General features: G+C 33.1%; 5 protein-coding genes and 1 pseudogene across 6 annotated transcripts; all 6 read left to right on the top strand.

The window, feature by feature from the left end:
* Window positions 1–19,361: 19,361 nt before the first annotated feature.
* LOC145575816 (subtilisin-like protease SBT5.4) lies at window positions 19,362–32,041 on the top strand. Its single transcript, XM_081633614.1, has 12 exons — window positions 19,362–19,889; window positions 20,177–20,283; window positions 20,673–20,933; window positions 21,026–21,049; window positions 21,422–21,536; window positions 21,866–22,052; window positions 22,330–22,873; window positions 28,662–28,760; window positions 30,111–30,354; window positions 30,660–30,766; window positions 31,154–31,414; window positions 31,921–32,041. The coding sequence occupies exons 1-12, from the start codon at window positions 19,362–19,364 to the stop codon at window positions 32,039–32,041; spliced, it is 2,598 nt and encodes an 865-aa protein (XP_081489740.1).
* Window positions 32,042–67,342: 35,301 nt separating this feature from the next.
* On the top strand, window positions 67,343–82,308 carry LOC145575815 (subtilisin-like protease SBT5.4). Its single transcript, XM_081633613.1, has 13 exons — window positions 67,343–67,870; window positions 68,157–68,263; window positions 68,653–68,913; window positions 69,006–69,029; window positions 69,402–69,516; window positions 69,846–70,032; window positions 70,310–70,853; window positions 76,647–76,745; window positions 78,096–78,339; window positions 78,644–78,750; window positions 79,138–79,398; window positions 79,905–80,019; window positions 82,216–82,308. Exons 1-13 carry the CDS (start codon window positions 67,343–67,345, stop codon window positions 82,306–82,308), a joined length of 2,685 nt encoding a protein of 894 aa, XP_081489739.1.
* An 18,745-nt stretch (window positions 82,309–101,053) lies between these two features.
* On the top strand, window positions 101,054–104,574 carry LOC145575814 (subtilisin-like protease SBT5.4). Its single transcript, XM_081633612.1, has 7 exons — window positions 101,054–101,581; window positions 101,870–101,976; window positions 102,367–102,627; window positions 102,720–102,743; window positions 103,116–103,230; window positions 103,564–103,750; window positions 104,027–104,574. The coding sequence occupies exons 1-7, from the start codon at window positions 101,054–101,056 to the stop codon at window positions 104,572–104,574; spliced, it is 1,770 nt and encodes a 589-aa protein (XP_081489738.1).
* Window positions 104,575–105,955: 1,381 nt separating this feature from the next.
* Window positions 105,956–122,404, top strand: LOC145576989 (cellulose synthase-like protein E1; annotated as a pseudogene). The gene is made up of 8 exons (XR_014098586.1): window positions 105,956–106,547; window positions 107,254–107,571; window positions 119,553–119,696; window positions 119,873–120,004; window positions 120,319–120,531; window positions 120,628–120,843; window positions 121,378–121,722; window positions 121,816–122,404. The product of XR_014098586.1 is annotated as a cellulose synthase-like protein E1 (transcript).
* Window positions 122,405–123,656: 1,252 nt separating this feature from the next.
* On the top strand, window positions 123,657–129,184 carry LOC145575017 (cellulose synthase-like protein E1). The gene is made up of 8 exons (XM_081632932.1): window positions 123,657–123,974; window positions 126,303–126,621; window positions 126,893–127,036; window positions 127,175–127,306; window positions 127,435–127,647; window positions 127,748–127,963; window positions 128,113–128,457; window positions 128,547–129,184. Exons 1-8 carry the CDS (start codon window positions 123,691–123,693, stop codon window positions 129,099–129,101), a joined length of 2,208 nt encoding a protein of 735 aa, XP_081489058.1. The 5' UTR covers window positions 123,657–123,690; the 3' UTR covers window positions 129,102–129,184.
* A 1,320-nt stretch (window positions 129,185–130,504) lies between these two features.
* LOC145575016 (cellulose synthase-like protein E6) lies at window positions 130,505–143,919 on the top strand. The gene is made up of 12 exons (XM_081632931.1): window positions 130,505–130,966; window positions 131,805–132,129; window positions 132,357–132,500; window positions 134,098–134,229; window positions 134,462–134,674; window positions 135,057–135,287; window positions 135,473–135,817; window positions 135,976–136,499; window positions 141,680–141,830; window positions 142,885–143,071; window positions 143,172–143,279; window positions 143,506–143,919. Exons 1-12 carry the CDS (start codon window positions 130,695–130,697, stop codon window positions 143,637–143,639), a joined length of 2,766 nt encoding a protein of 921 aa, XP_081489057.1. The 5' UTR covers window positions 130,505–130,694; the 3' UTR covers window positions 143,640–143,919.
* Window positions 143,920–144,179: the final 260 nt, after the last annotated feature.

The following is a 144,179-nucleotide window of genomic DNA, read 5'->3' as shown; positions in this document are numbered from 1 at the left end:
CACACCATGACGATATTCTTGATGAATGAGTTTTGGAGAAGCTTTAGAGGAGTTTTGGAGGAGCTTTAGAGCAGATTTAGAGGAGAGAGAAACGTTGAGGCTGGGTTCATGTGAAAAAATGGGGAAAAAGAATAATAGTGAAGCAAAAGGAACTAACAACTAAGGAACCGCAGAAATACGAGAGCGAGCATTTTGAGTCGTATGTGCTACTGGGCTACATTAGTAACTAACCTTAATAAAGCCGGTTATAATTAATAATGTCAATAAAATTTGAATTATAATTTGCAACCGACCTTTTTTATTCCCATTACTAATAGTTCGTTGTTCAGTCTATCATTGACCTACTATTTATAACTTACCTTGGTTATGCCAGTTACTAATACTAATTTATTTGTAACCCGCATAATCTATGCCAGTTACTAATAGGGCATTACAAATAGCATTTTTTCTACTAGTGCTTCATGCATATTGTGATGCCGATTGGGCAGGTGATCGAGACTCTTACATTTCAACAACTGGCTATGTTGTTTACCTTGGTCGAAACCCGCTCTCGTGGAGCTCTAATAAGCAAAAGAGCTTAGCACGCTCCTCCACATAAGCTGAGTTTAGAGCAGTAGCTTCCACCACTGCTGAACTACTATAGCTAATTAAGATCTATCCCTCCTTCAAGAATTAAAAGTTGTCATCCGCAATGTCCCAAGTATATATTGTGACAACTTAGGTGCCACACACTACTCTGCAAACCCGGTCTTCCATTCTCGAAAGAAACACTTGGCTTTATCTTTACATTTTGTTAGAGAAGAAGTACAACGAGGGACACTCCGTGTGCAACACATTTCAGGCAATGATCAGCTTGCGGATGCTCTTACTAAGCCACTTGAAAGAACAGGCTTCACTGACTTGTTCTTGTTCACCAGGATTGGTCTTGCTCAAAGGCCGTCCAACTTGCGGGGGCGTATAGAAGGATAATATTGAAATATTATCTATGTTGTTGTTAATAGCAGAATATGTTAGTCTTCCTTATCATTAGCTATATGATTATTATTCCGTGTATTTATCTTAGCTTTCTGTTGTGATAGAGTTAGCCTTAAATATTTGTTATTATCTTTCCTAGTGTATAGACCTACGTACTAGGCTTTTTAACTACTCTTGATTCCTATTTAAAGGAACTCAAAGTTAATAGAAGTTAATCAATTATCTACATCACGATCATGGTTATTAGTCAATTAAAAGTCATCGAATACTGATTATTTTATGCATTATTATTAGCTTTATAAGCTATTAGTAGGTGCCCCAAGTAATGTCCCGTTTCAATACTTGAATTATTGTGTATCTTGTCCTGGGTTATAGATGAATTGATTAATTATATGTCTTAATTAAGTCTTTTAATATTTCACCATGTGGCATGTAATGTGTGATCGACCTATACTACTACTATCAAAATTTCTCTCGCTAAACAATTCTCAAGTACATGAGCAAAATATATACATGCATGCCAATCTATTATCATAAGATCCAATACATTTTGTGTAGTAGTCCTTGTTAGCTTTCCCTTTAAGTGAATAACTAGTCATTGACCAAAGGCACCAAAATATATACTTGAAGTCGCATGCAAAAATATATAAAGTACACATCAATTAGAAATGATTGTTCCGTTGTTAAATTAATTATGCACACCCTTCTCACTAATAATTTTAACCATTTCTCTAACTAGTAAGCCATCCACTATTTTATTACTATAGGGTTTGGGGATCAAATTAAAAGATGCTTGAAAATTTTTTAATTTAGATAATATAAAGTGTTGATTTGGTAACACTTATCTTAAGAATTAAATTAATTTATAAATAAAAACAAAAAAAACAAAAACCATTGTTGATGACAATGAGTTGAGGAATGAGGTGAGGGAAAATGTTGATGGAAGCTAATTAGACGCCATTGTTGAGTGTTTTTTACTTCTCTGGGTTTTGGGAAATGGAGGTCTCGGCCGGCGGCAGAGGTAAGTCGCTGGGAGGGCGGGGTTTAAGGCGGCACGGCTCAGTCGAGGGAGGGGGGCTGCAGCCAGGGGAGGGGGAAAGGGAGATGGTGGCTGGCTGGTGGTGGAGGTTGAGGTTTTTCCTTTTTTTTTTTATGGATTAATTTAATTATGATATGGTTAAGTGAGAGTTAGAGGGTAATTAGAAGAAATTAGTGTTTAATTAAGTGAATTAGAGGCACTGACCGTTGTCTTGAACAAAAAAATTTTATTTCAGGTTTTCTTTTACGATAAATCTTTTAAGAGATTAATTTTTTTCGCAAAATGGGGCAATTATAAAGTTTTTTTTTTGGACAAATTTTCCTTGAATATACTACACTCCCTAACGTTATAAAGGTACTAAAACACTTGAAGTTGGATGCAAATTGAGTAGTTTTTATCCTTACTTCTTACATCCCTATATAAATTACACATTAATTAGAAATGGTGGTTTCGAAAAAATAAATAAAAAATAAAAGCTAATAACCCATTATTAAATATACTACACTCCCTAGCCTTCTCATCAATTTATTGAACCATTTCTCTAGCTACTAGCTAGTAACCCATTATTAAATATACTACACTCCCTAGCCTTCTTATCAATTTATTGAACCATTTCTCTAGCTACTAGCTAGTAACCCATCCACTTATATGTTTACGGTTGATTGGTTGAATGTACGTACGGTTTCATTTAATAATGAAACGTAGCTAGCAAATTAAAATAACTGAAGTTGCAGCTTTGTTTATTCTCTTTCAAAGTTCTGTAACACCTTCAGTTTCCTCATGGCTTTCATTATGAAATTAATGTAGCCATTGCTGCAAAAAAGAACCAAACTTCACAACAAATCATATAAATGGGATAAAATTTGCCAAACTATTTTCACACACAGAAATATTTTTTCTTTGGAAAAAAAAAAAGTTTCGCATGGCAAATACTCATTCTTCAACAGTCAAGTTCACTATTATCTTCATTCTCATAATATTTGCTTTTCTGGCAAATGGAGCAACCTCTCAAACTTCAATGGAGCAACCTCTCAAACCAGACAAGCGCCATTATCAACTTCCATTAGAGAATAAGCGAGTTTCATTCGGTGCGTTTGTGGGTGCTGGTAACCTATTCTTAGGGGTGGGGCAATTGATTGGGAGTATTATTGATAAAGATAAGCCAAAAAAGTAATAAGCCATTTGTATTAAGGTAAAGGATCATGATGCTTTTTATATTTATAAGGTTGTTTATGTACTATTAATGACTTAATGTCATCATACTTATACTTTTTTTTTTTCTTTTTTTGAGCTAATATCATGATATTTATACTAAAAAATCATGAATATCTAGTTTTATTTTTAATTAATATATATATGGTAATATTAATCTCATTTGTTTTTATTACTTTATTTGTGTACTTGTATTCATATGTAACAAATTTAGTTTTAATTGTCCCCCAAAAGAAATTTTCTCAATATCCGTCAATAGTCATATATAATCATGACAAGTTATAAATAACAAAAAAATGCATTGTTCGTATTTTATATACTCCATTTTTTTTTTTTTTGGAAAATCGTATTTTATGCTCCTTTATCTTTATTGGCTTGCTACAGCTATCTCTTTAAAAATGACAAAATGAAACCTAAACAACAGAGTACAGTGGCGGATCCAGGAATATGATAATGGGGGTACGAAATCCGATTTGTTAAAAAATGCGAAACTTGACAAACTAAAATACAAGTATGATTTATAATTAGTTATTGTTTCATTCCACCCTCTTATTAGTTATTGAATGTATTCCTTATTCCTAAAATATTGTCCATAATTGAACCAAACAATTAAAACTAATATAATTAAAGGTAATACAATTACACTTTTATAAAACTCATAGGCAAATTTTTATTTTAAGTCAACGATCGTATAATAAATAAAATAAAATTATATTTGTATCATCTTAAAGTATAACTAATTGCACTTATTATATTTCCTTGTCACAATTTAATATACAAGTACGTACTCGAATTGAGGCATATCAATAGTAATCATGTGGAAGTTTATTCAAAGGAAGGGAAAAAAAAAAGCATATTGTTGAACATACTACGTTTAGAACTCATAATGCGCAAACTCATATTTTATACAATGAGAGATAATTAGACAATTATAGAAATTAATAATATATCTGAAGTAAGATAATATAAAAACTAATTGAAACCTTCGTACTTTTGTTTTTTTTTTGTTGGAATTGAAACCATTTTCATCATACTTCATAGCACAAGGCAAGGAAAATTACTACTCCGTTTGATTAATAGTATAAAATTTGAAAAAAAAAAAAGTGTACTCGATGACAAAAAATAATCTGTCAAAATAAATAACAAAAAATAAAAAAGCAAAGGAAAAAAAATAGTACCGCAAAGCAACAACTTCGTATTACTGATCTTGGTAAAGCAATAGAAAAAAGAGAACAGTTGCCTTAGGCCCTGTTCTTTTGACCTTCTGGCGGGGAAAAGCAGGGGTCAGCAGAGCAGAGCAGATTAAATTTTAGAAGAGCAGAGTCAAGCCGAGCACAGCAGATTTCAACATTATTATTAATACTATTATTAATTTTATTATTGTTGTTGTTATTATTATTATTATTATTATTACTACTACTATTATTACTATTATTATTAATACAATTATTAATGTTATTATTATTCATGTTGTTGTTGTTGTTGTTATTATTATTATTATTATTACTATTATTATTATTACTATTATTATTATTATTACTATTACTATTACTATTGTTATTATTATTATTATTAATGCAATTATTAATGTTATTATTATTAATGTTATTATTATTATTATTATTATTATTATTATTACTACTACTACTATTACTATTACTATTACTATTACTAAGTGCATATACCATTGATTTAGGTGAGTGAAAACATAAATATATGTATACCATATTTAACATATGTCAATAATAGAAAGATAAAAAACAACGATTTACTTATATTTATTTCACAAAAATTTTAAAATAAAATCATTTAATGAGTAATAATGATTTTACTTATAAATTTGTCTTAATCATATATTTTATACCCTTTATAATAATGATATACAAATTACTACTTGAAAATAACCTTTTTTTTTTTTTAATTCTTAAATTGTATGGAAAGATTTGAAAAATAATTCAACTCAATGAAATAACAATCAATACCCACATACATATAATGTTTCTACACATTGTGATTCTAATATCAAATGTTTATAAAAGAAATTGTTATTGTTATTATTTATTTATTTGAAAAAATTGTTATAATTATTAGAAATTATTAATTAATAATATTATTAAATATTAATTCTTAATAATTTGAATTATTAAATATTAATAATGATAACTATTATTATTAATTATTATTATGATTAATAAATATTAATTATCATTAATATTAATAATTATTACAATTATTTTATTAATAATTAATATAATTATTCAAAATAACAAATTATTATCATCAATACAATATTAATTATTATTATTATTGAATATTAATTATTGTTATTATTAATTATTATTTGAAAATAGAGTAGAGCAGAGCATATTTCTTTTGAGCAGAGCATAACAGAGCAGATTTCTTTTGAGCAGAGCAGATTTGATTTGAGCAGAGCTGAGCAGAGCAAAGAAGAGCAGAGCAGCTCTAAAGAACGGGGCCTTAGTAGAAAAGTAGGTGATCTTTTATCAGAAAGCAACACGTCAGTTTTTTGTATGTTTGGCAAAACCTAAGAGACCACCTATTACATATAACGGGTCTCTTTGGTAAACAATTTTTTTTTTTTTTTTTTTTGTTTTTTGAGAATGGGGGTGCAGCTGTAACTCTATGTACCCCCTGGATCCGCCATTGGCAGAGTGACAGACTATTAAATCATTGATAAATACTCCGTATGACCGTATATAATATGTAGTATAAATAAGGTGATTAACTTTTGCAACTCTAGTCATAGTATATAATTGGTACTTAATTAATTAATTAATTATTGTTAACCTTTTAATAAAAAAAAAAAAAAAAAAAAAAAAAAAAAAAAAAAAAAAAAAACCAATTAGTTATTGTTTACTTTTTTTTTTGACAAAAATCAGCTTAGTTTTCATTTATGTTTTAATAGAATCTTTTTTTGTTTTTTTTTTTTTTTTTTTTTTTTTTTTTGGAAATATGTTTTACTAGTTAATAGAGTTATAGATTTATACGAAATAATATAGAGTACTTACTAATTATATTTATGACTTGTTTTGGTTAGACAACTTGCTATAAACAGTTGTGAATTAGTTAATATGCTTATGTGAGGAGGGTTTTTATAGGATCTCCCACTTGATGCTTGGGCCCTTTAAAAGCTCGAGACTTATTATATTAGTTAGGATTCGAATTTCTAACTGTTTATTTGCGAGACATAAAAAAGAAATAAAACAAGCTATCTATTTTTTATTGTACTAGTAACTAGGGAGTCGCTAATGAATTTTAGGAAAACTTATAAGTCTCGTCCATGTCTCCCCCCAAGCAGTGTGCAAGGAGGATTTAACACGAAGCAAAGGTTTTTGCAATCAAGGTCTGTGATAACCAGAGGTCTAATTATGGTTCGGAAGTGAGGGTACTAAGGTGTCGTTCTTCCGAAGCGATCATCCTAGCCCTAGTATGGCCTCTACTAGCTAGCTCTTCTTGTTCACAATTTCACTATTAGGCAAAAATATGCAACGTATTATCCTTGTTACTAAAAAGTTAGCTCATTTTATTTACAAACAACATCCACAAACATCTATATTACAATGAATTTCTTTGTTCGTGTAAATTAGTTCGTGAAAAGAACAATAAAATAAATAAGATTCGCTTGATATCTTAAGCTAAGTGATAAAACAATTAATTAATTCTAAACTTTAGTCTTAATTAACGAAAGATTAATTAGATACACTAATTAAACCAATTAATAATTAGTCCTTAACAAACACTAATCAATTGATTAATTACTTATTTAAACATATAAATAGTTTATCTAAGTTCTCAGGAACCTAATCGTTTTTTCTTTTTTAGACCTCCGTTTTTTTGTTTATAGACCTCCTGTTGTTCTGTAAGCTCCAACGCCTTCAAAGGATTAAAGGTGCGTTCTATTCACCTGATTTTTATTTATCTAAACTTATCTTAACTTATTAGCCCTTATTAGAACTTATTTTAGTTATAAATTGAAATTCGGTAGCCCTGATTAACCCTTATCATAACTTATCTGAACTTATTTTTCCTGAACTTATCTTGTCTCAACTTATCTGAACTTATTTTTTCAAACATAAATGGAAATAAGTAGAGCAAAATAGGTTCTAATTAGGGCTGTAAATTGTTTGGAAAAAGAGGCGAAATGTAGTATTCAAATATGAGAGATTAGTGTATTTTACTTAGAGGTTTATGGTCAGTTTTTTTTATTTTTCATTGTGATTTTAGGTTCAACCGAGACCCTTGTTTATAGGTGCAGGGATCTAGGGTTAGATTTTAAGAGCTACCGTGTCAGGTGACAAGTGCAACGGTCAAAGTCGTGCTGGCTTCGCCAACAAAATCCCTTATATGGGGATTGGTACCTCAACCTAACAAAGACTTTTAGGTTAGGATTTATGCCCTGTACCAAAGCAAATCGTTATGAGCTAGACCTAATAAAGACGACAATATCTACTAGTGGACTCATCGATCTTGACTTGAGGTGTTACAGGTCATATCAAAGCAGGATCAAAATAGGTGAAATAAAATTAACTCATCTTTATTGCATTTATTTAGGTGAGCATAAAAGAGAAATGGGGCAGTATCATTTCTCTTGACAGTGATATTAGTTAAATATACAAAAATCTAGAGTAGAGCCCATAATCTACCAAAAAATAGTATATTTGACTGTGTCAAAACATTGTGGTACATTGATAAAGAAAGAGTGATTTCCTTACCTTAGTAAGCTCTCCACCGGTTATGCCAACATGTCTCTCAAGCATATTTATCTTGAAGCGGTTGTCAGTTAAAACCAATTTTTTTCACCAAACCAAGACAATGTAACATATCTGGTAAAAGAATCACATAGCATTAGCGAGGAACAAATATTGAACTTTGGACTTGACAAATTTTGGAATCCTTACCTTTTCAAATAAACAAAATGCAAATAAATCTAGTAGTGTAGCCAGTATGTCCTGCGCAGCTACGCCTGAGCCAGTTGTAGTTGGGTAATTTGTTGATTGGTCCCATAGCAGAGAGAGCCCCAGTTATTCTTAATGAGAAACGTTTTCTGTTTCTCATAATGGCATTTTTGAAATTAAATTGAAGTACTTAACTTGCTGTGCTGGTGACTGGGAAAAAGTGGGGGACATATTATCTGTGTTAATTTTTCAAAATTTTGTGCATCATATAGTTCAATTGTATTATGTTAATATGTATGTGATTGTGTGTTGATTAATTTGTTTCATATTTAGTATGTCGAATTGGAATTGTTTGGGAAGGAGGAAGGAGATGATGGATACTGATATTCTGGACATAGAAATGGAAACCGATATAAGGGGCAGTGAGATTATTGTGTTTAATTGGGGTAGCGCAGTTAAGAAAAGGAGTAATGTTGAAATGGAGGTTGATGGCATAGAAGAGACAGTAGTCTAAGAGACTGAAGTTGAAGATAGTTGTGGCATAGAAGAGACTGTAGTTGAAGATAGTTATGTATATGGTGATGGCATAGAAGAGATTGTACCTGTAACAGAGCCTAAGGTTAGGATGGTATTTATATCTTGCCAAGAACTTGAAGCATACTATATGGAGTATGTTGAGCAAACTGGGTTTGGAGTGACAAGGGTTCAGGGCCATTCTATTCCTAGTGCGGCCTCTACTAGCTCTTCCTTTTTCACAATTTCATCACCAAACAATATATGCAACGTGACACCTAAAACTATGTTAGTTGATTTTATTTACAAGCATTGATCACATAAGGATTACATTGCAACGAATGTCGTTACTCTTATTTAATTCAAATTCGTGAAAAGAACAAAATAAACAATATTCGCCTTGTCTTAAGTGATCAAACAACAATTAATTATTCAATTCTATTCTTTAATTAACGCAATAATACTATGTGAAATTAAATAATTAAAAGTTTGTTTAAAGTGATCAAACAACGCTAATTAATCAATTAAAGTTATTTAAACAATAAGAGAAAAATGATTTATCTAAGTGCTCCGTAAACTAACCGTTCTTCTTTGTATGCTTAGATCTCTGTCTTAGATGTTTATGGACCTTCTTTCATCTTTGTACCTCCAAGGGCTTCAATGGATCGATTAGGATTGAAGAGTATTTAGGAAGAAAGGAGAAAAGTAGTATGATAGTAAGAGAAATTGAGAGATTAGGGACTCAAGAATGCTAGGGTTTAGAATTCTGATTTTTTCTGTCCTCTTTAGGGTTGAACGAAGACTCCTATTTATAGGCTTAGGAATCTAGGTTTAGGGTTTTAGAGCCGTGACATCAGGTGGCGCATGCAACACTAGGAGTCGCGCTGGGTGTCGCGTGCATCTCAATGACTTGAGCGAGCCAGGCGTGCATAACTCACTGAGTTGCGCTCGATGCGGTTTGTCTTATACGAAAATGCGTTTTTAAAACTTCATTAACTTTTGATTGCAAAGTCGGATTAAGGCATACGAGATATCATTAGAAAGCTATGAATTTCTACTTTATAATGCTATTGGAATTAGGTTAAAATATATTATTTATCAAAAGATATGGTCGTTTGAGTGCAAGGGTGTCGGTTTTAGGGCACGGTTTAGTGTTTTGATCATAACTTCTTCGTTTTTACTCGAAATTAGGCTTATAATATACCGTTGGAAATCTCTTTGAAAGGGCTATCCATCTGTATAGTCCTTGAATAGAAATTTGATGGATGTTTTATCTAATTGTCTCTGATTTAACAATGTAAGATCTATTGGATCCAATCATTGCATTTGACGCATTTGGGTCCGTTATTAATCACGTTTAAACATGCATGTATGAGCACGTTTTAGGCCTAATTAGTAAGCGGAAAATTATCTAAGATAACTTGATCTCAAATATAGGTTTTAACTTACTTTATAATGCATTTTGTAGTCCATAAACACATCAACTTTGATCTAGCATGAAGAACGAGTTTTTGTAACATCATCGGACTTCCTGTCGAGATAGGAGGCCAAAAGTAGGTGTCTACAGTTCCCGGATTGCATTTTCTCAAAATACTGCATCATTGCCGCTGCGTCACATCCAACCATCATCAATATATGTTCCTTATAGGCCTCGTGTTGTAAATCTTTGACAGTAAATGACATGTTATCCATTCCATTTTGATCAATTTCCATGCACCCATTTATCTGAGACATGGTTACACCCTGCTCATAGTAATTCATCAACTTCTTCTTAATTTTATCGATCATGTGCTTTATGCGATACTCGTTGACAAGCTTGGATTGACTCGAGTCTATTAAGTGATTATGTACTAAGTGCACAGTCTTCAACTCCTAAGCACCATCTTTATTGAGACTAGCATAAATCCATGCCAGACATTCATACTTTTTGGAAGTCCTCTTCCCTCAGCTTAACTCATCCTCACATGCAACACCATCAACTAATCCACCTAAACCTCCAACACCCATTGCCTTTGCCCTTTTCTTCACTTCCCTCCTAGCCCTCATGTCGCGTTTTCCCCAACACTCACACTTCCACGTTGTTGAAATTCTCTTATAATCCTTGTCCTTCTTAGAATTAACACACGATTCCTCCCTAAAAGGAACGTTATTTTAGTACCCTCGCTCCCGAACTCATATCTGGAACACGTAGACCAATTTGGGCATGGGGTAAACTTATGATTCATGCTAAATATCCCTTTAACCCTACTTGGGAGAAAGGCATGAACGAGGTTTATGAGTTTTCCTAAGACTCATTGGCGACTCCTTACTAGTTTCTTACAAAAAAGCATAATGATAGGATCAAATCTAATTCAAGTCCCCCAAATAGTCAAGAATTCAAATCCTAATACACCCTAACAAGTGTATAGTCTTAGGCTTTTAAAGGGTCATGGGCAGCATAAAGAAGAAGGATCCCTTATGATGGGCACACCCTCCTTACAGTGGCGACTCCACTGGGGACTTAGAAGTTACAAGATTAGTTCTTAGTTATGGTTCAAGGTTTCCAACACTAGGTTACCTATGGGTTGTAACGAGAACTAACTTGGATAATCTCTAGTTAGAGAGCGAGACTTGAACGCATAATATCTTCCTTTTCCACAAAAGTAAAAGACAAATAAGCAACAATGTATCATGCATAATCATAGCACATTTTAACCATTGGGGATTGGCTCATTGACTAGGGGTTGCCAACACTAGGCTTCAATCCCAAAATCAATAACAATTATCCCACCCATATCGCCAACAAAATGTTGGGAGGGTTATGTCATGGGTCAACACGTTGAGTGATTGATTCGTGCATCGTCCCTTAAGATATGGTACTTTTGGACACCCAAGCCTTGACCTTAGAATAGCATTGTATGCTTCGACAGTTCCTTTTATGTGCTTATGTGAAGAGGTGAAACAAACTCGGTTCAAAACCGAACCGAACCAAACACCTAACCGAATAACAAATGTGGTTCGGTTTTTTTTCGAAAGTGGTTCGATTTCGGTTTGTAAAATCAAGAAATCGAAATTATATGGTTTGGTTTCGGAAATTAAAAAACCGAAAAACCAAAAAACCAAAATCGAACCAAAATTTCGGCCCAACCCCAAAAAACCCTAGTATATAAAGAAAAAAAAAACCCTAATGTTTCTTCAGCCACTTTCTGCCCTTTCTCTCTCCTTTCCTTCTCTTCTTTGCTCTTTCTCTCTCTTCTTCGATCTCCTCTTCTCTCTATTCTTTGATCTCCTCTTTTTTTTTTCTTGTCTTTCTCCTCGCCTCTACTCCTCTTTGGCTATCAACATTAGCTCAACGTCACAAATTTCATTTGATTTCTCCATAACGAAGGTTTTCATATCAAAGCAAAGATTTTCATGGTCAAAACGAAGGTTTTCGTAACAAAATTCGCGAAATTTGGCCAAAACAAAGGTTTTAATGGTCAAATTCGATCATGAAAACTCTAGATCTAGAGTTTTCGTTGTCGAATTTGACCGTTTTAAACCAAATTTGAGATGAAATTCAAGGCCATTTTTGGTTTAAAAGGTATGTTTTCTTGTTTTTAATTTTCTTTCTTTTTTTTTTTTTGAATTTTTAATATATCCATTAATATGATATGATTTCTGGTAATTTTTGTGCTTGTTTTGGTAAAAATCTGGTGGTGGTGGACTGGTGGTTTCGGTTTGATGTGGGTGGGGTTTTGTTAGGTTGGTGTCGGTTGTGGGTTGAGGTTATCGTTGGGGGTGGAATGTTGATTCATTGTAGGTTTGGTTTTGTTTGGTTCGGTTTTGATTGGTGTGGTTTGGTTCGGTTTTTTTGCAAAATATGATGTTTAGATGCTTGATAGAAAAATTCGGTGCGGTTTGGTTTTTTTTATGAAACCCAAAATTTAGGTGGTTTGGTTTGGTTCGGTTTCAAAGCTAAAGTGGTGCGGTGTGGTTTGCAAAATCAAGAAACCGAAATATGGTGGTTCGGTTTCGGTTTAGGCAAAAAACTAAACCGAAAACCAAACTTTCACACCCCTGCTTATGTAACTACATGAATATGTGCTTATTATGTGCTTCGTGTCTAATCTAATTAATTCCAACTTGTTACCTAGAGATATTAAAACAAAATTTACAAAAAAAAAATGTGGTTAAAAAAAAAAAAATCGAACCTACCCGATGGTCCAGGAGTTGCGCGCGGCCCTTCCGCGCAACTTTGTGTCTTGCGCGCGCCCACTGTTCAACGTTAACTTTGACTCATTACGAGCAATGTTATATGAAGAAAATGAAATAGTAAAAACTAAGACATTATTGCCACCGTGAAAACGGTTAAGGCAACTATTAAAGACAAACTGCGGAAAACTACTTTTAAAACCTTCAAAACGACTCAACTTAAAAAGTCAACCAACGAAAGTAAAGTCAAACCAATGTAAAACAAAGTCAACCTACAACTTGGAACCATTGTAGGTCCTTATCAAAACCGAACCAATTCAAAACCTTTGCGTTATTCTCACAAACATAATATAATAAAATAATGAAAGCAATAAACACATCATAGACTTATGGAAACTAGTATGATTCGCTCTTCACTCATGCCCATCATGAATATGCTTCATCACATGAAAAGCTTCTCTCTACTTGTTTCCACTACTCTCCATTAAAAATGGGTCATCATAGGGCCAAGGTAAAGACAAGGCCAAGTACAAACACACAAACACACAATCAGCAAAGCTGAGTACATAAACACGCTAACATGCTTTCACCTATCAACACACAACTTACCTCATTGCACCTGTTTACAAGCACACAACATACAACAAGACTTCTCAACTAAGTAACTAAATAATTTATTTAGTATTAATTACGCATCGAACGGGTTTCCCCCCTAACCTGCCCCAATAAAGGGGTACTAACACGGGAGTTAACCGTGCCAGTATAAAATAACCACTCGTAAGTGGCGGAATTCTTGCGCATAATAATAAAGGAAAATACAGTGTCCTGTACTCCCAGTAGAAGTTATGGTTAAATATAAAATCCCATAACTCCCCCCATATGTTCATACTCAAGGTGTATACGTTCTAAGAGTTTTGGTGTGTAATCTCTTTCATTTTACGTTATTTACATATTATTAAACTTGATGATGGCTCTCAAACCATGAAATAATCAAACATTATAATTATCCAAGACATTCCAATTTAATTCTTGAGTAATTAGTGACCACGTAATATTTAATGTTGAACCCTTTTTAAATCTACCTCAGTGTCAAAGACATCTTAAACGCATAATGCGCCAAAATTCCTATCCCTCGGTGTTAGAAACACCTTAAGTGCACTAAGGCACCAACATATAATTTATTCCTCGTGTACATAGACACTTACGTAGCTCCTTTCTCATGCTTATAGCATTAATAAAAATTATATGAACCATAATAAAATTCCTTTTTAATATTCCAAACCAAATTAAACAATTAGTTTAATTAAACATGCTCTCTATCATGCCAATAATAAAAGTGTGGTTCATATATAACATGCCCAAAATAATTATTTCCATTCAATAATCCATCACAAATAAATTATGCTTCATAATTCAATCACCAATATCAACCAATTCACAATTTCCAATCATAATCTAGCATGATACTACCTAGGATTAAATAATTAAGCCTAGCATGTTACTAAATCATCAAAAATATGCTAAGTACGTTAATGTACCTCGTATACGATCTTAAAATCGCCACAACTAATAGAAATCGCTTAGTTCAAAGTCTCCTACAAACCAAAATCATAATATGGCATTAAAATCTACTCCACACAAATTTCCAGCAATATATACTTTTATTAAATCACTCATAATTTAATTAAAACAAGCTGAAAATCAATTTAAAACCTCATACTTTAATCCCAATAATGGGTAGTCAAAATTCCTTCAAGAAACTTAATTTTTAGCTTACTAACAAAAATTCCAGCAATATTAATTCATGAAAACTTGTTGTAATTAAAGGTTTAAGCTACCCTAAATCATATTCCTTCAATAATCAATTATTGATAAATCTAGGGTTTTAAATTTAGGGCTTTTTAATTAAAATTAAGATCTGAAAATTAATTTGCACCATACTTAAAATTCAATCATCATAGAATCATCACAAAACTCATAATTTATAATTAGATTTAGGATTAAACAAAAGAAAAATAAATAAATAAATAAATAATTTTTTTTTTCGAAAGAGGGTGGCCAAACAGCAGCCACGGCACCACAGCCGGCTGCTAGTGGCGCCGCCGCTGTTGCTGGTGGTGGCTGGCGGTGGTGAGTGACGAAAAAAAGGGGAAGGGGAAAATAAAGAAAAAGAAAAAGAAATAGAGGAGAAGGGGGAGAAAGTTTACCTTGGGTATTCTCCACTCTAGGCAAAGTTTAATTTGCCCAAGTGTTGAATATTTAGACCCCTTTCTCTAGAAACCCTTATTATCTAAACTTTCCTTTTCTTAATCTTTCCTAATACCTTTCCTAATAAAACTTTACTAAAATAAAACTTTCCTAAATTAAATCCCAACTTAATAAAATAATTAATTAAATAAAACTTTCCTTTTATACATTATTTCCAAACTTATTTAAAATAAATAATTAAAATGCCATAAATAATTTATTTCAAATTATTTAAATACCTCACAAAATACTTATTTAAAATAAAATACGTATAAAAATACGGGATATTACAGACATGTTCATTTTTTTTTAATTTTGCTATTATCCAATTAAAAGATGACAAGTGTCACTTACAAAGCAAAATATGATTAGGAGAGAGAGTGGTGAGTAACCTTACCATTGTAGATTAAAAATAAGGTGACTCATAATAGTAATTTTAAGATAGTGAAAAGTGAGGTGGGAGATGATTTGGAAGAGAGAGAAATAAATAATATGACTTGTAATGATTGTGTTTTACCCACTATTGCTCATACTCTAAATTCTTTTGACATATTAAAAGGACGGCATGATTCACATGCTTTCAACAATATTGGGAAATATTGGATATGCTTGCGCATGGCATGGCGTGGCTTGTTAAGTTGCAGTGACAATCGTCATGTATGTATTATCTTGGCCGGGTTTACTTGTAATTTGCATAATATTACATTGTATAGACGTACGGTATACCTCATTTCATGTCCTTCAGATTTCTTTCCTTTATAACGTCCAATGCAAATCATTGGCCTTATATATACAGAATCTTTTTTTTTTTTTATCAACTGATCACAAACTAGTTTATATATACCACATATAGAATGTTGAGGAGAAAAATGTGGATAAAAATTGCAAATTTAGTTGAAAATGTCTTTATAATATAATTTGTCAATATAATCACCCACTTGTAATAATTTGGAATAGCTAAGAATTTCTCCACCCATTCATTGCTAATTTCCATGCAATGTAATTAAGGTAGAATTAGTAAGCTATCTATAAATTAATATGCTCCTTACTATCTAAACAAAACTTTAAAGAGAAATTTAATTTAAACGAGGTACAAATATTAATAATCCTCATTTGTTTTAGATCGATTGAAAAAGAAAGGGAAAGAAGAGAAACAAGGATTTTGTTCAACAATGCAAATTCCAATGCTTTTACAACATTGTCTCTTATTATCGTCACTTCTTTTTTCATTACAACAATTACCTACCTATGCTGCCCCTAAGGTAAGTCATCAATTTGCCTTGATCAATCATCTTCATCTTCGATCTTTGACTAAGCATATCGATTAAATTCAAACTGAGACATGCGTAAAAGAAAAGTGTGACGATTAAAGAAAAATGTAAATTTAATTTTGATCATTATTATATTCTTTTTTCCATGTAGCACTATATAGTCTACTTGGGCTCTCACCACGCAGAACCTCGTTTATCAGCCAGTCCCGAGACTATTACAAAGTCCCATCATGACTTGATTTCTTCTGTATTAAGGAGGTATAATTTAAATGTGTCATATTTATTAGTTGTATCTTGCCTTAGATCTTTTATTTACTTGAAAAAATTGTTGAACTTCAATTAATTATCCTTTGGTTGATTATGTTTGCGTACATGGAACAGTGATTCTGAATCATCTTCAGAAAGGATAATTTATTCTTATAATAAGATATATAATGGCTTTGCTACAACATTACACGAAGAAGAGGCCAATGAACTCGCAAGTAAGGCATAGATGAATCTAAATGCATACAACATCCGTTTGTTTTTTTTTTTTTTTTTAAAAAAATTTAATTTTTTTTTAATCATCCTACTTTTGCTTTAAATCTAATAGTTCTCTCTTTTCTCCTCACGCCTTACCCCCCTCGTTTCTATTGGTATATTAAAGCCCCATTTGGTTTGATGTAAAATATTTTCCTATTTTTTTTCCATTTTCTTTTGTTTGGTTTGTGAAGGGGTGGAAAACAATTTTTTCAATGGTGAAAAATTGTATTCTTAATGATGGAAAATATTTTCCTTTACAAAACAAGGGAAGCCAGATTTTCCTCCCTTATCCCTCCTCTTTTTTATTTCCCTCTCATCTATCCTAAAATTCCTACTCCTATTTTTTTTTTCCTTGAACTTTTCTTGTATGCAACTAAATAAAGGAAATCTAATTTACAATTGTTTTTTTTCCTTAAAAATGTGTTTTCCATGAAAATTAATTTATCATTGAAAATGTTTTACATCAAATCAAACAGAACCTAGATAGTAAAATTAAAAAAAATGAAGAAATTATTTAATTTAAGCTCATTCTTAAAATATTTTTCATCTAATTTATTAATGCATGGTTTAACTTTCATGTAGAGCATCCAAGTGTTGTGTCAATATTTGAAAGTCGAATTCTTGAATCGACAACGACTCGATCAGCGGATTTCTTAGGATTACATTATCCACCTTCCAACCTTGAAGATTCGATATGGCATAAGGCAAACTTAGGAGATGATATCATTTTAGCAAACATAGATTCCGGTATGTTTTGTGTTGATCCAAAATATTTTTGTTTTGTTTTGAGAGCATATGAAAAAAAAGTTTCTAAAGACATAATTGATTGATATTACATGATTCGTTTTGTAATCATCGATTTTGGAAGTGCAACACAGTACAACTTTGTAAAATATGTAAATACAAGTCAAAAAAAAAAAAAAAAAAAAAACTGATAGCAATAATATTAGCGTAAAGTAAATACCATAACTATGTTGCATAATTAAATACAAGTATAAAGTAATAAATACCATAACTATTTTTGCAATAATAAATAAAATCATAGGCAAAATCTAATGAATGCACAAGGGCGTTAGATAAGATTACTAAAAGTAGAAATATTAACGTACGTGAATAAACATTAATTACAGCGATTGACGAGTGATTTTAATATATATTATTTTAAAATTAATACCATTTTAATTAGTAGGAAGTATATTAGAATGTTATTTAATGTCTTGAGAGCGCTTGTTAAGGATCATTTACCAAAATGGCTAATTTAACAAAAGTGTTCCCAAAACGGCTAATTATAGATTTTAATTCCAAAACTAGCTAAATTATTTACTTGGTAGGAAATTATCTATTTCTTATTTTCCTTTAACCAAAAAGGTTCAATTTTTTGGGGTTTTTTTTTTAAATTTTTTTTTTTGGATTTATTTTAAATTTGCTCTTTTTTTAGTTGGAAAATTTAAGGGCCAGTAATTTTGTACGTTACGTAGTATATGGGATCTTTAAATTCCGATTTGCCAACATTTCCCGTTTTTTGGATTTTAAAAAAAAAATTATTTTGATTTTTTTTGGGAAATTTAAAGTCATAGTTTAAAATATCCATTAATTTGGAAAATAACATAAACATAAAATATTTGCAACAATTCTCAATTTTTTTTTTAAAGTTACACAAAATAAAAAAAAAATGCCTCATAAAATAAATAAATCACTCGAAAAATTATTCCAAACTTCCAATTAAAAAAAATTAGCCGACATTAACAGAGGGCATACAATTAGCAAATACGAAAAAGATGAACAATACCTTAAAATCCCTTATTGTCGTATAAATTTGCAGTTGTGTTGATAGAACAATAGTATTTTAAATTTCCATTTTTTGTGATACAATCACGTCGGTCAAGACAAAAAATTGGTTTTTTAGTGATCTTGAAACTAGGGTTCCTATGACCAACTTTACTTATATATGTATATAGCTTTAAAATTTCAAACCTAAAAAACCCAAAAAAAAAAAAATTAAAAAATACCCAAAAAAAAAAAAAAAAAAAAAGGTGAACCAAATTGGTTCAAAGGAAAATAAGAAATAAATAATTTTCCTCCATGTCAACATTTTAGCTAGTTTTGGAATTAAAATTTACAATTATCTGTTTTGGTAAATACTTTTGTAAAATTAGCCATTTTGGTAAAAGTTCCGCTTGTTAACAATATACATGACACTTTATTTTTACTTCTAGTAATTATGTACTATGTATTGAAATTTGAGATAGGTGTGTGGCCGGAAAGTCAAAGCTTTTCTGATGATGAAAGCTATGGCCCGATTCCCAAAAAGTTCAAAGGAGCCTGCGAAAATAAATATGATCCGACATTCAAGTGCAATAGGTTATTATATCATCAACTTCACTTTGTACTCCTTTCGTTTTTTAAATAATGTCTCATTTTGAATTTATATTTTTTAAAAAAATTTCATGTAAATCCAGGAAGCTTATAGGGGCTAGATATTTTTACAAAGCCATGGAGAAGAATAGTAATTTACAAGAAAATTGTACCTTCAATGAAAAGTTGAGCCCTAGAGATGACACAAATGGGCATGGTACCCACACCCTATCAACGGCGGGAGGGAGTATCGTCCCATTCGCAAGCTGGGGAGGACTCGCGAATGGGACAGCTAAAGGAATGGCACCAAAAGCTCGATTGGTGGCCTACAAAACGATGTGGAACGTTCAATGCCCTACATTTAAAACCACGGGAAGCAATGACATAGATATAATGGCTGCTTTCGAAGCTGCTATTGATGATGGCGTTGATGTTATTAGTTTTTCTCAAGCATCAAATAATAGTGCTTATCTTGATGATGGTACTGGAATTGCTACCTTCCATGCCATGAAGAATGGCATCCTCACTATTGCTGCTGTAGGAAATAGGGGGCCGAATGCCGGGACTGCTGTAAATAATTATCCATGGGTGCTATCTGTTGGTGCGTCTACTGTTGATCGTGTTTTTTCTGCTCACGTTCTACTCGGCAACCATAAAAAGATCAAGGTATGTATGTATATGCACATATATGTATATGCTATATATTGATTGATGTGATGGTTAAACTTGTCCATTGGAAAACATGATAAAAAAAAAACGTGTCAATTGAAAAAAAAAAAAAGAAAAAAAAAAAGAGAAATTATTACTTAAAAAGAAATTTTAAGCCACTTATTACCTAACTTGCTTTGACAATCATAGAATCATAGTATCAAGTGGTTAATATAATTATTCTAAACTCCTTTTCCCAAAATTTAGTATGGACTAATAAATTAATATTAAACTATTTACTGCAGGGTACACGGTTTTATGATTTTGTAGCAAAAGTCGACGATCCTAGTAAACTGCACCCACTAATTACTGGTGTAGATGCTCGCATATCTAGTGCTAATGTTAGCGATGCGTAAGTTTAATTAATCTTCTTATTTGTTTCTATAATTTTGAATAATTATGTTAAAACCACATCAAAAAGGAGGAAAAAAAAATTAAGTTGTTGGTTGAGTCCCTAACATACCAATTGCTTAACATTTCATTTTGAAAGGAGGTGGTGGATGAGATTCGAGTTTGTAACCTTCTTGTGACATTATTTTTGACACTTTGTTAAAGGATAATCTCAACCAAAAACTTAATCTGATGGTTGAGGCCTAGCATGTAATGGATTTTATACTGTATCACATTGTATAATTAATGGATTATTGTTAAGCTAGATTACAACTTATTAAAATTGCTAATACAAAGCATATGTTATTTCTTTTTATGATCGATATGATATTCATGTGACGTTGGATGTAGATCATTATGTCAAGAAGGAAGTATCGATGTTGCGAAGGTGACGGGAAAGATTTTAGTATGTCGCAACGCTGGAAGAACGGTTGGAAAAGATGAAACATTGGCTAGTGTTGTAGCTAAAGATGCTGGGGCTGTTGGGATGATCTTTGTATATGAAGAGAAGAGAGGAGATGGAGATGTCTTTCACCAATTTCATGCAGTCAACACTATAGTTCTTAGCTATAAAGACGGCGAAACTCTTTTTTCTTATATTAACTCTACAAAGTAAGATCAATTTATAACGCCTACCTCATTTCCTGTTTTTGTGCAAAGATATGGTGTTACAACTTAAGCTATATATGTTTATTTCACTTTAGATTTACATCAAATCGAGCCATGAGGTAAGTTAGCTCTTGGATATGTATGTAATTGATGCTAGTACGGTGGAAGATCATGATATTTACTTCCACTGTTTTATTTTACCTTATTGTAAGACACTTTTAGGAGATGACTAATGAAGGTAAACAAATGATTTTAATCAAAATAATCATTTTAATAGGGAGAATAGAGAAGGGTTAGGTACCTTGTGTAAAAATTATATTGATTTAATTTGTTTGTTTACATTGTATAATTTTGGCCTAAAAATGCATGCAACAAGGCTATATTGCAAGTAAATAAAAATAAAGAATTAATAATTAAGAAGATGACGATTATATTTAGTTTTGTAAATATCATAAGAATATCTTAGAAATAAAGATTGCAATTTGTAATAGGACTCCAACCGCGTTAATCAGTGGCGTAACAAATACATTAGGAGTAAAGCCATCTCCAATCATGGGCTTTTTCTCATCGAGGGGTCCAAACCAGAATAACCTTGGTATTTTAAAGGTATGCATAGTCATTATTTTTTTTTTATCTAATTAATAGTTCTTTATCCTTATTTGTTTGTCTCTTCGAAATGTATTTTATTAAGGATTGAACCAAAATATAGGAAGTAGGTAAGAGTATCTTTGTCTTTTATACTTTTATTAATGTATACAAGTGGGGTTATTGGTGGAAACAGAGAAATCTTTAAAGGCCATCTTAGAAAGGAATACGGGGAAAACAAGTAGAGACAAAAGGATTCAATAATAAATTCAGTCATAAAATGGATTCCTTACCACGCACAATATAGTTAATTAAAGCAATTTTACTTTGTACTTATTCATCTATTATAGCCTGATGTTACAGCTCCTGGGGTAGATATTCTCGCTGCATGTCCCCCAAATATCTATAGAAATCCGTTTTGCATGTTGACCGGAACATCAATGGCAACTCCTCATGTTACTGGTATTGCGGCTCTTATTAAGAAGCTACATCCTGATTGGAGTACTGCAGCTATTAAATCCGCAATCATGACTACAGGTATGTTGTGTACACGAACCACATAGATATAAATATAAAATATATTTATAAGGTAGCAATTATGCTTTATGAATCTGGTTCGACAACGTCAGAACTGGTTTAAAGTTAAATCATGTTAAATCACTAGGTCAAAATTTGAATCCATAATATTTTAGTAGATCATGTTGAATTGGATTAAGTCGGGTAGGGTGATTTTTTGACACCTGGCCTTATACTTCGTATATTGTATGTGTAAGCAACCTAACATTCTATTGTGTACCATGTACTAATAATGCAGCAAGTCCACTTGATAATGAAGGGATGCCTATACGTGACAGTGACAAGATAAGTGACGCTACCCCATTTGCATACGGGTCGGGCCACGTTAAACCCAATGCAGCAATGGATCCTGGGTTGGTTTATGACATGAACCAATATGATTACCTAAATTTCCTATGTGCATATCCTCAAGATAGTACAACTCTTAAAGAATTTAGCCAACAACATTCTTACAAATGCCCGCGCTCCTTCAACATCTTGGATTTCAATTATCCTTCCATATCTATCGTGAATTTTACCGGCAATGCAATAGTTACTCGAAAGTTGAAGAATGTTGGACAACCAGGAACCTACGTTCCACGCATTGAGCCGCCGCCCGGAGTTTCAATTGTGGTGGAGCCTAAAACTTTGGTGTTCTCCCAAAAAGATCAAACCATTATGTTTAAACTTATCTTTACAGCGGATATCAATCATCTCTCCACCGATTACATTTTTGGAAGCTTGGTATGGTCCGATGCTAAACATGTTGTTAGAAGTCCTATTACGGTTAAGGCCAAAAAAAGGTAGATAGTTGTGTTTAGTAATTTTCATTTACACTGTTTACTAGTACCTGAACCAGAGCTAGTGCGCAAGAAATACTAGAACTAACTATACGCATGAAATTAATTTTATATACATTGTAGTATTAGTGTCAATTCAAAAATAAAGGAATAATGCACGAAAACAATAAGAACACACAAGTATGTAAAGATGAAGCCCTTGTATTAACCATTACACTTGTAGATTTTAGTTACAATAAAAGGGTATTATATATTTACGAGACATAAAAATTTCTTTGTAGCATCGCAACCTAAATGTTACACAGAGATAGTATATAATCACTTGTATGTTGTATTGTGTGTTGTCTATTGTCTAACCATCATAAATAAATACGAAGCTCCCTTTTATACTAGAGTGAAGATTCATATCATAGCATGTAAAGAGTAGAGTTTTACTTATATTTATAGGATATGTTTGACTCATGCATGGAGTAACATCATATCAAAGTATGTAGTTAATTAAAAATAGTACACATTAATGATTTGGAATATGATCCCTTCATTTAATGATTTGGACTAATAGACTTGTCAAAAAAACATTGCTCGTTGATAGAAGACTAATTTTTGAAAGAGGCCAACGAACATACATGTTGATGCGTCAATCAACACCATAAAAAATTTGAATGGTTCACATGAATGCGCGGAAGGTGTTTGAGATCCTCTAACTTTTGTTATAAATGGTCTAGTACTTAGTTTCCAATCTAACAAGTGGTACAAACAAGGTCATGGACTTAATAATAAAATTTGCAAATGTCCATATGTATGAATTAACAATAATGATCCTAAACATCACTTGGTGACCAAGTGTATCACGTCACAAAGAATATTTACCATCATTGTTTGATGATATCAGATTAGTGATATCATACTATGAGACTGAACAAATTCGCCATATCTTACAAACTTGCTAATAAGATATAAGATAAATTGTAAGGTATATTTGATTAAATTTTCATTCGCGATTTCATTCAATTTAACAACTGATTTTTTTTTTTATTATTTTTTTAATTCCTATCTTATAAAAAGTACAAGATTACTCTTATAAGTAATGTGCTACCAATTATACCCTTCAAAATGCACATTTACATGTTTACTCTATGTAATATGTATAATTTTTTATTTTGGCTTCATTAATGTTAGTTGTCTTTTTCGATTTTATCCTTGGTTAATGTTAATTGCCTTTTTTTTTTAATTTTTTTAATTTTATTTTTATTTAGAATAGTACGTGGACATTTATACCCATAAAAATATATGTTTACATATTTTCCATCATTAATGTAAATAACAACGAATCGAAAAAGCTCCTTAAACATGGCTAGCTATTGTATAGATGTACGATATACCTCATTTCATGTCTTTCAAATTTCTCAGCATTGGCCTTATATATACAGAGTATTTTTAATCAATTGATCATCAAGGGCCATAAACTAGTTTATTCAAATAATTACACCAACCACATATATAATTTTGAGGAGTAAAATGTGGATAAAAAATTGCAAATTTAGTTGAAAATGTCTCTATAATTTAAATTGTCAATATAATTATCCACTTGTAATAATTGATCATCAAGGGCCATAAACTAGTTTACTTGTATTTTTTTTTCAGGGGTTACTTGTATGGATTACTTATTCAGGGGTTACTTGTATTTTTTTTTTCAAGAGTTACTTATATTTTTTTTTCAGGGGTTACTAGTATATTTTTTTTTTCAAGATTTACTTGTATTTTTTTTTCAGGGGTTACTTGTATTTTTTTTTAGGGGTTACTTGTATGGGTTAATTCAAGGGTTACTTGTATGAGTTACTTATTCAAGGGTTACTTGTATGAGTTACTTATTCAAGGGTTACTTATATGAGTTACTTCAAAGGTTACTTGTATGAATTACTTATTCAAGGGTTACTTGTTACTTATTCAAGGGTTGCTTGTAAGCCCCATACCAAACCAGTAACACCCTACAAGTAACCCTTGAGCAAAACTAGTAACACCCTACAAGTGATCCCTAACCAAACCAGTAACACCCTACAAGTAACCCTTGAGCAAAACTAGTAACACCCTACAAGTAACCCCTAACCAAACCAGTAACACCCTACAATTAACTCTTGACCAAAACCAGTAACACCCTACAAGTAATCCCTGACCAAACCAGTAACACCCTCACCAAACCAGTAACACCCTACATGTAACCCCTGACCAAACCAGTAACACCCTACAAGTACCCCGACCAAACTAGTAACACCCTACAATTTTTGACGTAGAATGTTCGATCTAAGATTCCACGAAGAAAACGAGCTCACATTTCTTTGGTTCTCATCGATTTCACTACTTCAAATGTTGTTGATGATCTTAAAGATAATTAATCACAATTTTTCACATCAATTTAACACCCAATTTCTACAATTTCGGGCTTTAATTGCATCAATTTGGCAAAGAGGAGAGAGAAAATGGGTAGAGTAGAGATATGGTTGTTGGTGATCTGTGGTTTGGCTTAAATAAAAAGCTAACAAAAGAGGAGAGAGAAAATGGGTGGAGTAGAGATATGGTTGTTGGTGATGTGTGGTTTGGCTTGGAGAAGAAGATAAGAACAGAAGAGAGAGAAGAGTTGTGGTATTTTTTAAAAAAAAAATAATAAAAATTGTGGCTGGCCACACCGTGTGGTCAGCCACATACAAAAATTTGTGTTTAAGAACATGCACTATGTAAGGTAAAATTAATTAGCAATAAATTAATCATGGTCCTTACTATCTAAACAAAACTTAAAGGAGAAATTTAAATTTAATGAGATCGATGGTTCTAGCATAGTCGTCGACTACGGACGACTATGGTCGACTACAGTAGGAGACTAAATCTGAACCCTCGATATTGTTTATTGCTTAATCTTAGCCTTCGAATATTACATTTTTAAAAAATTAAAAAATCTAAGTTACACATCATTTAAGTCATGACAAGTCAGCGACCAGTCAACAAAGTGTTGTTTGGTTCATTACTTTTAGAGGGTAATTTTTTTTCCAAGTTATAGTATTATAATTTATAAACAACCATTCAAGTATTCAATGTTATAAAATTGAAGTGAGTCTTCCAAAATAAATTAAAAAAAAAAACATTTGTACAAATTCATCCCCATTTTAAAAGCTTCATCCCCATTTTGATAACTTCATCCATTTTCAATGGCAGACTTCATCTTTAACCTATTTTAATGGGGCGATTCATCTTCAACCTTCATTATTCATCCAAAATATAACCATAAATCACCAAAGTACATATGAAATCAATGATAATGTATAATAATCGCATATGCTTCAATATTTTTTTTACTTGTATAAATTTATAGTTTGTAATCAATTTAATCTGTATAAAATAATCGTGAGTACGGATTTTATTTTAAAATTTCGAGATTAATTGTTAGAAGTGGTATGATTCATTTTGTGTTTTAATTTTTATTAGTCATATAAATTCGTGAGTGTCCGCCATCATTGAATGTTGAAGTTATGTGCATAATTTTAAGTTGCCAATGGATAAAGAAAATAAAATTTTCATCAATTTTTTTTTTTTTAAGAAAATTAAAAACTGAAAGAGGATGTGGCCTGTGGGGCATTACAGATGGTGTGATTTTAGGTAATCTACTTTCTTTTTTAAAAAAAAAAAAATTCTATTGAGCGTTATTTTGGGGATATTTTAACAAAAAATATCCTTAATTATCTCAACTATAAAAAAAAAAAAAAAAAAACTAATTGGTTAATTTAAAATATACAATTATCTACCTGAAAAAAAATTAAAAATAAAGAACCGTAATTTTTTTTTTTTGGAAAGAAAAGAATCGTAGCAATAATTAAGCTTAGTTTTCCTTGAATCAAGGTGAATTTTTTACTAAGTCTATCTTTGATCATCTATTCATCTTTGCCAAAAAAATATATTAAAATATGAAAATGTTGCTAGAATTGCATTAAGTGTTGACTCTTACTCCTGACAAACCGTAGAATCTATATATATTAAAATATTAGAACCCGTGCAATTGCACAGTTTTATAACTTGAAAAAGGAATTGTAGGCACACACTAATTGCCAATACCTTATTGTTTGCAGATACAATTGGATTAATTTTGGACTATGCAGGATTTTGGATATACTGTTGCTCCTCTGTAAGTTCAACTTTATAACTAAAGTTAAGCTATACATAGGAGCAGTACTAGGAATACTAATAAGTAAACTAATAACCTATACAAGCATATTGACTATATTCTACAATATACAATAAAATAATATCCCTTAATTTAGGTGATTGATTTTGACTAATTTATATCTTCTACAATAATAACTCATAGACAGTGGCCATTACAGAGTAAACTAACTCAGAAGCACGTACCAATAAAGTGTTAACTAAAGGTAGGAGTTTGAATCTTACTAAGTGAGCTGAAGGTGTTTGGGGTCGGGTAGGGTGATCAACTCTTATCCTCCCCTTTACTCCCAACTCTTAAGCGCCTAATTTGCAAATACTGGACCAGTGGCGGATTCAGGATTTTCAATCAGGGGTAGCGCAATACGGAGTAACGCATAGTTATTTAAAACATTTAAAATTAAAATTAAAACTGAACTTTATTTTAGGGATTTTATATTGAAAAATCCTCCAAAAACAATTAGCAAAATAATAAACCAATTGATTTTTTTGATTCCATGCAATGTGTTAGCACATTGTTATGCTTCATATTAATTAAAAATCTGATTTTGAATAAGCATACATTTGACTGAGAACTTGTTCATAAAACAATTTATAAGATAGAAGTTAGGGTTCGAACCTTGGCCTTGCCACACATCCCAAACTTTAACTTCTTTTATTACCGTTGTAGCAAACGTTGGCAATATATATATGAATATGCAGTTTTTAAAATTTTATCCCATAATTTTGGGGGTAGCATGTGCTACCCCTTGTTATTATGTAGATCCGCCAATAAACTAGACCAAAAATAAAGGTTGGGGTCAGGTCAAGATAGCTCTTTCTTATCGTAAAATTAAAAGAAGAATAGTAGACATGTGATGACTTATTATATTAACTCAAGTTTTATGGTCAATAGATTTGATAATATATTAAAAAGGTTGATGATCCGTACTCGATTTTTTTTTTTTGTTTTTTTTTTTTTTTTGACAATATGATCCATACTCGATGCAGTAGCTTAAAAGAGTAAATTTAAGAATTTATATATAGCACCGTTTGAATAACATTGACACATTTTGTATACCTAAAGTTTATTATATATGCATCATTTATAATGCAAATTTAAAGACGTTGAGGCTTGATTTTTGCAAATTTAAGAATTTAACTTGTAACTTCATCGGATGAGAAGACACCCTTTTTAAATCTTTGTGGTAGGAATACCGAAGAAAGCAATCAATCAAGCAGTGGCTATGCAGAGGTGATTATATACTTCGTACTTTCTTCGTTCTTTTTTTTTCTTTTTTTTTATTTTTTTTTATTTTTTTTTTAATTTGGACTCATCATATAACAAGATGATGAGAACCTTTTCTTTTTTTGAACTTCAAGTGGTGTTTTTTGCACTCGTTGAAGGTCTAATTGATGATAAACTCATTTCTGACAGTGAGCAACTGAAGAAGTTTTTAAAAGATCTTAGCGAAAAAAATGGTAGGAATTCAGATATCGAAAACACAAATTTTTTTAGCAAGTAGTGTTTTTGAGTAATAATTTATCAATGTATGAATTGAAGTGTTCTCACCCTCATTAATACTCGATTATACCATTTTTGTAGGGAATTTGGTCAAAGGTGCATGCTATATGTTCAAGTGTTGCCGAGAATTAACTTTGTTCTCATTAGGCAGTGTTATGCACAGCTTGAAGGTGGCTCGACGTACGTACATATGCAATAATCATATAAGATTAATTAGCAGATGATGTTAAAGGACCAGCTCAACTTAGCGTAACATAAAAGTTACGGGCTCAAATCTTATCTACTGCTCCTTTCAAATAGAATATTGAAACATGCATGGGGTATAGGGGGACCGAAACTTGATTTGTATAATTAATACTACGTATAAGAATATTTTTGAAACTACAAATTACTCATCATATATATATATACTCGATTGGTTAGCTACTAAAAGTAGTGCAACTTTTTATTTTTATTTTTTATTATTCTTGATTTTATTACCCAATTTCAAAGTTTAAAATATAATTGGACTAACTTTTACAAAAATATAAATATGATATACTCCCCAGTGCCATTAATTGCCTCAATAATTGATAATAGTGACAAAAGATATTAGTTGCGCTCGGTGCGGTTTGTCTTATACGAAAACGCGTCTTTAAAACTTCCATAACTTTTGATTGCAAAGTCGGATTAAGGCGTGTGAGATATCACTGGAAAGATCTGAATTTCTACTCTCTAATTCTGTTTTAATTAGGTTAAAATATATTATGGATCAAAAGATATGGTTGTTGGAGTGCAAGGGTATCGGTTTTAGGGCTCGGTTTAGTGTTTTGATCATAACTTCTTCGTTAAAGCTCTTTGAAAGGGCTATCCATCTGTATAGGTCTTTAATAGAAATTTGATGGTTGTTTTATCTGATTGGCTTGATTTTTAACAATGTAAGATCTATTGGATCCAATCATCGCATTTGACGCATCTGGGTCCGTTATTAATCAAGTTCAAACATGTATGAGCACGTTTTAGGCCTAATTAGTAATCGGAGAAGGATCTAAGATAACTTGATCTCAAATATAGGTTTTAACTTACTTTATAATGCATTTCGTAGTCCATAAACACATCAACTTTGATCTAGCATGAAGAACGAGTTTTTGTAACATCATCGCAATTCCTGTCGGGATAGGAGGCCAAAAGTAGGTGTCTATAGTTCCCGGATTGCATTTTCTCAAAATACTGCATCATTGCCTTTGCATCACCTCCAACCATCATCAATCTCTGTTCCTTGTAGACCTCGTGTCTTAAATCTTTGACAGTGAACGGCATGTTATCCATTCCATTTCAATCAGTCGCCATGCACCCATGTATTTGAGATATGGTTACCCCCTGCTCATAGTAATTCATCAACTTCTTCTTAATTTTATCGGTCATGTGCTTTATGCGGTACTCCTTGACAAGCTTGGATTGACTCTGGTCTATTAAGTGATTATGCACTAAGTGCACGGTCTTCAACTCCCAAGCACCATCTTTATTGAGACTAGCATAAATCCGTGCTAGACATTCACAATTTTTGGAAGTCCTCTTCCCTCGGCTTAACTCATCCTCACATACAACACCATCAAATAATAGTGCTTATCTTGATGATGGTACTGGAATTGCTACCTTCCATGCCATGAAGAATGGCATCCTCACTATTGCTGCTGTAGGAAATAGTGGGCCGAATGCCGGGACTGCTGTAAATAATTATCCATGGGTGCTATCTGTTGGTGCGTCTACTGTTGATCGTGTTTTTTCTGCTCACGTTCAACTCGGCAACCATCAAAAGTCAAGGTATGTATATGCACATATATGTATATGCTATATATTGATTGATGTGATGGTTAAACTTGTCCATTGGAAAACATGATAAAAAAAAAAACGTGTCAATTGAAAAAAAAAAAAAAGAGAGAGAAATTATTACTTAAAAAGAAATTCTAAGCCTCTTATTACCTAACTTGCTTTGACAATCATAGAATCATAGTATCAAGTGGTTAATATAATTATTCTAAACTCCTTTTCCCAATATTTAATATGGAGTAATAAATTAAAATTAAATATTTACTACAGGGTACACGGTTTTATGATTTTGTAGCAAAAGTTGACGTTCCTAGTGAATTGTACCCACTAATCACTGGTGCAGATGCTCGCATATCTGGTGCTAATGTTAGCGATGCGTAAGTTTAATTAATCTTCTTCTTCTTAATTTTTTTTTTAATTTATAATTTTGAATAATTATATTAAAAACCACCTTTACAAAAAATTTAAGCTGTTGGTTGAGTCCCTAACATACCCATCGCTTAACATTTCATTTTGAAAGGAGGTGGTGGATGAGAGTCGAGCTCGTAACCTTCTTGTTACATTATCTTTGATACTCTGTTAAAGGATAGTCTCAACCAAAAACTTAATCCGATGGTTGAGGCCTAGTAATAGATTTTATACTGTATCACATTGTATAATTATTGGATTATTAAGCTAGATTACAACTTATTAATATTGCTAATACAAAGCATATGTTATTTCTTTTTATGATCGATATGATATGCATGTGACGTTGGATGTAGATCATTATGTCAAGAAGGAAGTATCGATGTTGCGAAGGTGACGGGAAAGATTTTGGTATGTCGCAACGCTGGAAGAATGGTTGGAAAAGATGAAACATTGGCTAGTGTTGTAGCTAAAGATGCTGGGGCTGTTGGGATGATCTTTGTATATGAAGAGAAGAGAGGAGATGGAGATGTCTTTCACCAATTTCATGTAGTCAACACTATAGTTCTTAGCTATAAAGACGGCGAAACTCTTTTTTCTTATATTAACTCTACAAGGTAAGATCAATTTATAACGCCTACCTCATTTCCTGTTTTTGTGCATAGATATGGTGTTACAACTTAAGCTATATATGTTTATTTCACTTCAGATTTACAAATCAAATCGAGCCATGGGGTAGGTTATTTCTTTGTATTTATCTAAGTTAGCTCTTGGATATGTATGTAATTGATGCTAGTACGGTGGAAGATCATGGTATATACTTCCACTGTTTTCTTTTACTTGCAACACAATTTATGGTCAGACACTTTTAGGAGGTGACTAATGAAGGTAAACAAACGATTTTAATCAAAATAATCATTTTAACAGCGAGAATAGAGAATGGTTAGGTACAATGTGTAAAAATTATATTGATTTAATTTGTTTGTTTACATTGTATAATTTTGGCCTCAAAATGCATGCAACAAGGTTATATTGCAAGTAAATAAAAATAAAAAATTAGATATATTTAGTTTTGTAAATAATATATGAATATCTAAGAAATAAAGATTGCAATTTGTAACAGGACTCCAACCGCGTCAATCAGTGGCGTAACCAATACATTGGGAGTAGAGCCATCTCCAATCATGGGCTTCTTCTCATCGAGGGGTCCAAACCAAAATAACCCTGGTATTTTAAAGGTATAGGTACTCATTATTTTTTTAAAACTAATTATTACTTCTTTCATTCCTATTTGTTTGTCTCGTCGAAATGTATTTTATTAAGGATTGAACCAAAATATAGGAAGTAGGTAAGAGTATCTTTGTCTTTTATACTTTTGTTAATGTATACATGTGGGGTTAATGGTGAAAACAAAGAAATCTTTTATACTTTTGTTAATGTATACATGTGCTTTATGCGGTACTCCTTGACAAGCTTGGATTGACTCTGGTCTATTAAGTGATTATGCACTAAGTGCACGGTCTTCAATTCCCAAGCACCATCTTTATTGAGACTAGCATAAATCCGTGCTAGACATTCACACTTTTTGGAAGTCCTCTTCCCTCGGCTTAACTCATCCTCACATACAACACCATCAAATAATCCACCCGAACCTCCAACACCCATTGCCTTTGCCCTTTTCTTCACTTCCCTCCTAGCTCTCATGTCGGGTTTTCCCCAACACTCACAATTCCACGTTGTTGAAATTCTCTTATTCTTGTCCTTCTTAGAATTGACACCCGAATAACGATTCCTCCCTTAAAGGAACTTTAATTTAGTACCCTCGCTCCCGAACTCATTTCTGGTACACGTAGACCAATTTGGGCCATGGGGTAAACTTATGATCCATGCTAAATATCCCTTGAACCCTACTTGGGAGAAAGGCATGAGCGAGGTTTATGAGTTTTCCTAAAACTCATTGGCGACTCCTTACTAGTTTCTTACAAAAAAGCATAATGATAGGATCAATTCTAATTCAAGTCCCCCAAACAGTCAGGAATTCAAATCCTAGTACACCCTAACAAGTGTAAAGTCTTAGGCTTTTAAAGGGTCATGGGCATAAAGGAGAATGATCCCCTACGATGGGCACCCCCTCCTTACAGTGGGGAGTCCACTGGGGACTTAGAGGTTACAAGATTAGTTCTTAGTTATGGTTAAAGGTTTCCAACACTAGGTTACCTATGGGTTGTAACGAGAACTAACTTGGATAATCTCTAGTTAGAAAGCGAGACTTGAACGCATAATATCTTCCTTTTTCACAAAAGTAAAGCCAAACAAGCAACAATGCATCATGCATAATCATAGCACACTTTAACCATTAGGGATTGGCTCATTGACTAGGGGTTGCCAACACTAGGCTTCTATCCCGAAATCAATAACAATCATCCCACCCATATCACCAACAAAATGTTGGGAGGGCTATGTCATGGGACAACACGTTGAGTGATTGATACGTGCATCGTCCCTTAAGATATGGTACCTTTGGACACCCAAGCCTTGACCTTAGAATAGCATTGTATGCTTCGACGGTTCCTTTTATGTGCTTATGTGTAGGGGTGAAACAAACTCGGTTTAAAACCGAACCGAACCGAACACCGAACCGAATAACCAATATGGTTCGTTTTTTTTTCTTTTAAGAACCCAAAATACAAATCAGGCTTTTTTTTTTCTTTTAAGAACCCAAAATCGGGAAATCAGAATTCGAAAAATGGGTTAAAAAAACCAAAATTGCAAAGTAGGAAACAAAATCAATCAAATAGAGGAGTGAAAGAGCAGATTCTAAACCTCAAAATTTCAATTAAATTATGTTAACAAACAAAAGAACAAACCCTGGAGTTCTTTATAGTTATTTTCATCAAATAATCGCTAATAATTATATAAAAATACATAAATTGGGTGGAGATCGAGAGCACACCATGACGATATTCTTGATGAATGAGTTTTGGAGAAGCTTTAGAGGAGTTTTGGAGGAGCTTTAGAGCAGATTTAGAGGAGAGAGAAACGTTGAGGCTGGGTTCATGTGAAAAAATGGGGAAAAAGAATAATAGTGAAGCAAAAGGAACTAACAACTAAGGAACCGCAGAAATACGAGAGCGAGCATTTTGAGTCGTATGTGCTACTGGGCTACATTAGTAACTAACCTTAATAAAGCCGGTTATAATTAATAATGTCAATAAAATTTGAATTATAATTTGCAACCGACCTTTTTTATTCCCATTACTAATAGTTCGTTGTTCAGTCTATCATTGACCTACTATTTATAACTTACCTTGGTTATGCCAGTTACTAATACTAATTTATTTGTAACCCGCATAATCTATGCCAGTTACTAATAGGGCATTACAAATAGCATTTTTTCTACTAGTGCTTCATGCATATTGTGATGCCGATTGGGCAGGTGATCGAGACTCTTACATTTCAACAACTGGCTATGTTGTTTACCTTGGTCGAAACCCGCTCTCGTGGAGCTCTAATAAGCAAAAGAGCTTAGCACGCTCCTCCACATAAGCTGAGTTTAGAGCAGTAGCTTCCACCACTGCTGAACTACTATAGCTAATTAAGATCTATCCCTCCTTCAAGAATTAAAAGTTGTCATCCGCAATGTCCCAAGTATATATTGTGACAACTTAGGTGCCACACACTACTCTGCAAACCCGGTCTTCCATTCTCGAAAGAAACACTTGGCTTTATCTTTACATTTTGTTAGAGAAGAAGTACAACGAGGGACACTCCGTGTGCAACACATTTCAGGCAATGATCAGCTTGCGGATGCTCTTACTAAGCCACTTGAAAGAACAGGCTTCACTGACTTGTTCTTGTTCACCAGGATTGGTCTTGCTCAAAGGCCGTCCAACTTGCGGGGGCGTATAGAAGGATAATATTGAAATATTATCTATGTTGTTGTTAATAGCAGAATATGTTAGTCTTCCTTATCATTAGCTATATGATTATTATTCCGTGTATTTATCTTAGCTTTCTGTTGTGATAGAGTTAGCCTTAAATATTTGTTATTATCTTTCCTAGTGTATAGACCTACGTACTAGGCTTTTTAACTACTCTTGATTCCTATTTAAAGGAACTCAAAGTTAATAGAAGTTAATCAATTATCTACATCACGATCATGGTTATTAGTCAATTAAAAGTCATCGAATACTGATTATTTTATGCATTATTATTAGCTTTATAAGCTATTAGTAGGTGCCCCAAGTAATGTCCCGTTTCAATACTTGAATTATTGTGTATCTTGTCCTGGGTTATAGATGAATTGATTAATTATATGTCTTAATTAAGTCTTTTAATATTTCACCATGTGGCATGTAATGTGTGATCGACCTATACTACTACTATCAAAATTTCTCTCGCTAAACAATTCTCAAGTACATGAGCAAAATATATACATGCATGCCAATCTATTATCATAAGATCCAATACATTTTGTGTAGTAGTCCTTGTTAGCTTTCCCTTTAAGTGAATAACTAGTCATTGACCAAAGGCACCAAAATATATACTTGAAGTCGCATGCAAAAATATATAAAGTACACATCAATTAGAAATGATTGTTCCGTTGTTAAATTAATTATGCACACCCTTCTCACTAATAATTTTAACCATTTCTCTAACTAGTAAGCCATCCACTATTTTATTACTATAGGGTTTGGGGATCAAATTAAAAGATGCTTGAAAATTTTTTAATTTAGATAATATAAAGTGTTGATTTGGTAACACTTATCTTAAGAATTAAATTAATTTATAAATAAAAACAAAAAAAACAAAAACCATTGTTGATGACAATGAGTTGAGGAATGAGGTGAGGGAAAATGTTGATGGAAGCTAATTAGACGCCATTGTTGAGTGTTTTTTACTTCTCTGGGTTTTGGGAAATGGAGGTCTCGGCCGGCGGCAGAGGTAAGTCGCCGGGAGGGCGGGGTTTAAGGCGGCACGGCTCAGTCGAGGGAGGGGGGCTGCAGCCAGGGGAGGGGGAAAGGGAGATGGTGGCTGGCTGGTGGTGGAGGTTGAGGTTTTTCCTTTTTTTTTTTTATGGATTAATTTAATTATGATATGGTTAAGTGAGAGTTAGAGGGTAATTAGAAGAAATTAGTGTTTAATTAAGTGAATTAGAGGCACTGACCGTTGTCTTGAACAAAAAAATTTTATTTCAGGTTTTCTTTTACGATAAATCTTTTAAGAGATTAATTTTTTTCGCAAAATGGGGCAATTATAAAGTTTTTTTTTTGGACAAATTTTCCTTGAATATACTACACTCCCTAACGTTATAAAGGTACTAAAACACTTGAAGTTGGATGCAAATTGAGTAGTTTTTATCCTTACTTCTTACATCCCTATATAAATTACACATTAATTAGAAATGGTGGTTTCGAAAAAATAAATAAAAAATAAAAGCTAATAACCCATTATTAAATATACTACACTCCCTAGCCTTCTCATCAATTTATTGAACCATTTCTCTAGCTACTAGCTAGTAACCCATTATTAAATATACTACACTCCCTAGCCTTCTTATCAATTTATTGAACCATTTCTCTAGCTACTAGCTAGTAACCCATCCACTTATATGTTTACGGTTGATTGGTTGAATGTACGTACGGTTTCATTTAATAATGAAACGTAGCTAGCAAATTAAAATAACTGAAGTTGCAGCTTTGTTTATTCTCTTTCAAAGTTCTGTAACACCTTCAGTTTCCTCATGGCTTTCATTATGAAATTAATGTAGCCATTGCTGCAAAAAAGAACCAAACTTCACAACAAATCATATAAATGGGATAAAATTTGCCAAACTATTTTCACACAGAAATATTTTTTCTTTGGAAAAAAAAAAAGTTTCGCATGGCAAATACTCATTCTTCAACAGTCAAGTTCACTATTATCTTCATTCTCATAATATTTGCTTTTCTGGCAAATGGAGCAACCTCTCAAACTTCAATGGAGCAACCTCTCAAACCAGACAAGCGCCATTATCAACTTCCATTAGAGAATAAGCGAGTTTCATTCGGTGCGTTTGTGGGTGCTGGTAACCTATTCTTAGGGGTGGGGCAATTGATTGGGAGTATTATTGATAAAGATAAGCCAAAAAAGTAATAAGCCATTTGTATTAAGGTAAAGGATCATGATGCTTTTTATATTTATAAGGTTGTTTATGTACTATTAATGACTTAATGTCATCATACTTATACTTTTTTTTTTCTTTTTTTGAGCTAATATCATGATATTTATACTAAAAAATCATGAATATAATTTATCTAGTTTTATTTTTAATTAATATATATATGGTAATATTAATCTCATTTGTTTTTATTACTTTATTTGTGTACTTGTATTCATATGTAACAAATTTAGTTTTAATTGTCCCCCAAAAGAAATTTTCTCAATATCCGTCAATAGTCATATATAATCATGACAAGTTATAAATAACAAAAAAATGCATTGTTCGTATTTTATATACTCCATTTTTTTTTTTTTGGAAAATCGTATTTTATGCTCCTTTATCTTTATTGGCTTGCTACAGCTATCTCTTTAAAAATGACAAAATGAAACCTAAACAACAGAGTACAGTGGCGGATCCAGGAATATGATAATGGGGGTACGAAATCCGATTTGTTAAAAAATGCGAAACTTGACAAACTAAAATACAAGTATGATTTATAATTAGTTATTGTTTCATTCCACCCTCTTATTAGTTATTGAATGTATTCCTTATTCCTAAAATATTGTCCATAATTGAACCAAACAATTAAAACTAATATAATTAAAGGTAATACAATTACACTTTTATAAAACTCATAGGCAAATTTTTATTTTAAGTCAACGATCGTATAATAAATAAAATAAAATTATATTTGTATCATCTTAAAGTATAACTAATTGCACTTATTATATTTCCTTGTCACAATTTAATATACAAGTACGTACTCGAATTGAGGCATATCAATAGTAATCATGTGGAAGTTTATTCAAAGGAAGGGAAAAAAAAAAAGCATATTGTTGAACATACTACGTTTAGAACTCATAATGCGCAAACTCATATTTTATACAATGAGAGATAATTAGACAATTATAGAAATTAATAATATATCTGAAGTAAGATAATATAAAAACTAATTGAAACCTTCGTACTTTTGTTTTTTTTTGTTGGAATTGAAACCATTTTCATCATACTTCATAGCACAAGGCAAGGAAAATTACTACTCCGTTTGATTAATAGTATAAAATTTGAAAAAAAAAAAAGTGTACTCGATGACAAAAAATAATCTGTCAAAATAAATAACAAAAAATAAAAAAGCAAAGGAAAAAAAATAGTACCGCAAAGCAACAACTTCGTATTACTGATCTTGGTAAAGCAATAGAAAAAAGAGAACAGTTGCCTTAGGCCCTGTTCTTTTGACCTTCTGGGCGGGGAAAAGCAGGGGTCAGCAGAGCAGAGCAGATTAAATTTTAGCAGAGCAGAGTCAAGCCGAGCACAGCAGATTTCAACATTATTATTAATACTATTATTAATTTTATTATTGTTGTTATTATTATTATTATTATTACTACTACTATTATTACTATTATTATTAATACAATTATTAATGTTATTATTATTCATGTTGTTGTTGTTGTTGTTGTTGTTATTATTATTATTATTATTACTATTATTATTATTACTATTATTATTATTATTATTATTACCATTACTATTACTAGTGTTATTATTATTATTATTAATGCAATTATTAATGTTATTATTATTAATGTTATTATTATTATTATTATTATTACTACTACTACTATTACTATTACTATTACTATTACTAAGTGCATATACCATTGATTTAGGTGAGTGAAAACATAAATATATGTATACCATATTTAACATATGTCAATAATAGAAAGATAAAAAACAACGATTTACTTATATTTATTTCACAAAAATTTTAAAATAAAATGATTTAATGAGTAATAATGATTTTACTTATAAATTTGTCTTAATCATATATTTTATACCCTTTATAATAATGATATACAAATTACTACTTGAAAATAACCTTTTTTTTTTTTTAATTCTTAAATTGTATGGAAAGATTTGAAAAATAATTCAACTCAATGAAATAACAATCAATACCCACATACATATAATGTTTCTACACATTGTGATTCTAATATCAAATGTTTATAAAAGAAATTGTTATTGTTATTATTTATTTATTTGAAAAAATTGTTATAATTATTAGAAATTATTAATTAATAATATTATTAAATATTAATTCTTAATAATTTGAATTATTAAATATTAATAATGATAACTATTATTATTAATTATTATTATGATTAATAAATATTAATTATCATTAATATTAATAATTATTACAATTATTTTATTAATAATTAATATAATTATTCAAAATAACAAATTATTATCATCAATACAATATTAATTATTATTATTATTATTGAATATTAATTATTGTTATTATTAATTATTATTTGAAAATAGAGTAGAGCAGAGCATATTTCTTTTGAGCAGAGCATAACAGAGCAGATTTCTTTTGAGCAGAGCAGATTTGATTTGAGCAGAGCTGAGCAGAGCAAAGAAGAGCAGAGCAGCTCTAAAGAACGGGGCCTTAGTAGAAAAGTAGGTGATCTTTTATCAGAAAGCAACACGTCAGTTTTTTGTATGTTTGGCAAAACCTAAGAGACCACCTATTACATATAACGGGTCTCTTTGGTAAACAGTTTTTTTTTTTTTTTTTTTTTGTTTTTTGAGAATGGGGGTGCAGCTGTAACTCTATGTACCCCCTGGATCCGCCATTGGCAGAGTGACAGACTAATAAATCATTGATAAATACTCTGTATGACCGTATATAATATGTAGTATAAATAAGGTGATTAACTTTTGCAACTCTAGTCATAGTATATAATTGGTACTTAATTAATTAATTAATTATTGTTAACCTTTTAATAAAAAAAAAAAAAAAAAAAAACCAATTAGTTATTGTTTACTTTTTTTTTTGACAAAAATCAGCTTAGTTTTCATTTATGTTTTAATAGAATCTTTTTTTGTTTTTTTTTTTTTTTTTTTTTTTTTTTTTTTGGAAATATGTTTTACTAGTTAATAGAGTTATAGATTTATACGAAATAATATAGAGTACTTACTAATTATATTTATGACTTGTTTTGGTTAGACAACTTGCTATAAACAGTTGTGAATTAGTTAATATGCTTATGTGAGGAGGGTTCCTATAGGATCTCCCACTTGATGCTTGGGCCCTTTAAAAGCTCGAGACTTATTATATTAGTTAGGATTCGAATTTCTAACTGTTTATTTGCGAGACATAAAAAAGAAATAAAACAAGCTATCTATTTTTTTATTGTACTAGTAACTAGGGAGTCGCTAATGAATTTTAGGAAAACTTATAAGTCTCGTCCATGTCTCCCCCCAAGCAGTGTGCAAGGAGGATTTAACACGAAGCAAAGGTTTTTGCAATCAAGGTCTGTGATAACCAGAGGTCTAATTATGGTTCGGAAGTGAGGGTACTAAGGTGTCGTTCTTCCGAAGCGATCATCCTAGCCCTAGTATGGCCTCTACTAGCTAGCTCTTCTTGTTCACAATTTCACTATTAGGCAAAAATATGCAACGTATTATCCTTGTTACTAAAAAGTTAGCTCATTTTATTTACAAACAACATCCACAAACATCTATATTACAATGAATTTCTTTGTTCGTGTAAATTAGTTCGTGAAAAGAACAATAAAATAAATAAGATTCGCTTGATATCTTAAGCTAAGTGATAAAACAATTAATTAATTCTAAACTTTAGTCTTAATTAACGAAAGATTAATTAGATACACTAATTAAACCAATTAATAATTAGTCCTTAACAAACACTAATCAATTGATTAATTACTTATTTAAACATATAAATAGTTTATCTAAGTTCTCAGGAACCTAATCGTTTTTTCTTTTTTAGACCTCCGTTTTTTTGTTTATAGACCTCCTGTTGTTCCGTAAGCTCCAACGCCTTCAAAGGATTAAAGGTGCGTTCTATTCACCTGATTTTTATTTATCTAAACTTATCTTAACTTATTAGCCCTTATTAGAACTTATTTTAGTTATAAATTGAAATTCGGTAGCCCTGATTAACCCTTATCATAACTTATCTGAACTTATTTTTCCTGAACTTATCTTGTCTCAACTTATCTGAACTTATTTTTTCAAACATAAATGGAAATAAGTAGAGCAAAATAGGTTCTAATTAGGGCTGTAAATTGTTTGGAAAAAGAGGCGAAATGTAGTATTCAAATATGAGAGATTAGTGTATTTTACTTAGAGGTTTATGGTCAGTTTTTTTTATTTTTCATTGTGATTTTAGGTTCAACCGAGACCCTTGTTTATAGGTGCAGGGATCTAGGGTTAGATTTTAAGAGCTACCGTGTCAGGTGACAAGTGCAACGGTCAAAGTCGTGCTGGCTTCGCCAACAAAATCCCTTATATGGGGATTGGTACCTCAACCTAACAAAGACTTTTAGGTTAGGATTTATGCCCTGTACCAAAGCAAATCGTTATGAGCTAGACCTAATAAAGACGACAATATCTACTAGTGGACTCATCGATCTTGACTTGAGGTGTTACAGGTCATATCAAAGCAGGATCAAAATAGGTGAAATAAAATTAACTCATCTTTATTGCATTTATTTAGGTGAGCATAAAAGAGAAATGGGGCAGTATCATTTCTCTTGACAGTGATATTAGTTAAATATACAAAAATCTAGAGTAGAGCCCATAATCTACCAAAAAATAGTATATTTGACTGTGTCAAAACATTGTGGTACATTGATAAAGAAAGAGTGATTTCCTTACCTTAGTAAGCTCTCCACCGGTTATGCCAACATGTCTCTCAAGCATATTTATCTTGAAGCGGTTGTCAGTTAAAACCAATTTTTTTCACCAAACCAAGACAATGTAACATATCTGGTAAAAGAATCACATAGCATTAGCGAGGAACAACTATTGAACTTTGGACTTGACAAATTTTGGACTCCTTACCTTTTCAAATAAACAAAATGCACAATAAACCTAGTAGTGTAGCGAGTATGTCCTGCGCAGCTACGCCTGAGCCAGTTGTAGTCGAGTAATTTATTGATTGGTCCCATAGCAAAGAGAGCCCCAGTTATTCTTAATGAGACACGTTTTCTGTTTCTCATAATGGCATTTTTGAAATTAAATTGAAGTATTTAACTTGCTGTGCTGGTGACTGGGAAAAGGTGGGGGACACATTACGTGGCATGGATTTCTAATGAATGTGGATGCCGTTAGCTAAGGAAACGTATTTTCTTTATTAGCAAACTCTGAAATTTTATAATCCGATTATCTCTCCTCTCAAATTTGTTATCCATTCTATCTTTCCTCTCTTTTAATGGCAATGGCGATTTCAGATCTGAGTTACGACTCACTCTCTAATTTGTTGATATCTGCTGTAATCAATTCAATTGAAGTAACAGGTTAGTAAAATTTTTTTTTTCAAGTCGCTTCACTCCATTCGTAGTTCTAGTTCTAGGAGGGTCTGGATTTGTTTTTATTTCTATCTGATGCGAAATCAACAATGGAATTGAAATAGTAGTAATTGTTTACAAATCTTTCTTTTTTCTTATAATTTCTGAAAATGCGTTTCTGAGGTTGCTCATTCAATTTGATTAAATTGGTATTTATAATTTCTGGAAATGTGGTGTGAAAGTGTGGAATTATTTGTGTTAATTTTTCAAAATTTGGTGCATCATATAGTTCAATTGTATTGTGTTAATGTGTATGTGATTATGTGTTGATTAATTTGTATCATATTTAGTATGTCGAATTGGAATTGTTTGGGAAGGAGGAAGGAATTAGAGGGTATGATGATGGATACTGATATTCTGAACACAGAAATAGAAGCCGATATTAAGGGCAGTGAGATTGTTGTTGTTGATCGGGGTAACGTAGTTAAGAAAAGGAGTAATGTTGAAATGGAGGTTGATGGCATAGAAGAGACAGTAGTTGAAAAGACTGTAATTGAATATAGTTGTGGCATAGAAGAGACTGTAATTGAATATGGTTGTGGCATAGAAGAGATTGTACCAATACTAGAGCCTAAGGTTGGGATGGTATTTAGATATTAGCAAGAGGTTGAAGCATACTATAAGGAGTATGCTGAGCAAACTAGGTTTGGAGTGACAAGGGTTCAGGGCCATTCTATCCCTAGTGCAGCCTCTACTAGCTCTTCCTTTTTCACAATTTCATCACCAAAAAATATGTGCAATGTGACACCTAAAACTATATGTTAGTTGATTTTATTTACAAGCATTGATCACATAAGGATTACATTGCAACGAATGTCGTTACTCTTATTTAATTCAAATTCGTGAAAAGAACAAAATAAACAATATTCGCCTTGTCTTAAGTGATCAAACAACAATTAATTATTCAATTCTATTCTTTAATTAACGCAATAATACTATGTGAAATTAAATAATTAAAAGTTTGTTTAAAGTGATCAAACAATACTAATTAATCAATTAAAGTTATTATTTAAACAATAAAAGAAAAGTGATTTATCTAAGTGCTTAGGAAACTCTAGCTTGCACATAATGGTTGATGCTTCTTTCAAAGAACAGGGCTGTGATACTAGCATTGCTTGTATCTGCAGGGACCACCAAAATCACTGGGTCAAGGGCATTGCTCTCCACACTACAACCAATTCAGCACTCATGGCTGAAACCATAGCCATCACTGCTGCTGCAGCATGGGCGGTTAAAGAAGGATGGGAGGAAGTGCATATAATATCTGATTGTCAAAGAGCTGTTAAAGGAATCAATCAACAAGACAAGGGCTTAGATGAAATGGGAAACCATTACCTGTTTTGCAGGGACCTTCTAAAAACGATTCCAAGGGGAAAGCTATTATATTCAAGGGACCCAGGGATCAAGTCAAGGAAGCAGATGTGGTGGCCAAGCAAGCTATGCTGCATCTAACACCCTCCACTAGGGGTGAATGGAACATTGAAAATATTTTGGATATTTGTGTGCAGATTGTCCTACCTAGTTTAACTGATGAATTACATAATACCAGCACTGTTTCTTTTGGCAACAAACTTATTATGTCCTCTAATAAAACTGTAAATTCGGGTGTTCTAACACCACTTTTGAACCCACCCTAGCTGACTGTGATGTTTGTTGTATTAGGACCTAGCCCTTTAAACAATTTGTTACTGCTGAAATTTATTTAATCTAGTTCTCTTTCTTCCAAAAAAAAAGTGCTCAGGAAACTAACCGTTCTTCTTCGTATGCTTAGATCTCCGTCTTAGATGTTTATAAACCTTCTTTCTTCTTCGTATCTCCAAGGGCTTCAATGGATGGATTAGGGTTGAAGAGTATTTAGGAAGAAAGGAGAAAAGTAGTATGATAGTAAGAGAAATTGAGAGATTAGGGATTCAAGAATACTAATGTTTAGAATTCTGGTTTTTTCTATACTCTTTAGGGTTGAACAAAGACCCCAATTTATAGGCGAAGGAATCTAGGTTTAGGGTTTTAGAGCCGTGACGTCTGGTGGCGCGCGCAACTCTAGGGGTCGCGTGCATCTCAACGACTTGCGCGCGTCAGGTGCGCGCAACTCACTGAGTTGCGCTCGGTGCGGTTTGTCTTATACGAAAACGCGTCTTTAAAACTTCCATAACTTTTGATTGCAAAGTCGGACTAAGGCGTGTGAGATATCACTGGAAAGATCTGAACGTCTACTCTCTAATTCTGTTTTAATTAGGTTAAAATATATTATGGATCAAAAGATATGGTTGTTGGAGTGCAAGGGTATTGGTTTTAGGGCTCGGTTTAGTGTTTTGATCATAACTTCTTCGTTAAAGCTCTTTGAAAGGGCTATCCATCTGTATAGGCCTTTAATAGAAATTTGATGGTTGTTTTATCTGATTGGCTCGATTTTTAACAATGTAAGATCTATTGGATCCAATCATCGCATTTGACGCATTTGGGTCTGTTATTAATCAAGTTCAAACATGTATGAGCACGTTTTAGGCCTAATTAGTAATTGGACAAGGATCTAAGATAACTTGATCTCAAATATAGGTTTTAACTTACTTTATAATGCATTTCGTAGTCCATGAACACATCAACTTTGATCTAGCATGAAGAACGAGTTTTTGTAACATCATCGCACTTCCTGTCGGGATAGGAGGCCAAAAGTAGGTGTCTATAGTTCCCGGATTGCATTTTCTCAAAATACAGCATCATTGCCTTTGCGTCACCTCCAACCATCATCAATCTTTGTTCCTTGTAGACCTCGTGTCTTAAATCTTTGACAGTGAACGGCATGTTATCCATTCCATTTCGATCAGTCGCCATGCACCCATGTATCTGAGATATGGTTACCCCCTGCTCATAGTAATTCATCAACTTCTTCTTAATTTTATCGGTCATGTGCTTTATGCGGTACTCCTTGACAAGCTTGGATTGACTCTGGTCTATTAAGTGATTATGCACTAAGTGCACGGTCTTCAACTCCCAAGCACCATCTTTATTGAGACTAGCATAAATCCGTGCTAGACATTCACACTTTTTGGAATTCCTCTTCCCTCGGCTTAACTCATCCTCACATACAACACCATCAAATAATCCACCCGAACCTCCAACACCCATTGCCTTTTCCCTTTTCTTTGCTTCCCTCCTAGCTGTCATGTCGGGTTTTCCCCAACACTCACACTTCCACGTTGTTGAAATTCTCTTATTCTTGTCCTTCTTAGAATTGACACCCGAATAACGATTCCTCCCTTAAAGGAACTTTAATTTAGTACCTTCGCTCCCGAACTTATTTCTGGTACACGTAGACCAATTTGGGCCATGGGGTAAAGTTATGATCCATGCTAAATATCCCTTGAACTCTACTTGGGAGAAAGGCATGAGTGAGGTTTATGAGTTTTCCTAAAACTCATTGGCGACTCCTTACTAGTTTCTTACAAAAAAGCATAATGATAGGATCAATTCTAATTCAAGTCCCCCAAACAGTCAGGAATTCAAATCCTAGTACACCCTAACAAGTGTAAAGTCTTAGGCTTTTAAAGGGTCATGGGCATAAAGGAGAATGGTCCCCTACGATGGGCACACCCTCCTTACAGTGGGGAGTCCACTGGGGACTTAGAGGTTACATGATTAGTTCTTAGTTATGGTTCAAGGTTTCCAACACTAGGTTACCTATGGGTTGTAACGAGAACTAACTTGGATAATCTCTAGTTAGAGAGCGAGACTTGAATGCATAATATCTTCCTTTTTCACAAAAGTAAAGCCAAACAAGCAACAATGCATCATGCATAATCATAGCACACTTTAACCATTGGGGATTGGCTCATTGACTAGGGGTTGCCAACACTAGGCTTCTATCTCGAAATCAATAACAATCATCCCACCCATATCACCAACAAAATGTTGGGAGGGCTATGTCATGGGACAACACGTTGAGTGATTGATACGTGCATCGTCCCTTAAGATATGGTACCTTTGGACACCCAAGCCTTGACCTTAGAATAGCATTGTATGCTTCGACGGTTCCTTTTATGTGCTTATGTGTAGGGGTGAAACAAACTCGGTTTAAAACCGAATCGAACCGAACACCGAACCGAATAACCAATATGGTTCGGTTTTTTTTTTCTTTTAAGAACCCAAAATACAAATCAGGATTTTTTTTTTTTCTTTTAAGAACCCAAAATCGGGAAATTAGAATTCGAAAAAAGGGTTAAAAAAACCAAAATTGCAAAGTAGGAAACAAAATCAATCAAATAGAGGAGTGAAAGAGCAGATTCTAAATCCCAAAATTTCAATTAAATTATGTTAACAAACAAAAGAACAAACCCTGGAGTTCTTTTTAGTCATTTTCATCAAATAATCGCTTATAATTAATTAAAAATACATAAATTGGTTGGAGATCGAGAGCACACCTTGACGATATTCTTGATGAATGAGTTTTGGAGAAGCTTTAGAGGAGTTTTGGAGGAGCTTTAGAGCAGTTTTAGAGGAGAGAGAAACGTTGAGGCTGGGTTCATGTGAAAAAATGGGAAAAAGAATAATAGTGAAGCAAAAGGAACTAACAACTAAGGAACCGCAGAAATACGAGAGCGAGCATTTTGAGTCGTATGTGCTACTGGGCTACATTAGTAACTAACCTTAATAAAGCCCGTTATAATTAATAATGTCAAAAAAATTTGAATTATTATTTGCAACCGACCTTTTTTATTCCCATTACTAATAGTTCGTTGTTCAGTCTATCATTGACCTACTATTTATAACTTACCTTGGTTATGCCAGTTACTAATACTAATTTATTTGTAACCCGCATAATCTATGCGGGTTACTAATAGGGCATTACAAATAGCATTTTTTCTACTAGTGCTTCATGCATATTGTGATGCCGATTGGGCAGGTGATCGAGACTCTTACATTTCAACAACTGGCTATGTTGTTTACCTTGGTCGAAACCCGCTCTCGTGGAGCTCTAATAAGCAAAAGAGCTTAGCACGCTCCTCCACATAAGCTGAGTTTAGAGCAGTAGCTTCCACCACTGCTGAGCTACTATAGCTAATTAAGATCTATCCCTCCTTCAAGAATTAAAAGTTGTCATCCGCAATGTCCCAAGTATATATTGTGACAACTTAGGTGCCACACACTACTCTGCAAACCCGGTCTTCCATTCTCGAAAGAAACACTTGGCTTTATCTTTACATTTTGTTAGAGAAGAAGTACAACGAGGGACACTCCGTGTGCAACACATTTCAGGCAATGATCAGCTTGCGGATGCTCTTACTAAGCCACTTGAAAGAACAGGCTTCACTGACTTGTTCTTGTTCACCAGGATTGGTCTTGCTCAAAGGCCGTCCAACTTGCGGGGGCGTATAGAAGGATAATATTGAAATATTATCTATGTTGTTGTTAATAGCAGAATATGTTAGTCTTCCTTATCATTAGCTATATGATTATTATTCCGTGTATTTATCTTAGCTTTCTGTTGTGATAGAGTTAGCCTTAAATATTTGTTATTATCTTTCCTAGTGTATAGACCTACGTACTAGGCTTTTTAACTACTCTTGATTCCTATTTAAAGGAACTCAAAGTTAATAGAAGTTAATCAATTATCTACATCACGATCATGGTTTGGGCACTCACATGGATAATTTAGCGATCCCCTTGTTTCTAAAAGATAAGCCAGCGATGCTATTTCTGGCATTTCTTCAACAACTAAAATGTGCTCCATTGTGTTAAAGAAACTATACGATAGTTCTTTGTATAAACTAAGCTAAGCTCATAAAGTCATAAGCCAAGCTAACCAATATAATAAATTAAAACACCTTTCATGATCCATATTAATAAATAAAGTAGTATAACAGTACACCCATATAATAAAGGTACAATAATACTCGAAGTCACATTCAAAATGAGTAGTTAATACTCCTTACTTCTTACATGTATAAATTACAAATTTAGATTGTCAAAAAAAAAAAAAAAAAAAAAAAAAGTACAAATTTAAAAGAAACGGTTAGTTGTTTCATTGTTGAAGAGCACTATAGTACACATCCAGCACATAAAACTATACGTAACACTCTCTCTCTCTGTATATGTATGTGTATATATACATATATCAATGTATGCATAGAGCTTAGTTCATGTACTGTCTCTCTCACCGGCCTTATTAGCTTCAAGTTTTACAAGAAAATATAAACTTTTTCCAAATGTCAACAACTAGATCATCCATTGGGTTAATGATCCTAGCCATTTGCATGGTCATTTTAATGTCCATTGTCTATCCCACCAAAGCCGAGATTCTCCAGTTCAGTTTACCCCCCAACAGCGGGATATCACCGGATTCCGATATCGTCTACGCCCCTACTCCATCCACAAACTCCGCACTAGCGACATGTGCGTCCAGAATTACCTTAGATTGTGCTTCTGAGATTATACGTAACGATGAATTTTTTAAAGTCCATTTCGAGGTCAAATGTTGTCGGCAGCTTGTAGAGATGGGTAAGGCGTGTAACGATTTGATCGTTGATGATCTTCTTGCCGAATATGATGATACTAATACAAAGAGATCGATCGAAATGCACCAAAGGAGCGACTATCTTTGGAACAAGTGCCTTCAGGTTGTGAATCATATTTATGTCCAAGCGGATGTCGTATGATATTGATGTCGGAAATTTTCAATTCGTCTTGGGGGCGGCCGGGGAGTTGATTAGGCGTATGTTTCACCATAATAAGCCTAAAAATTAGTCAATTAAAAGTCATCGAATACTGATTATTATATGCATTATTACTAGCTTTATAAGCTATTAGTAGGTGCCCCAAGTAATGTCCCGTTTCAATACTTGAATTATTGTGTATCTTGTCCTGGGTTATAGATGAATTGATTAATTATATGTCTTAATTAAGTCTTTTAGTATTTCACCATGTGACATGTAATGTGTGATCGACCTATACTACTACTATCAAAATTTCTCTCGCTAAACAATTCTCAAGTACATGAGCAAAATATAGACATGCATGCCAATCTATTATCATAAGATACAATACATTTTGTGTAGTAGTCCTTGTTAGCTTTCCCTTTAAGTGAATAACTAGTCATTGACCAAAGGCACCAAAATATATACTTGAAGTCGCATGCAAAAATATATAAAGTACACATCAATTAGAAATGATTGTTCCGTTGTTAAATTAATTATGCACACCCTTCTCAGTAATAATTTTAACCATTTCTCTAACTAGTAAGCCATCCACTATTTTATTACTATAGGGTTTGGGGATCAAATTAAAAGATGCTTGAAATTTTTTTAATTTAGATAATATAAAGTGTTGATTTGGTAACACTTATCTTAAGAATTAAATTAATTTATAAATAAAAACAAAAAAAACGAAAACCTTGATGACAATGAGTTGAGGAATGAGGTGAGGGAAAATGTTGATGGAAGCTAATTAGACGCCATTGTTGAGTGTTTTTTACTTCTCTGGGTTTGGGGAAATGGAGGTCTCGGCCGGCGGCAGAGGTAAGTCGCTGGGGTGGCGGGGTTTAAGGCGGCGCGGCTCAGTCGAGGGAGGGGGGCTGCAGCCAGGGGAGGGGGAAAGGGAGATGGTGGCCGGCTGGTGGTGGAGGTTGAGGTTTTTCCTTTTTTTTATGGATTAATTTAATTATGATATGGTTAAGTGAGAGTTAGAGGGTAATTAGAAGAAATTAGTGTTTAATTAAGTGAATTAGAGGCACTGACCGTTGTCTTGAACAAAAAAATTTTATTTCGGGTTTTCTTTTACGATAAATCTTTTAAGAGATTAATTTTTTTCGCAAAATGGGGCAATTATAAAGTTTTTTTTTGGACAAATTTTCCTTGAATATACTACACTCCCTGACGTTATAAAGGTACTAAAACACTTGAAGTTGGATGCAAATTGAGTAGTTTTTATCCTTACTTCTTACATCCCTATATAAAGTACACATTAATTAGAAATGGTGGTTTCGAAAAAAATAAAAAATAAAAAATAAAAGCTAATAACCCATTATTAAATATACTACACTCCCTAGCCTTCTCATCAATTTATTGAACCATTTCTCTAGCTACTAGCTAGTAACCCATTATTAAATATACTACACTCCCTAGCCTTCTTATCAATTTATTGAACCATTTCTCTAGCTACTAGCTAGTAACCCATCCACTTATATGTTTACGGTTGATTGGTTGAATGTACGTACGGTTTCATTTAATAATGAAACGTAGCTAGCAAATTAAAATAACTGAAGTTGCAGCTTTGTTTATTCTCTTTCAAAGTTCTGTAACACCTTCAGTTTCCTCATGGCTTTCATTATGAAATTAATGTAGCCATTGCTGCAAAAAAGAACCAAACTTCACAACAAATCATATAAATGGGATAAAATTTGCCAAACTATTTTCACACACAGAAATATTTTTTCTTTGGAAAAAAAAAAAGTTTCGCATGGCAAATACTCATTCTTCAACAGTCAAGTTCACTATTATCTTCATTCTCATAATATTTGCTTTTCTGGCAAATGGAGCAACCTCTCAAACTTCAATGGAGCAACCTCTCAAACCAGACAAGCGCCATTATCAACTTCCATTAGAGAATAAGCGAGTTTCATTCGGTGCGTTTGTGGGTGCTGGTAACCTATTCTTAGGGGTGGGGCAATTGATTGGGAGTATTATTGATAAAGATAAGCCAAAAAAGTAATAAGCCATTTGTATTAAGGTAAAGGATCATGATGCTTTTTATATTTATAAGGTTGTTTATGTACTATTAATGACTTAATGTCATCATACTTATACTTTTTTTTTTTCTTTTTTTGAGCTAATATCATGATATTTATACTAAAAAATCATGAATATCTAGTTTTATTTTTAATTAATATATATATGGTAATATTAATCTCATTTGTTTTTATTACTTTATTTGTGTACTTGTATTCATATGTAACAAATTTAGTTTTAATTGTCCCCCAAAAGAAATTTTCTCAATATCCGTCAATAGTCATATATAATCATGACAAGTTATAAATAACAAAAAAATGCATTGTTCGTATTTTATATACTCCATTTTTTTTTTTTTTGGAAAATCGTATTTTATGCTCCTTTATCTTTATTGGCTTGCTACAGCTATCTCTTTAAAAATGACAAAATGAAACCTAAACAACAGAGTACAGTGGCGGATCCAGGAATATGATAATGGGGGTACGAAATCCGATTTGTTAAAAAATGCGAAACTTGACAAACTAAAATACAAGTATGATTTATAATTAGTTATTGTTTCATTCCACCCTCTTATTAGTTATTGAATGTATTCCTTATTCCTAAAATATTGTCCATAATTGAACCAAACAATTAAAACTAATATAATTAAAGGTAATACAATTACACTTTTATAAAACTCATAGGCAAATTTTTATTTTAAGTCAACGATCGTATAATAAATAAAATAAAATTATATTTGTATCATCTTAAAGTATAACTAATTGCACTTATTATATTTCCTTGTCACAATTTAATATACAAGTACGTACTCGAATTGAGGCATATCAATAGTAATCATGTGGAAGTTTATTCAAAGGAAGGGAAAAAAAAAAAAGCATATTGTTGAACATACTACGTTTAGAACTCATAATGCGCAAACTCATATTTTATACAATGAGAGATAATTAGACAATTATAGAAATTAATAATATATCTGAAGTAAGATAATATAAAAACTAATTGAAACCTTCGTACTTTTGTTTTTTTTTGTTGGAATTGAAACCATTTTCATCATACTTCATAGCACAAGGCAAGGAAAATTACTACTCCGTTTGATTAATAGTATAAAATTTGAAAAAAAAATAGTGTACTCGATGACAAAAAATAATCTGTCAAAATAAATAACAAAAAATAAAAAAGCAAAGGAAAAAAAATAGTACCGCAAAGCAACAACTTCGTATTACTGATCTTGGTAAAGTAATAGAAAAAAGAGAACAGTTGCGTTAGGCCCTGTTCTTTTGACCTTCTGGGCGGGGAAAAGCAGGGGTCAGCAGAGCAGAGCAGATTAAATTTTAGCAGAGCAGAGTCGAGCCGAGCACAGCAGATTTCAACATTATTATTAATACTATTATTAATGTTATTATTGTTATTATTATTATTATTATTATTATTACTACTACTATTATTACTATTATTATTAATACAATTATTAATGTTATTATTATTCATGTTGTTGTTGTTGTTGTTGTTGTTGTTGTTATTATTATTATTATTATTACTATTATTATTATTACTATTATTATTATTATTATTACTATTACTATTACTATTATTATTATTATTATTAATGCAATTATTAATGTTATTATTATTAATGTTGTTGTTATTATTATTATTATTATTATTATTATTATTATTATTATTATTATTATTATTATTATTATTATTATTATTATTATTATTATTACTACTACTACTACTATTACTATTACTATTACTAAGTGCATATATCATTGATTTAGGTGAGTGAAAACATAAATATATGTATACCATATTTAACATATGTCAATAATAGAAATATAAAAGACAACGGTTTACTTATATTAATTTCACAAAAATTTTAAAATAAAATGATTTAATGAGTAATAATGATTTAACTTATAAATTTGTCTTAATCATATATTTTATACCCTTTATAATAATGATATACAAATAACTACTTGAAAACAACCTTTTTTTTTTAATTCTTAAATTGTATGGAAAGATTTGAAAAATAATTCAACTCAATGAAATAACAATCAATACCCACATACATATAATGTTTCTACACATTGTGATTCTAATATCAAATGTTTATAGAAGAAATTGTTAGTAATTGTTATTATTATTATTTATTTATTTGAAAAAATTGTTATAAATATTATAAATTATTAATTAATAATATTATTAAATATTAATTCTTAATAGTTTGAATTATTAAATATTAATAATGATAACTATTATTTTTTAATTATTATTATGATTAATAAATATTAATTATCATTAATATTAATAATTATTACAATTATCTTATTAATAATTAATATAATTATTCAAAATAACAAATTATTATCATCAATACAATATTAATTATTATTATTATTGAATATTAATTATTGTTATTGTTATTATTAATTATTATTTGAAAATAGAGTAGAGCAGAGCATATTTCTTTTGAGCAGAGCATAACAGAGCAGATTTCTTTTGAGCAGAGCAGATTTGATTTGAGCAAAGCTGAGCAGAGCAAAGAAGAGCAGAGCAGCTCTAAAGAACGGTTCCTTAGTAGAAAAGTAGGTGATCTATTTTCAGAAAGCAACACGTCAGTTTTTTGTATGTTTGGAAAAACCTAAGAGACCGCCTATTACATATAACGGGTCTCTTTGGTAAATAGTTTTTTTTTTTTTTTTGTTTTTTTAGAATGGGGGTACAGCTGTAACTCTATGTACCCCTGGATCCACCATTGGCAGAGTGACCTTCTATTAAATCATTGATAAATACTCCGTATGACCGTATATAATATGTAGTATAAATAAGGTGATTAACATTTGCAACTCTAGTCATAGTATATAATTGGTACTTAATTAATTAATTAATTATTGTTAACTTTTATAAAAAAAAAAAAAAAAAAAAAAAAAAAAAAAAAAAAAAAACCAATTAGTTATTGTTTACTTTTTTTTGACAAAAATCAGCTTAGTTTTCATTTATGTTTTAATAGAATCTTTTTTTGTTTTTTTTTTTTTTTTTTTTTTGGAAATATGTTTTACTAGTTAATAGGGTTATAGATTTATACGAAATAATATAGAGTACTTACTAATTATATTTATGACTTGTTTTGGTTAGACAACTTGCTATAAACAGTTGTGAATTAGTTAATATGCTTATGTGAGGAGGGTTCCTATAGGATCTCCCACTTGATGCTTGGGCCCTTTAAAAGCTCGAGACTTATTATATTAGTTAGGATTCGAATTTCTAACTGTTTATTTGCGAGACATAAAAAAGAAATAAAACAAGCTATCTATTTTTTTATTGTACTAGTAACTAGGGAGTCGCTAATGAATTTTAGGAAAACTTATAAGTCTCGTCCATGTCTCCCCCCAAGCAGTGTGCAAGGAGGATTTAACACGAAGCAAAGGTTTTTGCAATCAAGGTCTGTGATAACCAGAGGTCTAATTATGGTTCGGAAGTGAGGGTACTAAGGTGTCGTTCTTCCGAAGCGATCATCCTAGCCCTAGTATGGCCTCTACTAGCTAGCTCTTCTTGTTCACAATTTCACTATTAGGCAAAAATATGCAACGTATTATCCTTGTTACTAAAAAGTTAGCTCATTTTATTTACAAACAACATCCACAAACATCTATATTACAATGGATTTCGGATTTCTTTGTTCGTGTAAATTAGTTCGTGAAAAGAACAATAAAATAAATAAGATTCGCTTGATATCTTAAGCTAAGTGATAAAACAATTAATTAATTCTAAACTTTAGTCTTAATTAACAAAAGATTAATTAGATACACTAATTAAACCAATTTATAATTAGTCCTTAACAAACACTAATCAATTGATTAATTACTTATTTAAACATATAAATAGTTTATCTAAGTTCTCAGGAACCTAATCGTTTTTTCTTTTTTAGACCTCCGTTTTTTTGTTTATAGACCTCCTGTTGTTCCGTAAGCTCCAACGCCTTCAAAGGATTAAAGGTGCGTTCTATTCACCTGATTTTTATTTATCTAAACTTATCTTAACTTATTAGCCCTTATTAGAACTTATTTTAGTTATAAATTGAAATTCGGTAGCCCTGATTAACCCTTATCATAACTTATCTGAACTTATTTTTCCTGAACTTATCTTGTCTCAACTTATCTAAACTTATTAACCTTATCTGAACTTATTTTTTCAAACATAAATGGAAATAAGTAGAGCAAAATAGGTTCTAATTAGGGCTATAAATTGTTTGGAAAAAGAGGGGAAATGTAGTATTCAAATATGAGAGATTAGTGTATTTTACTTAGAGGTTAATGGTTAGTTTTTTTTATTTTTCATTGTGATTTTAGGTTCAACCGAGACCCTTGTTTATAGGTGCAGGGATCTAGGGTTAGATTTTAAGAGCTACCGTGTCAGGTGACAAGTGCAACGGTCAAAGTCGTGCTGGCTTCGCCAACAAAATCCCTTATATGGGGATTGGTACCTCAACCTAACAAAGACTTTTAGGTTAGGATTTATGCCCTGTACCAAAGCAAATCGTTATGAGCTAGACCTAATAAAGACGACAATATCTACTAGTGGACTCATCGATCTTGACTTGAGGTGTTACAGGTCATATCAAAGCAGGATCAAAATAGGTGAAATAAAATTAACTCATCTTTATTGCATTTATTTAGGTGAGCATAAAAGAGAAATGGGGCAGTATCATTTCTCTTGACAGTGATATTAGTTAAATATACAAAAATCTAGAGTAGAGCCCATAATCTACCAAAAAATAGTATATTTGACTGTGTCAAAACATTGTGGTACATTGATAAAGAAAGAGTGATTTCCTTACCTTAGTAAGCTCTCCACCGGTTATGCCAACATGTCTCTCAAGCATATTTATCTTGAAGCGGTTGTCAGTTAAAACCAATTTTTTTCACCAAACCAAGACAATGTAACATATCTGGTAAAAGAATCACATAGCATTAGCGAGGAACAAATATTGAACTTTGGACTTGACAAATTTTGGAATCCTTACCTTTTCAAATAAACAAAATGCAAATAAATCTAGTAGTGTAGCCAGTATGTCCTGCGCAGCTACGCCTGAGCCAGTTGTAGTTGGGTAATTTGTTGATTGGTCCCATAGCAGAGAGAGCCCCAGTTATTCTTAATGAGAAACGTTTTCTGTTTCTCATAATGGCATTTTTGAAATTAAATTGAAGTACTTAACTTGCTGTGCTGGTGACTGGGAAAAAGTGGGGGACATATTATCTGTGTTAATTTTTCAAAATTTTGTGCATCATATAGTTCAATTGTATTATGTTAATATGTATGTGATTGTGTGTTGATTAATTTGTTTCATATTTAGTATGTCGAATTGGAATTGTTTGGGAAGGAGGAAGGAGATGATGGATACTGATATTCTGGACATAGAAATGGAAACCGATATAAGGGGCAGTGAGATTATTGTGTTTAATTGGGGTAGCGCAGTTAAGAAAAGGAGTAATGTTGAAATGGAGGTTGATGGCATAGAAGAGACAGTAGTCTAAGAGACTGAAGTTGAAGATAGTTGTGGCATAGAAGAGACTGTAGTTGAAGATAGTTATGTATATGGTGATGGCATAGAAGAGATTGTACCTGTAACAGAGCCTAAGGTTAGGATGGTATTTATATCTTGCCAAGAACTTGAAGCATACTATATGGAGTATGTTGAGCAAACTGGGTTTGGAGTGACAAGGGTTCAGGGCCATTCTATTCCTAGTGCGGCCTCTACTAGCTCTTCCTTTTTCACAATTTCATCACCAAACAATATATGCAACGTGACACCTAAAACTATGTTAGTTGATTTTATTTACAAGCATTGATCACATAAGGATTACATTGCAACGAATGTCGTTACTCTTATTTAATTCAAATTCGTGAAAAGAACAAAATAAACAATATTCGCCTTGTCTTAAGTGATCAAACAACAATTAATTATTCAATTCTATTCTTTAATTAACGCAATAATACTATGTGAAATTAAATAATTAAAAGTTTGTTTAAAGTGATCAAACAACGCTAATTAATCAATTAAAGTTATTTAAACAATAAGAGAAAAATGATTTATCTAAGTGCTCCGTAAACTAACCGTTCTTCTTTGTATGCTTAGATCTCTGTCTTAGATGTTTATGGACCTTCTTTCATCTTTGTACCTCCAAGGGCTTCAATGGATCGATTAGGATTGAAGAGTATTTAGGAAGAAAGGAGAAAAGTAGTATGATAGTAAGAGAAATTGAGAGATTAGGGACTCAAGAATGCTAGGGTTTAGAATTCTGATTTTTTCTGTCCTCTTTAGGGTTGAACGAAGACTCCTATTTATAGGCTTAGGAATCTAGGTTTAGGGTTTTAGAGCCGTGACATCAGGTGGCGCATGCAACACTAGGAGTCGCGCTGGGTGTCGCGTGCATCTCAATGACTTGAGCGAGCCAGGCGTGCATAACTCACTGAGTTGCGCTCGATGCGGTTTGTCTTATACGAAAATGCGTTTTTAAAACTTCATTAACTTTTGATTGCAAAGTCGGATTAAGGCATACGAGATATCATTAGAAAGCTATGAATTTCTACTTTATAATGCTATTGGAATTAGGTTAAAATATATTATTTATCAAAAGATATGGTCGTTTGAGTGCAAGGGTGTCGGTTTTAGGGCACGGTTTAGTGTTTTGATCATAACTTCTTCGTTTTTACTCGAAATTAGGCTTATAATATACCGTTGGAAATCTCTTTGAAAGGGCTATCCATCTGTATAGTCCTTGAATAGAAATTTGATGGATGTTTTATCTAATTGTCTCTGATTTAACAATGTAAGATCTATTGGATCCAATCATTGCATTTGACGCATTTGGGTCCGTTATTAATCACGTTTAAACATGCATGTATGAGCACGTTTTAGGCCTAATTAGTAAGCGGAAAATTATCTAAGATAACTTGATCTCAAATATAGGTTTTAACTTACTTTATAATGCATTTTGTAGTCCATAAACACATCAACTTTGATCTAGCATGAAGAACGAGTTTTTGTAACATCATCGGACTTCCTGTCGAGATAGGAGGCCAAAAGTAGGTGTCTACAGTTCCCGGATTGCATTTTCTCAAAATACTGCATCATTGCCGCTGTGTCACCTCCAACCATCATCAATATATGTTCCTTATAGGCCTCGTGTTGTAAATCTTTGACAGTAAATGACATGTTATCCATTCCATTTTGATCAATTTCCATGCACCCATTTATCTGAGACATGGTTACACCCTGCTCATAGTAATTCATCAACTTCTTCTTAATTTTATCGATCATGTGCTTTATGCGATACTCCTTGACAAGCTTGGATTGACTCGGGTCTATTAAGTGATTATGTACTAAGTGCACAGTCTTCAACTCCTAAGAACCATCTTTATTGAGACTAGCATAAATCCATGCCAGACATTCATACTTTTTGGAAGTCCTCTTCCCTCAGCTTAACTCATCCTCACATGCAACACCATCAACTAATCCACCTAAACCTCCAACACCCATTGCCTTTGCCCTTTTCTTCACTTCCCTCCTAGCCCTCATGTCGCGTTTTCCCCAACACTCACACTTCCACGTTGTTGAAATTCTCTTATAATCCTTGTCCTTCTTAGAATTAACACACGATTCCTCCCTAAAAGGAACGTTATTTTAGTACCCTCGCTCCCAAACTCATATCTGGAACACGTAGACCAATTTGGGCATGGGGTAAACTTATGATTCATGCTAAATATCCCTTTAACCCTACTTGGGAGAAAGGCATGAACGAGGTTTATGAGTTTTCCTAAAACTCATTGGCGACTCCTTACTAGTTTCTTACAAAAAAGCATAATGATAGGATCAACTCTAATTCAAGTCCCCCAAATAGTCAAGAATTCAAATCCTAATACACCCTAACAAGTGTATAGTCTTAGGCTTTTAAAGGGTCATGGGCAGCATAAAGAAGAAGGATCCCTTATGATGGGCACACCCTCCTTACAGTGGCGACTCCACTGGGGACTTAGAAGTTACAAGATTAGTTCTTAGTTATGGTTCAAGGTTTCCAACACTAGGTTACCTATGGGTTGTAACGAGAACTAACTTGGATAATCTCTAGTTAGAGAGCGAGACTTGAACGCATAATATCTTCCTTTTCCACAAAAGTAAAAGACAAATAAGCAACAATGCATCATGCATAATCATAGCACATTTTAACCATTGGGGATTGGCTCATTGACTAGGGGTTGCCAACACTAGGCTTCAATCCCAAAATCAATAACAATTATCCCACCCATATCGCCAACAAAATGTTGGGAGGGTTATGTCATGGGTCAACACGTTGAGTGATTGATTCGTGCATCGTCCCTTAAGATATGGTACTTTTGGACACCCAAGCCTTGACCTTAGAATAGCATTGTATGCTTCGACAGTTCCTTTTATGTGCTTATGTGAAGAGGTGAAACAAACTCGGTTCAAAACCGAACCGAACAAAACACCTAACCGAATAACAAATGTGGTTCGGTTTTTTTTCGAAAGTGGTTCGATTTCGGTTTGTAAAATCAAGAAATCGAAATTATATGGTTTGGTTTCGGAAATTAAAAAACCGAAAAACCAAAAAACCAAAATCGAACCAAAATTTCGGCCCAACCCCAAAAAACCCTAGTATATAAAGAAAAAAAAACCCTAATGTTTCTTCAGCCACTTTCTGCCATTTCTCTCTCCTTTCCTTCTCTTCTTTGCTCTTTCTCTCTCTTCTTCGATCTCCTCTTCTCTCTATTCTTTGATCTCCTCTTTTTTTTTCTTGTCTTTCTCCTCGCCTCTACTCCTCTTTGGCTATCAACATTAGCTCAACGTCACAAATTTCATTTGATTTCTCCATAACGAAGGTTTTCATATCAAAGCAAAGATTTTCATGGTCAAAACGAAGGTTTTCGTAACAAAATTCGCGAAATTTGGCCAAAACAAAGGTTTTAATGGTCAAATTCGATCATGAAAACTCTAGATCTAGAGTTTTCGTTGTCGAATTTGACCGTTTTAAACCAAATTTGAGATGAAATTCAAGGCCATTTTTGGTTTAAAAGGTATGTTTTCTTGTTTTTAATTTTCTTTCTTTTTTTTTTTTGAATTTTTAATATATCCATTAATATGATATGATTTCTGGTAATTTTTGTGCTTGTTTTGGTAAAAATCTGGTGGTGGTGGACTGGTGGTTTCGGTTTGATGTGGGTGGGGTTTTGTTAGGTTGGTGTCGGTTGTGGGTTGAGGTTATCGTTGGGGGTGGAATGTTGATTCATTGTAGGTTTGGTTTTGTTTGGTTCGGTTTTGATTGGTGTGGTTTGGTTCGGTTTTTTTGCAAAATATGATGTTTAGATGCTTGATAGAAAAATTCGGTGCGGTTTGGTTTTTTTTATGAAACCCAAAATTTAGGTGGTTTGGTTTGGTTCGGTTTCAAAGCTAAAGTGGTGCGGTGTGGTTTGCAAAATCAAGAAACCGAAATATGGTGGTTCGGTTTCGGTTTAGGCAAAAAACTAAACCGAAAACCAAACTTTCACACCCCTGCTTATGTAACTACATGAATATGTGCTTATTATGTGCTTCGTGTCTAATCTAATTAATTCCAACTTGTTACCTAGAGATATTAAAACAAAATTTACAAAAAAAAAATGTGGTTAAAAAAAAAAAAATCGAACCTACCCGATGGTCCAGGAGTTGCGCGCGGCCCTTCCGCGCAACTTTGTGTCTTGCGCGCGCCCACTGTTCAACGTTAACTTTGACTCATTACGAGCAATGTTATATGAAGAAAATGAAATAGTAAAAACTAAGACATTATTGCCACCGTGAAAACGGTTAAGGCAACTATTAAAGACAAACTGCGGAAAACTACTTTTAAAACCTTGAAAACGACTCAACTTAAAAAGTCAACCAACGAAAGTAAAGTCAAACCAATGTAAAACAAAGTCAACCTACAACTTGGAACCATTGTAGGTCCTTATCAAAACCGAACCAATTCAAAACCTTTGCGTTATTCTCACAAACATAATATAATAAAATAATGAAAGCAATAAACACATCATAGACTTATGGAAACTAGTATGATTCGCTCTTCACTCATGCCCATCATGAATATGCTTCATCACATGAAAAGCTTCTCTCTACTTGTTTCCACTACTCTCCATTAAAAATGGGTCATCATAGGGCCAAGGTAAAGACAAGGCCAAGTACAAACACACAAACACACAATCAGCAAAGCTGAGTACATAAACACGCTAACATGCTTTCACCTATCAACACACAACTTACCTCATTGCACCTGTTTACAAGCACACAACATACAACAAGACTTCTCAACTAAGTAACTAAATAATTTATTTAGTATTAATTACGCATCGAACGGGTTTCCCCCCTAACCTGCCCCAATAAAGGGGTACTAACACGGGAGTTAACCGTGCCAGTATAAAATAACCACTCGTAAGTGGCGGAATTCTTGCGCATAATAATAAAGGAAAATACAGTGTCCTGTACTCCCAGTAGAAGTTATGGTTAAATATAAAATCCCATAACTCCCCCCATATGTTCATACTCAAGGTGTATACGTTCTAAGAGTTTTGGTGCGTAATCTCTTTCATTTTACGTTATTTACATATTATTAAACTTGATGATGGCTCTCAAACCATGAAATAATCAAACATTATAATTATCCAAGACATTCCAATTTAATTCTTGAGTAATTAGTGACCACGTAATATTTAATGTTGAACCCTTTTTAAATCTACCTCAGTGTCAAAGACATCTTAAACGCATAATGCGCCAAAATTCCTATCCCTCGGTGTTAGAAACACCTTAAGTGCACTAAGGCACCAACATATAATTTATTCCTCGTGTACATAGACACTTACGTAGCTCCTTTCTCATGCTTATAGCATTAATAAAAATTATATGAACCATAATAAAATTCCTTTTTAATATTCCAAACCAAATTAAACAATTAGTTTAATTAAACATGCTCTCTATCATGCCAATAATAAAAGTGTGGTTCATATATAACATGCCCAAAATAATTATTTCCATTCAATAATCCATCACAAATAAATTATGCTTCATAATTCAATCACCAATATCAACCAATTCACAATTTCCAATCATAATCTAGCATGATACTACCTAGGATTAAATAATTAAGCCTAGCATGTTACTAAATCATCAAAAATATGCTAAGTACGTTAATGTACCTCGTATACGATCTTAAAATCGCCACAACTAATAGAAATCGCTTAGTTCAAAGTCTCCTACAAACCAAAATCATAATATGGCATTAAAATCTACTCCACACAAATTTCCAGCAATATATACTTTTATTAAATCACTCATAATTTAATTAAAACAAGCTGAAAATCAATTTAAAACCTCATACTTTAATCCCAATAATGGGTAGTCAAAATTCCTTCAAGAAACTTAATTTTTAGCTAACTAACAAAAATTCCAGCAATATTAATTCATGAAAACTTGTTGTAATTAAAGGTTTAAGCTACCCTAAATCATATTCCTTCAATAATCAATTATTGATAAATCTAGGGTTTTAAATTTAGGGCTTTTTAATTAAAATTAAGATCTGAAAATTAATTTGCACCATACTTAAAATTCAATCATCATAGAATCATCACAAAACTCATAATTTATAATTAGATTTAGGATTAAACAAAAGAAAAATAAATAAATAAATAAATAATTTTTTTTTTCGAAAGAGGGTGGCCAAACAGCAGCCACGGCACCACAGCCGGCTACTAGTGGCGCCGCCGCTGTTGCTGGTGGTGGCTGGCGGTGGTGAGTGACGAAAAAAAGGGGAAGGGGAAAATAAAGAAAAAGAAAAAGAAATAGAGGAGAAGGGGGAGAAAGTTTACCTTGGGTATTCTCCACTCTAGGCAAAGTTTAATTTGCCCAAGTGTTGAATATTTAGACCCCTTTCTCTAGAAACCCTTATTATCTAAACTTTCCTTTTCTTAATCTTTCCTAATACCTTTCCTAATAAAACTTTACTAAAATAAAACTTTCCTAAATTAAATCCCAACTTAATAAAATAATTAATTAAATAAAACTTTCCTTTTATACATTATTTCCAAACTTATTTAAAATAAATAATTAAAATGCCATAAATAATTTATTTCAAATTATTTAAATACCTCACAAAATACTTATTTAAAATAAAATACGTATAAAAATACGGGATATTACAGACATGTTCATTTTTTTTTAATTTTGCTATTATCCAATTAAAAGATGACAAGTGTCACTTACAAAGCAAAATATGATTAGGAGAGAGAGTGGTGAGTAACCTTACCATTGTAGATTAAAAATAAAGTGACTCATAATAGTAATTTTAAGATAGTGAAAAGTGAGGTGGGAGATGATTTGGAAGAGAGAGAAATAAATAATATGACTTGTAATGATTGTGTTTTACCCACTATTGCTCATACTCTAAATTCTTTTGACATATTAAAAGGACGGCATGATTCACATGCTTTCAACAATATTGGGAAATATTGGATATGCTTGCGCATGGCATGGCGTGGCTTGTTAAGTTGCAGTGACAATCGTCATGTATGTATTATCTTGGCCGGGTTTACTTGTAATTTGCATAATATTACATTGTATAGACGTACGGTATACCTCATTTCATGTCCTTCAGATTTCTTTCCTTTATAACGTCCAATGCAAATCATTGGCCTTATATATACAGAATCTTTTTTTTTTTTATCAACTGATCACAAACTAGTTTATATATACCACATATAGAATGTTGAGGAGAAAAATGTGGATAAAAATTGCAAATTTAGTTGAAAATGTCTTTATAATATAATTTGTCAATATAATCACCCACTTGTAATAATTTGGAATAGCTAAGAATTTCTCCACCCATTCATTGCTAATTTCCATGCAATGTAATTAAGGTAGAATTAGTAAGCTATCTATAAATTAATATGCTCCTTACTATCTAAACAAAACTTTAAAGAGAAATTTAATTTAAACGAGGTACAAATATTAATAATCCTCATTTGTTTTAGATCGATTGAAAAAGAAAGGGAAAGAAGAGAAACAAGGATTTTGTTCAACAATGCAAATTCCAATGCTTTTACAACATTGTCTCTTATTATCGTCACTTCTTTTTTCATTACAACAATTACCTACCTATGCTGCCCCTAAGGTAAGTCATCAATTTGCCTTGATCAATCATCTTCATCTTCGATCTTTGACTAAGCATATCGATTAAATTCAAACTGAGACATGCGTAAAAGAAAAGTGTGACGATTAAAGAAAAATGTAAATTTAATTTTGATCATTATTATATTCTTTTTTCCATGTAGCACTATATAGTCTACTTGGGCTCTCACCACGCAGAACCTCGTTTATCAGCCAGTCCCGAGACTATTACAAAGTCCCATCATGACTTGATTTCTTCTGTATTAAGGAGGTATAATTTAAATGTGTCATATTTATTAGTTGTATCTTGCCTTAGATCTTTTATTTACTTGAAAAAATTGTTGAACTTCAATTAATTATCCTTTGGTTGATTATGTTTGCGTACATGGAACAGTGATTCTGAATCATCTTCAGAAAGGATAATTTATTCTTATAATAAGATATATAATGGCTTTGCTACAACATTACACGAAGAAGAGGCCAATGAACTCGCAAGTAAGGCATAGATGAATCTAAATGCATACAACATCCGTTTGTTTTTTTTTTTTTTTTTTAAAAATTTAATTTTTTTTTTATCATCCTACTTTTGCTTTAAATCTAATAGTTCTCTCTTTTCTCCTCACGCCTTACCCCCCTCGTTTCTATTGGTATATTAAAGCCCCATTTGGTTTGATGTAAAATATTTTCCTATTTTTTTTCCATTTTCTTTTGTTTGGTTTTGAAGGGGTGGAAAACAATTTTTTCAATGGTGAAAAATTGTATTCTTAATGATGGAAAATATTTTCCTTTACAAAACAAGGGAAGCCAGATTTTCCTCCCTTATCCCTCCTCTTTTTTATTTCCCTCTCATCTATCCTAAAATTCCTACTCCTATTTTTTTTTTCCTTGAACTTTTCTTGTATGCAACTAAATAAAGGAAATCTAATTTACAATTGTTTTTTTTCCTTAAAAATGTGTTTTCCATGAAAATTAATTTATCATTGAAAATGTTTTACATCAAATCAAACAGAACCTAGATAGTAAAATTAAAAAAAATGAAGAAATTATTTAATTTAAGCTCATTCTTAAAATATTTTTCATCTAATTTATTAATGCATGGTTTAACTTTCATGTAGAGCATCCAAGTGTTGTGTCAATATTTGAAAGTCGAATTCTTGAATCGACAACGACTCGATCAGCGGATTTCTTAGGATTACATTATCCACCTTCCAACCTTGAAGATTCGATATGGCATAAGGCAAACTTAGGAGATGATATCATTTTAGCAAACATAGATTCCGGTATGTTTTGTGTTGATCCAAAATATTTTTGTTTTGTTTTGAGAGCATATAAAAAAAAGTTTCTAAAGACATAATTGATTGATATTACATGATTCGTTTTGTAATCATCGATTTTGGAAGTGCAACACAGTACAACTTTGTAAAATATGTAAATACAAGTCAAAAAAAAAAAAAAAAAAACTGATAGCAATAATATTAGCGTAAAGTAAATACCATAACTATGTTGCATAATTAAATACAAGTATAAAGTAATAAATACCATAACTATTTTTGCAATAATAAATAAAATCATAGGCAAAATCTAATGAATGCACAAGGGCGTTAGATAAGATTACTAAAAGTAGAAATATTAACGTACGTGAATAAACATTAATTACAGCGATTGACGAGTGATTTTAATATATATTATTTTAAAATTAATACCATTTTAATTAGTAGGAAGTATATTAGAATGTTATTTAATGTCTTGAGAGCGCTTGTTAAGGATCATTTACCAAAATGGCTAATTTAACAAAAGTGTTCCCAAAACGGCTAATTATAGATTTTAATTCCAAAACTAGCTAAATTATTTACTTGGTAGGAAATTATCTATTTTTTATTTTCCTTTAACCAAAAAGGTTCAATTTTTTGGGGTTTTTTTTTTAAATTTTTTTTTTTTGGATTTATTTTAAATTTGCTCTTTTTTTAGTTGGAAAATTTAAGGGCCAGTAATTTTGTACGTTACGTAGTATATGGGATCTTTAAATTCCGATTTGCCAACATTTCCCGTTTTTTGGATTTTAAAAAAAAAAAATTATTTTGATTTTTTTTGGGAAATTTAAAGTCATAGTTTAAAATATCCATTAATTTGGGAAATAACATAAACATAAAATATTTGCAACAATTCTCAATTTTTTTTTTTAAAGTTACACAAAATAAAAAAAAAATGCCTCATAAAATAAATAAATCACTCGAAAAATTATTCCAAACTTCCAATTAAAAAAAATTAGCCGACATTAACAGAGGGCATACAATTAGCAAATACGAAAAAGATGAACAATACCTTAAAATCCCTTATTGTCGTATAAATTTGCAGTTGTGTTGATAGAACAATAGTATTTTAAATTTCCATTTTTTGTGATACAATCACGTCGGTCAAGACAAAAAATTGGTTTTTTAGTGATCTTGAAACTAGGGTTCCTATGACCAACTTTACTTATATATGTATATAGCTTTAAAATTTCAAACCTAAAAAACCCAAAAAAAAAAAAAAATTAAAAAATACCCAAAAAAAAAAAAAAAAAAAAAAGGTGAACCAAATTGGTTCAAAGGAAAATAAGAAATAAATAATTTTCCTCCATGTCAACATTTTAGCTAGTTTTGGAATTAAAATTTACAATTATCTGTTTTGGTAAATACTTTTGTAAAATTAGCCATTTTGGTAAAAGTTCCGCTTGTTAACAATATACATGACACTTTATTTTTACTTCTAGTAATTATGTACTATGTATTGAAATTTGAGATAGGTGTGTGGCCGGAAATTCAAAGCTTTTCTGATGATGAAAGCTATGGCCCGATTCCCAAAAAGTTCAAAGGAGCCTGCGAAAATAAATATGATCCGACATTCAAGTGCAATAGGTTATTATATCATCAACTTCACTTTGTACTCCTTTCGTTTTTTAAATAATGTCTCATTTTGAATTTATATTTTTTAAAAAAATTTCATGTAAATCCAGGAAGCTTATAGGGGCTAGATATTTTTACAAAGCCATGGAGAAGAATAGTAATTTACAAGAAAATTGTACCTTCAATGAAAAGTTGAGCCCTAGAGATGACACAAATGGGCATGGTACCCACACCCTATCAACGGCGGGAGGGAGTATCGTCCCATTCGCAAGCTGGGGAGGACTCGCGAATGGGACAGCTAAAGGAATGGCACCAAAAGCTCGATTGGTGGCCTACAAAACGATGTGGAACGTTCAATGCCCTACATTTAAAACCACGGGAAGCAATGACATAGATATAATGGCTGCTTTCGAAGCTGCTATTGATGATGGCGTTGATGTTATTAGTTTTTCTCAAGCATCAAATAATAGTGCTTATCTTGATGATGGTACTGGAATTGCTACCTTCCATGCCATGAAGAATGGCATCCTCACTATTGCTGCTGTAGGAAATAGGGGGCCGAATGCCGGGACTGCTGTAAATAATTATCCATGGGTGCTATCTGTTGGTGCGTCTACTGTTGATCGTGTTTTTTCTGCTCACGTTCTACTCGGCAACCATAAAAAGATCAAGGTATGTATGTATATGCACATATATGTATATGCTATATATTGATTGATGTGATGGTTAAACTTGTCCATTGGAAAACATGATAAAAAAAAACGTATCAATTGAAAAAAAAAAAAAAAAAAAAAAGAGAGAAAATTATTACTTAAAAAGAAATTCTAAGCCTCTTATTACCTAACTTGCTTTGACAATCATAGAATCATAGTATCAAGTGGTTAATATAATTATTCTAAACTCCTTTTCCCAAAATTTAGTATGGACTAATAAATTAACATTAAACTATTTACTGCAGGGTACACGGTTTTATGATTTTGTAGCAAAAGTCGACGATCCTAGTAAACTGCACCCACTAATTACTGGTGTAGATGCTCGCATATCTAGTGCTAATGTTAGCGATGCGTAAGTTTAATTAATCTTCTTATTTGTTTCTATAATTTTGAATAATTATGTTAAAACCACATCAAAAAGGAGGAAAAAAAAATTAAGTTGTTGGTTGAGTCCCTAACATACCAATTGCTTAACATTTCATTTTGAAAGGAGGTGGTGGATGAGATTCGAGTTTGTAACCTTCTTGTGACATTATTTTTGACACTTTGTTAAAGGATAATCTCAACCAAAAACTTAATCTGATGGTTGAGGCCTAGCATGTAATGGATTTTATACTGTATCACATTGTATAATTAATGGATTATTGTTAAGCTAGATTACAACTTATTAAAATTGCTAATACAAAGCATATGTTATTTCTTTTTATGATCGATATGATATTCATGTGACGTTGGATGTAGATCATTATGTCAAGAAGGAAGTATCGATGTTGCGAAGGTGACGGGAAAGATTTTAGTATGTCGCAACGCTGGAAGAACGGTTGGAAAAGATGAAACATTGGCTAGTGTTGTAGCTAAAGATGCTGGGGCTGTTGGGATGATCTTTGTATATGAAGAGAAGAGAGGAGATGGAGATGTCTTTCACCAATTTCATGCAGTCAACACTATAGTTCTTAGCTATAAAGACGGCGAAACTCTTTTTTCTTATATTAACTCTACAAGGTAAGATCAATTTATAACGCCTACCTCATTTCTTGTTTTTGTGCAAAGATATGGTGTTACAACTTAAGCTATATATGTTTATTTCACTTTAGATTTACATCAAATCGAGCCATGAGGTAAGTTAGCTCTTGGATATGTATGTAATTGATGCTAGTACGGTGGAAGATCATGATATTTACTTCCACTGTTTTATTTTACCTTATAGTAAGACACTTTTAGGAGGTGACTAATGAAGGTAAACAAATGATTTTAATCAAAATAATCATTTTAATAGGGAGAATAGAGAAGGGTTAGGTACCTTGTGTAAAAATTATATTGATTTAATTTGTTTGTTTACATTGTATAATTTTGGCCTAAAAATGCATGCAACAAGGCTATATTGCAAGTAAATAAAAATAAAGAATTAATAATTAAGAAGATGACGATTATATTTAGTTTTGTAAATATCATAAGAATATCTTAGAAATAAAGATTGCAATTTGTAATAGGACTCCAACCGCGTTAATCAGTGGCGTAACAAATACATTAGGAGTAAAGCCATCTCCAATCATGGGCTTTTTCTCATCGAGGGGTCCAAACCAGAATAACCTTGGTATTTTAAAGGTATGCATAGTCATTATTTTTTTTTTATCTAATTAATAGTTCTTTATCCTTATTTGTTTGTCTCTTCGAAATGTATTTTATTAAGGATTGAACCAAAATATAGGAAGTAGGTAAGAGTATCTTTGTCTTTTATACTTTTATTAATGTATACAAGTGGGGTTATTGGTGGAAACAGAGAAATCTTTAAAGGCCATCTTAGAAAGGAATACGGGGAAAACAAGTAGAGACAAAAGGATTCAATAATAAATTCAGTCATAAAATGGATTCCTTACCACGCACAATATAGTTAATTAAAGCAATTTTACTTTGTACTTATTCATCTATTATAGCCTGATGTTACAGCTCCTGGGGTAGATATTCTCGCTGCATGTCCCCCAAATATCTATAGAAATCCGTTTTGCATGTTGACCGGAACATCAATGGCAACTCCTCATGTTACTGGTATTGCGGCTCTTATTAAGAAGCTACATCCTGATTGGAGTACTGCAGCTATTAAATCCGCAATCATGACTACAGGTATGTTGTGTACACGAACCACATAGATATAAATATAAAATATATTTATAAGGTAGCAATTATGCTTTATGAATCTGGTTCGACAACGTCAGAACTGGTTTAAAGTTAAATCATGTTAAATCACTAGGTCAAAATTTGAATCCATAATATTTTAGTAGATCATGTTGAATTGGATTAAGCCGGGTAGGGTGATTTTTTGACACCTGGCCTTATACTTCGTATATTGTATGTGTAAGCAACCTAACATTCTATTGTGTACCATGTACTAATAATGCAGCAAGTCCACTTGATAATGAAGGGATGCCTATACGTGACAGTGACAAGATAAGTGACGCTACCCCATTTGCATACGGGTCGGGCCACGTTAAACCCAATGCAGCAATGGATCCTGGGTTGGTTTATGACATGAACCAATATGATTACCTAAATTTCCTATGTGCATATCCTCAAGATAGTACAACTCTTAAAGAATTTAGCCAACAACATTCTTACAAATGCCCGCGCTCCTTCAACATCTTGGATTTCAATTATCCTTCCATATCTATCGTGAATTTTATCGGCAATGCAATAGTTACTCGAAAGTTGAAGAATGTTGGACAACCAGGAACCTACGTTCCACGCATTGAGCCGCCGCCCGGAGTTTCAATTGTGGTGGAGCCTAAAACTTTGGTGTTCTCCCAAAAAGATCAAACCATTATGTTTAAACTTATCTTTACAGCGGATATCAATCATCTCTCCACCGATTACATTTTTGGAAGCTTGGTATGGTCCGATGCTAAACATGTTGTTAGAAGTCCTATTACGGTTAAGGCCAAAAAAAGGTAGATAGTTGTGTTTAGTAATTTTCATTTACACTGTTTACTAGTACCTGAACCAGAGCTAGTGCGCAAGAAATACTAGAACTAACTATACGCATGAAATTAATTTTATATACATTGTAGTATTAGTGTCAATTCAAAAATAAAGGAATAATGCACGAAAACAATAAGAACACACAAGTATGTAAAGATGAAGCCCTTGTATTAACCATTACACTTGTAGATTTTAGTTACAATAAAAGGGTATTATATATTTACGAGACATAAAAATTTCTTTGTAGCATCGCAACCTAAATGTTACACAGAGATAGTATATAATCACTTGTATGTTGTATTGTGTGTTGTCTATTGTCTAACCATCATAAATAAATACGAAGCTCCCTTTTATACTAGAGTGAAGATTCATATCATAGCATGTAAAGAGTAGAGTTTTACTTATATTTATAGGATATGTTTGACTCATGCATGGAGTAACATCATATCAAAGTATGTAGTTAATGAAAAATAGTACACATTAATGATTTGGAATATGATCCCTTCATTTAATGATTTGGACTAATAGACTTGTCAAAAAAACATTGCTCGTTGATAGAAGACTAATTTTTGAAAGAGGCCAACGAACATACATGTTGATGCGTCAATCAACACCATAAAAAATTTGAATGGTTCACATGAATGCGCGGAAGGTGTTTGAGATCCTCTAACTTTTGTTATAAATGGTCTAGTACTTAGTTTCCAATCTAACAAGTGGTACAAACAAGGTCATGGACTTAATAATAAAATTTGCAAATGTCCATATGTATGAATTAACAATAATGATCCTAAACATCACTTGGTGACCAAGTGTATCACGTCACAAAGAATATTTACCATCATTGTTTGATGATATCAGATTAGTGATATCATACTATGAGACTGAACAAATTCGCCATATCTTACAAACTTGCTAATAAGATATAAGATAAATTGTAAGGTATATTTGATTAAATTTTCATTCGCGATTTCATTCAATTTAACAACTGATTTTTTTTATTATTATTTTTTTAATTCCTATCTTATAAAAAGTACAAGATTACTCTTATAAGTAATGTGCTACCAATTATACCCTTCAAAATGCACATTTACATGTTTACTCTATGTAATATGTATAATTTTTTATTTTGGCTTCATTAATGTTAGTTGTCTTTTTCGATTTTATCCTTGGTTAATGTTAATTGCCTTTTTTTTTTAATTTTTTTTAATTTTATTTTTATTTAGAATAGTACGTGGACATTTATACCCATAAAAATATATGTTTACATATTTTCCATCATTAATGTAAATAACAACGAATCGAAAAAGCTCCTTAAACATGGCTAGCTATTGTATAGATGTACGATATACCTCATTTCATGTCTTTCAAATTTCTCAGCATTGGCCTTATATATACAGAGTATTTTTAATCAATTGATCATCAAGGGCCATAAACTAGTTTATTCAAATAATTACACCAACCACATATATAATTTTGAGGAGTAAAATGTGGATAAAAAATTGCAAATTTAGTTGAAAATGTCTCTATAATTTAAATTGTCAATATAATTATCCACTTGTAATAATTGATCATCAAGGGCCATAAACTAGTTTATTTGTATTTTTTTTTCAGGGGTTACTTGTATGGATTACTTATTCAGGGGTTACTTGTATTTTTTTTTTCAAGAGTTACTTATATTTTTTTTTCAGGGGTTACTAGTATATTTTTTTTTTCAAGATTTACTTGTATTTTTTTTTCAGGGGTTACTTGTATTTTTTTTTAGGGGTTACTTGTATGGGTTAATTCAAGGGTTACTTGTATGAGTTACTTATTCAAGGGTTACTTGTATGAGTTACTTATTCAAGGGTTACTTATATGAGTTACTTCAAAGGTTACTTGTATGAATTACTTATTCAAGGGTTACTTGTTACTTATTCAAGGGTTGCTTGTAAGCCCCATACCAAACCAGTAACACCCTACAAGTAACCCTTGAGCAAAACTAGTAACACCCTACAAGTGATCCCTAACCAAACCAGTAACACCCTACAAGTAACCCTTGAGCAAAACTAGTAACACCCTACAAGTAACCCCTAACCAAACCAGTAACACCCTACAATTAACTCTTGACCAAAACCAGTAACACCCTACAAGTAATCCCTGACCAAACCAGTAACACCCTCACCAAACCAGTAACACCCTACATGTAACCCCTGACCAAACCAGTAACACCCTACAAGTACCCCGACCAAACTAGTAACACCCTACAATTTTTGACGTAGAATGTTCGATCTAAGATTCCACGAAGAAAACGAGCTCACATTTCTTTGGTTCTCATCGATTTCACTACTTCAAATGTTGTTGATGATCTTAAAGATAATTAATCACAATTTTTCACATCAATTTAACACCCAATTTCTACAATTTCGGGCTTTAATTGCATCAATTTGGCAAAGAGGAGAGAGAAAATGGGTAGAGTAGAGATATGGTTGTTGGTGATCTGTGGTTTGGCTTAAATAAAAAGCTAACAAAAGAGGAGAGAGAAAATGGGTGGAGTAGAGATATGGTTGTTGGTGATGTGTGGTTTGGCTTGGAGAAGAAGATAAGAACAGAAGAGAGAGAAGAGTTGTGGTATTTTTTAAAAAAAAAAATAATAAAAATTGTGGCTGGCCACACCGTGTGGTCAGCCACATACAAAAATTTGTGTTTAAGAACATGCACTATGTAAGGTAAAATTAATTAGCAATAAATTAATCATGGTCCTTACTATCTAAACAAAACTTAAAGGAGAAATTTAAATTTAATGAGATCGATGGTTCTAACATAGTCGTCGACTACGGACGACTATGGTCGACTACAGTAGGAGACTAAATCTGAACCCTCGATATTGTTTATTGCTTAATCTTAGCCTTCGAATATTACATTTTTAAAAAATTAAAAAATCTAAGTTACACATCATTTAAGTCATGACAAGTCAGCGACCAGTCAACAAAGTGTTGTTTGGTTCATTACTTTTAGAGGGTAATTTTTTTTCCAAGTTATAGTATTATAATTTATAAACAACCATTCAAGTATTCAATGTTATAAAATTGAAGTGAGTCTTCCAAAATAAATAAAAAAAAAAAACATTTGTACAAATTCATCCCCATTTTAAAAGCTTCATCCCCATTTTGATAACTTCATCCATTTTCAATGGCAGACTTCATCTTTAACCTATTTTAATGGGGCGATTCATCTTCAACCTTCATTATTCATCCAAAATATAACCATAAATCACCAAAGTACATATGAAATCAATGATAATGTATAATAATCTCATATGCTTCAATATTTTTTTTACTTGTATAAATTTATAGTTTGTAATCAATTTAATCTGTATAAAATAATCGTGAGTACGGATTTTATTTTAAAATTTCGAGATTAATTGTTAGAAGTGGTATGATTCATTTTGTGTTTTAATTTTTATTAGTCATATAAATTCGTGAGTGTCCGCCATCATTGAATGTTGAAGTTATGTGCATAATTTTAAGTTGCCAATGGATAAAGAAAATAAAATTTTCATCAATTTTTTTTTTTTAAGAAAATTAAAAACTGAAAGAGGATGTGGCCTGTGGGGCATTACAGATGGTGTGATTTTAGGTAATCTACTTTCTTTTTTTAAAAAAAAAAAAAATTCTATTGAGCGTTATTTTGGGGATATTTTAACAAAAAATATCCTTAATTATCTCAACTATAAAAAAAAAAAAAAAAAAACTAATTGGTTAATTTAAAATATACAATTATCTACCTGAAAAAAAATTAAAAATAAAGAACCGTAATTTTTTTTTTTTGGAAAGAAAAGAATCGTAGCAATAATTAAGCTTAGTTTTCCTTGAATCAAGGTGAATTTTTTACTAAGTCTATCTTTGATCATCTATTCATCTTTGCCAAAAAAATATATTAAAATATGAAAATGTTGCTAGAATTGCATTAAGTGTTGACTCTTACTCCTGACAAACCGTAGAATCTATATATATTAAAATATTAGAACCCGTGCAATTGCACAGTTTTATAACTTGAAAAAGGAATTGTAGGCACACACTAATTGCCAATACCTTATTGTTTGCAGATACAATTGGATTAATTTTGGACTATGCAGGATTTTGGATATACTGTTGCTCCTCTGTAAGTTCAACTTTATAACTAAAGTTAAGCTATACATAGGAGCAGTACTAGGAATACTAATAAGTAAACTAATAACCTATACAAGCATATTGACTATATTCTACAATATACAATAAAATAATATCCCTTAATTTAGGTGATTGATTTTGACTAATTTATATCTTCTACAATAATAACTCATAGACAGTGGCCATTACAGAGTAAACTAACTCAGAAGCACGTACCAATAAAGTGTTAACTAAAGGTAGGAGTTTGAATCTTACTAAGTGAGCTGAAGGTGTTTGGGGTCGGGTAGGGTGATCAACTCTTATCCTCCCCTTTACTCCCAACTCTTAAGCGCCTAATTTGCAAATACTGGACCAGTGGCGGATTCAGGATTTTCAATCAGGGGTAGCGCAATACGGAGTAACGCATAGTTATTTAAAACATTTAAAATTAAAATTAAAACTGAACTTTATTTTAGGGATTTTATATTGAAAAATCCTCCAAAAACAATTAGCAAAATAATAAACCAATTGATTTTTTTTGATTCCATGCAATGTGTTAGCACATTGTTATGCTTCATATTAATTAAAAATCTGATTTTGAATAAGCATACATTTGACTGAGAACTTGTTCATAAAACAATTTATAAGATAGAAGTTAGGGTTCAAACCTTGGCCTTGCCACACATCCCAAACTTTAACTTCTTTTATTACCGTTGTAGCAAACGTTGGCAATATATATATGAATATGCAGTTTTTAAAATTTTATCCCATAATTTTGGGGGTAGCATGTGCTACCCCTTGTTATTATGTAGATCCGCCAATAAACTAGACCAAAAATAAAGGTTGGGGTCAGGTCAAGATAGCTCTTTCTTATCGTAAAATTAAAAGAAGAATAGTAGACATGTGATGACTTATTATATTAACTCAAGTTTTATGGTCAATAGATTTGATAATATATTAAAAAGGTTGATGATCCGTACTCGATTTTTTTTTTTTGTTTTTTTTTTTTTTTTGACAATATGATCCATACTCGATGCAGTAGCTTAAAAGAGTAAATTTAAGAATTTATATATAGCAACGTTTGAATAACATTGACACATTTTGTATACCTAAAGTTTATTATATATGCATCATTTATAATGCAAATTTAAAGACGTTGAGGCTTGATTTTTGCAAATTTAAGAATTTAACTTGTAACTTCATCGGATGAGAAGACACCCTTTTTAAATCTTTGTGGTAGGAATACCGAAGAAAGCAATCAATCAAGCAGTGGCTATGCAGAGGTGATTATATACTTCGTACTTTCTTCGTTCTTTTTTTTTCTTTTTTTTTATTTTTTTTTATTTTTTTTTTTAATTTGGACTCATCATATAACAAGATGATGAGAACCTTTTCTTTTTTTGAACTTCAAGTGGTGTTTTTTGCACTCGTTGAAGGTCTAATTGATGATAAACTCATTTCTGACAGTGAGCAACTGAAGAAGTTTTTAAAAGATCTTAGCGAAAAAAATGGTAGGAATTCAGATATCGAAAACACAAATTTTTTTAGCAAGTAGTGTTTTTGAGTAATAATTTATCAATGTATGAATTGAAGTGTTCTCACCCTCATTAATACTCGATTATACCATTTTTGTAGGGAATTTGGTCAAAGGTGCATGCTATATGTTCAAGTGTTGCCGAGAATTAACTTTGTTCTCATTAGGCAGTGTTATGCACAGCTTGAAGGTGGCTCGACGTACGTACATATGCAATAATCATATAAGATTAATTAGCAGATGATGTTAAAGGACCAGCTCAACTTAGCGTAACATAAAAGTTACGGGCTCAAATCTTATCTACTGCTCCTTTCAAATAGAATATTGAAACATGCATGGGGTATAGGGGGACCGAAACTTGATTTGTATAATTAATACTACGTATAAGAATATTTTTGAAACTACAAATTACTCATCATATATATATATACTCGATTGGTTAGCTACTAAAAGTAGTGCAACTTTTTATTTTTATTTTTTATTATTCTTGATTTTATTACCCAATTTCAAAGTTTAAAATATAATTGGACTAACTTTTACAAAAATATAAATATGATATACTCCCCAGTGCCATTAATTGCCTCAATAATTGATAATAGTGACAAAAGATATTAGTTGCGCTCGGTGCGGTTTGTCTTATACGAAAACGCGTCTTTAAAACTTCCATAACTTTTGATTGCAAAGTCGGATTAAGGCGTGTGAGATATCACTGGAAAGATCTGAATTTCTACTCTCTAATTCTGTTTTAGTTAGGTTAAAATATATTATGGATCAAAAGATATGGTTGTTGGAGTGCAAGGGTATCGGTTTTAGGGCTCGGTTTAGTGTTTTGATCATAACTTCTTCGTTAAAGCTCTTTGAAAGGGCTATCCATCTGTATAGGTCTTTAATAGAAATTTGATGGTTGTTTTATCTGATTGGCTTGATTTTTAACAATGTAAGATCTATTGGATCCAATCATCGCATTTGACGCATCTGGGTCCGTTATTAATCAAGTTCAAACATGTATGAGCACGTTTTAGGCCTAATTAGTAATCGGAAAAGGATCTAAGATAACTTGATCTCAAATATAGGTTTTAACTTACTTTATAATGCATTTCGTAGTCCATAAACACATCAACTTTGATCTAGCATGAAGAACGAGTTTTTGTAACATCATCGCAATTCCTGTCGGGATAGGAGGCCAAAAGTAGGTGTCTATAGTTCCCGGATTGCATTTTCTCAAAATACTGCATCATTGCCTTTGCATCACCTCCAACCATCATCAATCTCTGTTCCTTGTAGACCTCGTGTCTTAAATCTTTGACAGTGAACGGCATGTTATCCATTCCATTTCAATCAGTCGCCATGCACCCATGTATTTGAGATATGGTTACCCCCTGCTCATAGTAATTCATCAACTTCTTCTTAATTTTATCGGTCATGTGCTTTATGCGGTACTCCTTGACAAGCTTGGATTGACTCTGGTCTATTAAGTGATTATGCACTAAGTGCACGGTCTTCAACTCCCAAGCACCATCTTTATTGAGACTAGCATAAATCCGTGCTAGACATTCACAATTTTTGGAAGTCCTCTTCCCTCGGCTTAACTCATCCTCACATACAACACCATCAAATAATAGTGCTTATCTTGATGATGGTACTGGAATTGCTACCTTCCATGCCATGAAGAATGGCATCCTCACTATTGCTGCTGTAGGAAATAGTGGGCCGAATGCCGGGACTGCTGTAAATAATTATCCATGGGTGCTATCTGTTGGTGCGTCTACTGTTGATCGTGTTTTTTCTGCTCACGTTCAACTCGGCAACCATCAAAAGTCAAGGTATGTATATGCACATATATGTATATGCTATATATTGATTGATGTGATGGTTAAACTTGTCCATTGGAAAACATGATAAAAAAAAAACGTGTCAATTGAAAAAAAAAAAAAAGAGAGAGAAATTATTACTTAAAAAGAAATTCTAAGCCTCTTATTACCTAACTTGCTTTGACAATCATAGAATCATAGTATCAAGTGGTTAATATAATTATTCTAAACTCCTTTTCCCAATATTTAATATGGAGTAATAAATTAAAATTAAATATTTACTACAGGGTACACGGTTTTATGATTTTGTAGCAAAAGTTGACGTTCCCAGTGAATTGTACCCACTAATCACTGGTGCAGATGCTCGCATATCTGGTGCTAATGTTAGCGATGCGTAAGTTTAATTAATCTTCTTCTTCTTAATTTTTTTTTTAATTTATAATTTTGAATAATTATATTAAAAACCACCTTTACAAAAAATTTAAGCTGTTGGTTGAGTCCCTAACATACCCATCGCTTAACATTTCATTTTGAAAGGAGGTGGTGGATGAGAGTCGAGCTCGTAACCTTCTTGTTACATTATCTTTGATACTCTGTTAAAGGATAGTCTCAACCAAAAACTTAATCCGATGGTTGAGGCCTAGTAATAGATTTTATACTGTATCACATTGTATAATTATTGGATTATTAAGCTATATTACAACTTATTAATATTGCTAATACAAAGCATATGTTATTTCTTTTTATGATCGATATGATATGCATGTGACGTTGGATGTAGATCATTATGTCAAGAAGGAAGTATCGATGTTGCGAAGGTGACGGGAAAGATTTTGGTATGTCGCAACGCTGGAAGAATGGTTGGAAAAGATGAAACATTGGCTAGTGTTGTAGCTAAAGATGCTGGGGCTGTTGGGATGATCTTTGTATATGAAGAGAAGAGAGGAGATGGAGATGTCTTTCACCAATTTCATGTAGTCAACACTATAGTTCTTAGCTATAAAGACGGCGAAACTCTTTTTTCTTATATTAACTCTACAAGGTAAGATCAATTTATAACGCCTACCTCATTTCCTGTTTTTGTGCATAGATATGGTGTTACAACTTAAGCTATATATGTTTATTTCACTTCAGATTTACAAATCAAATCGAGCCATGGGGTAGGTTATTTCTTTGTATTTATCTAAGTTAGCTCTTGGATATGTATGTAATTGATGCTAGTACGGTGGAAGATCATGGTATATACTTCCACTGTTTTCTTTTACTTGCAACACAATTTATGGTCAGACACTTTTAGGAGGTGACTAATGAAGGTAAACAAACGATTTTAATCAAAATAATCATTTTAACAGCGAGAATAGAGAATGGTTAGGTACAATGTGTAAAAATTATATTGATTTAATTTGTTTGTTTACATTGTATAATTTTGGCCTCAAAATGCATGCAACAAGGTTATATTGCAAGTAAATAAAAATAAAAAATTAGATATATTTAGTTTTGTAAATAATATATGAATATCTAAGAAATAAAGATTGCAATTTGTAACAGGACTCCAACCGCGTCAATCAGTGGCGTAACCAATACATTGGGAGTAGAGCCATCTCCAATCATGGGCTTCTTCTCATCGAGGGGTCCAAACCAAAATAACCCTGGTATTTTAAAGGTATACGTACTCATTATTTTTTTAAAACTAATTATTACTTCTTTCATTCCTATTTGTTTGTCTCGTCGAAATGTATTTTATTAAGGATTGAACCAAAATATAGGAAGTAGGTAAGAGTATCTTTGTCTTTTATACTTTTGTTAATGTATACATGTGGGGTTAATGGTGGAAACAAAGAAATCTTTTATACTTTTGTTAATGTATACATGTGCTTTATGCGGTACTCCTTGACAAGCTTGGATTGACTCTGGTCTATTAAGTGATTATGCACTAAGTGCACGGTCTTCAATTCCCAAGCACCATCTTTATTGAGACTAGCATAAATCCGTGCTAGACATTCACACTTTTTGGAAGTCCTCTTCCCTCGGCTTAACTCATCCTCACATACAACACCATCAAATAATCCACCCGAACCTCCAACACCCATTGCCTTTGCCCTTTTCTTCACTTCCCTCCTAGCTCTCATGTCGGGTTTTCCCCAACACTCACAATTCCACGTTGTTGAAATTCTCTTATTCTTGTCCTTCTTAGAATTGACACCCGAATAACGATTCCTCCCTTAAAGGAACTTTAATTTAGTACCCTCGCTCCCGAACTCATTTCTGGTACACGTAGACCAATTTGGGCCATGGGGTAAACTTATGATCCATGCTAAATATCCCTTGAACCCTACTTGGGAGAAAGGCATGAGCGAGGTTTATGAGTTTTCCTAAAACTCATTGGCGACTCCTTACTAGTTTCTTACAAAAAAGCATAATGATAGGATCAATTCTAATTCAAGTCCCCCAAACAGTCAGGAATTCAAATCCTAGTACACCCTAACAAGTGTAAAGTCTTAGGCTTTTAAAGGGTCATGGGCATAAAGGAGAATGATCCCCTACGATGGGCACCCCCTCCTTACAGTGGGGAGTCCACTGGGGACTTAGAGGTTACAAGATTAGTTCTTAGTTATGGTTAAAGGTTTCCAACACTAGGTTACCTATGGGTTGTAACGAGAACTAACTTGGATAATCTCTAGTTAGAAAGCGAGACTTGAACGCATAATATCTTCCTTTTTCACAAAAGTAAAGCCAAACAAGCAACAATGCATCATGCATAATCATAGCACACTTTAACCATTAGGGATTGGCTCATTGACTAGGGGTTGCCAACACTAGGCTTCTATCCCGAAATCAATAACAATCATCCCACCCATATCACCAACAAAATGTTGGGAGGGCTATGTCATGGGACAACACGTTGAGTGATTGATACGTGCATCGTCCCTTAAGATATGGTACCTTTGGACACCCAAGCCTTGACCTTAGAATAGCATTGTATGCTTCGACGGTTCCTTTTATGTGCTTATGTGTAGGGGTGAAACAAACTCGGTTTAAAACCGAACCGAACCGAACACCGAACCGAATAACCAATATGGTTCGTTTTTTTTTCTTTTAAGAACCAAAATACAAATCAGGCTTTTTTTTTCTTTTAAGAACCCAAAATCGGGAAATCAGAATTCGAAAAATGGGTTAAAAAAACCAAAATTGCAAAGTAGGAAACAAAATCAATCAAATAGAGGAGTGAAAGAGCAGATTCTAAACCTCAAAATTTCAATTAAATTATGTTAACAAACAAAAGAACAAACCCTGGAGTTCTTTATAGTTATTTTCATCAAATAATCGCTAATAATTATATAAAAATACATAAATTGGGTGGAGATCGAGAGCACACCATGACGATATTCTTGATGAATGAGTTTTGGAGAAGCTTTAGAGGAGTTTTGGAGGAGCTTTAGAGCAGATTTAGAGGAGAGAGAAACGTTGAGGCTGGGTTCATGTGAAAAAATGGGGAAAAAGAATAATAGTGAAGCAAAAGGAACTAACAACTAAGGAACCGCAGAAATACGAGAGCGAGCATTTTGAGTCGTATGTGCTACTGGGCTACATTAGTAACTAACCTTAATAAAGCCGGTTATAATTAATAATGTCAATAAAATTTGAATTATAATTTGCAACCGACCTTTTTTATTCCCATTACTAATAGTTCGTTGTTCAGTCTATCATTGACCTACTATTTATAACTTACCTTGGTTATGCCAGTTACTAATACTAATTTATTTGTAACCCGCATAATCTATGCGGGTTACTAATAGGGCATTACAAATAGCATTTTTTCTACTAGTGCTTCATGCATATTGTGATGCCGATTGGGCAGGTGATCGAGACTCTTACATTTCAACAACTGGCTATGTTGTTTACCTTGGTCGAAACCCGCTCTCGTGGAGCTCTAATAAGCAAAAGAGCTTAGCACGCTCCTCCACATAAGCTGAGTTTAGAGCAGTAGCTTCCACCACTGCTGAGCTACTATAGCTAATTAAGATCTATCCCTCCTTCAAGAATTAAAAGTTGTCATCCGCAATGTCCCAAGTATATATTGTGACAACTTAGGTGCCACACACTACTCTGCAAACCCGGTCTTCCATTCTCGAAAGAAACACTTGGCTTTATCTTTACATTTTGTTAGAGAAGAAGTACAACGAGGGACACTCCGTGTGCAACACATTTCAGGCAATGATCAGCTTGCGGATGCTCTTACTAAGCCACTTGAAAGAACAGGCTTCACTGACTTGTTCTTGTTCACCAGGATTGGTCTTGCTCAAAGGCCGTCCAACTTGCGGGGGCGTATAGAAGGATAATATTGAAATATTATCTATGTTGTTGTTAATAGCAGAATATGTTAGTCTTCCTTATCATTAGCTATATGATTATTATTCCGTGTATTTATCTTAGCTTTCTGTTGTGATAGAGTTAGCCTTAAATATTTGTTATTATCTTTCCTAGTGTATAGACCTACGTACTAGGCTTTTTAACTACTCTTGATTCCTATTTAAAGGAACTCAAAGTTAATAGAAGTTAATCAATTATCTACATCACGATCATGGTTATTAGTCAATTAAAAGTCATCGAATACTGATTATTTTATGCATTATTACTAGCTTTATAAGCTATTAGTAGGTGCCCCAAGTAATGTCCCGTTTCAATACTTGAATTATTGTGTATCTTGTCCTGGGTTATAGATGAATTGATTAATTATATGTCTTAATTAAGTCTTTTAATATTTCACCATGTGGCATGTAATGTGTGATCGACCTATACTACTACTATCAAAATTTCTCTCGCTAAACAATTCTCAAGTACATGAGCAAAATATATACATGCATGCCAATCTATTATCATAAGATCCAATACATTTTGTGTAGTAGTCCTTGTTAGCTTTCCCTTTAAGTGAATAACTAGTCATTGACCAAAGGCACCAAAATATATACTTGAAGTCGCATGCAAAAATATATAAAGTACACATCAATTAGAAATGATTGTTCCGTTGTTAAATTAATTATGCACACCCTTCTCACTAATAATTTTAACCATTTCTCTAACTAGTAAGCCATCCACTATTTTATTACTATAGGGTTTGGGGATCAAATTAAAAGATGCTTGAAAATTTTTTAATTTAGATAATATAAAGTGTTGATTTGGTAACACTTATCTTAAGAATTAAATTAATTTATAAATAAAAACAAAAAAAACAAAAACCATTGTTGATGACAATGAGTTGAGGAATGAGGTGAGGGAAAATGTTGATGGAAGCTAATTAGACGCCATTGTTGAGTGTTTTTTACTTCTCTGGGTTTTGGGAAATGGAGGTCTCGGCCGGCGGCAGAGGTAAGTCGCTGGGAGGGCGGGGTTTAAGGCGGCACGGCTCAGTCGAGGGAGGGGGGCTGCAGCCAGGGGAGGGGGAAAGGGAGATGGTGGCTGGCTGGTGGTGGAGGTTGAGGTTTTTCCTTTTTTTTTTTTATGGATTAATTTAATTATGATATGGTTAAGTGAGAGTTAGAGGGTAATTAGAAGAAATTAGTGTTTAATTAAGTGAATTAGAGGCACTGACCGTTGTCTTGAACAAAAAAATTTTATTTCAGGTTTTCTTTTACGATAAATCTTTTAAGAGATTAATTTTTTTCGCAAAATGGGGCAATTATAAAGTTTTTTTTTTGGACAAATTTTCCTTGAATATACTACACTCCCTAACGTTATAAAGGTACTAAAACACTTGAAGTTGGATGCAAATTGAGTAGTTTTTATCCTTACTTCTTACATCCCTATATAAATTACACATTAATTAGAAATGGTGGTTTCGAAAAAATAAATAAAAAATAAAAGCTAATAACCCATTATTAAATATACTACACTCCCTAGCCTTCTCATCAATTTATTGAACCATTTCTCTAGCTACTAGCTAGTAACCCATTATTAAATATACTACACTCCCTAGCCTTCTTATCAATTTATTGAACCATTTCTCTAGCTACTAGCTAGTAACCCATCCACTTATATGTTTACGGTTGATTGGTTGAATGTACGTACGGTTTCATTTAATAATGAAACGTAGCTAGCAAATTAAAATAACTGAAGTTGCAGCTTTGTTTATTCTCTTTCAAAGTTCTGTAACACCTTCAGTTTCCTCATGGCTTTCATTATGAAATTAATGTAGCCATTGCTGCAAAAAAGAACCAAACTTCACAACAAATCATATAAATGGGATAAAATTTGCCAAACTATTTTCACACACAGAAATATTTTTTCTTTGGAAAAAAAAAAAGTTTCGCATGGCAAATACTCATTCTTCAACAGTCAAGTTCACTATTATCTTCATTCTCATAATATTTGCTTTTCTGGCAAATGGAGCAACCTCTCAAACTTCAATGGAGCAACCTCTCAAACCAGACAAGCGCCATTATCAACTTCCATTAGAGAATAAGCGAGTTTCATTCGGTGCGTTTGTGGGTGCTGGTAACCTATTCTTAGGGGTGGGGCAATTGATTGGGAGTATTATTGATAAAGATAAGCCAAAAAAGTAATAAGCCATTTGTATTAAGGTAAAGGATCATGATGCTTTTTATATTTATAAGGTTGTTTATGTACTATTAATGACTTAATGTCATCATACTTATACTTTTTTTTTTCTTTTTTTGAGCTAATATCATGATATTTATACTTAAAAAATCATGAATATAATTTATCTAGTTTTATTTTTAATTAATATGGTAATATTAATCTCATTTGTTATTATTACTTTATTTGTGTACTTGTATTCATATGTAACAAATTTAGTTTTAATTGTCCCCCAAGAGAAATTTTCTCTATATCCGTCAATAGTCATATATAATCATGACAAGTTATAAATAATAAAAAATTGCATTGTTCGTATTTTATATACTCCATTTTTTTTTTTTTTTTTGGAAAATCGTATTTTATGCTCCTTTATCTTTATTGGCTTGCTACAGCTATCTCTTTAAAAATGACAAAATGATTCCTAAACAGCAGAGTACAGTGGCGGATCCAGGAATATGATAATGGGGGTACGAAATCCGATTTGTTAAAAAATGCGAAACTTGACAAACTAAAATACAAGTATGATTTATAATTAGTTATTGTTTCATTCCACCCTCTTATTAGTTATCGAATGTATTCCTTATTCCTAAAATATTGTCCATAATTGAACCAAACAATTAAAACTAATATAATTAAAGGTAATACAATTACACTTTTATAAAACTCATAGGCAAATTTTTATTTTAAGTCAACGATCGTATAATAAATAAAATAAAATTATATTTGTATCATCTTAAAGTATAACTAATTGCACTTATTATAATTCCTTGTCACAATTTAATATACAAGTACGTACTCGAATTGAGGCATATCAATAGTAATCATGTGGAAGTTTATTCAAAGGAAGGAAAAAAAAAAAGCATATTGTTGAACATACTACGTTTAGAACTCATAATGCGCAAACTCATATTAGACAATTATAGAAATTAATAATATATCTGAAGTAAGATAATATAAAAAGTAATTGAAACCTTCGTACTTTTGTTTTTTTCTGTTGGAATTGAAACCATTTTCATCATACTTCATAGCACAAGGCAAGGAAAATTACTACTCCGTTTGATTAATAGTATAAAATTTGAAAAGAAAAAAAAAAAGTGTACTCGATAACAAATAATAATCTGTCAAAATAAATAACAAAAAATAAAAAAGGAAAGGAAAAAAAATAGTACCGCAAAGCAACAACTTCGTATTACTGATCTTGGTAAAGTAATAGAAAAAAGAGAACAGTTGCCTTAGGCCCTGTTCTTTTGACCTTCTGGACGGGGAAAAGCATGGGTCAGTAGAGCAGAGCAGATTAAATTTCAGCAGAGCAGAGTCGAGCCGAGCACAGCAGATTTCAACATTATTATTAATACTATTATTAATGTTATTATTATTATTATTATTATTATTATTATTATTATTATTACTACTACTACTATTATTACTATTATTATTAATACAATTATTAATGTTATTATTATTCATGTTTTTGTTGTTGTTGTTGTTATTATTATTATTATTATTATTATTATTACTATTATTATTATTATTATTATTACTATTACTAATACTATTATTATTATTATTGTTATTAATGCAATTATTAATGTTATTATTATTAATGTTGTTGTTGTTATTATTATTATTATTATTATTATTATTACTATTACTATTACTATTACTATTACTAAGTGCATATACCATTGATTTAGGTGAGTGAAAACATAAATATATGTATACCATATTTAACATATGTCAATAATAGAAAGATAAAAGACAACGGTTTACTTATATTTATTTCACAAAAATTTTAAAATAAAATGATTTAATGAGTAATAATGATTTTACTTATAAATTTGTCTTAATCATATATTTTATACCCTTTATAATAATGATATACAAATTACTACTTGAAAACAACCTTTTTTTTTAATTCTTAAATTGTATGGAAAGATTTGAAAAATAATTCAACTCAATGAACTAACAATCAATACCCACATACATATAATGTTTCTACACATTGTGATTCTAATATCAAATGTTTATAAAAGAAATTGTTATTAATTGTTATTATTATTATTTATTTATTTGAAAAAATTGTTATAATTATTAGAAATTATTAATTAATAATATTATTAAATATTAATTCTTAATAGTTTGAATTATTAAATATTAATAATGATAACTATTATTATCAATTATTATTATGATTAATAAATATTAATTATCATTAATATTAATAATTATTACAATTATTTTATTAATAATTAATATAATTATTCAAAATAACAAATTATTATCATGAATACAATATTAATTATTATTATTATTGAATATTAATTATTGTTATTGTTATTATTAATTATTATTTGAAAATAGAGTAGAGCAGAGCATATTTTTTTTGAGCAGAGCAGAACAGAGCAGATTTCTTTTGAGCAGAGCAGATTTGATTTGAGCAGAGCAAAGAAGAGCAGAGCAGCTCTAAAGAACGGGGCCTTAGTAGAAAAGTAGGTGATCTATTTTCAGAAAGCAACACGCCAGTTTTTTTGTATGTTTGGCAAAACCTAAGAGACCGCCTATTACATATAACGGGTCTCTTTGGTAAACAGTTTTTTTTTTTTTTGTTTTTTGAGAATGGGGGTACAGCTGTAACTCTATGTACCCCCTAGATCCGCCATTGGTAGAGTGACAGACTATTAAATCATTGATAAATACTCCGTATGACCATATATAATATTGTAGTATAAATAAGGTGATTAACTTTTGCAACTCTAGTCATAGTATATAATTGGTACTTAATTAATTAATTTATTATTGTTAACCTTTAAAAAAAAATAAAAAAAAAAACCAATAAGTTATTGTTTACTTTTTTTTGACAAAAATCAGCTTAGTTTTCATTTATGTTTTAATAGAATCTTTTTTTTTTTTTTTTTTTTTTTTTTGGAAATATGTTTTACTAGTTAATAGAGTTATAGATTTATACGAAATAATATAGAGTACTTACTAATTATATTTGTGACTTGTTTTGGTTAGACAACTTGCTATAAACAGTCGTGAATTAGTTAATATGCTTATGTGAGGAGGGTTCCTATAGGATCTCCCACTTGATGCTTGGGCCCTTTAAAAGCTCGAGACTTATTATAGTAGTTAGGATTCGAATTTCTAACTGTTTATTTGCGAGACATAAAAAAGAAATAAAACAAGCTATCTATTTTTTATTGTACTAGTAACTAGGGAGTCGCTAATGAATTTTAGGAAAACTTATAAGTCTCGTCCATGTCTCCCCCAAAGCAGTGTGCAAGGAGGATTTAACACGAAGCAAAGGTTTTTGCAATCAAGGTCTGTGATAACCAGAGATCTAATTATGGTTCGGAAGTGAGGGTACTAAGGTGTCGTTCTTCCGAAGCGATCATCCTAGCCCTAGTATGGCCTCTACTAGCTAGCTCTCTTGTACACAATTTCACTATTAGGCAAAAATATGCAACGTATTATCCTTGTTACTAAAAAGTTAGCTCATTTTATTTACAAACAACATCCACAAACATCTATATTACAATGAATTTCTTTGTTCGTGTAAATTAGTTCGTGAAAAGAACAATAAAATAAATAAGATTCGCTTGATATCTTAAGCTAAGTGATAAAACAATTAATTAATTCTAAACTTTAGTCTTAATTAACGAAAGATTAATTAGATACACTAATTAAACCAATTAATAATTAGTCCTTAACAAACACTAATCAATTGATTAATTACTTATTTAAACATATAAATAGTTTATCTAAGTTCTCAGGAACCTAATCGTTTTTTCTTTTTTAGACCTCCGTTTTTTTGTTTATAGACCTCCTGTTGTTCCGTAAGCTCCAACGCCTTCAAAGGATTAAAGGTGTGTTCTATTCACCTGATTTTTATTTATCTAAACTTATCTTAACTTATTAGCCCTTATTAGAACTTATTTTAGTTATAAATTGAAATTCGGTAGCCCTGATTAACCCTTATCATAACTTATCTGAACTTATTTTACCTGAACTTATCTTGTCTCAACTTATCTGAACTTATTAACCTTATCTGAACTTATTTTTTCAAACATAAATGGAAATAAGTAGAGCAAAATAGGTTCTAATTAGGGCTATAAATTGTTTGGAAAAAGAAGGGAAATGTAGTATTCAAATATGAGAGATTAGTGTATTTTACTTAGAGGTTTATGGTCAGTTTTTTTTATTTTTCATTGTGATTTTAGGTTCAACCGAGACCCTTGTTTATAGGTGCAGGGATCTAGGGTTAGATTTTAAGAGCTACCGTGTCACGTGACAAGTGCAACGGTCAAAGTCGTGCTGGCTTCGCCAACAAAATCCCTTATATGGGGATTGGTACCTCAACCTAACAAAGACTTTTAGGTTAGGATTTATGCCCTGTACCAAAGCAAATCGTTATGAGCTAGACCCAATAAAGACGACAATATCTACTAGTGGACTCATCGATCTTGACTTGAGGTGTTACAGATCATATCAAAGCAGGATCAAAATAGGTGAAATAAAATTAACTCATCTTTATTGCATTTATTTAGGTGAGCATAAAAGAGAAATGGGGCAGTATCATTTCTCTTGACAGTGATATTAGTTAAATATACAAAAATCTAGAGTAGAGCCCATAATCTACCAAAAAATAGTATATTTGAATGTGTCAAAACATTGTGGTACATTGATAAAGAAAGAGTGATTTCCTTACCTTAGTAAGCTCTCCACCGGTTATGCCAACATGTCTCTCAAGCATATTTATCTTGAAGCGGTTGTCAGTTAAAACCAATTTTTTTCACCAAACCAAGACAATGTAACATATCTGGTAAAAGAATCACATAGCATTAGCGAGGAACAAATATTGAACTTTGGACTTGACAAATTTTGGAATCCTTACCTTTTCAAATAAACAAAATGCAAATAAATCTAGTAGTGTAGCCAGTATGTCCTGCGCAGCTACGCCTGAGCCAGTTGTAGTCGGGTAATTTGTTGATTGGTCCCATAGCAGAGAGAGCCCCAGTTATTCTTAATGAGAAACGTTTTCTGTTTCTCATAATGGCATTTTTGAAATTAAATTGAAGTACTTAACTTGCTGTGCTGGTGACTGGGAAAAGGTGGGGGGCATATTATCTGTGTTAATTTTTCAAAATTTTGTGCATCATATAGTTCAATTGTATTATGTTAATATGTATGTGATTATGTGTTGATTAATTTGTATCATATTTAGTATGACGAATTGGAATTGTTTGGGAAGGAGGAAGGAGATGATGGATACTGATATTCTGGACATAGAAATGGAAACCGATATAAGGGGCAGTGAGATTATTGTGTTTAATTGGGGTAGCACAGTTAAGAAAAGGAGTAATGTTGAAATGGAGGTTGATGGCATAGAAGATACAGTAGTCTAAGAGACTGTAGTTGAAGATAGTTGTGGCATAGAAGAGACTGTAGTTGAAGATAGTTATGTATATGGTGATGGCATAGAAGAGATTGTACCTGTAACAGAGCCTAAGGTTAGGATGGTATTTAGATCTTGCCAAGAAGTTGAAGAATACTATATGGAGTATGCTGAGCAAACTGGGTTTGGAGTGACAAGGGTTCAGGGCCATTCTATTCCTAGTGCGGCCTCTACTAGCTCTTCCTTTTTCACAATTTCATCACCAAACAATATATGCAACGTGACACCTAAAACTATGTTAGTTGATTTTATTTACAAGCATTGATCACATAAGGATTACATTGCAACAAATGTCGTTACTCTTATTTAATTCAAATTCGTGAAAAGAACAAAATAAACAATATTCGCCTTGTCTTAAGTGATCAAACAACAATTAGTTAATCAATTCTATTCTTTAACTAACGTAATAATACTATGTGAAATTAATTAATTAATTAAAAGTTTGTTTAAAGTGATCAAACAACGCTAATTAATCAATTAAAGTTATTTAAACAATAAGAGAAAAATGATTTATCTAAGTGCTCAGTAAACTAACCGTTCTTCTTTGTATGCTTAGATCTCCGTCTTAGATGTTTATGGACCTTCTTTCATCTTTGTACCTCTAAGGGCTTCAATGGATCGATTAGGATTGAAGAGTATTTAGGAAGAAAGGAGAAAAGTAGTATGATAGTAAGAGAAATTGAGAGATTAGGGACTCAAGAATGCTAGGGTTTAGAATTCTGATTTTTTCTGTCCTCTTTAGGGTTGAACGAAGACTCCTATTTATAGGCTTAGGAATCTAGGTTTAGGGTTTTAGAGCCGCGACATCAGGTGGCGCATGCAATACTAGGAGTCACGCTGGGTGTCGCGTGCATCTCAATGACTTGAGCGAGCCAGGCGTGCATAACTCACTGAGTTGCGCTCGATGCGGTTTGTCTTATACGAAAATGCGTTTTTAAAACTTCATTAACTTTTGATTGCAAAGTCGGATTAAGGCATACGAAAGTCTGAATTTCTACTTTCTAATGCTATTGGAATTAGGTTAAAATATATTATTTATCAAAAGATATGGTCGTTTGAGTGCAAGGGTGTCGGTTTTAGGGCACGGTTTAGTGTTTTGATCATAACTTCTTCGTTTTTACTCGAAATTAGGCTTATAATATACCGTTGGAAAGCTCTTTGAAAGGGCTATCCATCTGTATAGTCCTTGAATAGAAATTTGATGGTTGTTTTATCTAATTGTCTCTGATTTAACAATGTAAGATCTATTGGATCCAATCATTGCATTTGACGCATTTGGGTCCGTTATTAATCACGTTTAAACATGCATGTATGAGCACGTTTTAGGCCTAATTAGTAAACGGAAAATTCTCTAAGATAACTTGATCTCAAATATAGGTTTTAACTTACTTTATAATGCATTTTGTAGTCCATAAACACATCAACTTTGATCTAGCATGAAGAACGAGTTTTTGTAACATCATCGCACTTCCTGTCGAGATAGGAGGCCAAAATTAGGTGTCTACAGTTCCCGGATTGCATTTTCTCAAAATACTGCATCATTTCCACTGCGTTACCTCCAACCATCATCAATATATGTTCCTTATAGGCCTCGTGTTGTAAATCTTTGACAGTGAATGACATGTTATCCATTCCATTTTGATCAATTTCCATGCACCCATTTATCTGAGACATGGTTACACCCTGCTCATAGTAATTCATCAACTTCTTCTTAATTTTTTCGATCATGTGCTTTATGCGATACTCGTTGACAAGCTTGGATTAACTCGGGTCTATTAAGTGATTATGTACTAAGTGCACAGTCTTCAACTCCTAAGCACCATCTTTATTGAGACTAGCATAAATCCATGCCAGACATTCATACTTTTTGGAAGTCCTTTTCCCTCACCTTAACTCATCCTCACATGCAACACCATCAACTAATCCACCTAAACCTCCAACACCCATTGCCTTTGCCCTTTTCCTCGCTTCCCTCCTAGCCCTCATGTCGCGTTTCCCCAACACTCACACTTCCACGTTGTTGAAATTCTCTTATAATCCTTGTCCTTCTTAGAATTAACACACGATTCCTCCCTAAAAGGAACGTTATTTTAGTACCCTCGCTCCAGAACTCATATCTGGAACACGTAAACCAATTTAGGCATGGGGTAAACTTATGATTCATGCTAAATATCCCTTTAACCCTACTTGGGAGAAAGGCATGAACGAGGTTTATGAGTTTTCCTAAAACTCATTGGCGACTCCTTACTAGTTTCTTACAAAAAAGCATAATGATAGGATCAACTCTAATTCAAGTCCCCCAAACAGTCAAGAATTCAAATCCTAATACACCCTAACAAGTGTATAGTCTTAGGCTTTTAAAGGGTCATGGGCAGCATAAAGGAGAAGGATCCCTTACGATGGGCATACCCTCCTTACAGTGGCGACTCCACTGGGGACTTAGAAGTTACAAGATTAGTTCTTAGTTATGGTTCAAGGTTTCCAACACTAGGTTACCTATGGGTTGTAACGAGAACTAACTTGGATAATCTCTAGTTAGAGAGCGAGACTTGAACGCATAATATCTTCCTTTTCCACAAAAGTAAAAGACAAATAAGCAACAATGCATCATGCATAATCATAGCACATTTTAACCATTGGGGATTGGCTCATTGACTAGGGGTTGCCAACACTAGGCTTCAATCCCAAAATCAATAACAATTATCCCACCCATATCGCCAACAAAATGTTGGGAGGGTTATGTCATGGGTCAACACGTTGAGTGATTGATTCGTGCATCGTCCCTTAAGATATGGTACTTTTGGACACCCAAGCCTTGACCTTAGAATAGCCTTGTATGCTTCGACAGTTCCGTTTATGTGCTTATGTGTAGAGGTGAAACAAACTCGGTTCAAAACCGAACCGAACCAAACACCTAACCGAATAACAAATATGGTTCGGTTTTTTTCGAAAGTGGTTCGATTTCGGTTTGTAAAATCAAGAAATCGAAATTATATGGTTCGGTTTCGGAAATTAAAAAACCGAAAAACCAAAAAACCAAAATCGAACCAAAATTTCGGCCCAACCCCAAAAAGCCCTAGTATATAAAGAAAAAAAACCTTAATGTTTCTTCAGCCACTTTATGCCCTTTCTCTCTCCTTTCCTCCTCTTCTTTGCTCTTTTTCTCTCTTCTTCGATCTCCTCTTCTCTCTATTCTTTGATCTCCTCTTTTTTTTTCTTCTTGTCTTTCTCCTCGCCTCTACTCCTCTTTGGCTATCAACATTAGCTCAACGTCACAAATTTCATTTGATTTCGCCATAACGAAGGTTTTCATATCAAAGCAAGATTTTCATGGTCAAAGCGAAGTTTTTCGTAACAAAATTCGCGAAATTTGGCCAAAACAAAGGTTTTAATGGTCAAATTCGATCATGAAAACTCTAGATCTGGAGTTTTCGTTGTCGAATTTGACCGTTTTAAACCAAATTTGAGATGAAATTCACGGCCATTTTTGGTTTAAAAGGTATGTTTTCTTGTTTTTAATTTTCTTTCTTTTTTTTTGAATTTTTAATAAATCCATTAATATCATATGATTTCTGGTAATTTTTGTGCTTGTTTTGGTAAAAATCTGGTGGTGGTGGACTGGTGGTTTCGGTTTGATGTGGGTGGGGTTTTGTTAGGTTGGTGTCGGTTGTGGGTTGAGGTTATCGTTGGGGTGGAATGTTGATTCATTGTAGGTTTGGTTTGGTTTGGTTTTGTTTGGTTCGGTTTTGATTGGTGTGGTTTGGTTCGGTTTTTTTGCAAAATATGATGTTTAGATGCTTGATAGGAAAATTCGGTGCGGTTTGATTTTTTTATGAAACCCGAAATTTAGGTGGTTTGGTTTGGTTCGGTTTCAAAGCTAAAGTGGTGCGGTGTAGTTTGCAAAATCAAGAAACCGAAATATGGTGGTTCGGTTTCGGTTTAGGCAAAAAACTAAACCGAAAACCAAACTTTCACACCCCTGCTTATGTAACTACATGAATATGTGCTTATTATGTGCTTCGTGTCTAATCTAATTAATTCCAACTTGTTACCTAGAGATATTAAAACAAAATTTACAAAAACAAATGTGGTTAAAAAAAAAAAAAATCGAACCTACCCGATGGTCCAGGAGTTGCGCGCGGCCCTTCCGCGCAACTTTGTGTCTTGCGCGCGCCCACTGTTCCAACGTTAACTTTGACTCATTACGAGCAATGTTATATGAAGAAAACGAAATAGTAAAATCTAAGACATTACTGCCACCGTGAAAACGGTTAAGGCAACTATTAAAGACACACAGCGGAAAACTACTTTTAAAACCTTCAAAACGACTCAACTTAAAAAGTCAACCAACGAAAGTAAAGTCAAACCAATGTAAAACAAAGTCAACCTACAACTTGGAACCATTGTAGGTCCTTATCAAAACCGAACCAATTCAAAACCTTTGCGTTATTCTCACAAACATAATATAATAAAATAATGAAAGCAATAAACACATCATAGACTTATGGAAACTAGTATGATTCGCTCTTCACTCATGCCCATCATGAATATGCTTCATCACATGAAAAGCTTCTCTCTACTTGTTTCCACTACTCTCCATTAAAAATGGGTCATCATAGGGCCAAGGTAAAGACAAGGCCAAGTACAAACACACAAACACACAATCAGCAAAGCTGAGTACATAAACACGCTAACATGCTTTCACCTATCAACACACAACTTACCTCATTGCACCTGTTTACAAGCACACAACATACAACAAGACTTCTCAACTAAGTAACTAAATAATTTATTTAGTATTAATTACGCATCGAACGGGTTTCCCCCCTAACCTGCCCCAATAAAGGGGTACTAACACGGGAGTTAACCGTGCCAGTATAAAATAACCACTCGTAAGTGGCGGAATTCTTGCGCATAATAATAAAGGAAAATACAGTGTCCTATACTCCCAGTAGAAGTTATGGTTAAATATAAAATCCCATAACTCCCCCCATATGTTCATACAAAAGGTGTATACGTTCTAAGAGTTTTGGTGCGTAATCTCTTTCATTTTACGTTATTTACATATTATTAAACTTGATGATGGCTCTCAAACCATGAAATAATCAAACATTATAATTATCCAAGACATTCCAATTTAATTCTTGAGTAATTAGTGACCACGTAATATTTAATGTTGAACCCTTTTTAAATCTACCTCAGTGTCAAAGACATCTTAAACGCATAATGCGCCAAAATTCCTATCCCTCGGTGTTAGAAACACCTTAAGTGCACTAAGGCACCAACATATAATTTATTCCTCGTGTACATAGACACTTACGTAGCTCCTTTCTCATGCTTATAGCATTAATAAAAATTATATGAACCATAATAAAATTCCTTTTTAATATTCCAAACCAAATTAAACAATTAGTTTAATTAAACATGCTCTCTATCATGCCAATAATAAAAGTGTGGTTCATATATAACATGCCCAAAATAATTATTTCCATTCAATAATCCATCACAAATAAATTATGCTTCATAATTCAATCACCAATATCAACCAATTCACAATTTCCAATCATAATCTAGCATGATACTACCTAGGATTAAATAATTAAGCCTAGCATGTTACTAAATCATCAAAAATATGCTAAGTACGTTAATGTACCTCGTATACGATCTTAAAATCGCCACAACTAATAGAAATCGCTTAGTTCAAAGTCTCCTACAAACCAAAATCATAATATGGCATTAAAATCTACTCCACACAAATTTCCAGCAATATATACTTTTATTAAATCACTCATAATTTAATTAAAACAAGCTGAAAATCAATTTAAAACCTCATACTTTAATCCCAATAATGGGTAGTCAAAATTCCTTCAAGAAACTTAATTTTTAGCTTACTAACAAAAATTCCAGCAATATTAATTCATGAAAACTTGCTGTAATTAAAGGTTTAAGCTACCCTAAATCATATTCCTTCAATAATCAATTATTGATAAATCTAGGGTTTTAAATTTAGGGCTTTTTAATTAAAATTAAGATCTGAAAATTAATTTGCACCATACTTAAAATTCAATCATCATAAAATCATCACAAAACTCATAATTTATAATTAGATTTAGGATTAAACAAAAGAAAAATAAATAAATAATTTTTTTTTCGAAAGAGGGTGGCCAAACAGCAGCCACGGCACCACAGCCGGCTGCTAGTGGCGCCGCCGCTGTTGCCGGTTGTTGCAGGTGGTGGCTGGCGGTGGTGAGTGCCGAAAAAAAGGGGAAGGGGAAAAGATAGAAAAAGAAAAAGAAATAGAGGAGAAGGGGGAGAAAGTTTACCTTGGGTATTCTCCACTCTGGGCAAAGTTTAATTTGCCCAAGTGTTGAATATTTAGACCCCTTTCTCTAGAAACCCTTATTATCTAAACTTTCCTTTTCTTAATCTTTCCTAATACCTTTCCTAATAAAACTTTACTAAAATAAAACTTTCCTAAATTAAATCCCAACTTAATAAAATAATTAATTAAATAAAAATTTCCTTTTATACATTATTTCCAAACTTATTTAAAATAAATAATTAAAATGCCATAAATAATTTATTTCAAATTATTTAAATACCTCACAAAATACTTATTGAAAATAAAATACGTATAAAAATACGAGATATTACAGACATGTTCATTTTTTTTTTTAATTTTGCTATTATCCAATTAAAAGATGACAAGTGTCACTTACAAAGTAAAATATAATTAGGAGAGAGAGTGGTGAGTAACCTTACCATTGTAGATTAAAAATAAGGTGACTCATAATAGTAATTTTAAGATAGTGAAAAGTGAGGTGGGAGATGATTTGGAAGAGAGAGAAATAAATAATATGACTTGTAATGATTGTGTTTTACCCACTATTGCTCATACTCTAAATTCTTTTGACATATTAAAAGGACGGCATGATTCACATGCTTTCAACAATATTGGGAAATATTGGATATGCTTGCGCATGGCATGGCGTGGCTTGTTAAGTCGCAGTGACAATTGTCATGTATGTATTATCTTGGCCGGGTTTACTTGTAATTTGCATAATATTGCATTGTATAGACGTGCGGTATACCTCATTTCATGTCCTTCAGATTTCTTTCCTTTATAACGTCCAATGCAAATCATTGGCCTCATATATACAAAATCTTTTTTTTTTATCAATTGATCACAAACTAGTTTATATATACCACATATAGAATGTTGAGGAGAAAAATGTGGATAAAAATTGCAAATTTAGTTGAAAATGTCTTTATAATATAATTTGTCAATATAATCACCCACTTGTAATAATTTGGAATAGCTAAGAATTTTCTCCACCCATTCATTGCTAATTTCCATGCAATGTAATTAAGGTAGAATTAGTAAGCTATCTATAAATTAATATGCTCCTTACTATCTAAACAAAACTTTAAAGAGAAATTTAATTTAAACGAGGTACAAATATTAATCATCCTCATTTGTTTTAGATCGATTGAAAAAGAAAGGGAAAGAAGAGAAACAAGGATTTTGTTCAACAATGCAAATTCCAATGCTTTTACAACATTGTCTCTTATTATCGTCACTTCTTTTTTCATTACAACAATTACCTACCTATGCTGCCCCTAAGGTAAGTCATCAATTTGCCTTGATCAATCATCTTCATCTTCGATCTTTGACTAAGCATATCGATTGAATTCAAACTGAGACATGCGTAAAAGAAAAGTGTGACGATTAAAGAAAAATGTAAATTTAATTTTGATCATTATTATATTCTTTTTTGCATGTAGCACTATATAGTCTACTTGGGCTCTCACCACGCAGAACCTCGTTTATCAGCCAGTCCCGAGACTATTACAAAGTCCCATCATGACTTGATTTCTTCTGTATTAAGGAGGTATAATTTAAATGTGTCATATTTATTAGTTGTATCTTGCCTTAGATCTTTTATTTACTTGAAAAAATTGTTGAACTTCAATTAATTATCCTTTGGTTGATTATGTTTGCGTACATGGAACAGTGATTCTGAATCATCTTCAGAAAGGATAATTTATTCTTATAATAAGATATATAATGGCTTTGCTACAACATTACACGAAGAAGAGGCCAATGAACTCGCAAGTAAGGCATAGATGAATCTAAATGCATACAACATCCGTTTGTTTTTTTTTTTTTTTTTTAAAAAAAATTTAATTTTTTTTTATCATCCTACTTTTGCTTTAAATCTAATAGTTCTCTATTTTCTCCTCACGCCTTACCCCCCTCGTTTCTATTGGTATATTAAAGCCCCATTTGGTTTGATGTAAAATATTTTCCTATTTTTTTTCCATTTTCTTTTGTTTGGTTTGTGAAGGGGTGGAAAACAATTTTTTCAATGGTGGAAAATTGTATTCTTAATGATGGAAAATATTTTCCTTTACAAAACAAGGGAAGCCAGATTTTCCTCCCTTATCCCTCCTCTTTTTTATTTCCCTCTCATCTATCCTAAAATTCCTACTCCTATTTTTTTTTCCTTGAACTTTTCTTGTATGCAACTAAATAAAGGAAATCTAATTTACAATTGTTTTTTTTCCTTAAAAATGTGTTTTCCATGAAAATTAATTTATCATTGAAAATGTTTTACATCAAATCAAACAGAACCTAGATAGTAAAATTAAAAAAATGAAGAAATTATTTAATTTAAGCTCATTCTTAAAATATTTTTCATCTAATTTATTAATGCATGGTTTAACTTTCATGTAGAGCATCCAAGTGTTGTGTCAATATTTGAAAGTCGAATTCTTGAATCGACAACGACTCGATCAGCGGATTTCTTAGGATTACATTATCCACCTTCCAACCTTGAAGATTCGATATGGCATAAGGCAAACTTAGGAGATGATATCATTTTAGCAAACATAGATTCCGGTATGTTTTGTGTTGATCCAAAATATTTTTGTTTTGTTTTGAGAGCATATGAAAAAAAAGTTTCTAAAGACATATTTGATTGATATTACATGATTCGTTTTGTAATCATCGATTTTGGAAGTGCAACACAGTACAACTTTGTAAAATATGTAAATACAAGTCAAAAAAAAAAAAAAAAAAAAAAAAAAAACTGATAGCAACAATATTAGCGTAAAGTAAATACCATAACTACTTTGCATAATTAAATACAAGTATAAAGTAATAAATACCATAACTATTTTTGCAATAATAAATAAAATCATAGGCAAAATCTAATGAATGCACAAGGGCGTTAGATAAGATTACTAAAAGTAGAAATATTAACGTACGTGAATAAACATTAATTACAGCGATTGACGAGTGATTTTAATATATATTATTTTAAAATTAATACCATTTTAATTAGTAGGAAGTATATTAGAATGTTATTTGATGTCTTGAGAGCGCTTGTTAAGGATCATTTACCAAAATGGCTAATTTAACAAAAGTATTCCCAAAACGGCTAATTATAAATTTTAATTCCAAAACTAGCTAAATTATTTACTTGGTAGGAAATTATCTATTTCTTATTTTCCTTTAACCAAAAAGGTTCAATTTTTTGGGTTTTTTTTTTTAAATTTTTTTTTTTTTTGGATTTATTTTAAATTTGCTCTTTTTTTAGTTGGAAAATTTAAGGGCCAGTAATTTTGTACGTTACGTAGTATATGGTCTTTAAATTCCGATTTGCCAACATTTCCCGTTTTTTGGATTTTAAAAAAAAAATTATTTTGATTTTTTTTGGGAAATTTAAAGTCATAGTTTAAAATATCCATTAATTTGGGAAATAACATAAACATAAAATATTTGCAACAATTCTCAATTTTTTTTTTAAAGTTACACAAAATAAAAAAAAAATGCCTCATAAAATAAATAAATCACTCGAAAAATTATTCCAAACTTCCAATTAACAAAAATTAGCCGACATTAACAGAGGGCATACAATTAGCAAATACGAAAAAGATGAACAATACCTTAAAATCCCTTATTGTCGTATAAATTTGCAGTTGTGTTGATAGAACAATAGTATTTTAAATTTCCATTTTTTGTGATACAATCACGTCGATCAAGACAAAAAATTGGTTTTTTTTAGTGATCTTGAAACTAGGGTTCCTATGACCAACTTTACTTATATATGTATATAGCTTTAAAATTTCAAACCTAAAAAACCCAAAAAAAAAAATTAAAAAATACCCAAAAAAAAAAAAAAGGTGAACCAAATTGGTTCAAAGGAAAATAAGAAATAAATAATTTTCCTCCATGTCAACATTTTAGCTAGTTTTGGAATTAAAATTTACAATTATCTGTTTTAGTAAATACTTTTGTAAAATTAGCCATTTTGGTAAAAGTTCCGCTTGTTAACAATATACATGACACTTTATTTTTACTTCTAGTAATTATGTACTATGTATTGAAATTTGAGATAGGTGTGTGGCCGGAAATTCAAAGCTTTTCTGATGATGAAAGCTATGGCCCGATTCCCAAAAAGTTCAAAGGAGCCTGCGAAAATAAATATGATCCGACATTCAAGTGCAATAGGTTATTATATCATCAACTTCACTTTGTACTCCTTTCGTTTTTTAAATAATGTCTCATTTTGAATTTATATTTTTTAAAAAAATTTCATGTAAATCCAGGAAGCTTATAGGGGCTAGATATTTTTACAAAGCCATGGAGAAGAATAGTAATTTACAAGAAAATTGTACCTTCAATGAAAAGTTGAGCCCTAGAGATGACACAAATGGGCATGGTACCCACACCCTATCAACGGCGGGAGGGAGTATCGTCCCATTCGCAAGCTGGGGAGGACTCGCGAATGGGACAGCTAAAGGAATGGCACCAAAAGCTCGATTGGTGGCCTACAAAACGATGTGGAACGTTCAATGCCCTACATTTAAAACCACGGGAAGCAATGACATAGATATAATGGCTGCTTTCGAAGCTGCTATTGATGATGGCGTTGATGTTATTAGTTTTTCTCAAGCATCAAATAATAGTGCTTATCTTGATGATGGTACTGGAATTGCTACCTTCCATGCCATGAAGAATGGCATCCTCACTATTGCTGCTGTAGGAAATAGGGGGCCGAATGCCGGGACTGCTGTAAATAATTATCCATGGGTGCTATCTGTTGGTGCGTCTACTGTTGATCGTGTTTTTTCTGCTCACGTTCTACTCGGCAACCATAAAAAGATCAAGGTATGTATGTATATGCACATATATGTATATGCTATATATTGATTGATGTGATGGTTAAACTTGTCCATTGGAAAACATGATAAAAAAAAACGTATCAATTGAAAAAAAAAAAAAAAAAAAAAAAAGAGAGAAAATTATTACTTAAAAAGAAATTCTAAGCCTCTTATTACCTAACTTGCTTTGACAATCATAGAATCATAGTATCAAGTGGTTAATATAATTATTCTAAACTCCTTTTCCCAAAATTTAGTATGGACTAATAAATTAACATTAAACTATTTACTGCAGGGTACACGGTTTTATGATTTTGTAGCAAAAGTCGACGATCCTAGTAAACTGCACCCACTAATTACTGGTGTAGATGCTCGCATATCTAGTGCTAATGTTAGCGATGCGTAAGTTTAATTAATCTTCTTATTTGTTTCTATAATTTTGAATAATTATGTTAAAACCACATCAAAAAGGAGGAAAAAAAAAATTAAGTTGTTGGTTGAGTCCCTAACATACCAATTGCTTAACATTTCATTTTGAAAGGAGGTGGTGGATGAGATTCGAGTTTGTAACCTTCTTGTGACATTATTTTTGACACTTTGTTAAAGGATAATCTCAACCAAAAACTTAATCTGATGGTTGAGGCCTAGCATGTAATGGATTTTATACTGTATCACATTGTATAATTAATGGATTATTGTTAAGCTAGATTACAACTTATTAAAATTGCTAATACAAAGCATATGTTATTTCTTTTTATGATCGATATGATATTCATGTGACGTTGGATGTAGATCATTATGTCAAGAAGGAAGTATCGATGTTGCGAAGGTGACGGGAAAGATTTTAGTATGTCGCAACGCTGGAAGAACGGTTGGAAAAGATGAAACATTGGCTAGTGTTGTAGCTAAAGATGTTGGGGCTGTTGGGATGATCTTTGTATATGAAGAGAAGAGAGGAGATGGAGATGTCTTTCACCAATTTCATGCAGTCAACACTATAGTTCTTAGCTATAAAGACGGCGAAACTCTTTTTTCTTATATTAACTCTACAAGGTAAGATCAATTTATAACGCCTACCTCATTTCCTGTTTTTGTGCAAAGATATGGTGTTACAACTTAAGCTATATATGTTTATTTCACTTTAGATTTACATCAAATCGAGCCATGAGGTAAGTTAGCTCTTGGATATGTATGTAATTGATGCTAGTACGGTGGAAGATCATGATATTTACTTCCACTGTTTTATTTTACCTTATAGTAAGACACTTTTAGGAGGTGACTAATGAAGGTAAACAAATGATTTTAATCAAAATAATCATTTTAATAGGGAGAATAGAGAAGGGTTAGGTACCTTGTGTAAAAATTATATTGATTTAATTTGTTTGTTTACATTGTATAATTTTGGCCTAAAAATGCATGCAACAAGGCTATATTGCAAGTAAATAAAAATAAAGAATTAATAATTAAGAAGATGACGATTATATTTAGTTTTGTAAATATCATAAGAATATCTTAGAAATAAAGATTGCAATTTGTAATAGGACTCCAACCGCGTTAATCAGTGGCGTAACAAATACATTAGGAGTAAAGCCATCTCCAATCATGGGATTTTTCTCATCGAGGGGTCCAAACCAGAATAACCTTGGTATTTTAAAGGTATGCATAGTCATTATTTTTTTTTTTTTTATCTAATTAATAGTTCTTTATCCTTATTTGTTTGTCTCTTCGAAATGTATTTTATTAAGGATTGAACCAAAATATAGGAAGTAGGTAAGAGTATCTTTGTCTTTTATACTTTTATTAATGTATACAAGTGGGGTTATTGGTGGAAACAGAGAAATCTTTAAAGGCCATCTTAGAAAGGAATACGGGGAAAACAAGTAGAGACAAAAGGATTCAATAATAAATTCAGTCATAAAATGGATTCCTTACCACGCACAATATAGTTAATTAAAGCAATTTTACTTTGTACTTATTCATCTATTATAGCCTGATGTTACAGCTCCTGGGGTAGATATTCTCGCTGCATGTCCCCCAAATATCTATAGAAATCCGTTTTGCATGTTGACCGGAACATCAATGGCAACTCCTCATGTTACTGGTATTGCGGCTCTTATTAAGAAGCTACATCCTGATTGGAGTACTGCAGCTATTAAATCCGCAATCATGACTACAGGTATGTTGTGTACACGAACCACATAGATATAAATATAAAATATATTTATAAGGTAGCAATTATGTTTATGAATTTGGTTCGACAACGTCAGAACTGGTTTAAAGTTAAATCATGTTAAATCACTAGGTCAAAATTTGAATCCATAATATTTTAGTAGATCATGTTGAATTGGATTAAGTCGGGTAGGGTGATTTTTTGACACCTGGCCTTATACTTCGTATATTGTATGTGTAAGCAACCTAACATTCTATTGTGTACCATGTACTAATAATGCAGCAAGTCCACTTGATAATGAAGGGATGCCTATACGTGACAGTGACAAGATAAGTGACGCTACCCCATTTGCATACGGGTCGGGCCACGTTAAACCCAATGCAGCAATGGATCCTGGGTTGGTTTATGACATGAACCAATATGATTACCTAAATTTCCTATGTGCATATCCTCAAGATAGTACAACTCTTAAAGAATTTAGCCAACAACATTCTTACAAATGCCCGCGCTCCTTCAACATCTTGGATTTCAATTATCCTTCCATATCTATCGTGAATTTTACCGGCAATGCAATAGTTATTCGAAAGTTGAAGAATGTTGGACAACCAGGAACCTACGTTCCACGCATTGAGCCGCCGCCCGGAGTTTCAATTGTGGTGGAGCCTAAAACTTTGGTGTTCTCCCAAAAAGATCAAACCATTATGTTTAAACTTATCTTTACAGCGGATATCAATCATCTCTCCACCGATTACATTTTTGGAAGCTTGGTATGGTCCGATGCTAAACATGTTGTTAGAAGTCCTATTATGGTCAAGGCCAAAAATAAGTAGATAGTTAGGCTATTGTAATTTCAAGCTATATTTGGTGATTTTACGAGGTTATTAAAAAAATAAGATAGTGAATAATTAGATATCACATGAGTATGTGAAAATTGATTAAGACAATTATTTAACATTGGAAATAAGAATAATTATTTGCGTTGAAAATAGGTAAATATTTATTTTAAAAAAGAGGTAAATATTTATGTATATAGAAATAGTTGCATTGAAAATAGATAATTATTTTAGTAATGTATGGGAATAGCCGAATAGACAAATAGTTGCATTGGAAGTAGGCTATTAGGCATGTATGAGGAGAAATGTGTAAAACAATTTTCATTGATCTATTGAAATGTAACTTTTAGAGGGAACACTTAAATGAAGGGAGTATCATATATTCATTTTCACATTTTTAACAAAGATTACCACTCCTTATGTTCCTTTTTTTCTTTACTTTTTTCATCTTGGTTGTTCATCTTTATTTTTTTACTAGGTTAAAACCTCGTTAGCTTAAGTAGCAGCTGCAAGAATTGATTGTGTGCTTTATGTTAATTCGAATTTGTTTTTGTTTTTTTACTTATATTCAATGAAGAATTCATATTTAAGGATTACCATCTCAATTTTGTGGCAGCTATAGAACTACCTGTTGTCTCTTCTTCAAAAATTCTTATGGATTAAAACATAACTATTTAGTAGGAGTCTCAATTTATCTCCCTGATAAAAAAACAAATTATTATTAAGTGAATAAATTGTACTTGTAAATATATTAACAAAAATGTCCAGTCTTCCTACATCCACAACTCTATTTCCGAACCATCATCAAAATTCAAAAACATCAACACACTACACACCTACAAAACTCATAAAATTATTAGGTACGAGTAATTGAGTGACACACAAGAAAGTCAGAAAGTACACTTTAAAGTTTAAACTTGTAACACCTAATAAGATTTAAGTTTGGTTATGGGTTGGGTAGGGTACTAGGGTGACATAGGACCGGCCTAAATTGGGTTTTGTGCTGGGTTGAAGAAGATGGACTTGTCACGGTTGAGTTTGTGGGTTAAGTGATGGGCCAAGTTTTTTAGAGGGTTAAGTATCTAATTTGATATTTCAAAATAGTTTTAGTACCTAATACCACCTCCATTAATTGTAATTTTGTAAAAGAATGTAGTTAGTTAGTTACATCAAAGGCATTATTTGTTGGATATAAAATATTATTTTATTAAAACTAAAAATTAACGGATTGAGTTTTTTTTTTTTTTTTAGAAAAAAGGATGTAGTTTGTGGCCGTGATTTTTTTTTTAATTTTTTATTTTAAGGGTGGTTATCTAAGTGAACCAAAAAAGAGAAGTAGTATAATCAATTTTAGATGATTTAAAGGGTAATTATATAAAAAATTTCCTATTGCTAATTAAACATATTACGAGTATCAATTAAAATTTTGTATTGACATGCGTATACAAGAGAAGTGTCTCACTTATTTAAATGCAGATGGACTTAGGGAGTATTAGCAGTGCCATTATTGTGACATCCATTTAACAATGTCCAAAATGACGGCTCTTTAGTAATTATTGAGTAGAGAGTTTGTTACAAAAAAAATATTTAAAAATAAGGAAAGAAACAAAATAAAACAACCAACCCAACAAGAAGATTATAGCCTATACCATATTTTACTTAGATTGCTCAATTATCAAAAGAGAGGAGAGAGAAAAAATGGGAAAAGATGAATACTTTCCTCTGTTTGAAACGAAGCAAGCAAAGGGAAGATTGGTTTACAGGGTATTTGCAACATCTATATTTGTTGCAATTTGTGTAATTTTGATATATAGAGGTACTTACTTACCCAGCAAAAATGGGGAGGGAAGATTGGGTTGGCTTCTTTTGTTTGTGGCTGAAATTTGGTTTACTTTTTATTGGATTCTTTCTCAACTTCTTCGATGGAATTGCATCTATCGTTATTCTTTCAAAGATAGCCTCTCCAAAAGGTAACTCTCTTTTTTTAATTTTTTTTTTTCCATCGTTGACAAGTTTTTCGTGAGAAGGGTATCGTAATGTTTTTTACATTAACCAAAATTATGTAGTGTTTTGTACTAGAGTTATGGTTTAGGCCAAATCGGTTGTCACACTCGAATTAGGCTATCAAAGTACCAATACAAGGCTTGAAGTGTGGCCTTAGCCGACTCAATTGGCTAGCCATTTTTTTGTTTGGATGTACCCTACTCGAACCAATTTTTATGTTCATATATGCTGTCTTGCATCTCATGCTTAATTAACTGTAAGGATTTATTTTTTTTTTTAAGCTCAAAATATTGTATTTGGTTAATTTTATCAAAATTTATTTTTGTTTTAAATTAAATATATAATGGGTCAAAATTGGTCAAAAGAGTAATAATTATATTGACTTGTTGAGTGTCACTTTAGAATAGTGGTAGTGAGGTCAGAGGTAGTGACTAATTTGCATCTTTGTTAATATTCTTGTGTACATGATTGAATTGTACAATGTATGAGTGACTTGCCTAAGGTAATGAGCTAATGACTTGCTAATATTCCCAAATTCGCCACTGTTTTATTACCCCTTTACTTAGTTACCTCTACTAAACGACCCTATAAAGTATTATTCCGAATAATAAATTAGCAATATGACCAATTTGCATCCTTGCTAATATTCTTGCTTAATTGAATTGTTACAAGGTATGAGAATAACTTGCCTAAGGTGGACATATTCGTATGCACAGCGGACCCATTAATCGAGCCACCACTAATGGTGATCAACACTGTTTTATCGGTCATGGCCTACGACTACCCACCGGAAAAGCTCAGCATCTACTTATCCGATGATGGTGGCTCGATTTTCACATTTTATGCTCTTTTTGAGGCCTCCCTTTTTTCTAAGAATTGGCTACCTTATTGCAAAAAGTACAAGGTTGAACCAAGGTCACCTGCTGCTTATTTAGATCAATGCCTAAACCTTTTGATGCTACTCATTCTAGCCATTTGGCATCTATCAAGGTACCCTTGTTATGCATATATATTCAAAGTATTGTATAAGATTTGTTTATTCATCTGATTATGTCTGAAATTACTTTATCTAATTTAATAATTCCTATAAACACTTTAAGAAAGGGATTAAGTCATGTTAATGGACATATTATTTAAAATAATTTATACTAGCAGTATAAAATTATTTAGGAAAAATTGTCAAAAATAATACAACCTTTGGCCGGTTCTTTTTTAATAATACAATTTTTGGATTATTTTGTAATAATACAACCTTTAAGGGGTGTTAATTTTAAACAAGACAAAATCGATTTTTTGGTGGATTTTAAGGTTAGGAAAGGAGAGGGGATGAGTTTTGGTGGTGGGGATGGGGAAAGGGGGAATGTCCCCTCCCCTTCTCCCACCTCTAAATCCACTGAAAATTTGATTTTGTCTTGTTTAAAATTAACACACCTTAAATGTTATATTATTATAAAATAATCCAAAGGTTGTATTATTAAAAAAAATGGGCCACAGGTTGTATTATTTTTGGCAATTTTCCCAATTATTTTTAATAAAGTTACTCGTGTTCCGGGTGAGTTCCGATACCGAGATGTCTTGGGGGTTGGTAAAGGTTTACCGTCCAATTTGATACCTGCACAGTCAACACAGATAACCTAGCCCGGGGGTTATCCGGGAATAACCGCTCCGATGCTAAAGTTAGTAATCTGAGGAAGAAGGTTTGAAGAGAGAGAAAAAGGTGTAGAGAGAGAGAGATTGAGAGATTGTACCTTTAATATGAAAATGTGGCTGGGTATATATAGGGGGATAACCAAGCAGGTGCCACACACCCCTATAGGTGGCGCACCGACCTTATAGGTGGCAGGTGCCTGCGTGGTTTTAAGCTGCTCTCCACGTGGCCGAGAAACCGGCTATTGTGGATGCTAAGCTAGTTTAGTAATTGTACATATAATTTGTAACATTAAGGTGTTTATCGGCCAAACGGCTATGTTGTCGGTATTATCCCATACAACTAGCCCCCCAAGTGGGAACGTTGATAAGGAGTCAACGTTCGCACTTTAACTGCAAAATATATATTTACAGAATGAAAAACTTCCGAATAGTCCCCAAGGTGAGCGAAGTAGCGATAGTGCTATGCTAAACACAAAAATAAGTACTTGGAGATTAAAATCTCCGATTTACCCCCAAGGTGAGCAAAGCACCGATAGTGCTATGCTCAACACAAACATAAGTACTTGGAGATAAAAATCTCCGATTTACCCCCAAGGTGAGCAAAGCTCCGATAGTGCTATGCTCAACACAAACATAAGTACTTGGAGATAAAAATCTCCGATTTACCCCCAAGGTGAGCAAAGTTCCGATAGTGCTATGCTCAACACAAACATAAGTACTTGGAGATAAAAATCTCCGATTTGCCCCCAAGGTGAGCAAAGCACCGATAGTGCTATGCTCAACACAAACATAAGTACTTGGAGATAAAAATCTCCGATTTACCCCCAAGGTGAGCAAAGCACCGATAGGTTACTATGTCTTAAATATGTTTTTTTTGGGAAATGTTCTGGGCGGGAAAAATTGAAAATAAGCAAAAAGTATGGGGTCACGTGTCAGACGTCTAGCGATTCTTGATGAAGAGGTGCTTTAATCCTCATCGTTGTATTTCATGCACCAAGTGTCAAATCAAACTACTGTTCAACGGGGGTATAAATAAAGAATACGGACAGTTTCTTTATTTCATCTTACTTTTGCGAAAAAATTTCTCAAAAAAGTCCCAAAAAATCTCTCAGAAATTCCCAGAAAACGATTCTGTTGCTACTCCGAGTGATTGTTCGTGCGAAGATTTTCTTGGGTCATACTTTGGTCGACGGAATTTAGCTACTTTCGAGACTTAGTTGCTCCGTTCTATTTTTGCGATTCGTCGAAGTTGTTCGCTTCGTGTAGAGGTAAAAAAACTTTGAATTTCTCTTTTTAATTTTATTGCTCGATGTTTGTGACTTGTATGTAGTGGGTTTTGATGTTTATGTGTGTGTTGAGTTGGTTATGCGTGAATCTATAAAAAATTCTATTGCGGGTGAGGCCTGTGAGGCTGACCCATTTGTGCACTTGTCCTCAGCGTCAGAAAAGGAAGCTGAAAAGCCTTCTCAGCTTGTTAACATTGGTATATTAGAAGACCTTGATCTTGTTGAACTTGAATCTATCAGTGTTATTGAGGACATTGAATCATATATCTTCCTCGACGAATACGGGTCTAATCTCGGTAAAATCGGCGTTCAGAAAATGGCGAGAACTAAACGTCCTAGCGTTGATCCTAACCAGGCCGAGAGCGCTAATAGGCGTCCTGGTAAAGAGCCTCTTGTTGATCCTGAAGCCGAAGCGTCAGGTCCTAATGAAGAAGACATGGGATCTACTGAACGCATCGCAGCATCGGGTAGGGACGAGATTTCAGATGAAGAAGGCGGAGGTAGTGAAAATCAGGGAGAGGAAGAAGAAGCTGGCGGAAGTGGACGGCAGTCTGGGTCCGATAACTTAGAGACTGACTCCGATATCAATGATGACATTAACCTAGGCGAACAAATCATCGTCGAGGAAGCATTAGACGAAGGTTACAATTCAGAAGAGGATGATGAGCAATACCGACGACCTCTAGTGATGGCCGATATGCTAAAGGTAAAGACTGTCGTTATTGACGACAAATGGTTAGCAACTGCTGCCGAGAAGGATTATTGCGGTGTTGGGAAGAGGTTTTTCGGGCTTCCTGATGACTATGTTCTTACTCTACCGCCTTCTGGTAGCACTGTGTTTGACTGCCTAGTTGGGCACATTGCCGTGTACGCCAAACATCTGGAGTTCGGACTCCGCTTTCCGCTTCATCACTTCATCGAAAAAATGTTTAGGGCCTGGAATATTTGCATCGCCCAGTTAACTCCTCCTGCTGTTCGCAATATTGTGTCTTTAGTATGGACAATGATTTATATGGATTTTTCGCTAACTCTGAATCTTGTTCGTAAGATTCACCGTCTTAAAAAAGACAGTCAATCACCTGGTTGGTGGTCTCTTCTCACTACTAGTGGTAGAATTACAGTGTGGCCAAAGCTGACCAGCTGTAAGAATTGGCAGAATCAATTTTATTTTCTAAAGGTTCCTGACAACTTTGCTTTGCGAAGAACCTTCTATCCTCCTCATACCTGGTTTGATACACTTAGGGATAGAAGTTTAGGCAAGCTTGAACGAAAAGCTTTTCGGTTTTTTGAATGTATTTATGTTAACGAGGGTAGACAAATTAAGGCCGTTCCAAGGGAGTGGCTGCCCAACTGTAACTATATTCTGGGCAACGCTCCCCTGTCTCATGTCGGTCTCTGCCATACTGACGCAATGGGTATGATTTAGTCATTTATATGCACACAGTTTTCGTGTTTTATGCTTATATTGTAATTCTTTCCTTGCATGCTTTCCCTATATTATTATTATTTTTTGTTTTTAACTTTTCCCTGATTCGTCATTTGTCTGATATTTCCATGGTTCTTATCGTTAGTTTAACCGTTCATCTGTCACGATTTTAAACAGGTGTTGACAAATTAGACAACGCCCGACTCGGTCTTTATCCTGACGGCAGCGTCAAGCATCAGTGCCCTCCCAACCCCCAGAAAAAGCTCGACAATCTTCCCAAGTTTGCCACTAGAGCTCAAAGGGGTAAGCGAAGAGATAGAAGAGATATGACGGCTGTTTCTCAATCGAAACCAGCGGGATCCACTGTTCTTCCCCTTAGGAGGGGTGGTGGTGCCGGCAGGTCAAAAAGGACTACGTCAGCCAGCGACCATGATCAGTCCAAGAAGCGAAAGACAACTCCCGCTTCTGACCAACAAACCAGTCAGCCAAAAGCTCCCGCTGCCGAGCTCAGCATTGTGGACTTGGACGAGGATGACATCGGTGATATCGACCTGTCGTCCTTGCAGCCGCCCCGCTCTGAAGCCGAGAAGGTCGTTACCGTTACCAAGGTGACCACTCGGGCTAACATCGGCGCATCTGGTCTTAGCGGCCAGAATGCATTTGTTCCTACTTCTGTGTCGGAGTTCATTGAGGTACCACATGTAAAAATTCCTCAAGAAGTAGCAGATGAGCTCTCGGCCTTCCCAGCTGGTAATGCCAGTGAGCCTTGGCGCCCAACGCTGATGGTGAACAGAGGTGAGTCTGTTCATTTTGATGATCCGTCATCTGGGGGTAGCCTTGGCTGGCGAATGCTGAAAGATCTACCCACTCCTGCCGATAGGCCTACTGGCCGTGTTGTGGCTCCTTGTGGTGAAATGATGAACAGCCTACTGAAGGTATGTCACTTAAATTTTTATTTTATTTCTTTCTTCTCTTTTATTTATTTATATATATATATATATATTTTTTTTTTTTTTTTTTTTTTGAAGACCGTCAACTCTGCTGTTGAGGTCATCCATATGTATAGGCACTATCAGAGGCAGGCAGACAAGGCGGAGCTTGTTCTGAAAAAGGCTGATAATGAACGCAAGGCCCACAATGCTGAGGTTGAAGGATATAAGGGCAAGCTGAAGCTGATGGAGAGCAAAGCCGCTGACCGTGATGAGCTTTTCAAGAAGCTTGAGGATCAAACTCAGCTAAAGGCTCGAATTGCTGATCTTGAGCATCAATTGGAAGCCGAGAAGAGCGGCAGGAAGAGGGCCGAGGATAGCCTTGAATTACTGCGTTCGGAAAAGCCGGCCATAAAGCGTAGAGCTGTCAATCGGTTTTTACGGTCGGACTTGTACCGTAACAAGTTGGTTGATCGCTATACCGGCGGTTGGGTTGCTGCGCATCGGTGCGTTTGTAAGGCCGAGGAGTGGGATGAGGAGAAATGGCAGGCAGTGGAGGATGCGTACGGTTCTGACCGACATTTATCTCCCACTAGCTATGAGCAGGAGTATTTTGATGACCCTCCCAGCCTTGCTACAATGAAGAATCTCGATCCTCGCGGCCTTCCTGAAGAGGAGTTTGATGACGCCCTTCTTGCTACTCCTCCCCATGATGACAGATTAGGGAAGGAGTCCGATTCCAAGGAGAACTGAAATATTTGGGCCGTCATCTATCTGTTTCTGCTTCAACTTCTTTATTAAAAAACTTATGTCTGTATAATTATGTCCGATAAGGGACAAGCATTTTGCTTATCTAACTGTTTTATTAGCACACTATTTAATTACTATCGGCTGCATATGATAATCCACTCTCTTTTGATGACCATGCTTTTATTTTTTATCTGTGATATTTGCTCCTGTGCTCTTGTTAGCTGTCAATTTTGCTTGTTCTAGTTAATTTTGTTTATTATTCATAATATTCGTAATACGCTTGCCCCGCAGTTTTACGGGTAAATGCCTTAGCATTTATTCGTGAAACTCAGTATTGTCCTTGAACAATATACTGCCGTGATGGATTTGAAGAGAACAAAAATCCATTATTCCTCTTGAATAAATCCGCTCTTGCGACCTTTAGCAGGCTGAGCAACGACAGTGGATCAGACCGTCTATTCAACTCACCTTGAGGTGCATAGTTATCCAACCATCTCGGCACTTGAATGGCTGTTACGGCTAGCTAGGCCGTTTGCCAGTCCATATCGAAAGTGGGCAGATGGTTCTCATTTTTGCTTCTCATATCTTATTAACGGCTCTCCGCCAAAATTAAATTTGCGTACAAAGGAGTCCTTAGAAATAATAAGTACAAAATACATACGGAATAGTTATGCCGACATCTAAGTACCAAATACATATCAAATTTAGCTAACTTAATACAACATACATAGGATTAAGCATAATACTTTTTTAGGACAGCTGCGTTCCAAACATTTTTCAACTGGGTTCCCTCTAATGTCATAAGACAATAGGAGCCTTGGCGTATTGTTTCGCATATTTGATACGGACCTTCCTAGTTTGCCGTGAATTTACCATCGGTATTCCTTTTTCCCGTTGCAGCTGTTCTACGCAACACCAGGTCTCCATCTTCTAACGGCCTATGGTTGACGCGCTTGTTGTAGGCTTGGCTCATTCTGTTTTTGTAGGCTGCAGACTTTATGGAAGCCGTTAACCTTACTTCTGGTAAGAAATCTAACTGCTGTCGTAATAATAAATCATTTTGGTCCTCGCAGAAGTGTTGAACTCGAAATGTCGGTAACCCTACTTCTGCAGGGATGACAGCCTCTGATCCAAACGCCAGATTGAAAGGTGATTCTCCTGTCGTCTCTTTTGTTATCGTCCTATTAGCCCATAATATTTCCGGCACCAAGTCTGCCCAAAGGCCTTTGGCGTCGTCAATCTTCTTTTTCAGTGCAGTTAGTATTTGTTTGTTAGCGGCTTCAGCTTGGCCATTGGATTGAGGGTGACAAACTGCGGCATATGCGAACTTCACCTTATATATGCTGAGGAAATTTTTGATCGGATCACAGTCAAATTGCGAGCCGTGATCAAATACCATTGCTATCGGCAACCCAAATCTGGTGAAAATGTTTTTCCAGATAAACTTCTTCACCTCATTAGCAGTTATCTTCGCAACCGGCTCCGCCTCGATCCACTTCGTGAAGTAGTCTATTCCTACTATCAAAAACTTACGGCCTCCCGTTGCCGAAGTGAAAGGTCCGACAATATCCATCCCCCATTGGGCGAATGGGATAGGGTTGAGGATAGGTGTTAAGTCGTTAGGTGGTTGATTTATCACTAGACCAAATTTCTGACACTTGTCACACTTCTTGACGTAGGATAGAGTATCTGAGCTCATTGTCGGCCAATAATACCCTCTTTTCATTGCTTCTAAGGACATTGACCTGCCGCCTGAGTGATTACCGCAATCACCCTCGTGTATTTCTTCTATCAGTCTCGCTGACTCATATGCCGTTAGACATCTACGCAATGGCAGTGAGAAGCCTCTCTTGTACAGCATGCCCCGAAACATAATGAACCAGACGCTATCCTTCTTGATCCTTTGTGCCTCGCTTTTATTTGTCGGAAGTACACCCTGCAATTTATATGCCAGAATGTCATCATACCATTCTCGGCTTTGCGCCACACAATTGACTTCCTTTTGCTCTTTTTCGTCTATACTTTTGTGCTCCAGAACCTCAACGGTCACTGTGCGTTCTAAGTTATTGAAACTTGAACTTGCCAATTTTGCCAATGCATCTGCCTGAGTGTTTTGCCCACGTGGTATTAGGTTGATTACGAATTGATTAAGTGTTGCTGTCGCACTTCGGAGCTTTTCTAAGTAAGCTATCATTGTCGGCTCACGTGCTTCGTATGTCCCATCAAAATGGCTTGCTACCAACTGCGAATCCGTGGAAAGCTCTACTTTCTTTGCTTCTGCTGCTATGCATAATTGGACCCCGGCCAGTGCTGCTTCATACTCAGCCTCATTATTGGATGCCTTAAACTTGAATCTAATTGCATATTCGAATATATCTCCCTGTGGAGAAGTAAGGATTATACTGGCCCCAGATCCGGTTGCGGCTGAAGAGCCGTCAACGGACACTTTCCAGATGCCGATTTCTTCCTCCTCTTCATTGTAAGAGGTCTCGACTATAAAATCAAACAGGGCCTGGGCCTTGATCGACACCCTGGGCTTATAGATCAGCGCATATTCCGACAACTCAATTGCCCATTTCAGTAGTCGGCCAGAGGTTTCCATCTTTTGAAGAGATTTCTCTAATGGTTGATTTGTTAAAATCTCAATGGTGTGTGCATCAAAGTACGGTCGCAGTTTTCTTGCCGCTATTACGACTGCATATGCGGTTTTTTCTACTAGGGGGTATCGTCGTTCTGCAGCATTTAACACGTGGCTTACAAAATATATAGGCATCTGCGTTTTCTTCCGTTCCACTAGTAGTACAGCTGCTACCGTTTTGGGGGATGCCGAGATGTAAAGTTGTAGTATTTCCCCCGTTTCCGGCCTTGCTATTGTTGGTAATGATCGTAGATGATTCTTAACGGCTTCTAATGCTTTGACCTGCTCTGGTCCCCAAACAAAAGTCTTGTTTTGCCGTAGAACTACGAAAAATGGCAGAGCCTTATCGGCAGATTTGCTGATAAATCTCGTTAACGCCGCCATTCGGCCTGTTAGCTTTTGTATATCTTTAATTGACCTCGGTTGCGGAAGGCTGAGGATAGCTTCTACTTTGTCGGGATTAGCATCTATTCCTCTTTTGCTAACCATAAAGCCCAAGAATTTTCCGGACTTGACTCCGAACACGCACTTCTCGGGATTCAGCTTCATCCGATAATGTCGTAGAGTATCGAACGTCTCCCTTAAGTCTTTAATGTGATCTACAGCTAGACGACTTTTTACAATGGAGTCGTCAACATAAACTTCGACATTTCTTCCTTTTTGGTCGGCGAAAACTTTATCTACAAGTTTTTGGTATGTTGCTCCTACATTCCTCAACCCGAAAGGCATGGCTTTATAGCAGTAAACTCCAGCATCTGTGATAAATGCCGCTTTGTTTCGGTCCGGCTGATAGAGGCTGACTTGGTGGTATCCAGAAAAGGCATCCATAAAACTTAAAAGTGCATGGCCTGACGTGGAGTCAACCAGTCGATCTATTCTTGGCAAGGGATAGCAGTCTTTCGGGCACGCCTTGTTTAAATCGGTAAAATCAACGCACATTCTCCACTTTCCTGATGGCTTTCTAACCATTACGACATTGGCTAACCATTCCGGATATGTGCACGGCACTATAAAACCTGCCGCTAACAACTTGTTCACTTCTGCTTGTATCGCTTCAATTTTTTCTGTTGAAAAGTTCCTTTTCTTCTGTCGTACCGGCCTAGCTCGCCTATCAACATTCAACTTGTGCACCATTACATCTGGGTGAATACCTGGCATTTCGTCGGCCGAGAATGCGAAAACATCTGCATTCTCTCTCAAGAGTTCAATCAAGTGGCATTGCATATCGCTATCCATATCGGAGCCTATCTTCACTGTACGATTGGCAACTCCAGGCTGCAATTCGATATCAATTGTTTCTCCTCCCGGCAGCGGTCTCGGCACAGTTACGGGCCTTGTGTCAAAATTCGTCATTGCCAAATCTTGGGTAGAGGGGGATCGCTCTCTTTTTTTATTGTGCAAGCTCGCTGGACTTTGTCGGCCAGGTTGCTTTAATGCCGATACGTAGCATTCTCTTGCCGTTGTTTGACTGCCTCGGATACGCTCTGCTTTGCCGAAATTGGACACATAAACCATCGTGAGGTGATATGTCGATACCACTGCTTGTACATCATGAATCAATGGCCTACCAATAATAACGTTGTATGCTGACGGCACGTCTACAATCAGGAATTCTGTCATCACGTCCCGTGCCATCGGTCCCTCCCCAATTCTTACTTGCAGTATTATACTTCCCTCGGGTCTAACTGTTGACCCGTTAAAACCGATAACCGGGTACGACACCGGCGTTAGGTACTTTCGACCTATCATCATCGCATCAAACACTCTTGCGAACAAAATGTTGGCCGAGCTGCCCCCGTCTACCAACGCGCGCTTGACGCCGCACCCATTAATTGCTAATATCAACACTAACGGGTCGTCATGAGGAAAAACTATACCCTTTGCATCGTCCTCGGAGAATGATACGCGTGGCATTGTCGCGGGTCGAGGTCGTTCATCTACTCCTAAAGCGTTCACCACATGCTTGAATTCCGACAAGCTTTTCTTTGCACCGCTAACGGAACCCCCATGCACGGGCCCTCCGGTAATTACTTCTATGGTTATCTTACGTCTAGGAGGTGCAGTACCTTGCCGATAAGAATCGGTATGGCCTGGACGATAGGTGTCATCTTGTGTTGACAGGTCTCCTTGCTTTCGATATTCGGTTTGTCGGGCCAATGGTGCTGATTGTTGGCTAGTTCCCCCCTGAGATCGGTATTGGGAGAGGTGTCCCTTTCTAATAAGGTATTCAATGTTTTCTTTCAACTGGATACATTCTTCGGTATAATGGCCGACATCTTTGTGGAACATGCAATATTTCTTTATATCTCGGCCCTTCGTTATCATTGGTGCCGGCCGGGTCCAATCTTCCTTGTGCTGGTTTATTAAATAAATAGCGGCCCTTGGTGTGTTCAGTTGAGTATAATTGTTGTACCGTCCCAGACCTCTGGCAGGTCTATTCGCCTTTTGTGGGTTCTGCCTTCTAACCCCTTCCACCGGGGTTTCTACTGGTACATACGTGTTTTGTCGCCGAGATGAGTCTGCCGGGACAGTCTGGTTGCCTGCTTTCAGAAGTTCTTCGCTCTTGATATACTCATGAGCTTTGCTGAAAGCTATCCCTAGGTTGGGGAAGGATTTCCGCGCCATGTATCTCTTAAAATCACTGTCGGCTAGACCACTCATCAAAGCCATGACGGCTATCTCTTGCTGTAATTTTGGAATTGTATTAGCTTCATTATTGAAACGCCGAACGAAATCTCTCAGTGATTCGTCCCTTCTTTGTCTGATAGACATAAGTTCCCCTGAGGTTCTCTATCTTGCACTGTTGCTCACATACTGACTTGTGAACATCTCAACAAGGGTCTCAAAACAGTCGATAGACCCAGGTGGGAGATTAGTGAACCAATCTGAGGCAGCCCCTACCAGCGTTGTAGGGAAAACCTTGCACCATACCGCGTCAGTATCGGTATACAGCAGCATATGGCTTTCAAAGGCCGCTACATACCTCTTTGGATCACCCTTGCCGTCATAGGTACACGCCGGCATTTTTATTTTTTCCATTTGCTGATCAAGGACCCCTTGCATAAAGGGAGACGTTTTTAGTCGGATGATGGCCCTGGCTAAGTGCCTCGGCGGCCCGCTACTGGCCTCCTGTCGGTATGATTCTGATTCCTCCCTTTGCGCAGTTCTTGTGACCTGTCGCTCAGAGGGCATCACCACCTCACGCGGTGGTGGTTGTGGCTGAGGCTGCTGTTCGGCCTGATTGAACCGATCTTCAAGGTTGATAATTACAGGCGGTGTCGGCCTTCTTTGTGGTTCTCTCGTGGCCGTAATCCCGGCCTCTTTTCTTTTTCGAGACATTGCCTGCATGACTTTGGCCGTTATCTCTAACTCTTCCGGAGTGAACTCTCCCCAGGGATCCGGGGTAGCTTGGGTTCTTTCCGGTGTTAGCGGTATGTTTACCGTATCCTTATAAAGAAGGTGGGTTTCATCCTCCACCGTTATTTCCGGTATAGTGTTTACGGCCCTGTTGCCAGCAGTTGCCAGGATGACGCTATCAAAATTCCGGTTTTCTGATTCTGGGATGGGTGTAGTTTCGGTATTTCCTTCCATGACTGTGGGAGGTCTTTTTTGGACGGTAGAAGTTATTACCCCCTCCTTCTAGCGCCAATTGTTCCGGGTGAGTTTCGATACCGAGATGTCTTGGGGGTTGGTAAAGGTTTACCGTCCAATTTGATACCTGCACAGTCAACACAGATAACCTAGCCCGGGGGTTATCCGGGAATAACCGCTCCGATGCTAAAGTTAGTAATCTGAGGAAGAAGGTTTGAAGAGAGAGAAAAAGGTGTAGAGAGAGAGAGATTGAGAGATTGTACCTTTAATATGAAAATGTGGCTGGGTATATATAGGGGGATAACCTAGCAGGTGCCACACACCCCTATAGGTGGCGCACCGACCTTTAGGTGGCAGGTGCCTGCGTGGTTTTAAGCTGCTCTCCACGTGGCCGAGAAACCGGCTATTGTGGATGCTAAGCTAGTTTAGTAATTGTACATATAATTTGTAACATTAAGGTGTTTATCGGCCAAACGGCTATGTTGTCGGTTTTATCCCATACAACTCGTTTATCTACTCTAATCAACCCCTAATTAAAAAAGCGTGTCAAGAAGATGTGTTGCATTTAAAAGAAAACAAAGGAAGTATAGGTATTGAATATTCGTTCTTGATCATTGTAGAACAACAAAGCTAAAAGTTACTTACTTGCAAATATGAAGTATCATTTTAATTTGTAATTTCATTTTCTATTCAAACCAAAGAAATTGTACGAAGAAATGCGAAACAGAGTTGAGATAGCAACAAACCTTTGTCAAATTCCAGAAGAAGTACGCGATCAACACAAAGGGTTTTCTATATGGGATGATGGCTATACTTCTAAACATGATCATGATACCATTCTTAAGGTTAATTGCCTTCTCAACTACTTGATTACTATAACATTTTTATCCATTAATTTTTCGGGTTTTGTACAATTTTGGCCTAGTTTGCTCTATGAATTACAAGTATATGTTATGTGAATGAATTTGTACTTGTTCATATTTGTATAATGTTAATTTTTTTGTTATGTGTACGTTTGTAGATATTGATTGATGGAAGAAATGAAGAGGCAGTAGATGTTGAAGGTTATCAATTGCCCACACTTGTTTACTTAGCTCGTGAGAAAAGGCCTCAATATCTCCACAACTTCAAAGCTGGAGCTATGAATTCATTGGTAAATCGATCACCTTGATAAAACAAAAATAAATCGACAAAATATCTGGTTAGCATTGTCATAATTATATAAAAAATTATAAACTCATACTTATTAAAAAGTTGTTGATTTATTTATAGTTTTGCCATTTGATAAACATGTCGTTGGTCCTGTTTGACAATTAACTTTTAGTTGTTTGTATTACTGTAATTATTTTGACTAGTTGGTTGGGATTAGTTGTTCGTGTAAAAGTTTTTGGTAAAAAGTAATTAGTTATTAGGACTTTGAGACTTATTACTCGTTCTGGATCTTATTATTATGATGTTTTTATGCAGCTAAGGGTATCATCAGAAATAAGCAATGGAGCGGTAATCCTCAACGTTGATTGTGACATGTATTCGAATAACTCAGAGTCTATTCGCGATGCACTCTGTTTCTTCATGGATGAGAAGAAGAGCCAGGACATTGGGTTTGTACAATTTCCACAAAACTTTGAAAATACTACTAAGAATGATATATATGGTTCAACCCTTCAAGTTATCAGTCAAGTAAGTACATCATAATTTTCCAAGTTTTGATTAGAAATTACATGTACTAGTGGTTTAAATAATGTACATTTTCTTCGACTTATTTTCCAAACGTAGGTCGAATTTCATGGTTTGGATGGCTTAGGAGGTCCATTATATATCGGAACTGGTTGCTTCCATCAAAGAGAAATATTATGTGGTAGGAAATACTCTAAGGATTACAAGATCGATCAGAAGACCTCGAATGTGGATGGAACAATCGACGAGTTGGAAGAAAGAGCAAAATCGCTTGCTAGCTGCGTATATGAGCTAAACTCTCAATGGGGAAAAGAGGTAAAAATAAAAATTAAAAATGACCTTATATATACCATTTATCAAGAGCAATATTGCTAAATATGATGCTTGGTTAATTGTTATGCATTCACTATAATGGGTCTACTAATAATTGTGAATTAACTAGTATTTAGGCTCAAGGTATGCCCCATGTTACTGCATAGAATTTACAATTATATATTTCATCCAAGACTCATTTTATCTCAATTTTATTTCATCCAAGACTCATTTTATCTCAATTTTATTTCATTTTTTACATAGTCACTCACTACATTTTGATATTTTGTTCACAAAAAGAACATGAAACATGACATACTCTAGTAGTTAGGCATGTATTGTTTAAATTTGAGGCTGTGCGTTTGAATCTTACTTATACATCCAACATCTATAGTATTTAAAAGTAAATCCGTGATGTGGAATGAAAATAAATAAACGGTGGAGGTGTGCCACGTGACAGATGAACTTCTTTCGAAACGCTTTTTTTTTTTTTTTTAATAACTATATAAAATTAAATATTGTGGAAATTAATTTCAGCGGGGATTGAAATATGGGTGTCCAGTTGAAGATGTAATAACCGGGTTGGCAATCCAATGTCGAGGATGGAAATCAATATACTTGAATCCGAAGAGAAGTGCTTTTTTAGGTTTAGCAGCTACAACTTTAGAAGATACACTAGTGCAACACAAAAGATGGAGCGAAGGTGATCTTCAAATCATGCTAACACACTGTCCTTTATGGTACGGCCACAAAAGTATTGGCTTAGGCCTTCAATTGGGCTATTGTCACTACTGTTTTTGGGCAGTCAACTCCCTTGCAACCTTGTGTTATTGTACCGTCCCTTCTCTATACATGCTCGGAGGAATTTCCGTGTTTCCTAAGGTACGGAGTAATTTTTATCATTTTCGAGTTGAAGTTTTATACTATCTATTATGACATAAAAAATTCTTATATGTGAATATTTTGTTATGCTAGTTATCAAGTTCATGGTTTCTTCCATTTGCCTATGTTATCATTGCCACGTACACGTACAACTTAATAGAATTCGTATACACCGGAGGTACGGTTTTAGGGTGGTGGAATGAACAAAGGATTTGGCTCTATAAGCGAACATCATCATACTTTTTTGCCCTCGTTGACACGATTTTGAAACTCATTGGGTTTTCGGAAATGAAATTCGTGATCACGAACAAGGTGGCCGATGAAGATGTGTATCAAAGATATGAGAAAGAGATTATGGAATTTGGAGCCCCTTCTCCCATGTTCACTTTGCTAACTTCTCTTGCATTGATAAATTTATTTACTTTTGTTGTCATAATAAAAAATTTGTTAGTAAGAAAAGAGGTTAGATTGATGATTGAAGGATTAAGCTTGCAAATTTTGCTATGTAGTGTGTTAGTTTTAATCAATTTTCCATTGTTTAAAGCTGTTTTTATTAGGAAAGACAAAGGCAAGATGCCAAATTCTGTGATTATGAAAGCAATAGTTGTATCTTTTATTATTGTACTTTATTTTTGTCATTAGGACCTTTAATTTATAGATTGATTGTAATTTATAAGAGAGTAATAAAAGGAGAAATAGTACATTTGACTCGTCTTTTGGGGTGACATATGACTTAGCCTTTATTTATTGTTGTTAGTATTGAATTATTCCTTCCTTCCCTAAATGATTATATATTTATATGTGACTATACCAAATTTATAAAGTTCATCACAAGGAAAATTCTTTTCTTGTTCCATTTTGTTCAATTAGTTATAACATTCGCTCTTATTACATTATCGATTAATGTAAAAAGATGATAGTTATAACATTTGCTCGTACTACATTATCGATTATGAATAAGGTGGTAGTTATAACTTGGGATCAAATTCCGTCTATACCATTTGTTCTTATGGCTCTCTCTACACCAAGGGAAAAAAGGGGGGAAAAAAAATCTTATTTTATCCGAACTTATTTTGTTTTATATGAATTTACTTGAAATTGAATAAAGACAAGCAAAAGATGATATAGCTTCCTGTTGGACTAGGGTGGGTCCAAGTTTGGAGTGATTTATTTGTCCCAAACTCTCTATTTTGTGTCAAAAATAGTGGGTTTTTTAGGCCGAGCGAAACTTACACTCAAAATTAAAATTTAAGCTGCCATCATCCCACAAAAAATTAAAATCAATATAATTGTCAAGCATGAGCACAAATTTGGGCCCACAAAAGTTGGCTAAACCCGTACATATTTGTATACATATTGGGTCACGAGGCGGGCTGGTTGTGGCTGGTTGTGGTGGTAGATTTTATTTTTTTTTTGTCACGTAAGAATGCTTGGTTGAAAATGAATTCAATTAAATCATTATCGTTATCAAGATTTAGGTAACAATTATCATTATCTTAGGATAATGGTTTCTACTCATAGGGTAAGAATTATCTTTACCCTCCTCTAACAAAAATAAATTGAACTAGGTTTAGGTGATTTCTTTTCATATTTAAACCAAACAAATGAAAAGATAACGATTAAATCATTCATTTCCTTCTCCTTATCTGTTTCATTTCCACTCCATTTCTAATATTCAAACCAGATCCCCCCTAAGTCTATTGTAGTTCCAAGATATTAAATTTATATCACTGAATAAATTTGTAATCAATCAAATTATTAACAATTTTATACTTGTATTTACAAACTTATACTACACTGATTTTATACTTACGCGTATATAATAAGAGGTGTGTCAACTAAAAAACAAAGGAGATAATATGACAAGACATTAAGATTTAAAGATAAAGAAAGAAAGTTTGCATTAAAACAAAAAGATTGCTTGTACCCTTTAAAAAAAATTGTTTCATTCAATAATTACCAAAACAGATGAGAGAAAAAATGGGAAAAGATGAATACTTTCCTTTATTTGAGACGAAGCAAGCAAAGGGAAGATTAATTTACAGGGTATTTGCAACATCTATATTAGTTGCAATTTGTGTAATTTGGGTTTATAGATGTTCTTACATACCCAAGAAAGTTGGGGAGGGAAGATTAGGTTGGGTTGCTTTGTTTATGGCTGAAATTTGGTTTGGTTTTTATTGGATTCTTTCTCAAGTTTTTCGATGGAATTGCATCTATCGTTACTCTTTCAAAGATAGACTCTCCAACAGGTACTTTTTTCATGTTTCCCCTCCTTTAATAGAGTTAGTCATATATTAACTAATTAAGTAGGAGTAGTAGTGTATCAAGTATGGTTCTAAACAAGATAATTGGATAGAGTAGCTGGCTAGTTCTTCGATCTTTCAGCACGAGGTTAGAAATTGAATCTCACTAGGCTCATTATAGAAAAAAATTGTCTTAATTTTGCTTGTTAGGAGGGTCCTTCTCCCTAACCAACCAAAATTTAGTGTAGGCATGTTCAGTTTAACTTATCTAAGTTTATATTAACTTATTTCATAAATAAATCAGATCACATTTTCTTTTATTTGTGTTTATTTATCATTAAATATCATTGCTCTTTACATGTTAAAAATTATGAAAATTTTACATTTAAAAAGTACATATTGATACAAATACAATAACAAACAATTTTATTTTACAGATTAGTGTACAAATAAAGTTAAAGTTTGGTTAAATTCAGAAATTAAATCATATAAAAAAATTTCATACATGAACTAATTATAAATAATTAAATATAGCCTAAATAATACTCGTATGGTTTTAATTATATCAATGATCTAATAGAATAATAGGGGAGGAAGTCTATACCGATAATGACTTTAATCCATTTTTTTAACATGACTCCTACAGGACTACATGTACTCCATAGTAATTAGTAGAGTAATCTTTGAATCAAAAAAAATTAGTAGAGTAATCTAATGGATACAAATAGATCTAAATTATAATAAAAAGTCTTATTAGGCTTTGTCAACATTGGCAAATATTTTATAGGAATAATAGGATACATGGGAAAATTAGGAATACTGTCTTGTAAAGATCGTGATCTAATTCATATAGAAAAAGAAATTTTGATATCTATAAATGGGTCAATATTTTAACGTGTTGGAGTAGAGTAGCTTATAGAAGCAAATTATTAGTAATGATTGTTTTGTTTTTCCTATAATATTGATCAGTGATAACTTTAATTTCTATTAGTAAAAATTGTGAAAAAAAATACTAGAATATTACTCGTACAAAAATAGACCTTAAAAGAGTTATAAGAAATCCAACTAGTGAGTGGCCCGGGCGATGCCCCGGGTTGCTAGTTTGTACTTGTTTAGTTTGCTAATCTAGTTTGATTGTTTAGATCGTAAGACTTGTAAGTTTCAAGTTTAAGTCTTGCTATAAACATTTTTTAGTTGTCAAACTCAATCATTACATAATGAAAACAAATAGTATAATAAGCCATAGATTAACTTATCTAAGTTAACTATAATTTTGTTGGATAAAAAACACAATTAATAAATGGCTAAGGTGGTAAGACTTGTAACTTAAGAATCGTTGGTCTTGAGTTCAAGTCTCGTTATAAGCATTTTTTAGATGCAAACCTAATACATGTTGTGAGGGTGACATGCCATGTTTATAGTGACATGTGGCACATATTGCTGACATGTCGAACTTAAAAAAAGTGACACATGGAACATATTCTGTTTTAGGAACGCTTTTTAATAATGATATTATACAAAATGAATGCATATACTCATAAAAAAAATAATAATAATAGGATGATACAATATATGCATAATAATGATATTATACATGCATTCAATTGTACTAAATTTATCAAAAATTGTACAACTGAATATTTAATGGTACTATATAAATTTTTAGTGGAACAATCAACTTGTGGTCCCAGTCACGTGAGATAATCTAACCAAAAAAATAGATAGGGTCCACCTATAGACCTCTTTCTTCCTATCTCTCCTCCTTTTCTCTCTCTATCATGTGTTTTTAAAATATTTTAATCATTATTACGTATTTACATATACATAACATTCCACTATTACTACTTCCTCTTAATAATGATCAAACTAACATCGCTGTCAACAAACATGTGTTAAATATTATGATCACATGCTAATACACGGCCATTTTGAAAAGTAATGGTACGATCGTACTTGTCCCAAAAAAAAAAAAACAAAAATACAGCCATTTGTTAGACATTTTATCGGAAAGTGGCCCACTAAGTTAATAAATTTATTTACTAGTATTTTTTTTTACTGGAAGTTGATAATTGTTGTCATATACTTTGTCTTTCCTATGTCCAGTTCTAATGTGTAGTTGCATAAAAACCATATGTAAATGTCGGGTGCTGAAATGCATAGTGTAGCAAAGTATTTCCTATTTGTCTTAAAACTCTTAATCGACTTTAGCAATATATTCATAATAGACTCTAATGATAAATTTCTGGTCTCGCCACTGTTCTATTGCACCTTAGCCCTTATTAATTGACCCTTTAAAAAATTCTCACTAATATTCTTGGTTAATTTATCAACAAGGTATGAGAATGACTTGCCTAAGGTGGACATATTCGTATGCACGGCAGATCCATTAATCGAGCCACCACTAATGGTGATCAACACTGTTTTATCGGTCATGGCCTATGACTACCCACCGGAAAAGCTTAGCATCTACTTATCCGATGATGGTGGTTCGATTTTAACATTTTATGCTCTTTTTGAGGCCTCTCAATTCTCTAAGAATTGGCTACCTTACTGCAAAAAGTATAAGGTTGAACCAAGATCCCCTGCTTCTTATTTTAGATCAATGCCTGAACATGCTAATGCTACTCATTCTAGCCATTTCACATCTATCAAGGTACTAAACCAAAACCCAATTCTTGGTTTATTGTTATATACTTCGTATTTAATTATATGATGAGTATATGATTTGTTGATTAATATAGTTGTATTGATTATTAATACACTTAACAATAACTCGACTACAAACAATGTTAGGGAATGAAGGAAGTATATATATTGTGTTACTAATTGATTGTACAGTTACAAGTTACTTCATTCTTTTTAAAAAATTTACTAACTTTCAAAATTCATTTGGTACATTCTTTTTTCATGCAAACCATTTATAGAAATTGTATGAAGAAATGCAAACCAGGATTGAGATGGCATCAAACCTTAGCCAGATTCCAGAGGAAGTACGCGATCAACACAGAGGATTTGCCCTATGGAACGATAGCTATACTTCTAAACGTGACCACGATACCATTCTTCAGGTTAATTAGCTAATACCCATTTATAACATATCATCCATTTTTCGTACTTCCTAGCAACTATTTCGGCCTAACTATCTCGCAAAAAATATGCCTTTGTTGCGACTAAAAAGTAACAAATATCTTTTTGTACATTTGTAGATATTGATTGATGGAAGAGATAAAACGAGTATAGATGTCGAAGCTTACCAAATGCCTACACTTGTTTACTTGGCTCGCGAGAAGAGGCCTCAATATTTTCACAACTTCAAAGCTGGAGCTATGAATGCATTGGTAAATCGATCAAACTTCTCTATATATATGCAATTTTCTAACTAGGTCAATGCCTAATTAATTTTCAGCATCATATAGTACAAGTTTAATTGTATGATCTTGGGACATGTATACATCATGTTATGCAGCTAAGGGTATCATCTAAAATAAGCAATGGACCGGTTATCCTCAATGTTGATTGTGATATGTACTCGAATGATTCACAATCTATTCGCGATGCTCTTTGTTTCTTCATGGATGAGAAGATGAGCCAAGACATTGGATTTGTGCAATTTCCGCAAAGATTTGAAAATATCACCAAGAATGATATATATGGTTCTGCCCTTCAAACGAGCTATGAGGTAAGTTACTAGTATATCATAATAACTTCCTAAATTGAACAAGTTGTTGTTTGAAAAATACATATTTTTCAAATGCACGTTTTCTTCGAATTATAAATAGGTGGAATTTCATGGTTTGGATGGCTTTGGAGGTCCATTATATATTGGAACTGGTTGCTTCCATCGAAGAGAAACATTATGTGGAAAGAAGTACTCTAAGGATTACAAGATCGATTGGAAGAACTCGAATGTGGATGGAACAATCGACGAGTTGGAAGAGAGTGCCAAATCACTTGCTAGCTGCACATATGAGCTAAACTCTCAATGGGGAAAAGAGGTAATTTATGCCCTTAATTGTATAATTGATGATTAATATAGGAACTATACTAGTATATCATATTGCACATGTGTTTCAATCATTTATATTTCAAATCGCGTATATTAATTGTATCTATTCAAAATTGAATAATAAATTCGAGTTTTTAGATGGGATTGAAATACGGGTGTCCAATCGAAGATGTGATAACAGGGTTGGCAATACAATGTCGAGGATGGAAATCAGTGTACATGAATCCGAAAAGGAGTGCATTCTTAGGTTTAGCAGCTACAACTTTGGATGATACACTAGTGCAACACAAAAGATGGAGTGAAGGTGAGCTTCATATCATGCTAACACATTGTCCTTTATGGTACGGCCATAAAAGGATCCACCTCGGCCTTCAATTTGGTTATTGTTACTATAGTCTTTGGGCAGTTAACTCCCTCGCGACCTTGTGTTATTGTACCGTACCTTCTCTATACATGCTCAGAGACATTTCCTTGTTCCCTAAGGTATTTTCATCACTTTCGAGTTGAAGTTTTTTTTATGCTACGACGTACAAATAATAATCTTACATGAATTTTTTTTTTTTGTATTCTAGTTACCAAGCCCATGGTTTTTTCCATTTGCCTACGTTATAATTGTCACGTACACGTACAACTTAGTAGAATTCCTATACACCGGAGGTACGATTTTAGGGTGGTGGAATGAACAAAGGATTTGGCTCTATAGGCGAATATCCTCGTACTTATTTGCCCTCATTGATACAATGTTGAACCTCATCGGATTTTCGAAAATGAAATTCGTGATCACGAATAAGGTGGCCGATGAAGACGTGTCTAAAAGATATGAGAAAGAGATCATGGAATTTGGTGTACCTTCTCCCATGTTCACCATGCTAACATCTCTTGCATTGATAAATTTGTTCACCTTTGTTGTCCTAATTAAAAAGTTTTTAGTAGAAGGGGAGATGATTAGGGAAATGATTATTGGAAGATTAAGCTTGCAGATTTTCTTATGTGTTGTATTGATTTTAATTAATTATCCATTGTTTAAGGCTGTTTTTACAAGGAAGGACAAAGGTAAGATGCCTAGTTCTGTCACTATTAAGGCATCAGTTGTATCTGTTATAATTGTGATTTATTTTTGTTATTAGGTTTTTTTTTTCTTTAATTTGAAGGAACTTGTTGTAAAATAGGGGATAATAGGAATAAATAAAGCGCTTTTTATTTTCTTGCATATGGTTTTATTCTAAAACAATTTTCAGTCGACTTGTCTTTTTAATGCATAATTATAATTTTGCATTTTTCATTATTATTTTATTTAGTCTTTTCATTCCTAAAATGAGAAAAAGAGATTTACTATACTAAGGTTATGGGAAAAAACATACTTCCTCCTTCCAAATAAGATAATACATTTGTTTATCACATTCGCCAATATATAAATTTAATTGTAAATATCAATAAGTAAAAATTATAACAGGTTGATCTTTTTAAAATGTACAAATTCTTAAATGGACCTGGTTCACACTAATTTATTGTGAACCACTAACATTAGAGAAACTACGATTGTTTTATTAATAAAAAAAAAAGTCACTATAATAAAATGAAGGTCACTATGTTGAAAATAAAAGTCATTTTGGTAATATATAAGCTATAAGAGGTTAAATTTTTTTAATAAAATATTTTATAAGGTCAATATTAATAATAAAGGTCACTATGTTAACATTAGGGTCATAACGTCGTACTTCAAGTTCACAATAGTAATAAACATTATACAAATTTTAATAAAGGTTACTATGTTAAAAATAAGGTTACTATATTAAAAATAAAGGTCACTATGTTCAATATAATGTCGGTTGCGTGTGTATAAACCTCGGGTCCACAATAATATTATTGTGAACCAGGTCCACGCAAGTATTTCTGTTTAAAATGCGCTTTAAGAGAATACCAAAATAATACCAAAAGTTAAAACATATCATCTAATTTAAAACAGGAAAAATAGTACAATAGATATTCTTTACAAGTAGAACACCTAATGCATTAAATAAAAGAAAGGGGGAAAAAAAAGGGAAGAACCATAAAGAGTTTTGGGTACATATTTTGTGTTCTATTGTAAATTTGTATAGGTTCATAAATCATAATACAAGCTCAACTTCCCTATTTTTTATGTGTATGTATGTCGGCAAATAAAAGTAGGCAGACTAAGTTCCAAAATTATTGAGACAATCAATCCCTCAATAAATAATAAATACTCCCAAAATATGACATACAAGATGCCACGTTTCTCCATATTTTGGCATCGTGATTTCTAAATATATCATGCTATAATCCAAATACTTTTAAAGTTTTAATGTTATTTTGTTTCACATGGACATCCTTATGTGCGCATGCAATTATATTCTATGTTAAGGTAGAATTTGAGATTTTTAAAACGTAAATGATGTGGTTGTAGATAAGATTCGATTACAAATTATCTTGAATATTATCCCCAAAATTTAATCAAACTAATTGACATCTACAGTGTATATACATATATATAACTAAAAGAGTAATAGTTAATGAGAAAGTGCATTGACGACTTTGTCTTATTGGTTCATGCCAAATTAGGATATACCATACTATATAGAGGATTTTGGTTCACACAACTTAATAGTAACTCAACTAACTAAAGATTGAGCCATTCTTAGCTTGAGGGTTCAATTTTTGTTATCTTATTACAATAATTTTGACCCAATTTGTAAAGAAAGATGGAAAATGAAGGGTATGTACCTTTGTTTGAAACTAGGCAAGCTAAGGGAAGGTTCATATATAGGGCATTTACAGGGTCAATTTTTATGGCTATATGTATGATATTGGTTTACAGAGCAACTCATATACCCCAAAAGAATGACCAAGGTAGATGGGCTTGGATTGGGTTATTTGGTGCTGAAATTTGGTTTAGTTTTTATTGGATTCTTTCACAAGTTCTTCGTTGGAATATCATTTATCGTCATACTTACAAAAATCGGCTTTCAAATAGGTAAACTCTATTTGCTCACTTTGTAATTTTTATTCAATCTTTCGTTAATACAACTCTATTGTTATTGGGCTGTTTGTTTTTGGTTAATTTGTGGTCAGGTTATATATATGGACATGTTTGTTGATAATTTACTCCTCAAATTTTATGAAAATAAACTTCGTTAATTTTTATTTTTTTGAACAATTTCACATATTTTTGACATGAATTGTTGGGTCGGGTTTTTAATTACTGGGTCGGGTTTTATTTTAAGCCAAGCTAATCTACCTTAAATTTCTAAATAAGACTATAGGAGTATGAGTTTACATCATGACAAATTCTTTTTCTTTTTTTTTTTTTTTGACAGAAACAAATTCATTTTTATTGTCACCTTTTATTACCTTTTTTATACGAAAAACTAGTTGTGGAGTGTTCTACTTTAGCTAATTTTCACTTATAATGAAGTTATTTTAATTATAAATTATACTTGGTTAACCTTTAATTTATAAATCATTTATCAAAACTTATTTTCCTAAAGTATCTTAACTTTTTAACTCTTATCAGAAATATCGATTAGATCGGTCTTACTACTTTAATTTCTCGAAGTAGTAAATGATGATTATATATTGATTGATTAGGTAAACAATACAGGAGCTTAGCAAGAGTCCTCTTATTTCTTTATTGATATTTTAGCCTTGCTATTGCATAAATATGTACAAGGATAATTTCCTCCAAAAAAAATGTACAAGGATAATTTATTGAGATTGATCAATTTTCTCTCCATTTAATTAACATTATCATCATAATTCATAACATATACCATTTTTTTCAACGTACACTTTTATTTTGCTGAATTTTATAGGTATGAGGTTGAGTTACCTAAGGTGGACATTTTTGTATGTACGGCTGATCCAGTGAGAGAGCCACCAATAATGGTGATCAACACGGTTTTATCGGTCATGGCCTACGACTACCCACCGGAAAAGCTCAGCATTTATTTATCCGACGATGGTTGCTCAATTATAACATTTTATTCTCTCTTTGAGGCCTTCCATTTCTCTAAACATTGGTTGCCTTATTGTAGAAAATATAATGTAGAGCCTCGGTCACCCGCTGCTTATTTTAGCTCCATGCATAAGCCTATAGATGCTAATAACTATCATTCTAGTGATTTTGCATTTATTAAGGTGAGTTTAATTATTGATTACTCTTCACCGAACTTCTCTAAAAGTTAATTGTTAGGAAAATAGTAGAAAATCACGGAGTATTAATTATATTCCTGAGATTTAAACAATTATGAACTACATAAATATATTTCAAACGATCATTATAGAATTTTCAGTGATTATAGTTTAACTTTTAATTCACCAACTTTTAATTATTTGCATTAACATTTCACAAGTACATTTCGTAGGAAAGGTTTGAAGAAATGCAACATCGGATTGTAACATCAACTAAACTTGGTCGAATTCCAGGAGAAGTACATGACCAACATAAAGGGTTTTCTGAATGGAAAAGTTCATACACTTCTAAAGATGATCATGACACTATCCTTCAGGTTATTATTATACATATATCACTCTTTTTATTTGCTTGTTGATTTAACTAGCTTGAATGCACTTTTTGAATTTTTCACCTTTAAGGACCTCCCACATTTTTTTTCACCTTTGAGGACCTAAGTTTTGATTTCCGGCCAAAATGGAGTTAAGTTAACTCAAGGTGAGTTAAGCATTAAGCTCTGACATCACTAATAAGTAAACAAAACTATAGGACTTAACATTTCATATCTTTCACCTTTAAGGACCTTTAAACTTTTTCATTCTTCACTTTAAGAACTTCAATTTAAAATTTAAATGTGAACAATTTCTCTTCCTCCATTGCAACATTTTCTATTGAAAACCAAAATCCAACACTAACTCAAATAATTATTGAAGCAGATGCCACAATTTTCAAACTTTCATCAAGTCCCTTTGTCCAAAAAAAAAATAAAAAAAATAAAAAAAAATACTACTTCGGTTTCTTATTATATTATTTATAACAAATGGATTTTTTTTATATATATTTCACAAATAATATTGCAAATAATAAGAACCAAAATAAGTAAATAAAACTTTCATTAAATCTAAAACCACATAAACCCCAAAACAATCAAATATCATCAACCTTATCAAATAATACACCATAAAAAACCGATCAACCAAAAAATTGCAATAGCTTGGCATTATAATCGAACACACAATAATTTTTTAAGTTCGTCAACACTCACAAGAATAGTGGTTGTTGTGGTTTTTCCGTCATACAAACAAGGAGAGAGGTAGAGAAAATTAGAGGAAACAAGTTGGGGTTTTGGGGTTTCTTTCATTCATACGCCAAACAACTTGAGAAAGGTGGGGGTTTCGTGATGATATATATATATCACTCAGTGTGAACTGACTAGCTTAGAACGTCGGCCAGCAAGTCCACCGACGTGGTTACGGTGGAACAATTGTCTAAGAATGAGAAAGAAATAATTCTGATTAAGGAACCATCATTTATGCATGATAATGAATTAATTATGATATTCACTTCGTAATGTATAAAGAATTGATATAAAGAATTTGGTAAGGACCTAAGTTTTATATATATATATATATATATATAATTAAAGAATTTAGTAAGGATTTAAGCTTTTTTTTTTATAAAATAATTTGCTCCGGTGAGTTAAGGTTAATTTAAGTTGCCGGAAAGTTAACCACAAGTCCTCAAAGGTGAAAAAAAAAAGTGAGAGGTCCTTAAAGGTGAAAAAATCAAAAAGTGAATTCCTTCTCTTATACTTAACTCCTTATAATTTAAAGAAATTTTGTTTTCAAGTATTAACGTTCAAAATTTGTTACCAAACATCTTTATACACAATTATTGCTAACATTTAACGGACAAAAGCAATATATATATCACTAGGTAGATAAATAAGATAATATAAACTATCAATTTATCAAACAAGTCAAGTAAATCAATGAACACTCATGAGACGTGATTATTTATCCTAAAGCTTGATACCAAAAGTCTTTAAATTAAATCATGCTTTAATGATAATTACGTACTTATTTCTACATTATATTACTAGTAATCCAGTATTTTACTAGCTTATTAACTTACTTAGTTTTTCATGGGTGTAGATATTAATTGATGGAAGAGATTCAAAGGCAAAAGATGTTGAGGGGTGTATTTTACCCACTCTTGTTTACTTAGCCCGGGAGAAGAGACCTCAACAATTTCATAACTTCAAAGCTGGAGCTATGAATGCATTGGTAAGCTATCTAAATTTTAATACTATAATATGTTTTATTATTAAGAATATAATGCTTCGTCGATCTATGTAACATATACAGATAGATCTAAATGCACGCGATGTGTGCTTCACAGTTTGAAACACCATAATGACTATAGCTAGCTTGCTACTTTGGGATATGTATATAATTAATTGGACTTCCATACATTTTTATTTAGTGATTTCATGATAAATTACTATGTAATATGCAGATTAGGGTGTCATCAAAAATTAGCAATGGACCAATAATCCTAAACGTGGATTGTGATATGTACTCAAACAATCCACAATCGATTCGAGATGCACTTTGTTGCTTCATGGATGAGAAGAAGAGCCAAGACATTGCTTTTGTACAATTTCCTCAAGCTTTCGAAAACGTTACCAAGAATGATATATATGGTGCCTCTCTTAGAGTGATCTCTGATGTAAGAATCTATACTTGTATGTTATTACCAAGTTAGCTTGTTATTTTTTTTCCGAATTCCGATGATTAAAGAAATCAAATCATTACAAGATACAAACCTATAAGATAACCTCTATATACCCCGGATGCACATAGAGGTAGGTGCACCTACCCAATTCGAGAGGTTTTTTCATTTAATATATTTTTTCTCATTTTGAGATTTTAAAATGAGCAAAAAATACCCTTGAATGCCCCTTGTATCGGATTTATATTAAAAAATTCTAACATTATAATTATCGATCTATTATAATATACTTACTCTAATAAAAATGTGTTTATTTCTTCAATTTATGATTGATTATGTTATGTCACAATTAATAGTATGTATGTTTAATTACATGAAGGTGGAGTCACCTGGCTTGGATGCCCTAGGAGGTCCATGCTATATCGGAACCGGTTGTTTCCACCAAAGAGAGATCTTGTGTGGGAAGAAGTATAGTTTGGACTTTAAGGCTAACTGGAAGATACGAGATAATAATGTAGCAAAGGAGCAAGAAAATGTGGAGGAATTGGAAGAGAAAGCCAAAGTTCTTGCTAGTTGCACTTATGAAATGAACTCTCTATGGGGAAAAGAGGTAAATTTTTCTTACTTTTTATTCTTTAATTTCAATATATCACAATTATGTAGCATAATAAGATCTTTGAGCACACCAATATCGAGTATCATACATGTGTTTTGAATTTTAAGGCACAAATGCGTTGCGTATATATAGATCTAATATATTTTTATTTAGTGATAGTATATTTTGTCATATTGTAGATGGGTTTGAGATATGGTTGCGCCGTTGAAGATATACTAACAGGGTTGTCAATCCATTGTCGAGGTTGGAAATCAGTGTTCTTGAACCCAAAAAGGAAAGCTTTCATAGGAATGGCACCAACTACATTGATCGATACATTAGTCCAACACAATAGATGGACTGAAGGTTGGCTTCAAATCATGCTATATAATTGTCCTTTGATTTATGGACATCCAAGAATGAGCTTAGGTCATCAATTGGGTTATTGTCACTTCTGCCTTTGGGCTTGCAATTGCTGGTCAACCCTCTATTATTGTGTTATCCCTTCTCTTTATATGCTCAAAGGAATTTCCTTATTTCCAAAGGTAATTTTAATTTTATGATTTTTTTTTTTTAATCAATTCTCGCCCCTTCATTCCTTTATTGTTTTTTGTAAGATGTAAAAAATTCAATTGCATGTTGCACGTGATGATAAATGATTGATTCATTTTTTTTAATGATATTTTTTTCCTTTTTGTTTTAGATCACAAGCACATGGTTTCTCTTCTTTGCTTATGTTATAATTGCCAAGTACTCCTATAGCTTAGGAGAATTTATATCTAATGGTGGCACGGCCTTAGGCTGGTGGAATGAACAAAGGATGTGGCTCTACAAGCGAACATCGGCCTACCTCCTCGCCTCCATCGATACTCTTCTAAAGCTATGTGGAATATCAAACATGAAGTTTGTGATTACATCCAAAGTAGTTGATGAAGATGTATCCCAAAGATATGAAAAGGAGATAATGGAATTTGGAGTTGCTTCTCCCATGTTTGTTATCTTGGAAACCCTAGCATTGATGAATTTGTTTACCCTTATCTTTACTTTGACGATGGGATATGGAATCATTGATAAGTTGGGCTTGCAAATTTTACTATGTGTAGTTTTGGTTCTTGTTAATCTACCATTGTACAAAGGTATCTTGATTAGGAAGGATAAGGGTAAGGTACCCAACTCTGTTACCATAAAATCAGTTTTTATTACACTTTTAGTTGTACTCATTATCAAGTTTTGAGGTTGAGCTTTTGAATTGAGGTCATGAGCTCAATTCCAACTTGCTAAAGTTTGAAGATATCGTTTCCTTAATTTTTAAAGTCTTTAAGCTCTAATTGAGTCAAGAGTACACATATGATTAATCTAGCCATGTAACATATTTATCTTAACTTTTCTGTACTTTGGTGATTCTTCACTTAACTTTAAGAGTAGATTTAATTTATATATTGAGTCAAGAGTACACGTATTTGTATGTCGAACTTTCCCCAAAGTTTAATAACTTTGGCGGAGATTGATTTATATTAAATAAAACCCGCTTGCTTGTTAAAAAAAAAATAAAAAAATAAAAAAAAAAATGTTGATATTAGGCTTCACCAATCAAATAAGGAAAATTTGTTAAAAATAATACAAACTTTGAGCGATCCGCCAAAAACAAGTTAAACTTTTGATTATTTCTGAATAATACAAACTTTTGGAGTATTGGCTTTAAATGAGATATTTTACCTAGAACCTAAATAACCAGTTAACATATTTTATTTTTTAAATAAATTCATTTAAAAATTTAATTAACTTCTCATTGAAGCTTTAATCATAGTTGGTTTTCTAAAAAAAAAAAAAAAAAAACTTTAATCATAGTTAAAAACAATTAAAATAATAATAAAAAAAAAAAACCCCTTTCTCACCACCAGACACCCCCTCTTCCCCACCACCAGCTCCCCTCCCCCACCCCCGGCAGCGCCAACCCATCTACTCCGCCGCCCATTCCTACAAACCGTCGCCGTCTCCCTCCCCCTCCCTCGAACCACCAATCCACCATCACCAAAACCACCAGCAGATCCCGATGATTTGGGTTGATTTCATGGGGTTTCGCGGCGGTTTAGGCTGGGGCATCGCGGCGGTTTGTGGTAAGGGGAAGGGAGTGGGCTGGGTCAGCAGCGGGTTAGGGTACCACCGCTAACAGCGTACACCAGTAAAGCCTTAGTTTCTAGCCATGGTTAAGCTGAGCTACTTTCTAATTGTTCTTTCGATTCCTTCAATTTGCAATCAGATTTCCAAATTTGAAAAGTAAAGCCTAGTTTGAAGGAGAAACACATAATGCAAGATTTTCTCCAGAATTTGTCTGCCAACCATTCAAATTGACAAGAAATTTGTAAAATTCGTAGTAATTGAGGTCGGAATTTGACGAAATTGAAGAATTGGAAGTCATATTTTCTCCGTTTCCCAGCAACAATAAGCTGCCGCCGGTGGAAATATTGATGATTTTGTGGGTGTTCGTGGTCGCCGGCATTCATGGTCGGTGGTCGGTGATCGCTGGCAGTCAAAGGCGGCTGTCGGTGGTATTGGCAGGGTGGGGGGGCTGGTTGAGTAGGTGGCTGAGTTTTTTTTTTTTTTTTTTTTTTATAATTTCTAAAATAATAATAAATGTTATTTTTATATCTATTAAATTAAAAACATTAAAAAAAAAATTAAATTAAATTTTTAAACCAATAGAATAACGGCACGTGTCCCACATACCTTTAATTAAGTTACCAACTAGTTACAACTTGTTTAAAGCGGATACTCCAAAATTTGTATTATTTAGAAATAATTAAAAGTTTGACTTATTTTTGACGAATTGCTTAAAATTTGTATTATTTTTGACAATTTTTTCATAAAATAATTAGAATCCTTATTAGTTAAAGTAGGTTAGACTACTATCAACTTAGGTTGAAATTGTCAGCCTTATATTATGCTTTTTTCTTTACTTTATTATTATTACCTAATAATACTTAATTCTTATTAAAATTAGATTTGATCATATTAGACTAGGTTAGAAAAACTTATAAAATAAGAAATAAAGGTTTTTTTTAACAAATTTCCGCTTGATAATGTTTTTAGTTATACATTAAATTTCAGTCAAATCAGACAATCATATTAAACCAAAATTAATTAATAAATAAATCATACGTATTAGACTTCGGAAATTTCAAACAAAATCACCAATTTTTATATGTAAATAACAAAGTTTCCTTATGAATTCGGATGTATTCTATTCACCTAATTTTCACTTATCTGAACTTATATAAATTTAACTAAATTTATTTTAATTTACTACTTATTTTAGTTGTAATTTATATTTGACTAACCCTTATCAAAACCTTTTTTTTTTTCGTAACTGAACTTGTCTTAAGTTAACTACCAATTGAGTTCCCACTAGGTTTTTTCCTTATGAGGGTTTTTTTTGCTCCCTCTAGGGTTTTTCCTTTTGGAGGGTTTTTCTAGCCTCTATTGCTAGATTTTCTCTACTTTTTTGAAGGTTTTCCTTTAATCTTCTCTTTCTCTCTTTCCCTTCCGTCTTTTTTCTTCTGATCTCAATTGTAAATTTTTGTAGGGGCTTCCACCGCTGTTTTTACTGGTGGTAAGCCCCAAAAAACTTTTTAATTGCTTTTAATAAAGGATCACATCTTTTATGATAGTGTTTATTCTATTAGGTTTAATTTATTTGTTTGTTCGTCTGCCAAAGATTGAAGATTTAGGGTTTCACAATCTCCAAAAATATCTAAAAGACCATATGAGTTTTTTCACCCAAACAACTATTCATCCGTAGATCTCAAGCCGATTTAGTGCTAACTCACATATTGTATTGCTTCGGATGAAGATTTTTATAAAGGCGATCGTTGATCGAATCTGCGATGTAACTAGTTCTAAGGTGAATTGTATTTGTGTTGGAATTTTAGATTTCCTCGGTATTGTTTGTAAGTGCCGTTCGACTATCTTTCATTAATGAAATCCTTTTCTTCTTTGTCAAAAAAAAAGTTAACTACCAATTGGATGTTGGTGTAGTGGTGATTGGGACTACACTTGGTAGGGAGGACTCGTGTTCGATCCCCCGTAACAACAATTGGGATGAGACTGAAACTTAACCACCCAAAACTGATCACCAAATCCGGTTTAGTCCAAAGGGTAAATCGATTGGAACACCAATTTTAAGTTAACTGAATTTATCACGAATTTAACTAAACTTATCTAACTTTCAAAAAATTAATTAAAATCACCTATATAGCCCATATACTCTTTTTACTACATCAAAAATAAGAATTAAAAAAATGGTGCCTACGTGGAAGTTAGGGATTGGTTAAACTACGTGGAGTTAATACCAGTGGGCCCTCACGTGAGAAGCAAAGTAAGTGACATGGGTCAGTTAAGTAGTTGGTCTGCTATGAAACAGTAGATCAAAACCCAAAACTACAACTTCCATCATCGTACGACTTTTCATTCGAATTTTTGTTGACTACTGTAAATTTACTTTATTTGTATTCAATTAAAGATAAATAAATAAATAAAATCTGCCCATCTAATTTATTTTATTTTTTTTCTCATACTTTTCATGATTATCTTGGATTAATCTATCAACATCAACTTCTTCTGGTAAAGGTAATCTCTTTTCTCTGCAATCGTTAATTTCAATTAATTTTTTTTTTTCTGGGTTTTGTTTATATACTTTTTTTTGTTTGTGTGTTTAATAATTTGTGAAATTAATTTATGTTATGCCCAAAGATCTAGTTAATTTATTGCTGCAAATTCTTTATTTAATTGAAATTTTGAAGAAATTGGGAATTTGGCTAGGTAAATCAGGGGTAATTAACTAATTACTAATTAGATTTAATAATTTCTGTTCATGGGATATCATGTTTTTTTTTTTTTTTTTTTTTTTTTTTTAATTTAAAAATTACATTTTCGATGCTGAATACTATTTTCAGATTTTAATACTGAATTGATGCTAGTATGATGAGGAAATATTCAAGCTTTATTGTTTTTGGATGATTATATGATTCTTATGATTGATATATGCTGTGATTTAATGAAGATATGGTTGGCTTGTAAATTATAATTGGGTGATGAAACTAATGTTAAATTCGTTGTTTTAAGCACGAATTATACTCCCTTCGTTCTAGAATTGTTGTTCCGGATTTTAAGAGTGGAAGTTGGAGCGTAATTTAAACTAGTAATGTATCGTCAAAAGTGTCTTCTTGAGTTCATAGGTTGAGCAATGATGAGCTTGGTTTGTGAAAGTAAAAGGTCGAAAATGTGGCTTAGATTATAGTTTTTGGATTGACTTGTTTCTTGAGACATATACTTTGTTATGATCGAAGGATTTAGGGTTTGATTGATTGATTGATTGTTTGATGATCGAAGGATTTGTTTAGCTTAGTAGATATCATGGACTATTGAAGTGTATGTCAATCCAAATGGCCATACTCATCTTAATTTTAAGTAGTTGAAGGCTCGATTTGTTTGGTATGATTCTACGAGGTAACAAATTGAAACAATATAGTGAAGATTGTAATTTTACACTGATTGTCTACTCTAGCCCTAGGAAGTTTATTTCAAATATTACTCCTTTTCTTTGTCGATTGAATTCAAGGTAGGTAATGGGGATCCCCTATCTACTTAAAAGGATTCTTAGGCAGGAGAGAAATTTGTAGTCTCTTTTTTCAGCAACCTCTACTGACGCTAAATAGCTCATCCTGGTGAGCATTTGGGTTAATTCTTCTCGGAATTTTACCTTCAAGAGCTTAGGTGGGAGTTGTAGAAGCTTACTACAGTAGGTCATTGTGAATTTTAAGTTTATTCATTTGTTGTCTTTCTAGAATAGGAGACTCTGATTGTTCGGCTCTTTGAATTTCTTTACTTGTCACTATCTCCTTATTCGCTAGTTTTTGCATCATGATATGGAAGCTTATCTCTGGCACAGGTTTTCAGTATCCTGGATTTAGCCGGTTTAGATCTTTATGAGAGTCAGGAAACATAAGGCTGCAGTTTTTGTGGCAAACTATGTTGTCTGCAATTTTTTTTGGTTAGTTAGAGTGAATTATAGGATTTCTCATAATAACTATCTTTTCTGTTCTCCTTATGGCATTAAGAGGTGCATATTGTTTCTCTTTAGCTTCAATCTCATGTAGTTTTCTTTACCATGCACAAATCAAAATACACCGAACAAGCTTATCAAAGTTAATGTAATGTCCAAGCGACATAGCATGTGTTATCTCTATTGATTGTCAACCAAAAGAGTTTTATTGGTTTCATAATTTTTGTCGTTTCTTTGGGGTTTTCCTCTTTACGGCCTATGACACACTCTATACTTGCTTGGAAATACAGATGAAAATCTCTTTCTGGTCAACATTTATATCTATCCTGCTACTGGCTCTATCCAGCTTGCAACCGGCATTTGGCCTTAGGTTTGTAATTGATAGAGCGGAGTGTTTCTCCCATAATGTTCAGTTTGAATGGGATACAGTCCATGTCTCATTTGTTGTGATCAAGTCCGAATCTCCTTGGCGCACAGACGATGGTGTTGATCTAGTGGTGAGTTGAAACTGCTCCTGCATAATATTTAGTTATTTATGCTTTTCTTTCAGTTAACAAACTACTTGTATTGCTATTTGCTCTGGTCGACATTCTATGATCACTTTTTCCTATATGCTTAAGGTTTTGGATTAAAGGCTTTCGTAATGTACCACTTGTCCTTTGTTTAAATTGCATAGTGTAAGTTCTGAACAAATAATCTCCACATGTACAGACCAAAGCTAAAAGAGGGGGGGGGGGGGGGGAAGGAATGTAAATGTGGTCAGAACTAACACAACATATGATCTGTTTGTGGTATAATATGGTGAAGTTCGGATAGGAAGAATTTTCCCTACTCGTTCGTGCGTTGGGATTAATGTATACAATGGTCTATGAACACCATATCATCTGTGTTCCTTCACCCATGGTAAAACAACATTTAGGATATTCTGGTCCTTACTCAGAAACCTCTGGAAACTCCAAAGAAATTTTTTTTTTGAAAGACCAATATTTCTTGGACCATATTGTAATATTTCTTGTTTAGGGGTCTAATTGGGCCACTTTGGATTCCTGATGCCATTGTTGAGTCTAATGGTAATATTTGGTTGAATGCGGATGATGAAACAGCTCGATAATAAAATTTCTTAAGTTATTAGATGATTTCTGAAATGAATTGGAAGGTACTTGGGTAATGTTGGTTCATTCTTCATCTCTGGGCAGTTTGCATTGCCTTTCATTGGAATATTGTAGCCTTACTTCTTCTAGCATTAAAGCATTGAAGAACATGTTGCTTTCTAGTAATAACTTTCTTGTTTCATATGAATAAACAAGCAATAAATGGAAATGTTTGACCATATGTTTACCAAATTGGTTAGTTCGAAGTGTTGGTTTGGGATTCCTTACGCAAAGTCTTTGACTGATCTATAAGCTTAGTGGAACGTGCAACATGGAACTCTTGGTGGTTCCATTGGATTAATTGTACTAGGGGTTAGGTTTATTACTCCGATTATTATGTGATAAATACCCATACAATATGATTTTTATGAATGGAACATTTTATTGCTGTGTTTTACAGGTGAAGGGACCTGAAGGCGATCAGATCCATGACACCCATGATAAGATCAGTGAAAAGTTCGACTTTACTGCTCATAAAAAAGGACCTTTCAGTTTCTGCTTCACCAATAAGTCACCTTATCATGAAACTATTGATTTTGATGTACAAGTCGGACATTTTACATACTATGACCAGCATGCAAAGGATGGTAAGACAACAGTTTTCCCTATCTTAGCTTCATAAGAGGTTTCTAATATATTGATATAAGGTGAGATGGCTGTTTGTCAAATTTATGTACATGTTTGCAGAGCATGTGAAACCTTTGGTAGAGCAGATTGAAAAGCTCGGTCAATCTCTTTACAACATTCAGTTTGAACAGCATTGGCTAGAGGCACAGACTGATCGACAAGCACTAGGTACTTTATTAATCTCCTCTCGAGTTTAGAATTCAACCATTTCAGATGCCTTCTTGAATTTTAGAGTACTTTCTAATACCTACACTCCTTGTGGTCACTTCTACACGACGTTGAATTCATCTGTTAGAGGGCCTAAAAAGGGTCTGCCATAAGTAGTAATATCTCTCAAGTGTCGGTATAAACTCTTATTGTGTTGACTGTGTCTCTTATCTGTATGACAATGCAGTGAATGAAGCTATGAGCAAGAGAGCAATCCATAAAGCCGTTATGGAATCATTTGCTCTAGTTGGTGCAAGCGTGTTGCAGATATACTTATTGCGGCGATTATTTGAAAGGAAGCTTGGGACTTCAAGAGTCTAAAAGATTCATCACATTAGTGATTTGTTAACATATTATAATCTTGGTGTTTCACTGTTTTGGGAAATAGCTTAGTCTTGCTTTAGGATCTTTCTATTATGTTATCTTTAAGTGAAGATATCAATGGATTTTCCCTTTTTCTTCTTCTGTCTTTTTTTTTTTTTTTTTTTTTTTCTGTAACAAAGAATCTTTGAAGTATAGGTTTTTAATTGGGTGAATCAAAGAAATTATTAAACTTTGCATATTATATATTACGAAGTATATGCTATGATATGGAACTTACGGCTTAAGGCAGATTTGATATAGAGACAATGGAGGGCTTCATTTTTATCTATTCTATATTTACTTCGTATATGCAAGTAAGAACGTATATTGATGCATTCTTTAATTTTCTACTTCAAAGAACAAATACATACTCGTAATAATTTTAAAATCATATGAGAACACCTTTTTTTTTTGGTACCTCTAATATGTAGAATTTGTTTTTTTTTTTTTTTTTCTTCTTATTATTATGTAAATTTAATCCTTTTAACAATTCCATAA

The sequence above is a fragment of the Chenopodium album genome, chromosome 13 (genome assembly GCF_948465745.1).
Source record: "Chenopodium album chromosome 13, dcCheAlbu1.1, whole genome shotgun sequence".
Taxonomy (NCBI): Eukaryota; Viridiplantae; Streptophyta; class Magnoliopsida; order Caryophyllales; family Amaranthaceae; genus Chenopodium; species Chenopodium album.
Note: the sequence above shows the minus strand (reverse complement) of the source record. Positions and strands in the feature narration are given on the sequence as shown.

Coding starts and splice junctions, on each gene's coding strand:
- LOC145575816 (XM_081633614.1), top strand. CDS start 19,362: ATGGAGAAGAATAGTAATTTACAAGAAAATTGTACCTTCAATGAAAAG. Junction 19,890..20,176: donor GCAACCATAAAAAGATCAAG/GTATGTATGTAT, acceptor TATTTACTGCAG/GGTACACGGTTTTATGATTT. Junction 22,053..22,329: donor ATCCGCAATCATGACTACAG/GTATGTTGTGTA, acceptor CTAATAATGCAG/CAAGTCCACTTGATAATGAA.
- LOC145575815 (XM_081633613.1), top strand. CDS start 67,343: ATGGAGAAGAATAGTAATTTACAAGAAAATTGTACCTTCAATGAAAAG. Junction 68,914..69,005: donor TCTTATATTAACTCTACAAG/GTAAGATCAATT, acceptor ATTTCACTTTAG/ATTTACATCAAATCGAGCCA. Junction 70,854..76,646: donor ACGGTTAAGGCCAAAAAAAG/GTAGATAGTTGT, acceptor CCATTTTTGTAG/GGAATTTGGTCAAAGGTGCA.
- LOC145575814 (XM_081633612.1), top strand. CDS start 101,054: ATGGAGAAGAATAGTAATTTACAAGAAAATTGTACCTTCAATGAAAAG. Junction 102,744..103,115: donor ACATCAAATCGAGCCATGAG/GTAAGTTAGCTC, acceptor AATTTGTAATAG/GACTCCAACCGCGTTAATCA. Junction 103,231..103,563: donor ATAACCTTGGTATTTTAAAG/GTATGCATAGTC, acceptor CATCTATTATAG/CCTGATGTTACAGCTCCTGG.
- LOC145575017 (XM_081632932.1), top strand. CDS start 123,691: ATGAGAGAAAAAATGGGAAAAGATGAATACTTTCCTTTATTTGAGACG. Junction 127,307..127,434: donor CTGGAGCTATGAATGCATTG/GTAAATCGATCA, acceptor CATGTTATGCAG/CTAAGGGTATCATCTAAAAT. Junction 127,648..127,747: donor CCCTTCAAACGAGCTATGAG/GTAAGTTACTAG, acceptor AATTATAAATAG/GTGGAATTTCATGGTTTGGA.
- LOC145575016 (XM_081632931.1), top strand. CDS start 130,695: ATGGAAAATGAAGGGTATGTACCTTTGTTTGAAACTAGGCAAGCTAAG. Junction 135,818..135,975: donor GAATTTCCTTATTTCCAAAG/GTAATTTTAATT, acceptor TTTTTGTTTTAG/ATCACAAGCACATGGTTTCT. Junction 143,280..143,505: donor GACTGATCGACAAGCACTAG/GTACTTTATTAA, acceptor ATGACAATGCAG/TGAATGAAGCTATGAGCAAG.